Genomic DNA, 107,618 nt, shown 5'->3' on the forward strand with positions numbered 1-107,618 from the left:
AAGGTGCAAGTGCACAGATTCCACTGCTCTACTAGTGCTTGAATTAAATTGTCGTTGATGATCTGCTTTCCCACTGATGAAATCAGTTCCAGTCCGTTGTTGCTCAGATGGTCCATGAACATACGAGAGAAGTTTGTGAGCTAGGAATAATACCACCGGGGAAGGAAAGGACTGGTGTTCAGAGTTCGATGTTTAGGGAGACCTTGTCATACCTTGTAAGAGATATGGCCCTCGAGAAAGACATAATCAAGTTGACTGGATGCCATTAGGATAGACTGAAAAACAAAGAAGAAGTAAGGACCAAACTTGAGGAGTATACACGATTTTTGAAAAAGTTGCAGGCAAAATCAAAATAAGGTTGGAAATTCGAGATCTCGAGGAATGAAAGGATGAAAATCGTCTGGAGTTTTGAGGGAAAACAAAAGTTTTTTTCTAAAAAATCATCCAGGGTTTTATGAAATCTTTGTAAAAATAAAAGAGAATGTAAGAAAATAAATAGAAAATAAGAGATTTTTAAAAAATCATCCAGGATTTTCAAAAAAATTATGGAAAAATATAAGAAAATAAAAGGAATAAAGGAAAATAACTAAAATGCATTCAATCACATCCTGCACAATCAAGTATGCACATGCAACATTCCCTAAAAGGCTGACTCTAAATGCACAAAATTTTGAAATGGTTGTAGGACCCTAACCTTAACTCTAAGGCTCAGATCATCTGTGTTCAATCATGCTATGTCGATATACTCGAGCCAAGGCTTGATGTACATGGCATAAAAATAAATTTTCAAGTTCTAAGCTCATGTTTTTCAACATCCTTGAGCGCTTGCCGATATACTTTGGACTATGGCCCTCGGTACGTGGCAGGGGGGATCAACCCAAATAGGTGGCTCAGTTGTGAGGCTTTGTTCCGAACTATGATTCTAAAAGAAAGCTCAGCAACATGGTAGCCAAGTAAAAATAGGTGGGGTTGTTTTTGAAATATGATCAACATGCAAGAAAACATAAGGCTCTAATGACCTAAAAAAGTAGAATTTTGAAAAATTATGAGAAGCAAACATTGTTTTCAATCAAATTCTAGATTGAGGAGGATTATATGAGACTTAAGTCTATGTGAGCATGAATAATGCCTCCTTAATCGGTCCTACCAAACTATGCCTAAGCCTACATGCTTTTCATGTCAGTTGGGTTTGATTCTAAGCTCCTAGGTTCACAAGATATAAAGCTAACATTGTAGAACACAATTTTGACAAGTTGAATAGAGCAAAGCACTAGATTGATCAAGCGAATACAAGTCTCATTTCGGTCGTCAAACCTGTTATCATTGCAAAATTTTACTTTTGCAAGTCAAATTGACATTTGAAAAAGATTTGAAAATAACTCACCTTTATTTTTAAAATGCGGGAAAATTTTAAGGAATGAGACTCGCCTGTCGATACGAGGTTCAACCGTTCTTGGCACCATAACCAGGGGTAATGGAACCAAGGATCAATCATATGCTTTGCTTTGCTCAACTTGTCTAAATCATTGTTCTATTTCCTAAATGCACAAAGAATCAGGCATGTGCTATGAACTTTGGAAAATGTAGATTGAAAACATGATGTATACTTCAAAGATTTGAAAATTCTTGGAAAAGAGGATACTTTAAAAATCGTGAATTACATTTTAGAGATATTTTAAAGAAAAGAAAAATCTATTTCTAAAGAAATCCTGATGTTTTGAGAAAATCAATTTTGAAGAAAACTCAAATAACTCTGAGAAAGTTGATTTCTCTGAATTTGAACTCTAAAATGGGTAAATATTGAAGCTTGGAAAATCATGAATCTAGACTTGGAAAAATATTTAAAAAGGGGAGAAACCTTGAAAATCGATTTTAAGGAAAAGGAAGTCTTGAAGTTTTGAGAAAATTGATTTTTGAGGAAAACCCAAGTTACTAGAAATTGATTTTTCTGAGATTGAGTTGTGAAATAACTCAACAAGGATGGGTGTGTGGCCCTATAAAAACTATTCATGATGCAGTCTAAACATAGATAATGCATGAATGCAACTTGAGAAAATATTTTCTAAAAGATTTTGAGGAAAATCATTGATAAAAGGTTTTTTTGTGCCTTATAGAATTTAGATGAAATAAATTCATCACATATCCCTGACTATGATCACGAATATGTATTGAATATAGTTCATTTGATTCTAAAAGGAGAAGATACTAATAAAAGTTTTGAAAATATGCTATAATTTTTAAAAATGGCCTAAGAGTGTAGGCCATTTGTGGCTTAAAAGAAGATGATAAATTTGGATATTGTTCATATTTTGACTATGGCTACAAATACAAACTCAATCGAGTTTATTAACTCCTTAGAAGCGAGTGCATGTGCCATTTATGTAGATCATTATGAATTTGAATATGCATGAATCATCATTCATCACACAATTAACATTATAAAGAATAAACTATATGCAATGCAACCCTAATCTAAGCAGAAAAGTAAATTCTTATTCCAATATTTATAATTTATATCAATAATAAATCGAAAAAGTGAAAAGTAAAATAAAAAAATATATAATCTTAAATGTTCCTACAAAATTAGCAAACTCATTAGTGGACAAATGTCAGTGTTTTAGGATTTATCCAACAATATCTGAATTGAGAGATTTATCCAGATATAAGCCTTTTTCCATGCTTTCCTAAAATAAACATAATAAAAGATGATGCAGAATTGAATGAATAATAAAAATAAATAACTTTAAAATTCTGAATTTGGGTAAAAATAACTAAAATACCTTTGAAAAATGACCTTTATTGCAAAACCAGGTTTCTCAAAAAATATTTTTATAAAATGCTTAATCTGGGGATCAAACAAATTCAAAACAATGCAAAATCGGGTGGAGGACACCCTGATATGATTATGAACATGACCAAATCCTAAAAATATAAGAATTTTCCTAAGAAAAACCAAAATCTTAGAAAAAAAATCAAATTTTGATCGTGTTTCAGTTGAATCAGGACTCTATGGGCATCTTGTTTTTATAAAATAACTAAATAATGCATCAAATAAATTCCAAAATTTATAAAAATTGACATGAACACTTATAATAACCCTAAAATTAAAATTCAATCAAAAAATCTTGGGATTATTTTGATATAAAAATTAAATAAAAAAGATGAAAATATGCAATTTTACTTACAGTCATGTACCTGTCATAGTGTTAGACCTGAATCAGATATTAGAATACCATAAAAATTTATAAAATTTAATAGAGAAAAACTAGACAGAGTAATTAAGATAAACCTTTTTACGGATCTGGAATATAATCTCTGGTTATGGAGATACGTCTTTGGCAATATGTACCTGATTTTAATTTATGTATAACGAGGTAAAACAGGCAGATTCAGTTTCGGGCTCAGAGAAACATAGCAAACCACCATAAAAAATTATAAAATTTTACAAATGAAAACTAAAAATCAAAACAAAGAGAATCCTTTTTATGGATCAGCAATACGATCTTTGGTGAGGGAGAAATTGCTCTGGCAAGTTAAACCATTATTCAAATCAAGATTTTTACTCAAGAAATATAGGTTCTGATTGCGATCTTCAAAAAAATAGAAATACACAATAAAAATTTATAAAATTTATACCACAAAAATTAGATATCATGATGAATTAATGTCTTTTTACGGATTATCGATACGATCTTCGGTTAGGAAGAAATCATTCTGAAACATTAACCTAGACCCTGAATCGGGTTTGTCAGTTCAAAAAACACAGGGACTGTTGTTGAACAAAAAAATAAAGAAATCTACTGTATAAATTTACAAAAAGTTTACAGATTTAAGTAAACATCATGAGGAGTATGCTGCTTTTTACGGATTGTCGATCGGATATTGAACAAGGGAGATATGACCTTAGAAAGGTGCTCTTGAATTTCCATAGTGTTTTCCTGATTCAGAAAATAGGTTCCAACTTTGATTTTTGAACACAGAATTACTAACCTCTAAAAATCCTAATTTTTTTTATTGAAAATCTTAGGCATATTCATTATTTCACCATAAAAAAATTAAATGTTACTAACACACATAAACTGGTGAAATAAATACATTAACAAATGGCCAAATATGCAAATAACGAATCTAAAACCTTAGAATGAAATAAAATTGATTATTCATGCTAAAAACATAAAAAATGTGTAAATAATGCATTGAATCATGATTTAATGCATGAACAACTAAAATAAACATGAATATGATGAAATAAACAAAAAAAAAAAACAGGGAAGCAAGACTGAGATTTTGATTTAGCCATTAAAAGAGGGACTTGATCTTTTTCGAGCGTTTAGCATAATAAATGTATCATCAATGATTCCAATGGATCAAAAACGTAGAAATAACCATAGGTGATTAGTATATCATCATCTTAGATCATGGAGCATGGTTCATGAATGAAAAAAAGAAAAATATGCAACATATAGGGGGCGACAATGGTGAAAATACATAAAAAATAAAATAAAACAAAAAAAAGGAAGAAGAAGAGAAAGCTCACCTTAGTTGCAACAATGGGGGAAGACAGAGGCTTGCTTGAGGGAGAGAGAAGGCTGGAGAGAGGATAGGGGGTTGACCTCCCTATGGACCCCTATTTATAGGGTTTTAAAACCATTAATTAGAGAGAGTTCCAATTGAATTAGAACTCTCTTAATTAAAAAAAAATCCAACAAAAGGGGGGCAGTTTTCTTAGAGATTTCTAACCTATTCAAACTCTAATTAGTCAACCCTAATTAAACCTAAGTAAAACTCCTAATTAACTCTAAAAAATCTCAAATGTGGTGCCACTCATGTGGGCCCACATTTGGTTTTTTAAAACCCTAATTACAAGTTTTAAAAATAAAGTTTTAATACTAATTTAAAAATAGAGTTCAAAATGAATCTAGAACATTTTTTTAAGGAAAATGTTTTTGAAATAAATAAATATAAAGCCCTGGGGGGTTGGCCAAATGACAAATATCGATTTAAAACCTAAGTTTTTGAAATTAATTTCGAAAGAAAGGTTTCAGAATCGAGTATGAATTTGGTATTTTAAAAACCAAGAGTGTTGGATCTCAAGAATGACATGCGATGACATGAAATACAATGAAATAATGCAAAATGACAGAAAATGACATGAAATAATATGAAATGATATGTGAAACACAGACCCTGGATGAGGGATTTGAAGTCCCGAACCCCTGGCAGAGACAAAGAATCAAAAATTCCTGTCTGAAGATGAAAAATGAATATTGGATATCAAATATGATATTGGATCCAATCCAAATGTGAATTAGATCTCAAATATATCTAAAATTTTAGAAAAGAAGAATTGATCAGAGCCAAGATTGATACTTGTACTAGCTTGGAGGATGATAAAATTAATGTTTCAGACAAAATGACCGAGAAATGATTTTGCTCCTGCAGGGTATAGAGTGATACTGAAAATGAGGTTTGAACTAGTCTCGACTGGTTTACACTGAATCCTAGGGTTTTTAAACTCAGAGAAACTAAAAAGACACTGACTTGACAAACCTCCTAAGCTGAATAATCGAGAAATGCATACTGGAGTAAAGTGGACCACAAAAATGCACTGGGTTTGAGCTAAATTAGAGGTCAATAATACTGAGATGAACTAAATCTAGAGCTCAAACACTAGCTAGACTGACTGAACTTAGCTTAATTTCAGTTGAAATGAGCTGAAATGGGCTAAAGTGAGTTCTAAGACTGTGAAAAATGGATTTGAACTGGAACTGAAGTACTTGAACTTTTGGTGAGCTCAAGTTAGACTCAAGGAAATAGGGTCGACTAACATTAACTGGTTTAGAGACAATTAACTTGGATTCACGCTAGATATGAGTTCATTTCCCAGAAAATGAACCAATTTTAGCTGAAATGGTTAGGAATGAACATGATTCACTCATCGTGAGCTCAGGTGAGATAGAAATGACTAACATTTTAACTGTTTTGAACTTAAAATGAGCTTGATTGGATTTAATTGTCAGACATCTAAGGTTACCTAGGGGTAAAATGATATTTTTTTTGATAAAATGGGGGTAAAATGACACCTAAGCTTGGATAGACCTAGGGATAGACTCTTAAGGGGATTGACATCTGCTGAAAAGAGGTGTGCGAGGATGAATGAAGAAAATTTGGGGTGTTTACAAGGCTATAAATTCTGCTGCCATAGTGAAAGAAACAATAAATGTCTGCTTGACACTCCTCCAGAAAATAGCTCCCCCAACTAACAGTAAAACATAACCTGACATGGATCTGCGACTGTCTTAGCATCCCACAAAGTCAGAATTAGAATACCCAATGATCTTCAACTGGTATGACTTTCTGTATGCAAGAATGTACCCTTTTATTCTCTGCAAATACCGCATAACCCGTTTGGCTGCTTTTCAATGATCCATACCTAGGTTACTAAGATATCTGCCTAACATCCCAATAATATAAGCTAAATCCGGATGCGTACACACCTAAGCATACATAAGACTCCCCACAACAGATGCATAGAGAATATGTTTCATATCCTTAATTTCAGACTGGTATTTAGGGCACTGAGCGAAACTAAACTTGTCTCCCTTAGCAATAGAAGTATCCCCTGGTTTGCAATCCTTCATGCCAAATCTATCTAGAATTCTTTCAGCATAGCTCTTTTATTATAATCCAAGAATACCTCAAGAACGGTCTCGATGTATTTGGACCCCTAATATAAAAGATCCATCCCCAAGATCTTTTATTTCAAATTTCTTCGTCAAAAATCTCTTGGTTTCGTGTAGTATGTATATATCATTACTGACAAGCAATATGTCATCAATATATAAAACAAAAAAATATATATTTACTCCCAGTGAACTTATAGTATATGCATTCATCAACCACATTCATCTCAAAACCAAATAAGAAGATAATTTGATGAAATTTATGATACCACTGACGGGAAGCTTGCTTAAGTCCATAGATGGATTTCTTTAGTTTGCAAACCAGATAGAAAATATTTGTGTAGTCAATGTTTTCCCTTTCAGTAAATCCTTTTACAACAAAACATGCCTCATATCTTTTCACATTACCCTTTAAATCTCTTTTGGTTTTAAATATTCATTTGCAACCAATGGGTTTCACACCTTCGGGCAATGCGACAAAATCTCACATATCATTTTTTCTCATCAATTTAATCTCTTCATGCATTGCTTTAATCCACTTTTGAGAGTTAAAACTTTGTGTGGCTTGATGAAAGTTGATTGTATCATCTTCCGTTACACCAATATCACCTTCTTGTTCTTGTAGAAAGACAATATAATTATCTGAAACTACCCTTCTTTCTCCAATGGATTTTCTTAATGACGCTGGTTCTTGAGATGTTTCTTGAGATTGTTGAGTTTGAACTCTAAGAGTAAAAACATGATTTTGGATAGAGCGATTTAAAGCATTGCCTTGATATAAATTTGTGAGAACGATATCAGAAATAGAAACCTGATCATTGTCAACCACAACTATAGGAAGAGAAAGAGATTTTTCTTCAAAAGAAATGTTTTTTACTTTATCACTCCCCTCAAACTCAGCACTCTCAAGGAAACAAGTATTTTCCATTTTGAACAAGGACTTATTCACAGTGTCATAAAACTTATAGCCCATGGATCTTTTAAAATACCCAACAAAATAACAACTAATTGTTCTGGAGTTTCTTTTCATGTGGTCTATAGGGCCTAGCCTCAGTTGGACATCTTCAAATATGAAAATGTTTCATACTAGGCTTTCTGCCTATCCAAAATTCATATAGGGTCTTCGTTGTTGTTTTATAGGGTACCCTATTCAAAACATAAGTTGTAGTCTTTAATGCTTCTAGATAGACTTTGGTAAAGTAGAATGAGAAACCATGCTTCTTACTATATCTTTAAGGGTCTTGTTTCATTTTTCAACAACACCATCATACTAGGAGTGCCTGACATGGTATACTGAGAGACAATCCCACATTCCTCTAGGAATTTAGCAAAGAGCCCTAGACATTGTTCACCTGATCCATCATATCTACCATAGTACTCGCCACTACGGTCAGATCTGACAACCTTAATTCTTTTGCCAAGTTGGTTTTCAACTTCTGTCTTAAATGATTTGAACGTCTAAGGACTGAGACTTTTCATGAATTGAATTAAATATAAGTACCCATAACAAAAATAGTCATCTATGAACATAATAAAATATTGTTGACAATTCCAAGAAGTCGTAGGGAAGGGCCCACAAATATCTGTATGAATTAGTTCTAAGACATATGTTCTCCTTTCTGAACCTATTTTTTTTATGTTTGTTTGTTTCTTTTTTATATACTCAACACAAACTTGAAAGTCAGTGAAATCAAGAGAATCAATAATCTCACTCGACACAAGCCTTTCAATTTTTTGTTTAGAAATATGACCTAAGCGCTTATGTCATAATATAGCAGAATTCTCATTTGTTAATTTTTGTTTTATACAAAAAAAACTTAAATGCAAGGTTTCATTAAATTAGGCAACAATATCAAGCAAATAAAGGTTATCAACCGTAGATAAAGAATCAGTCACAATAAGATTTGAATCGAAAAATAATTTAAATTCATTATTTCTAAATAAACAAGAATAACCATATTTATCTAAAATAAAAACAAAAACTAAATTCTGCCTAAAAGATGACACAATAAATATTTCTTTCAAATCTAAATAATTTTTTGTCTTTAAAAGTAACTTAAATGTTCATATTGTCTCAACTTCATCTGTTTTGCCATCACTCACATAGATGAATCTTTCAACATCAATTGGCGGTTGACAACTTAGGCAACCTTGTATAGACACACTTATGTAAGTGATAGCACCAGAATCCATCTACCAAGTATGTTGGGGCACAAAAGTCAAATTAACTTCAGAACAAATCAAAGTAAGGAGTGTACCTTTCTTCTCACGTTAGACATGATACTTGGTAAAGTTCTTCTTCATGTGACTCTCCTTTTTGTAAAAGAAACAACTAGACTTTGGGTCCTGATGTCTTTTCTATTTTTTCTGTGAGTGAGAGTCAACTGCAGCTTTCTTTATCCTTTTTTTTTCTTAAACCTATCTTTAGAGAATACTGTCAAATGAGCACTTTCAGTCTTCTCTTGCTTCATTCTATCCTCTTCTTATACACAGTGTGAAATGAGCTTATTTTTTCTTTTGGCGGTTATAATTGACCTTAAACTGGTTGTATTATGCAGGAAGGAATATCAAAACCAAGTACACAAGTAAGTCCTCAGACAACTCTAACTTTAGTACCTTGAGTTTTGAAGCAAGATGGGATACCTCCATAATGTACTTCCTAATGTTTCCCTTATCTTTATACTTTATTGAGACAAGACTCGAAAGAAGAGTATTTGTCTCAGCCTTTTTGTTTTTCATAAAACACTTTTTAATTTCTTCAAGTAAACGTTTGGCATTCACCTCTTCGGACATAGTGCCCTTAAAGGATTTAAGAATTACACGTTTCATAATAATAAGACTCATGCGATTAGATCGATCTCACCGCTCTAAGTTTATTTTATCCTCAGTGAAACTCCTATCCATAAAAGCATGGGGTTGATCTTCTCATAGTGCAAGATCTAAATTCATACATCCAAAAAATCATGACATTTTTTTCAATTTTTAAAATCGAAACTGCTCAAAACAGTGATGAAATTAATGTTTGCAGATATCGTAAAAGCAGATGTATTAACTAAATCAAGAACAAACAAGCTCACGATTAATATACATTTTCATATGCAATAACACAAAATAACATATTTAAACCATGGTAAACATCATCACAAGATATCCAGCACAACATTGACATTTAATCTTTGGACATAAATGTCAATTTGTAAGTAATACTCTTAATACAATAATCAAACATGGACAATTAGTTATTATTCATATAGAAAATTGTATAATTGTCTCATATTTATTATTGAAAAAATATATTTTGGTTCGGCCAAATAGTAATCTTTCTTTGGGCCAATCACTATTTGCATGAACCACAAATATATAAACATCACAATATTTTAACATGAGTTAATCTACAAAATAGAGGTTACTTTGGCAACGTATTGATTCAATCAACTCAATTCAGAATATTGAACCCTAAATCAAAAGAATACCAAGGTTCAAATATGTTAATACATGTATATGAATATAAAGAAAACATAATTATAATATGCATTGGGGCTCAAAAAATAACCGAAAATAGCCCACCAAAATGACCCATGAGGCACACCAAGTAGCCTTTGAAAATAATAAAATCCTCATAAAAAAAATTTTAAGGCTTGTGCACGAGTCAAAAACTGGTCTGACACACTACAGGTCAGACCAAAATTTATTATATCTAGGTAGGGGTGGCAATTTCTGACACGACCCGCCAACCCGACCCGCCAACCGGCCTCTTAGGCGGGTTCGGGTTGGGCTTAAGCCAACCTGTTTAATAAACGGGTCGACTCGCGTAACCCGTTTATTAAACAGGTCGGGTTCGGGTTGGGGGTATGCCAACCCGCCAACCCGGCTGACCCGTTTAATAAACGGGTTAGGCGGGTGGGTCAACCCGCCAACCCGACCCATCAACCCGCCAACCCGACCCGTCAACCCGACCCGCCAACCTGACTACCTGCCAACCCGATCCGTCAACCCGCCAACCCGACCCGCGAACCTGAAAACCCGTTTACCCAACCCAACCCATTTATTAAATGGGTTGGCGGGTCGTGTCGGGTTACCCGTTTATTAAACGGGTCGGGTTCGTGTTTGCCACAGCCGACCCGTTTAATAAATGAGTCGGGTTCGGGTTGAGGTATGCTGACACGCCAACCCGCCAACCCGACCTGATTGCCACCCCTATATCTAGGTGCAACCACTAACTCATCGGGTCAGGTCTTAATAGGCCTAGCCTGCATAACCATATCATATGACATGGTTTAGTCCCCGCAGCCAGATAGGGACTGAACCGGGTCAGCTGCTCCAAGATCTGGATAAAAGAAGGACTGTTTGGGCCCCAGTTGAAGGCCAAACCATCTCTAATTTGTTTGACTAAAGGCCAAACCAGGACTAGACCGAATGCAAGAATCAACTTAAATAAATTATCGAACTGCATGGTCCGGCTGAAATGTCTTAATAGGCTCTGAGCCGGCCTGAAAGCCTAATGCCTAACTTGGCCCGAGGCTGACATCCGAACCGCCTTGCCTGACAAAGTCAGCATTGGGCGCTGAATCGCTTGCCGACTCGGTTGACTGGGGACCAAACCGATCCCACCTGAATGGCCAAAACAACTTGTATCAAACGGTCGAACTAAGCCAAGATAAACACTTGAACCACCCCTATATAGGTCACCGACCCAGCACACTATTCTGGTTGAAGACTATCGAACCATCCTATGCCTAATGGGCAAACCAGCCTAGGACAGGTAGCCTAACCGGTCTGCTTGACAAAATTGGCTGAAGGTGTGCTGAACTGGTCCCAAAGTGTGATTCGCCTGGATTGCTGCAATGCCTGAAGACTGAATGAGTCGACTCACCTGATCGAATCACACGAGGTCCAGAATGGACCATGATACTCATCGGTGAATGACCAAACAAAATGCCATAAACTTCCATCAACAGAGGACGAAACCCAAAGACTGACTACCATCGGCAGAGGGCGAAAGTAGAACCCAATGACACCCAAAAATGGCTTGAGTGGCTGACGAGCTAAGTGTATCCAATGATGGTCGAAATTGACCTCGGATGCTGATAAACTCAGGTATGAACAAGCATTCTCCCTCCTATCATCCAACGATTTGAGCAACAAGGTCTCGACCAATGATCAAATAGGATGAAACCCCATCTGGAAAACCGGTTGGGTGACAACCCCATCCGACAAACCCAAAGGTGAAAGAGGAAACTCCTCTGCCGTTGGTCGGACGATGGTCTGAATGGTGGCAGCCTCCCGGTAATGCAAGAAGAAGACGGGGGAGGGCCGATCAACCCTCCCATCTAGCCTGATGAAGGGGAAGGGTCCAATGACCCTTTTCTGTCTAGTCAATCCAAAGGAGAAGGGCCTTTCGGTTCTTCTCATTCGATAATAAGAGAAAGGGGGAGCCCCCCTTGTCTGCACCCAGTGTCCTGAAGAGAGAGAACTGCTTGGTCCTCCCTGCATCTGGGCACAATCAAACAATGCGAGAAGGGCAGATTGACCCTTCTTCGCTTACACTCTGACGCCGATCGAACCAGATCGATGCCACCAAAAGAAAAACACAATATACTCAATAAAATTGTATTTTTTTTCAACGGTTCATCGAGAACATGTCGCTCTGATACCAATTGATGGATTTGATAATTCGTCGAAATGACTAAAATGACCATTTTTTATGTTCTCGTTAAACCATTGAAATAAAAACTGAAACAAAACTTAATGTAGAAGCGTACCTGAATCTATAAGTGCTCTGATAGATCGTTGATGGGTATGATCTTTCAGAACCTGTATATGTGGCAATATTCATTTCACTAAACCCTATGAGAGAGACTGAATCTCTTGATGGTTATGGGGAACGTCAAGGAGAGGGTCATTATATAAGGTTTGAGAACCATAACCTAATGTATAGGAGTCAGTCTCCAATTCAACCCATTACAGAACTGTAGACAGAACAAGTTTCTTCATATGGTGTACCATATCATATGAGATATCATATTAGATCACATAAACCGGGCCTGAATTTGAGATATTCTATAATGTGTAGTTTAACGCAGGTAGGCCCACACTATTTTTCCTCACTTAAGGTTCTTTGAATTTAACAAGAAATTGATTGACCAGGTGATGATACGTGTGAAATCTCCAATCCATCATATGTTGTACTTATCAATGAAGAGGTGAGAAAGCAATTCTGGGGGCAACCCTGGCATGAGAGGGGACCCCATGTCCCCATACCTTTTCCTTCTTATTATGGAACGGCTCATGCAACATCTCAATCATTTAGCCTTGAAGGATCACACTATTCAGGTGGTTGTAAAAGGCTTTGAGTGGCACTACTCTTTCTATGCTGAAGATGCTCATTTCTTTCTCAGAGATAGGAAGCAGTCCATGTAAAGATTGATCAAAAGTATGAGGCGATTCGAGAGAGTTTTTAGTATTCTCATAGGCAAGGAAAAAACCCCGTTCATCCCCTATAATCTACACCCTTGCAGAGTCACCATGATATCGAATTGGAGTGGATGGTTGTCTAAAGAAGCTCATCTAACTTATCTTGGCCTTCCCCTATTCATGGAGCGCCTGGAAAAAGGCCTATGTGAGCCACTCATTCAAAATTTCAAGGGTAAGCTGACAGGATGGAAAGGTAAACTAGTATCCTTGGCAGCAAGGGTGGTGCTACTTCAATTGATCCTCCAGTCTATTCCTATATATTGGATGGGTGTGTTCTCCCTCCCTCAAATTGTCATCCACACCTTGAAACGCATCATGCGTGATTTCTTATGGCAGGGCGCAATGGAAGGTGGGTGAAGGAATGCAAGTTAGCTTCTGGTGCGACCCTTGGAACTCGATGGGCCCCCTAATGAACCTCCTCCCTGCTAACACAATCAAGGTTCTATACCACAGTCTCATAGACATCAAGGTTTAGGACCAGGTGGACAAGAGTTGTGCTCCAAGTTGCGTCTACGCAGAATCAGTGCTACGTGTCCCAAACATCGTTAAGGAGATGGTCAATGCTCAAGTTTGGCACCCTGGGCAGTCAGATTCCCTCTAGTGGCTACTTGGTGGGGAGTTCTCGGTAAAAGTGGCATGGAAAGCTACCAGTAGAAGCCCATATTTAAACAGGTATGGAGCAAAAAAAAACTTTCCCGCAGGGTGCAATCACACTGCGTTGGGCCTCATAAGACTGCCTCCTTACGTAAGCTAAGATCAAGCAAAAGTGAGTACACCTCCCTAACAGGTGCGAAATCTGTTACTCAGCCAACGAAGATGCTAATCATCTATTTTCATAATGTTCTCTAGCGACAAGACTGTGGAAGATCGCAACCCATCTGTACAGAGCAAAGTGGAAACCATCTGGCAGCCTGCTCAGGGATATCAAGTCTTGGTTCGCTGTCAAGATACTGCATACGGTAGTGAGATAGAGTTGGGAACGATCTTTCCAAATCATGGTTTGGATCATTTGGAAAACCCGAAACAACCAGATCTTTGGAGAAAACCCGAAATGCCTCAACTACTGGAAAAGGTGGGCATCTGTGCCGTTAAGGAACACGTCATGTTAGTGTTAAAGACATAAGGAGGATCCCACAACCATACATTGGAGGAAGATGGATTGCTGGCTTCCGTCAGACCTAGAGTGGTTTATGATCGATCAACATAGTTGGGATCTACCACACTGGGTGGAGATTCAGATACACATACACAATCCGATCGCATTCTGAACATTTTGCGTTTGCAAGTTGTTTCTCTATCATGGTCTCGATGGAAGCGAAGGAATGATGTGGATATGCGTAAATTCTTAGACTATTTAGCCTAGAATTCAAAACCGTCATAGAATCAAGCAGACCAGACCTTGTTTCAAAGCTTCAACGACTCCTAGAGAGGCGTTACTATGGTCAGGACATTCCCCAAGAGGTACATACAATTTTGTATAGTTTTGATATAGTTAGACTTCAATACTCGAATCATTTTGTAAACAGAATTCTTGTTCTTTTTGGCCAAAATGTCAAATGGGGGGGGGGGGGGGGGGGGGGCTTGAAAAAAGCTTCGAAAGATCACCCCCCTTATTGGTCCCCAATAGGGGAAGATATATAGCTTGTAAAACTCTTTTCTCCTTTTCAATGTAGGGGTCTGCCTAACCCCAGCTTTCCTTTCAAAATAAATAAATAAAAGAATCCACTATGTGAAATCATCTAACAATGCTTTTATCTCAAACTCTCAAGATTAAAGGTACCCAATCTTATTTACAATAATCTTTTTGTAGTATTTGGTGGAAAAAAAGTCTTATGTTCCTAATCTCCCATACAACATGTATATAAATAAGCATACCTTTCTCTAAGGGGTCGTTTTTTTTACTCAATTTACACATGAAAATGAGGGTTTAGGTATGAAACCCTCCACTTTCGTGTGCAAGTGAAACAAACATGCTAATTGCATTTTCCTATGAAGCCCACGATCATCATGAGTTTATTTTCATGTTGACCATGCATTTACTATGTAAATCTATAGACCCCCCCCCCCCCTTTGAATGGATCTATGTATGCATTTTCTCACACATGGGATGTCCTTCCTCTGGAGTCTTTTCCTATTGGTGGGAATGAAACAAACGACCCCTAAGGCTCTGTTTGGATACTGGCTTGAGCGAGTTTATGCATTTGGAAAAGTGGTCGCTGCCAAATCCACTATTTAGTGCAAATTTAAAAGGGAGACACTATGATACGTGAGCAAGGGCGAGACACTACTAGTCTATAGGGTCCATTCATATCCATTTTAGTTATCCAAGTTTTTTTTTCATTATTCAAGTGAATGTTAGATTTTTGGGTTACATTTTAGATCTTAGTTGAGTTATGAATCTATCTTAGATTGGATGTAGGATTAGGGTTTCTAGGGTTTTTCTCTCTTCATTATAAATATTCATTGTAAAAGCATTGAGATGATCAAATGAATGAATCATGAGTGATTTTTGTTGATTTTTATTTAATATTGTGTTGTTTTTCCTGTTTTTTTAGTTTCATAACTACGCAGGGGTATCCATGTTTGCAAGGTTCAGGCGCGATCCTCTTGTCCATTGCATCACAGTCTCACTTAATCTCACAAATGCATAATCTCTCATCCCAGCTGCCAGTTTCCAAACAAAGCAATACATCTTTGAGGGAAACATTACTGCAGAAAGAGGGAGGCAATGCCTTTTGTGGGTTGCCTTGGTCGCCCAATCATGGGATGCTGTCCATTCCGCTAACCACTCCATTTCAATGGCACACAATGGTGCCCCTACCAAAGGCACCATGATAGATGATTAGTGGTGGTCTTTCCTTTGCATCTTCGCTTCCATGGTTTGGCTTATTGACTTATAACAAAAATCCAAAGAAGTTGAAGGTGTGTTTGTTCTCACCACTCAATCCAGCACACCTTTATTCCACTTGCACTAAGCCCTTTTAGCAGTGGCAAAAGCATGGATATACTGATCTTAGCCAAAAGGCCGATCGAGGGCTAGGAAAAGATAGTGCACCTCACTTTGTGTTGGGATATTGCAAGTTCAAATCCCAATGGTATCTTGATAGATTCCAAATAACTATGGGTGTCAACGGGTAGGGTTTGGTTCAGACTCAGGTGAAACCAGACTTGGACCAGATTTTCGAGTATGGTATCAGGTCCGAACTCGGGTCTAATCGGGTTCATTATAAGGAAAACCATACCTGGACCTAATAAGAACTACATGAACCAAACCCGATAAAATTATATTTTTTATTATTTTTACATTGAAAAATTATGGGTCTTAATCAGAACTCAGGTTGAGTCTGGGTCTAGTATAAATTTTCGCAAATTATACTCGGGTTCGTGTTAGGGTTATGCCAACCCGCCAACCTGCCTGACCCGTTTAATAAACGGGTTAGGCGGACGGGTCAACCCGTTTACCCAAACCTGACCCGCCAACCCCTCAACCCGCCCGCTAACCCACCAACCTGTTTCCCGTTTAATAAACGGGTCAAGTTCGTGCTGAGATATGCTGACCCGCCAACCCGTCGACCCGATTGCCACCCCTACTCATAAGCATCACCCTTTGTCCTTTGTGCAAGTAAGCATGGCAACTCCCTGAGAATAAAAGGTAAGCCCACAGAGTTTTAAGCTGCCGGTGCAATGATTGTACGGCAGCGCGGCTAGGTCTCTAATACTGTATGCAGTTTCTTTGTGTAAATATCAAAAAAATTGTTTGCCTTTTTGAGAGAAGTGTTCTGATTGTTATGGGGATAAAACCTGACATGATCTTAACATGTATACATGATGCACTAAAATGGTGAAAAGGTCAGGTGCCATCACATGGCACAATTTTTTGTGCCTTACGCACCTGATCACCTTTCATCTTGGTGATGTGATAGGGTTTGTCAGGTGTGGGGCCCATGACCTGATGGAGGGTGATCAGGCGCGTAAGGCACAAAAAAATGTGCTATGTGATGACACCCAATTGAGACTCCACTAAATGAGGTAAAAAAAAATTGTCTTAACGTGACATGGGGAAGGCACATCCTTGAAGCAGAAAGTACCCATATGGCAACCATCTATTGGCGTTTCTTTGAACATTATCAACTTCATAGACAGCTAAGTGCAATGACCTAACTGATGCATATCCAAAACATATAACACGTCAAAGTGCTGATAAAAGCTTGCAAGATTTTCTTTAGAACCAGTAACACTTTGTTTCTATGTCATGACAAATGTCATAGTTTATGAAGGGGTCAAATGAGATGGATTGATGGTAAAGTTGCACTGTTAGAGCCAAGGAGAAGTGGTTTGTGCTGCACCCAACTTTCCTATCTGTAACTGTGACAGAAAACTGTGCCATAGTTCTTTGGATCATGAACCACACTCAAAATCTATACCAAAACAAACCCCACAATAAATTTGACAAATTTGTTAGGTTGCTGATTTTATAAAACCAAACCCCATTTGTAGATCCAACTCAGCTTGAAAAAAAACATAGGTACTGTCTGGCTGACACCTCAAACCACGTTAAAAACCCGGTTTTGGGTGCTAAACCAGGTTTTACCTCAAAAGCCTGCTTTGTGCAAAATTGGGGTTTCAACCCAGTTTTGCAAAACCACTTCCCCCACCATCAAAATCTAGACCAAAATAAACCCCACAAAAAATTTGATAAATTTGCTTGCATGCTGATTCTATAAAACCGAACCCCACGTATGGAACCAACTCAGCTTCAGGGAAAAACAGTGGATGGGTCTGGCACTGGATAGAATTTCAGAATAAGCGTTGTGGTTTCATATTTGGATCAAGAACAGTTACCCGATCCAATTTTGGTTTGGAGTCCAGGGCACTGGTTAAAAAAAGGACTTGGCATTTCTTTTTATAATTACATGGAGAAACCGCCCAAAGGATCAGAGACTAGCCGCGCTCCTCTCTGCCTGCTATACTCATAGTCAATGTCCTGGCAGCGTAAAACTTCGTGAACTTAACCTTGTCACAAAAGAATTTCTGCGCAAGGGGTGACACCCATGGTATTTGAACCTAGACCGCCTGCTTAGCGGCCTAGGCCCCACTCCCACTACGCCAAACCCCTTTGGGGGCAAAGGACTTGGTAAGCGAGGTCCTGTGCCAAGCTGAAGGCCCAGGTTCGAATCCCTCTACCACATTTGGCTTAAGGGATATCTGGTAAAGGTCTGCCTAACGCCAGCTTCCGTGTAAAAAATAAAGGACTTGACATTTGGGATTCGGGTATTTGACAAATGGATGGATGTATTCTTGCTTTAACTACATGAGGGACACGCGCATGCGATCACTCCTCAGTTTAAATAACATGCTAAGTGGAGAGAAGTGGTAACCGAATCTCGTCTCTGAACGTGGCGCCTTAAAACCACGCAGAACACTGAACCAGAGCTTTCCCATTCAAAACCATCAACGAAGCAACTCCTCTTCTTGGCGTTCTGGAGTGTGAGAAGAAGCAGAAGAAGAAGAAGAAGGGGGAACCCGTAGGGTTTTCGTTGCTTAGGTTTTTCTGCGGAGGGTGATGATGGCGAACCCAGGGTTCAAGCGAATGCTGAGCATGCGGGAGCAGGTCGAGGACTCGCTCTTCGCTCACCGGAACGAGCTCGCTTGCCTCCTATCTAGGTTCCTCCTGCCTCTTCCCGATCCTTCCCTCATCTTCTTCTTTGTCTGCAACTGTGAACGCCATGGTCTGGTAGTTCCGCTAGACTGAGCGAAGTAGTTTCTTGTTTTAAGCGTTTTTTTAATTTTTAATTTTTGAACGATTCTTAGTCGTGGAAATTTGGCTGAATTCGTATGTCCGGAAAAAATTTGGCGGAATTTGTGGGATTTTCATGGAAAAACGATCGCTCTGAGTTGCTTGATTCCGCAGCTGATCTTTTCCGCGAGGATTTTAGTGGATTCTGTAGGATGAAAATGATCGCACGTATTGATGCTGAGCGTGTGATTCCTTTGGTAACTTCTTGGATCGATTTGGAGAGGAGAGTTTGGGAAAACGGATTCCAAGGAATGGAGGGAAAGTGTAAGAATAGGAAAAGGAAGAAGCGGATTGAAGTGAAAAAGCTGGGAAAACCGGGACATATGCTTTCTTACTGAGTTTAAAATGCACGAGGACTTATTTAGTCACGTAATCGCTAGCTAAATACCGTTAATTGCTCGTTGAAGAAAATAAAACTACTTACGCCCCGTGATTTTCGCATAACACAGTTTTGCATACTCTGTCCAGTGAAAATCGTGGTGGAATTGGAAATTTATGTCTATAGACTTTTGAAACAGCAGAGTAGAGTCCGTGAGCAAACGATTGGGATCATGCTGCGTTTGTTTGTAATAATTGAGTAGGAAAACATGTTAGAGGCCATCTTTGATCTTTCTTTACGATACTATTGTATTGCAAAACCTGTCTGCTGGGGGATCAATGTGATGCCTGGACGGATGAGGTTGCGTCGTCTTAAGTTTTTGACCAGGTGAGACTTGAACTGGATGACCAAAAGAGGTGGAGAACAAGAGACGACAACAGTCGTGTGACCATTTTCTTGACCATCAACACAACTTACTCGGTTGAGGATGAATGTGATGACTGGTTGGATACAGCCACACTATCTTTAGTTTCTTAACTAGGGGGTATCGGGTTTGAATTTCTGAGAGGAAAAGGAGGATCCAACATTTTTATATCTGACATAAAGCTGCAAGGTGAGGCTCATGTCGGTTGCATAGAGGGCTGAATATTTAGGCGACGTCACACATGAATGTAGATGTCACAAGGCTGAATATCATTCACAGACACAGACACAAACTAGCGCATACCTTCTAAGTTCTGGCAGAACAATCATCTTGGCAACTTTGTGCACCTTTCAGCTATTATTTAAGAGGCTGCACACATCTTTACTAAAACAAGGATTTTACTGTGAGAACTCTGTGTTTGATTGATGCTTAACTGTTATGCAGACTACGATCTTCATCTCTATCTCACAAATAGTTGTTGTTGGGATATGGCATGGTATTGGCTATTGTTTTATACACCTTAACAAAGGATACATTCCCAAGGTCTTCTCAAGATCTTGATAATCTAAACCCAATCAATCTCTAAGATTTCTACTTACATAACTTTTCTTGTAGAAAGGACACATGCATTTGGCTTCAGTTATAAATTGTAATTTTGCTGCTGCTGTTTTTACCACAGGTATGTTGATCAAGGTAAGGGTATTTTACAACCTCATCAATTGGTAGATGAGCTTGCAAATATGATAGCTGAAGATGAGGGATTGCAAAGCCTTAATGATGGATACTTCAAAGATGTTTTGAATTTCACACAGGTGGAAATCTCTCTCTCTCTCTCTCTATGTGTGTGTGTGTGTGTGTATAAACCTTATTGTTATATCTTTTTATACAAATAAATTCTTCTGTTTTTTTCCCTTTTTGTTCCAACAAATGTGGATCTTCTCAACCATGTATAATAATGCCATTTAGTTTTTTGATGTCCACAATAATCACGATTGGCTGATATATATTACCACTAATTTTATGTTAATATCAACCATTTCGCAGGAAGCAATAGTTTTACCACCTTGTGTTGCAATGGCTGTGCGTCCAAGGCCTGGAGTTTGGGAATTTGTTCGTGTAAACGTTCACGAACTTAATGTGGAACAGATGAATGTAGCAGAGTATTTAAAGTTCAAAGAAAGTCTTGTGGATGGACGGTTGAGTATCTTTTAAGCCTTCTGTCTTCACTGATCCATGCTGTTCCATTTCATTTGTTAGTGTGTTTAGAAATTAGATCTTGATCTCTGTAGCTTTACATGTTTGTCTTCATCCTGTGCAGCTTTGATGATCATTACGTCCTCGAGCTGGACTTTGGACCATTTAACGATTCATTTCCTCGTCCAAACCAGTCATCATGGATCGGAAATGGTGTGCAATTTCTTAACCGCAGTCTTTCATCAAAAATGTTCCATGATTCAGGCTGCATGGAACCTCTTTTTGATTTCCTCCGAGCGCACAAGTATAAGGGACATGTAAGTTATGTTTTCTTTAATTCTTGACTAACATAGAACACTTAAGCAAACCGTTGAACCTTCTAAGTTTTGCTTTCCTTTGCCTTGGAGATTACGGCTAGTACATGACTTCTTCTTACTGTACCAATATATATTGGAAGGGATGTTGTATTTTCATAAATACGGTATTGATCTTTTTGGATGTTACAGTCTTTCGCTTGTTTCTCTAACAAAAAAACTAAAAAATTATATACAGGTAATATCATCACTCATTGAATGATATGCAGCATAACCAGTTCAAGGCAAATTCAATGAGTTTGATCTGAGGATGATTCTTGCACATGTCATCACTGTTCTTTTATTATTCTTTCTTTCACCAGAAGTCTAAACTGTGATCTCGCTCATTTGCCTTCTCTTAATGCGATGCAATATATAGTTATAAACTTAGGAGTGGACACTGGCTAAGCCCATATTTCAGAAAAATTAAATATTTCAAAATGAGCTTATTATCCAACCATATTTCAAAAGAATTATAAATTTTTTAGATTCTCTCTTTTAGACCTGAGTAGTGATCTCAGGTCAGCCCAGCTACTCTGTCAGGTCATGTTGACTTCTGGGTTAAAAACTTAGAAAAGAAAAAGTAATAGTAATATCTAAGTGATTTTTAATTGCATGAACTATAAATATGCATGGCATGTTAGTAGGTTACACTAGCAACAGCTATCATGACTTGATGTTCTTTATTCTGATGTTTGTCAGGATTTATCATCTTCTTTTGTTTCATCCATTATAAATAAATTGAAATAAGATGATGAGAAACAATATGTGTGACACATATCCATGGTAAGTGTAGAAGTATTTCATTAGGGGCATATTTGTCCTTTTGAACAGTTCAAGGCAAACTCGATGAGTCATATGCATAAATAATTTTCAAAAGCCTCTCTCTATCTCTCTCATTGTAACATGTGAACCCATTTCTCTTTCTTCTTTTTCTGCATTATCTTTCATGTCCTATCAAAGATTAAAAGTGGTCTAGCTAACTATAGCATATTTATGCAGCCTAAACTTGCAAATCACTTTTTTTTCTTTATTCTGTTTTAGTGTGATAGCCTGGTACATACGCTGCATGTAAATCTAATGACATCCTGCTAATGCTTCTGCTTCTTGCCAGTGAATATTTTCCAATCCTTCTGTTTTCTGTTTTATTGAAAAATTTGGAAATGTAAGAATTGATGCAATAGAACCACTAAGAAGCTTCCTCATGTGGACTGAAAAGTCCTATGGTTTTCTTTAGAAATACTATTATTGACAGGTGACTGTGGACTGTCAAAACTTTTGTAGGTGATGATGGTGAATGAGAGAATAAAGAGTTTGTCCAGGCTTCTGTCTGCCTTGTCAAAGGCAGAGGAATATCTTTCTATGCTTCCCTCTGATGTACCATTCTCTGACTTTGAATACAAGTAAGTATCTTTTGAAGTAAATTCTCTAACTTTTAGACACAACAAAGTAAGGTGAACTGTAAGAAGTAAGAACTTTCTCCATTTGCAAATATTATGGATCATAGTTTCTCCTTACAATGGTCTATAAGTTGCATAAAAGTTGAACTGCAAGCATTTATGATGATTCTCATTACATTCTATATTGTGATCAGATTTCAAGAAATGGGTCTAGAGAGAGGTTGGGGTGACAAAGCTCAATCTGTGTTGGAGATGGTCCGGTTACTCTTGGACATCCTACAAGCGCCTGATCCTTCTGCTCTGGAGGCATTTTTGGGAAGGATCCCAATGGTGTTTAATGTTGTGATCCTTTCTCCTCATGGATACTTTGGCCAAGCCAATGTGCTAGGCCTTCCGGACACTGGTGGACAGGTATCACAATTAAACACTTGGAAGTTCAGATGCTGATTTTAGATTGACTGGTTTGATTGTGATTTTGAACTTAAACTTTCTTTGCATTACATATGTTACAATTGTTTCACCCATTTGTTCTGTTAAGTGATGTAGAAGCTGTTTTGTTTTCGTGCTGAAACCAACATAAAATTGTCAATATATTATTATTTGCAGGTTGTGTATATACTGGATCAAGTTCGTGCTTTAGAGAATGAGATGCTTGTTAGAATACAAAAGCAAGGCCTGAACGTTAGTCCTAGAATACTTGTGGTAAGATTATGCAGTACCCTAACTTTTCCCTAATTAGAATGTATCTAATGAATAATCTAATTATCTAGACCTTTTGGTAGATAAGTTTTTCATTTGTACAAAAAAAGAAGAAGAAACATTCTGTCTGTGCTGTGTCTTCAAAGGAGTCATCTGCATCCTTTGTTTTCCTCTTGCCGTTTGACTTTTATAGGGTTTTACAAAAACTGGTGTTTGATGGGTTTGTTTCACTTATAGAAGCTGGTGTTTGATGGGATTGTTTCACTTTTCTTCTAGGTGACGCGGTTGATACCTGATGCTAAGGGGACAACATGTGGCCAACGACTGGAAAAAATAAGTGGAACACAATATACACATATTTTGCGGGTGCCTTTCAGAACCCGGAAGGGGATCCTTCGGAAGTGGATCTCAAGATTTGATGTGTGGCCTTACTTGGAGACATTTGCAGAGGTAAAATTGTTTCATATGTGAATGTTTTGATTTATTTTAAAGGTTTCATTTGTACAGTACCTTTTTCTGGTAGTTTGTTTCTTTCTATATTTTGTGAAGTTGACAAAATTGTTGGACGTTTCATACGTTTGAGATTTCATTGTGAAACTGATTAGGTCAATCGCCACAGAATAGTCATATTTGCTGGTTTTCTTAGTGATTTTGTCTCATGATGTAGGATGTGGCCGGTGAAATTGCTGCAGAGTTACATGGTTCACCAGATTTGATTATTGGCAACTACAGTGATGGAAATCTTGTTGCATCTTTGTTATCACAGAAGCTTGGAATTACACAGGTATGTCAGATGTCCCACTTTATCTTATGTTATGATTGACAAATTCTTTTTCTATTTAATGTATCAAAGTTTGCAACATTGATCTTTTGGTTGCTCTCTTATTTGTGCAGTGCACCATTGCACATGCTCTGGAAAAAACAAAGTATCCAGATTCAGATATATATTGGAGAAAATATGATGAAAAATATCACTTTTCATGCCAATTTACTGCTGATCTGATTTCAATGAATTGTTCTGATTTTATCATAACTAGCACATACCAGGAGATTGCAGGAAGGTAGTTTCTTGTTTTCTTTTAAGCCTTTTCAGATTTCTGCTTCTTGATGTGCACTTATCCAGTTAGTAGACTGTCTTAAGTTGGAAACATCTTCTGTTACCATGCTTTTTTGTGCTTTTATTCTTGGGCAGTGCATCAGCAATGCATCTTTACAACCTTTAATAACCTGTGGCCATATGATAAGTGATCTGAGGTGACTTGAAAATATTTTTAAACACTTTTTCCAGTAAATATGTTAATGGTTCTGATTATGTTGATAGATGAAACCATCTCATGGAAATCCTATGTCATGGAAAATGAAGAGAGTGGTCATAATCTTGCATCTTTCACTTCAGTGAGTAGCCACATTCACAATAGGATATTGGTTATCCAGAATATCTAGCATGAAGTAATTATTGATTATAAGAGGTGTGCAAAGAAATGCATTTCATGATTTTAAGTTTTCCCTTCAATTATGGTAGGGAGAAAGGGCTGGATGTAAGTAGGTAGGGAGAAGGTTTCCGTAAATTTACTATGATATCCTTCCTGGCTATGTTTTAACTCACAAGGAAAAAATATACACCATATGTGTGTTTGTTGTGAACATGGTTCATATGATTAGCTTGCTATGGAGCACCAATTCTGCTAGCAACCATGGTCCAAGGCACCGGGTTGTTGTCACAGGAAAAGTAGAGAACCCTGTGATGGTGTGACCAAGGATAAGTCCTTTATCATAAACACCAAATCTCACATAGCTTATATCATTTAAAATTGGATTTTCAATTATGGTTTTTGGCAATTAAAAGTTAAATTAAATAAAAAAGGCAAAAGATTGTAATTTTAAGGGCTTTGATTAAGACAATTAATGACATCAAATTCAATAATGCCATATATTCTGCAAACTCAATCTTTATAAAATGCAGTGACATTTAGCCTAATAGAAAAGGAATAAGTAATTCACCAGTTCTGTACCAAGGGAAACCAAACTTTTTTTAGTAATAATTAATTTTAGATGATAATTTTTGAATAAAATAGTATGAATGAACGATGCAATAAATATATTCTGAAAAAGAAAATCATGCATAAAGAATATAAGTGAACATGTAAACAAGTGAAAATTCTGTTGGAAATAGCTCTATTTGTAGCAAAACTTACCACATGGAGTTTGTTACAGTAACCCAATATTCTCATAATCTCAGACCCCTGGGCCAGGTTTTGCATTAGAAAAGAAATCAAATAACTACTTTATCTAAAAACTCCTTTGAAATTAGGAAAGATTCTGAAAAGAATATGAAATCAAAGTTCTTAGCTTCTTTACCTTGAAACATATGGCTGCATTCTTCATCATATCATGTCATGTTTCACCCTTGAATTATATTGCATTTCCCATACTCATTATGTGTGATTATTTAATCTTTTCAACACGTGTGTGTGATATGTGATAGGCTATGTCACACAGACACTCCATTTTTCCCTCTGTGCCCGTGTCGACAAACGTGTTCCCATGTCGATGCGCGTCGACACTTGGACACACCATTTTACCCTCCGCACATACAAGTTTGTATTCAATTTATAACTTTATATCTTCAAGATATAATATATATTTTAGATTATATTCAGTTTATTTTGTGTTTATGTGATATATATATATATATATATATATATATATATATATATATATATATATAAATTGTGTCCCCGTACCCATATTTTTTAGAATTGTCATGTCGTACCCTCCATACCCATACCCGCACCCAGGTGACAAAGGTGATAGGGCTTCGATCTTGGGATCGGTGCCCTATCTGATTTCTTGAAAACCGTGAAGGGCTTGGGCCCTCGTTGATACGTTCGTGGAGCTCGAGAAATCGTGGATGCCATAATAAAAGGGAGAAACATGTTCCCAATGATATGAGGCGGTGGGTTCAATCAAAGAGAGATCCTCAATCTAGATGATTATACCTTTGAACAACGAAAAATATGCAAAAAAGGAAAGGGGTGATCTCAGAGGAGGAAATTTCTCCAAAAATGTCCAAGATACTTCATTATGCGGCGAAGTCCTTAATATATAGTCCTAGGGTGGATCGGATCTCGTACAAATAGATCCATGTTAAGATATATATGCCTATGTAAACCGAAATACCCATCTGGGGTATTTCGGTCTTTCTACTATAATAGGTGTCAGCCCATTAAGGGCTGATCATATTTTATTTTTTTTGTCTTTTATTCTTTTTATTTTTGTGTAATAAGTCTTTTCAGACTTGATGGGACAGCTCCATATAGCTGTTGGAGCTGCCCCTAACCCAACAACCATATGGAGCTGCCCCCTTTAGTATCCCTTTGTATTATAAATAGGCCCTTGTGGCCCTTGTATTTCTCACTCTTCTAAGAGTGCTTCTATGCAATAACAAAGATATTTTGACCCTTGTGTGGGTGGTTCGGTTATTCAATCAAGTATTTTACTTGATTGAAGTGTGTTCTTGCATGTCCATAAGTGACACATTTTGGATTTAGTCTGTTTCATTACATGGTATCAGAGCTTTGGTATTATTCTAATAGCATTAAGAGAAGGATCGTGATAACATCAAAAGGAGGATCGTGAGCTTGGTAAAACAATGAATCGTGGATCGTTGCATCGAGAAGCGCACCATCTCTCAAATCTTGTATTATCCTTCTTTTCTCTCTATATTCTTTCTCTTTATTGTAAAAGAATGGAGAATGAAAGGGAAGTTATTATCTCTATTCCCGTACGACTCAATGATACAAGCTATGTGATGTGTGCATCCATAGTGAAGCACAAAATATGGGAAAAGGGTCTATGGAGTTAAGTTGATGGTACCGAAAAAGAGCTCAAACTCATCCTTACCAAAATTGAGAAGGGGAAGGAAGTTGTTATTCAAGGAGAGAAAATGTCTAAAGCCATTTCCGATTATGAAAGGAAATAAAAATAATGGAGAATGAGACATTCCAAGATAATTGGATGGCTCATCAATAGTGTGGACATCCACAAGTGCTCTAGTCTAGCGAAATTTGATTTCGCTAGTGATGCATGAAAATATCTTAAAGACATGTATAGTCTTAAAGATATTGCTTGCATATGCAATATTCAAAACAAAATAAAAAATATGACTCAAGGAGAGATGAACATTAGGGAATACTACAATGCACTCTCTTCTTTAGGATGAATTGGCTCTACTTCATTGCCCTTGTAGAAGGGAGCAGCCACCTGTGTAGAGAGAGAGAGAGAGGGAAAGGAAGAGAGAGAGAGTCGGTTGCACAAAAAACTGATATCGTATATTTAGATTAGGGCTTCTTTCTATATTAAATAGAGAGAGGCTAAAAGAAAAAATTACATCTAAGTCCTTATGAGAATAAAATTTCAAAAAAACTCTAATATAAGAGAACTTAAACTAAAACCACCTATTCTCAACACTCCCCCTCAAACTGGAGCATAGATATCAATCATGCTCAGCTTGTCACAACATTTTGAGAAATTTGGCTTAGCAAGAGGCTTTGTAAACATACCTGCAACTTGGTCTTCCGACTTTAGGTATTTGGTAGTGATATGACCAGCTTGAATCATATCTCTTACATAGCGGCAATCAACCTCAATGTGCTTTGTTCTCTCATGAAAGACAAGATTGTTTGCTATATATGTTGCCGCTTTGTTATCGCACATCATGGTCATTGGAGAGGAAACCTTCACCTGGAGATCATGAAGAACAGTGCGAACCCATATCAATTCAGCAGTTGTTTGGGCCATAGCCCGATATTCTGATTCTGCACTCGACCTGGAAACCACATTTTGTTTCTTACTTCTCCATGAAATCAAGTTGTCTCCCAAAAACACATAGAATCCTGTGGTAGACTTTCTATCTACTACAGATCTAGCATAGTCAGCATCAGAATAGGCTACTATCTCCAGAGTTCCACCTTTCCTGAACAATAACCCCTTTCCAGGAGAGGATTTTAGATATCTGAGAATCATTATGGTTGTATTCCAGTGTACCTCAGTTGGTTTGTCCATAAACTGGCTAACTTTGCTTACTGCTAAAGCAATATCCGACCTGGTCACAGTTACATATAATAGCTTCCCTACTAGGGAGCGATAGCTTTTGCTATCAATTGGTTTTGACCCTTCTTCAAACAACTGAACTTTATGATCCATGGGATTATTTGCTGGTTTAGCTCCCAACATGTCCGTTTCCTTTAATAAGTCAAGAACATACTTCCGTTGAGACAAAACCATCCCTTCACGGCTCCTAGCAACTTCTATACCCAGAAAATACCTGAGTGAACCAAGGTCTTTTGTAACAAAGTGTTTTTGAAGATGAGCCTTTGTGGCTTCAATAGCTTTCACATCATCTCCTGTAAGAATGATGTCATCCACATATACCACCATAACAACTATGCCAAAGCTAGTTTTCTTTATAAATAGTGTATGATCTGCATCTATTAAAGCCAAAGCTTGACATCACTTCAAACAACTTTTGAAACCATGCACAAGGACTTTGTTTCAAGCCATAAATCGCCTTTCTCAATCTACACACCTTCTGACACTCCCCCTCAACCTCGAATCCTGGAGGTTGTTGCATGTAAACGGTCTCAGATAGATCCTCATATAGAAATGCATTTTTCACATCTAATTGGCACAAGCTCCAACCATGCTGAACAACTACTGAGAGAACAAGACGGATGGTACCCATCCATGCAACAGGAGAAAAAGTTTCAAATAAGTCAATACCATATGTCTGAGTATACCCTTTCGCTACTAATATGGCCTTGTACCTTTCAATAGAACCATCGGATTTGTACTTTATTTTATATACCCATTTACATCCAACAATGTCAGCATCTGCTGGGGAATCAACTAGATCCCATGTATTCTGAGATACTAAAGCATTCATTTCTTCTTGCATAGCCAGCTTCCAACGATTATCAAGTTCTGCTTGTTGATAGTTCAGAGGAATAGTTTCAGCAGATAAGGCTAAAATAAAAGACTTCATCTGATGTCCAATTCTGGCATGGGAGACAAAATGAGATATGGGATATAAGGTACATTGTCGTGTCTCCTTTCGTAGAGCAATGGGCCTGTTATCATCATCCTGAAGATCACTATTGTCAGTAGAACTTACCTCAGGAGAAGAAGAAGATGAAGGCTCTTGCGGAGGTGGAGCTCTACGCACATATACCAATGGAGGATTATGAAATCTGGAAGAGGATGAAGTTTGGTTCGGTAACGAGGGCACAGATTCCAAAGGAAAAGGAGGTATAGGTAATGGAAAAGATTCAGCTGGATCAACCTGCAATGGGGAACCGAAAATAGAGTAATATGGAGAGGATTCCAAGAAAGATACATCCGCACTGACATACTCTTGGCGAGAAATAGGATCATAACATCGATAGCCCTTTTGATTTTTTGGATAGCCTATAAATATGCATTTTGTAGCTTGAGCGGCTAATTTATCACGGTCAGGGCCAAGTTTGTGTAGAAAACAAACACATCCAAATATTTTTGGTGAGAAAGAAAAAAGTGGGGCATTAGGTTTTAGGATATGTAATGGAATTTGATCACCCACAGAAGACGAAGGCATGCGGTTGATCAGATAGCAAGCAGTGGTAATCGCATCACCCCAGTATAACGCAGGAACATTGGATTGAATCATAATGGTCCTGGCAACATCAAGCAGGTGCCGATGTTTGCGCTCAGCCACCCCATTTTGTTGAGATGAATAGGCACAGGAAGTTTGTGGTTGGATGACATGATCTTGGTAAAATTGTAAGAGACCTTTTGATTTAAACTCGAGAGCATTATCAGTGCGAACAATCTTGACAATAGATTCAAACTGAGTTTTTATTTCAAGAATTAGGGATTTGATAATACTTGGAACTTTAGATCGTTCTTTTATTAAAAATACCCATGACAACTTAGAGAAATCATCAACAATAACAAGATAATAACGACACTGAGTCCTAGTAGGAATCTTACTAGGACCCCATACATCTGCATGAAGAAGTTCAAAAACTTTATTACTAGACTGACTCTGACTCGAAGGGAACGAACTTCGATGATGCTTTCCCAACTGACATGCTTCACACTGAAATGATGTGGTAGAAGGAATTTGAGGAAAGACCGACCGAAGCTTTGACAAAGAAGGATGACCAAGACGACGATGCCACTGAAAAGGACTGAATGAGTGTTCCACTGCAGCATGAACATTACCCATTGGATGATGTAGATAGTAGACTCCATTTTCTTTATAGCCTCCACCAATCTTCTTCCCCGTCAGCAAATTCTGAAAATGACAACCCATCGGATCAAATATTACTCTACAGTTTTGCTCTCTTATAAGGCAACTAACAAAAAGTAAACTTTAAGGAAAGTTTGGAGCATGAAGAACATTTTGCAACTGTAATGAGGAGGATATAGAAATATTTCCCTGACCAACGACCGGGGAGGAACTCCCATCGGCTAATGAGACTCCTCGATGAGCATTAATATCCTTTATATATGAGAAAACAAGTGAATTTCCACACAAATGTCTGGATGCACCAGAGTCAATAATCTACTTACTGTCAGTCAGATGAAGATGATTTCCGGTTGAATAGGCAACCCCAGTTACAGAAGGAGTGGAACTCAAAGGACGAAGAGCTATCAACTCATCATATTCAGCACGACTGAGAGTGATACTACGATCACTTGCAGAGATATTCTCCTGTATGTTTGTTGCCTCGATAGTAGTAACATTTGCTTTAGGAGTACATGACTTTGATGGAGAAGAGGTTGGCCGACCATGCTTATCCCAGCAACGATCTTCTAAATGTCCAGATTTTCCACAGAATGTACATTGAAGCTTTCCTCTGCCTCCCATACCACGTCCACGTCCTCGTCCTCTGATATTCTGAGTATTTCCACGTCCATAACCAGATGAGACAACAAGAGCAGATGACTGAGTCACAGGCTGAGATTGTGGTAGAGAGATCGCAAGTCTACTCAGACGATTATATGCATCCGCAAGAGTAGGAACATCTGATCCAGTCAACATTTGAACTTTTGCAACAGAAAATTCTGAAGAAAGACCTGTAAGAAAACGAGCAACCATGGTTTGTTCTTGATGATCCTTTTGCTTCGAGCAACAAAGAGGCCTGTGAGCATTAAGTCGTTCAAACACAGCTTTGACAGAGGCATAGTATTGGGCCAAGGTCTGATCTCCCTGCTGCAAATTATAAATCTCCTGTTCTACTTGCAGGATACGACTCACATTAGTTTCTTGTGAGTATGTATCACGAAGATTGTCCCACATCAGTTTGGCTGTATTATAGTAGATCAATCCATCAGCAATATGGGGTTCGACACTATTCATGATCCATGACATAACTATGTCATTATCTTCATCCCAAGTAACATATTTTCCCAATTTTTCAGGGGGTTCGTCTTCCAACAGAATATGTTTTCGACGATGTCCAGATACCGACATCATAAAAGTTCTGGACCACCTGACATAGTTGGTTTCATTCAACCTTACGGAAGAGCCGTACGAGAAGGGGTTGGCAAAAGCCTTATACTCCCCAATCTGTTCCATTTTAGAATCACATTTCGAATTTTCAGCCATACTGCTCACTTGAACAACAAGTATTCAAGTAGAATTTTCCAACACTGTAAGGAATCAGCCTTGCTGTTTCCGAAAAAGAAAAACTGCCCACAACCAGCAGGGAATCACTCCTGCTGCTTTCACGACAAAGGGATAGCTTAAACTAACACAACACGAAACAAAACTCGACACAGCAGGGAGTCACGACCATTGTTGCACCCAAACACACCACGACCAACAATAATATTCAGTTGCAACACAGATGAACACGACAACTGTTGTTCCCCGAACATATAAAGCATAACGACCAATAAGTCTTCAGAAGACAATTAAATAGATCAATCATATCTCGATCACACGCAACAAACACAGGAAATAAATTTCAGAATCACGGCAGGCACGCAATCAACACAGAAAAATGAAAATCACGGCTGACACGCAGTCAACACAGAAAACATGACAATCACAACTGGCAGGCAGCATCACAGAGACTTGCTGCGTGACCCAAACAGCAGGAACAACCAACAGCTCACGGCTGGCACGCAGCAACACAGAAACCTGATATGTGACCCAAACAGCAGGAACAACCACCAGCACGTCAATCACGGCAGGCACGCAACAACAGGAACTCGTCAATCTCTAGATAATCACGACACGAGATCACAAAAAAAAACCCCATGAAGAGAAAAAAAATCCAGATTAAAAAAAATGGTTACGGCTCCAAGAAATCACGACAGGAGCTCCATCCTTAGATCTGACGACAGATCTAGGTAACATCCCAGATCTGTTATCAGATCTTCCACACTAGTGCAACAACAAACCTGATTTTCACGCAGTCTGGATTTTTTTTTCCCTCGTTGGTGAAGATCAGTCCTCTCGTGATCACGCTCCCGAGATCGAGTGCTCTGATACCATGTAAAAGGGAGCAGCCACCTGTGTAGAGAGAGAGAGAGTCGGCTGCACAGAAAACTGATATCGTATATTTAGATTAGGGATTCTCTCTATATTAAATAGAGAGAGGCTAAAAGAAAAAATTACATCTAAGTCCTTATGAGAACAAAATTTCAAAAAAAACTCTAATATAAGAGAACTTAAACTAAAGCCACCTATTCTCAACAACCCTCAAGATGTAGAATTTCGTGAGAACTAAATTAAAACGGAGCATTTCTACCAATTCATTAACGAGCTTAGACCCAAATTTGAAGGAACCAAGTCGGCTCTCCTTCATAGAGGAGGTATACCAATTATAGTTGAAACTCTTGAGGAGTTAACTATGGAAGAAAATAGATTAAAGAAACTATCCGTCTTTGGGATGAAGGCATAGTTGTTGTTGTTGTTGTAAACTATCTGCCTCAAAAGATGAAGAATCCGTGCTTGCTATGTCAAAGCTCGATGTCAAAGCCCGGTAATCACACTAGTTGCAATAAACCTCTTTACTTTGTGAAAAATAAAATGAGAATGGAAGAAACTCCAATAACTATGAAAGAAGCGACAAAAGAGGAGATCATGAATACAAAAAAAGTGGCAAAATCATATTCTATCATTGTTATGAACCGGGACACATAAAGCCCTTTTGTCCCAAAAGAAAGAAAGAAAGATGATCATACAAATGACAAAAAAGTTGCTTCGGTTGAAAGAAATGATGTAGACGACTCCAAATGTATCGGCTCACTATCTTTGGCTCAACTAATGGAGGCATTACAACCAATGTTGAAAACTCAAGCTTCTTCCTTCTCGGGAGCGACCGTACCTACAAGTGGTGACTCTGGTAAAACTTCTTGGATCCTTGATTCTGGTACATCTTTTCATATAACTCCAAATGAGTCCATATTATCCGAATGCCATGCTAACCCAAATAATTCTTATGTTTAACTATTGATGGAACGTCTTTAAAAATCATAAGTTTTGGAATTTTTCAAAAGCAACCAATCTTTCACGTACCAAATATTAGAGTAGTACCAAAATTAAATTTAAATCTCTTATCTGTTTCTCAAATTACGGATCATGGATGCAAAGTACAATTTTCATCTAATGATTGTTTAATACAGGATATCCATTCCGAGAAGCCGATTGGGCGAGGCCATGGAAGAGTAGATCTCTAGAGTTATCAAAACAAACTTTTTGTAATTTTGTGAAAAAGAAAGATATAGAAAATTAACACAAAAGACTAGGACATCCTATTGTGTCCAAATTACACTTGTTTCCATTTCTTACAAGTTATAAAGAAAGAGATTTTGTTTGTGAAGATTGCATTCTTGGTAAAATGAAGTCTTTGCTCTTTGGACCAAGACATTTTATATCTAAAAATCTATTTGAGCTAGTGCATTCGGATGTGTGGGGACCGACTTCAGTTGTATCTAAAGGAGGTGTATCCTATTATGTTGTGTTTGTAGATGACTATAGTAGACATTCTTGGATATTTTTTCTTAAACAAAAATAAGAAGTATTTGATTGTTTTAAAAAATTTTATTGTTATATAAAGAATCAATCTAAAACCAATATTCAAATCTTTAGAACCGATTTTGAGGGAGAATTTATCAAAAGAATTCAAAAATTATCTTGGTCTATATGAGATTGTTCATAAAAAATCGTGTTCATACACTCCTCAACAAAATGAACTAGCCGAGAGGAAGCATAGACACATTATTGAGACCACTTGAACACTTGTGTCTAGAAATGTTCCAAAAGGTTTTGAGCCGAAGCCGCCCTTACGGCAGTCTATTTGATAAATAGAATGCCTTCAAAAAACATTGAAAATATCTCTTCCGTTGAAAAACTATTTAATACATCTTCCGATTATAAAAGGTTAAGAGTCTTTGGATGTAAATATTTTGTCCTTATCAATAAGAATGACAGTTTCTCTAAAAGCAATCCCTTGTGTTTTTTTAGGTTATGCCGAAAACCAAAAGGGATATAGATGTTATAACATTGAAAGAAACAAATTATATGTTTCTCGAAATGTCACTTTTCTTGAAAATAAAATTGGTTATAGCAAAGAAAAAATCCAAGAGAGTTATGATTATTCGTTTCTTTTTTACCTTGTCAATGAACATGAAAGGTCTGAAAACATTCATGATGTGGATGAGAGTAAAAATGAAGACACTCATTATGCAAATGTGAATATAAATGAGGGTATTAATAATATAGATCTATCTCATAATAACATACAAACCTATGCTCAACGTACCGAGGTTCATCCACTATTCTCAAAATCAAGATGTAGATTCTTTTAATCTTAGAAAATTCATAAGAATTTCAAAAGCTCAGTAGATTTGTATCCCATGATTCCTTTGAACCAAGGTATAGAACTGATATCTTACCATGAGGTTAAAAATCATCAAGAATGGATTAAGGCAATGAATGATGAATTAGAAGCTTTGGAAAAGGCAAAAACTTGGGAAATCCAACATTACCTAAAGGAAGAAAGACTATGGGATGTAGATGGGTCTACAAGATAAAAACTAAATGCGATGGGACATTAGAAAGATACAAAAATAGGTTAGTAACCAAGAGATACAATCAAGAATATGGAATAGACTACGACGAGATGTTTGCTCTAATTGCTCGAATGACCACTGTTAGAACTCTCATTTCTATAGCATCAATTAAAAAATGAACTATCTTTCAAATGGATATAAAAAATGTTTTTTTTGAATGGTAATATGAATGAGGAGGTTTACATGGATCTTCCTGTGAAAATCTCTATAAAAAGAGATTTTGTGTATAAACACAATGCTGTGAACAAATGCACAAAAGAGAACTCTCACAAGTGCACAAAGGCACAGATACAAATGCACAAGAGCATAAAAAATATCAACTTCAATATATTGGGTCCCAAGAGGGGCTTTACAAAAGCATAGCTAAAACTAGAGGGGGATCACCCCTATATATACACCACAAAGGGGAGCCACCTTGGGGGCTCCCAAAGGAGTCATTGGGAGCCCCCAACAGTCACATTTGTGACCGTTGGGGGCTCCCCAATGACTCTTTTGAGGAGCCTGTTAAAATGTAAAACTGTACATATATGTATATATAATAATATTATATTATATATATATACATTTTTCATTTCTTTCTTTTCTGTAATTTTTTTCCTTTATTTTTTATTTTTTGTCTTTATGTCATCTAGTTCAGTTTGAACTAGAATGACTGTTGCTAGTCAAGTCCTGTCCAGACTTGACTAGCAATAGAGCTGTTGGACTGACACAGTCCAACAGCTCTTAATAGAGCTGTTGGACTGACACATTCCAACAGCTCTAAATAGAGTTGTTGGACTGTGCCCAACAGCTCTATTGAGTCCTCTTTCAGCTGTGTATATAAAGGGGTGCAGCCCCTCTTGTATTTTACTCCAATGCTTCTTAAGCAATTGGTTTTTCATATCAATAAAGAATACATTTTTATTTTTATTTTGTTTCCAGTTATACCCTTTTTAAGGGTTATGCTTTAGTGTCATTCTTGACACTTGCTCTTGTTAATCTAAGCTCGTGTTTCGAAGATCCCCATTTCATTTCATGGTATCAGAGCCGCGGAAGTACTAAATCTTGAGGAAAAGCTGCCTCGGTTTCCGTGCCCGTTTGCAAAAGTGTTCGCCACTTGAAGAGAAGTGTTTTATCACTTCATTGGAGAAGATTTCACATCTTGTTGTATTGTTTTTTTTTCTTTCTTTTTCATTTTCCTTGTTTCTCTTCTATCCCTATTCTTTCTCTCCTTGTAATCGATGGATGACAATGATAAAGTCACCATCATGCCTATGAAACTAAGCGATACGAACTATGTAACATGGGCTTCAATCATGAAGCACCATATATGGGGAAAAGGCTTATGGGGGATTGTGGATGGTTCCGATTCGGAACCTAAGCTATCTCTTACTAAAAAGGAGGGAGATAAAGAGGTCCCTCCATCGGAAGAAGAGAAAATCAAGGTTATTGCCTCATACGAGAAGAAATGGAAAGAATGGAGAATATCTCATGCGAAGATAATGTCATGGCTTATCAATAGCGTTGACATTAAAAAATGCTCAAGTCTTGCCAAATTTGATCATGCCGATAAGGCATGGGAATACCTTAAGAATATGTATTCCCTTAAAGATATTGCACACGTGTGCAACCTCCAAGAAAAAGTTCGAATGATGACACAAGGAGACAAAACTATTCGTGAATATTACAATGGGTTGTCCGAACTTTGGGAAGAACTTTCCCTTTTAGAACCAAAGTGGCATTGTGCCGAAGACATCGAGCTTCGTCAGAAACAACTCGATGCCGAACATTTTTACCAGTTTATCACTGGATTAAGGCCGGAATTTGAAACCACTAAATCGGCCCTACTTCACCGGGGAAAAATTTCTTCTATTGTTGAAACTGTTGAAGAGTTAACAATGGAAGAACATCGTCTCCGGAAAGGTTCTTTAAAAATTGAAGATGATTCCGTTTTAGCCGTGTCTAGACCAGAGAATCATGTTCGATCATATAGGCCTCCTCACTTTAACCGACAAAATGGTGACTATGATAAGAAGAAAGGTATTTGTCATCACTGTCATGAACCGGTACACTACAGGCCACAATGTCCCAAACATAAGGAGCTGAGAGAAAAAAGAGCTGCAATTGCTGGATCGGAGCCTAAAGATCAGGATGCACCAGTTTCCCTGGCCCAACTAATGGAGATTCTTCAGCCTCTCATCAAAGGTGCCTCTTCCTCATCTGAAGCTTCAACCGGCGCAACAGCCTCATCTTTTTCTGATCTAGGTAAAATTTCTTGGCTTCTTGACTCTGGTGCATCTTTTCATATGACCCCAAATAATCAAAGTCTATCCAAATGTGTTAAAAATAAAACAAATGTGTCAAAGGTCTTTACTGCTGATGGGACTTCTCTTGAAATAGAAGGAATAGGAAATTTTGAAAAAATTTATAAAACAAAAAAAATCTTTATTCCAGAAATTAGACATGTTCCCAAATTAAATTTAAATCTTTTATCTGTATCTCAAATTTCTGATTATGGGTGTAATATTTCTTTTTCTTCTCATGGTTGTTGGGTACAGGATCGCCAGTCAGGCAAGCTGATTGGGGAAGGCCATAGAGAAGGAGGACTCTATTAAATGGATTTTTTGGAAATGCCAAAGAAAGCTTTTTGTTATAATATTCAAAAAATAGAGTTGGAACTGTGGCATAAGAGACTTGGTCACCCACATATAGCCAAAATCCAACATTTTCCAAATCTAGGGAAATTTTGTAATTCTGAATCATTTGATTGTAAAGATTGTATTCTCGGCAAAATGAAAAGATTACCATTTCAGAACAGAACCTTTTTCTCTTCAAGACCACTTGAATTAATACACTCGGATGTTTGGGGTCCTGCACCAGTAATTTCTAAAGGAGGATTTGTTTACTATGTTATTTTTGTCGATGATTTCTCCCGACATACATGGATGTACTTTCTCAAACATAAGTCTGAAGTATTTTCATACTTTCAAACTTTTCATAATATGGTTAAAAACAAGTTTCAAAATGATATTACTATTTTTCGCACAGATTCAGGGGGAGAGTTCTTATCCACAGATTTTCAAAATTATCTTAAATTGCATGGCATCACACATCAAAGATCTTGTCCTTATACACATCAACAAAATGGACTGGCAGAACGAAAACATCGCCATATTATAGAAACCACTAGGACTTTATTAATAGCAAATCAAGTCCCGAAAGACTTTTGGGCAGAAGCTGCCTTAACTGTCACCTATCTCATTAATAGGATGCCATCTTCTTCGTTACAAAATATCACTCCCATTGAAAAACTTATGAACATTTCTCCAGACTACTCTAGACTAAGAATATTTGGGTGCAAATGTTTCATATTTACTGACAAAAATGATAAACTTTCCCCTCGTGTGATTCCTTGTGCCTTTTTAGGATATGATGAAAACCAGAAAGGTTATAGATGTTTTGACTTCAAAAATAATAAACTATATGTGTCTAGAAATGTTTCCTTTCTTGAAAAGGAGAGCTTCTTTGATTTTAGAAAATTAAAAGACGTCACTGAGTACTCCTTTTTGCTAGATCTAACATCAACATCTGATGAATATGACCTTGATTGTAACTTTGATAATGATCAAAGAATTATTGATCTTAATGTTGAAAATTAAGAAGTTCATAGAGATACTAGTATTCAATATTCCAGGCGACAAGAGTCTAATCCTCCATGTGCACTTGAGAAATATTCTAACATTCCAACTAGACAATCAACCAGAATCTCGAGGCCTCCAGGAAAGTTTGTATCATACGAGTCTTTCTCACCCACATATAGGGCAGTTATTGCATTAATTCACCCATATGAAGAACCATCCACATATTTTCAAGCAAAAAATGATATCAAATGGATAGAAGTCATGAAAGCTGAATTAGATGCACTCGAAAAGGCTTCTACATGGAATATTCAAGATCTTCCTCCAGGGAAGAAAACTATAGGATGTCGATGGGTTTATAAAATTAAAACCAAGAGTGATGGTACTCTTGAAAGATATAAAGCCCGTTTAGTAGCCAAAGGTTATGCCCAAGAATATGGGATTGATTATGAAGAAACCTTTGCTCCGGTGGCTCGTATGACTACTGTCCGAACCTTAATTGCCTTAGCTTCTATCAAAAAATGGTCTATTTTTCAAATGGATGTCAAAAATGCTTTTTTAAATGGAAAGCTAGTTGAAGAAGTATATATGGAACCCCCTCCTGGTCTAAGTATTCCTAAGGGTAAAGTCCTCCGCTTAGAAAAAGCTCTTTATGGACTTAAACAAGCACCAAAAGCTTGGTATGATAGGTTTAGTCGTGTTATGATTGATATTGGTTTTCAATTCTGTTTAACTGACACTGCTTTGTTTATTAAGAATTCTGATGCAGGGATCATTGTGCTTCTTCTCTATGTGGATGATATGATCATCACCGGAAGCGATAAACAGGGAGTTGAAACAATCAAAACACTTCTTAAATCTCATTTTGAAATGACTGATTTGGGCTTGTTGAGATATTTTTTAGGCATTGAAGTTGCTTATTCTCCTAGAGGATATTTATTATCTCAGACTAAATTTGCTTTTGATATTGTTTTCAGGTCTGGTATTACTGATGATAAGAAAGTCGACACTCCAGAAGTTATTAATGTTAAAATGAAGATCGATGATGGAGAACTTCTTACAGACCCTACTCCTTACAGACAGCTTGTCGGGGCACTTTCCTATCTATCCATTACCAGACCAGATATAGCACATGTTGTTCATACAGCAAGTCAATTTCAACATGCTCCTACTTCTGTTCATATGGGAGCAGTCATGCGTATTATCAGATACATCAAGTCCTCTCTTTCACGAGGACTTTTCTTATCTTCCTTCTCTTCTCTTGATTTAATTGCATATACTGATGCTGATTGGGGAGGTGATCCCAATAACAGACACTCAACCACTGGCTTTTGTGTCTTTTTAGGGGAATCATTAATCTCGTGGAGGTGTAAAAAGCAGCAGAAGGTATCTCTCTCATCCACCGAAGCTGAATACAGAGCCATGGCAACCACGACCATGGAAGTAGTTTGGCTCCGACGACTGCTTGCTGACATGGGAGTTGAAGCAACAAAGGCTTCACAAATGTGTTGTGACAACAAAAGTGCGATTTACATTGCCAGTAACAGAACATTCCACGAACGCACCAAACACATCGAAATGGATTGTCACTACGTCAGAGAGGAATATCTACACGGGATAATTGATCTGCCATATGTCACTTCAGAATATCAGTTAGCAGACTTCTTTACAAAGCCTCTCGCTGCTCCCCGATTTCACTTTCTCTTAGACAAACTTTCGCTCATTGTACCGTAAGTTTGAGGGGGAGTGTTAAAATGTAAAACTGTACATATATGTATATATAATAATATTATATATATATATATATATATATATACATTTTTCATTTCTTTCTTTTCTGTAATTTTTTTCCTTTATTTTTTATTTTGTCTTTATGTCATCTAGTTCAGTTTGAACTAGAATGACTGTTGCTAGTCAAGTCCTGTCCAGACTTGACTAGCAATAGAGCTGTTGGACTAATAGAGCTGTTGGACTGACACAGTCCAACAGCTCTTAATAGAGCTGTTGGACTGACACATTCCAACAGCTCTAAATAGAGCTGTTGGACTGTGCCCAACAACTCTATTGAGTCATCTTTCAGCTGTGTATATAAAGGGGTGCAGCCCCTCTTGTATTTTACTCCAATGCTTCTTAAGCAATTGGTTTTTCATATCAATAAAAAATACATTTTTATTTTTATTTTGTTTCCAGTTATACCCTTTTTAAGGGTTATGCTTTAGTGTCATTCTTGACACTTGCTCTTGTTAATCTAAGCTCGTGTTTCGAAGATCCCCATTTCATTTCAGAGCCTTCCAAGGTGGCACGAAAACCACAAAAAAGAATAAAAGAAAAAGAAAAAAGGAAAAATAAAAAGAATACATTCATATTCCTAAGTGGAATATGCGTAAAATGGAAAAATATAGAAATACCCTTTTCGGGTATTATGATCAAAATATATATATATATTAGTATATACGTATAGAGATATGTATATATATAATATATTTATATGTATCTTTATATATATATACTAATATATATATTTACATAAGAATTACATTTTTAACACCCCCTCAACTTACGGTGCGATAACCGCAAGTTTGCCCAAAAGAAAATGAAACCGAGGGGAGAAAAGCGCCTTAGTGAAGAAGTTCGCTAGTTGATACTTCGATGTCACATATGGAAGGTCGATGATTTTTTTCAAATATTCTTCCCGAACATAATGGCAGTCCATCTCTATGTGTTTTGTGCGCTCATGGAAGGTATGATTTTTGGCAATGTATATCGCACTCTTATTGTCACAGCATGACTTTGTCGGTTCTAGAATATGAACTCCCATATCTTCTACTAGACGTCGAATCCATACTATTTCTATGGTTGTGGATGCCATGGCTCTATACTCAGCTTCAATGGAGGACAAAGAGACCTTCTGCTGCTTCTTACACCTCCAAGAGACCAGCGATTCACCTAAAAAGATACAAAAACCAGTGGTGGAGTGACGATTATTAGAGTCTCCTCCCCAATCAGAGTCAGTATACACAATTAAATTTAATTCAGAGGATAAAGAAAGAAACTCACTTATTTCTTGTTCCCTTTATATATCTGATTATTCGAAGTACTGCACTCATGTGAACCGATGTAGGAGTATGTTGGAATTGACTTGCAATGTGAATTGCATGATATATATCAGGCATAGTGATGCTAAGATACATCAATGACCCAACCAGCTGTCTGTAAGGAGTAGGATTATAATGCCCCAAAAATCCAGGACTTGTAATTTTTTATGAAAAGTTTGAAAGCTTTGTAATCAATCATTAATAAGAGTTTTTAAATAATAATTCAGCGAAAAACAGTGTTTGAAATAGCAAGTCAATAGACCTTGGACGCATTACAACGCAAACTTTCCTTGACAAATAGATTTGAAACTTCGTACATTTTAAGAAAACCAAAGAGATTATGAAAATGCAGTTTAAGTCTTATACAAAAAAGAGATTTTTAGGAAAACCTTTATGCAAATTTACTGAAATATCCTCAGGAGCAAAACGTTAGGGAAAGAGTCTCTCATCTTGATCTCATCACGCCATTGTGCCATCAAAAGTTGTATCACTTGTACACCACCTGCCCATGAAATGAGTCAGTTTCACAAAAAAATGGTAGGTACGGAAGAGAGTCAATATAGAACTGAAACAAGTCATGAGTTATATTTAGCACGTGCAACAGACTATGCAAAAGAGTAAACATTTCTAACATGAACAATTAAGTATGCAAACAAATAAAGGTTTACAAGGTAAGCAATTATGAGCTATCGACTATCATAAGGTATACAAGATTTTACGGCAAGTAACTACCCAACTCATAAGGTGCAAGAAATTACACAACAAGTGGTTTATAAGTTGTACGCGGTAAGCAATCATACGACAACAATTATACTAATCACAAGATGTAAGCAACTTATAAGACAAGCAACTACATTAGTCATAGTTGTAGACAGTTTGTGGATTACGAGCTGTAAGCAGTCACATTAGTCTTAAGATGCAACCAGTTCGTAGATTATGAGCCGTAAGCAATCATATGACAAGCCAGGATAGTTCGACTAAGCATGTCACATGTGTCACATTGCCACTACCATAATGCTATGATCATAAGCATTTAACTAGTACGAGTAGCCAGTTATTACTAGCAAAGAACTAGTGTAACGCTACAACAAGCGTGCATAATTCAACGAGTAGTATACTGAACTAAGCAAGTCATGTCATAGCACACATATCTCAATAAGGTGAATAGCTTAACTTATGTTTCGATATTAGCTGGCCAGGCAGGTACGCGCAAGGCACGAATCGTAGAAACAACTAAGACTAGTTCAGGGGTCTATTATGCCATGTGTTTTCAATACCCCGAATAGTTAGTTGAGTTTGCTCCTAAGGGGACGGTCGGTGACCGAGAGAGAATTCCACAAATGCCACTTGTTCCAAATAATGCATCCAACTTCTGCAGAAGTGTTGAGCTAACTTTTGTAGCCCATATTCCCTAACTCCGATGATTGGGGAATCCGAGTCTTTTGCCCGTAACTGCCATTAAAGGACCTGTCCATCGGAGTTTTGTACCATCCGTCCTCTCTCTTGATGAACCGTGTCGAACGAGCACGACGGAGGTTTCTTAATCACTGCCTCGTTATACATGCTTTGGTCTTTCGACCCACTCGAGCATCTTGCTTGTGAAGGTGAAACCATCACCATTACGTGCGTTATACGCGCTATTGCACGTTCGAGGTAAACATAGACCTCTCATTTTACTCATCGTAATACGCAACGTACATGTTCAAAAGTACAACCATGATGAGAGGGTAATGGATTTCTCATATGAAATCCCCAATACATCTGCTTTGTAAAAGTACGCAGTGTAATCACTCGAGTTCATATTTGTCATGCTCTGGTCCTTTAGACCCTCACGAGCCTCTTGCTTGTTAGGCGATCATCAACATTACATGATTACAATAAGGTGCCAAAACACGTTTCGAGGTTACCACAGACCTCTCATCCGATCATCGTAACACCAAATGTGACGTACCTATCCAAAGGTACGACCTGTAATGAAAAGAGGCGGAAGCACCAATAGAGTAAAGAACACTCTTTAAGAGTGCCCTCAAGAGCCAAGAACACAAACACTAAAAGTGCACACACAAAACTCTCAAAAGTAGAAAATGACTTAAAGTCATAAGTTGGATTTATTGAAGAAAGGAAGAGAAGGGTGAAAACCCATTGCTTACAAGAGGAGAATACCTCCTCTATTTATAGAGGAGGGAGTGTAAAGGAAGGGACCACAAGGGGCTCCCTGTTAAAATGTATCTAATATATATATATATATAGATATATATGTATATATATATAATGTATATTACATCAATACCTGATAGGGGTATTTTTGTAATTTCACGTAGTTGTTTTAGAAAACAACTATTTATTCTTTTTGTCCAAATGTAATTTCCTTTTTTGTTTTTTTAATTCTTTTTATTTCGGTTTTTGAGGACCTAAAGGGGCTCCAACATAGTCATTGGAGCCCCCAACGGTCACAAATGTGACCATTGGGGGCTCCCAACGACTCCATGGGAGCCCCTTTTGGCTCTCCTTTTGAGGCCCTTTGGCCCTCCTTTTTCCCCCTCTTCCTCTTGTATAAATAGGGGTGAACCCCTTGTGTATTCTCATCTTGGAGAGCTTCTCTCTCTTTTCAATAAGAGGCTTTGTATATTGTTGCCTTCTTGAAGGCTTGTGCTTGTATTGTCCCTTCGTGGACTTGTGATATTGTCTCTTTTATTCATTGTTGCAAGTGCTTGTATGCACTCTTTATATTTCCGCAATATCTCATTACATGGTATCAGAGCCACTCGATTCTTGAAGGAAAGGTGTGGTTCGTGTATCTCATACTTAGTGGACATCTTCTCACTTCTTGGTAACATCATGGAGACAAAGATTGATCTATCTTTCAAGCTCAATGGAAAGAATTATATGATGTGGGCATCGGCAATGGAGAATAATCTCAAAGGAAAGAAGCTTTGGGGTTTTGTCATGGGGACCGTTCCGGAACCCAAGCTTATGCTCACGAAGATGGAAGAAGATCAAGAAAAGGCTCTTGAAGGAGATGCTCACCTCAAGGCCATTGAAAATCATCAAAAGGAAGTGGAAGATTGGGAAAGCAATCACGTGAAAATCCTTGCGTGGTTTATGAACAATGTTGAGCTTAAGGTATGTGCTAATATAGCTAAATTTCGTCGAGCCAATGAGGCTTGGTCCTTTATGAAGGGTATGTATACCCAAAAGGATCTTGCAAGAGCATATTTTTTGCAAGAAAAGATTAGAACCACCAAGCAAGGTGATTCTAGCATTCAAGACTACTATAGTGCCCTAAACCCACTATGGGATGAATTGGCTCTCTTGGAGCCAAAGTGGGTTTCTATGGAAGATGTTGATTTAAGACAAAAACAAATGGAACAAAAGCGATTGTTTCAATTTCTATTTGGGCTACGTCCCGAATTTGAGCAAGTGAGATCCTCACTTCTCCATAGATCTATTTTTCCTCCTATTGAGGATGCTATTGCCGAAATCACTCAAGAGGAGACAAGGCTTGGCATGAGTAAGCATGTTGATGAAGTCCTTGCCGTATCCAAACCGGGTAACAATGTTAGAACCTATAAGCCTCCTCATTTTGGGAAACAAGGGAACTACAATGGAGGAAGAAAAATGATTGTTTGTCATTATTGCAATGAGCCGGGTCACATTAGACCCGCTTGTCCAAAGCTTATTGGAACCTTCAAGCCTAAAGTGGCCTCTCTTGAAGAAACAACCACCAAAGAAAATGAAGGCAAGAACAATGACATTAAAGAAACTCTTGGACAAATATCTATGGTTCTCCAACAAATGCTAAAAGTTTCTTTCTCCACATCGGGTGCGGCTATTGCTTCAACATCATCACCCGGTACGTATTCTTGGATCCTTGATTCCGGAGCTTCTTTTCATATGACCCCTCATGAAAATGCCCTTAGTGATGTTTGCACCAATTCAAAGGACTCTTGTGTCTCTACGGCCGATGGAACTTTTTTGAAAATTTCAAGTATTGGTTCTTTTAAAGATTCACAAAATTTTTGTGTTCCAAAAGTAAGAGTTGTTCCCAAATTAAATTTAAACCTTTTTTCGGTTTCTCAAATTGCCGACCATGGATGTGAAATATCTTTCTCATCTAATGGTTGCTTTGTGCAGGATCTCCGGTCCGGGAAGCGGATTGGGCAAGGCCATAGAAAGGGAGACCTCTATTATATGGACCATCTTGATCTCCCTACAAACTTTTTTTGTTCTTATGTCCAAGAAAAAAACATGGAAACTTGGCATAAAAGACTTGGTCATCCAAGTTATTCCAAAATGTATCTTTTTCCTTTTGGAAACAAATTTTGTAAGAAAAAAAAAATAGTTGCAAAGATTGTATTTTTGGAAAAATGAAATCTATTCCATTTCTAACTAGAACTTTTCTTTCGTCAAGACCTTTTGAATTGGTGCATTCGGATGTTTGGGGGCCTTCTCCGGTTATGTCTAAAGGGGGCTATTCTTATTATGTTACTTTTATTGATGACTTTACTCGGTATGTTTGGATTTATTTTCTTAGTCATAAGTCAGAAGTATTTACTTTCTTTAAAGGTTTTCATAGAAAAATTCAAAATCAATTCCAAAGTAACATATCTACTTTGAGAACCGATTCCGGTGGTGAATACTTATCTCACGAATTCCAAAACTATTTAACCCAAAATGGCATTTGCCATCAAAAGTCATGTCCTAGGACTCCTCAATAAAATGGCCTAGCGGAAAGGAAACATAAGCACATTATAGAAACCACTAGAACATTACTTGTGTCTAGAAATATTCCAAAAAAGTTTTGGGCTGAAGCCGTTCTTACCTCAACCTATCTAATCAATAGAATGCCCTCTTCTAAGTTAAAAAATGCTTCTCCCTATGAGAAACTCTTTAAGTTTTCACCCGATTTTAATCGTCTTCGTATTTTTGGTTGCAAATGTTTTGTCCTACTACATAAAAGGGATAAGTTGTCTCCAAAAGCAATTGAATGTGTATTTTTCGGATATGGTGAAAATAAAAAAGGGTATAGATGTTATGATTTTAAGAATGATAAACTATATGTTTCAAAAGATGTAACATTTCTTGAAGAAGAAAACAGTTTTGATAAAATAGAAGAGACAAATGAAATTGATTATATATTCTTATATGATCTTATTGATGACATACAAGAAGATTCTCTTGAAAACATAGATGATACTCATGAGGTATCCCCTCTTGACATAACACTCTCCAATGATAGTGATTCAAATACAAATGTTCATGATAGTGATGCCAATATAAATGTTTACTCAAGAAGAAATCAAGAAAAACCTATTAGTGCCCTCGAAAAATACTCTCAAATTTCTGAATCCACTGAGGAACCACAAGTTAGGCATTCTTCTAAAATATCAATACCCCCAAATAGGTTTGTATCCTATGATTCCTTAACTCCCAACTATCGAGCATGTTTGATAACCCTACATTCTTATTTTGAACCGACTCACTATAATCAAGCTAAATCTATACCTCATTGGGTTGAAGCAATGCAAGTTGAACTAAATGCTTTAAAAAAGGCCAATACCTGGGAAATAGTCAATCTACCCTCACACAAAAAACCTATTGGTTGTCGCTGGGTCTTCAAAGTTAAAACTAAAAGCGATGGCTCTTTAGAACGATATAAAGCCAGATTAGTTGCTAAGGGATACTCCCAAGAATATGGCATTGATTACGAAGAAACATTCGCTCCCGTAGCTCGAATGACTAGTGTCAGAACCTTAATAGCTGTCGCATCAACCAAGAAATGGCCTATTTATCAACTTGATGTAAAAAATGCCTTTTTAAATGGAAGTTTAAGTGAAGAAGTGTATATGGATCCACCACCCAGAATTAATATTGAGCAAGGACAAACTCTTTGGCTTTTAAAAGCATTGTATGGCCTTAAACAAGCCCCTAAGGCTTGGTATGATCGTTTCAGTGATATCATGATAAAATTAGGATTTCACTTGTTATACTGACACTGCTCTTTTTGTTAAAAATATAGGTACTAGTATCGTAATATTGTTACTTTATGTTGATGACATAATTATCACTGGGAATGATCAAAATAGTATTATTGATGTTAAAAATATGTTAAAAAATAATTTTGATGTGTCTGATTTAGGTTTTCTTAGATATTTTCTTGGAATTGAGGTTGCATATTCTCCTAGAGGATATATTCTGTCACAGATGAAGCTTGCTGCAGATATATGTTCTAAGTCTGGGATTTCTGATGATAAGAAGGTAGAGACTCCCGAGGTTATTAATGCGAATTTGCGGTTAAAGGATGGGGTTCTTCTGGAAGATCCCACACCCTACAGACAACTCATTGGGTCTCTTACCTATTTGACCATCACCAGACCAGATATTACTCATGCGGTTCACTCAGTCAGTCAATTTCAGCATGCTCCTACAACTGTGCATATGAGTGTTGTTCTCCGAATTATTCGCTACATTCGGAATACCATCAATAAAGGGCTATTTTTATCCTCTTCTTCCTTGAATCTTCTTGCTTATACTGATGCAGATTGGGGAGGTAATCCCAATGATCGAGTCTCAACTACTGGTTTTTGTGTCTTTTTAGGGGACTCGTTGATTGCCTGGCGATGCAAGAAGCAGCAAAAAGTTTCACTATCATCTACTGAAGCTGAGTACCGGGCGATGGCAACCACGACAATGGAACTTGTATGGCTTCGCAGTTTGCTTAAAGACATGGGAGTTGATATTACTGAAGCGTCAAAGCTATGTTGCGACAACAAGAGTGTCATCTATATTGCGAGCAATCATACTTTCCATGAACGTACAAAACATATCGAAATGGATTGCCACTATGTTCGTGACGAATTCTTACGAGGAACTATTGCTCTGCCATATGTCACCTCAGAATATCAGTTGGCGGACTTCTTCACTAAAGCTCTTCCGGCTCCTCGCTTCATGTTTCTTCTTGTCAAACTTTCCGTCATTCCCTCGTAAAGTTTGAGGGGGGGTGTTAAAATGTATCTAATATATATATATATATATATATATATATATATATATATATATATATATGTATATGTATATATATATATGCTGTATATTACATCAATACCCAATAGGGGTATTTTTGTAATTTCACATAGTTGTTTTAGAAAACAACTATTTATTCTTTTTGTCCAAATGTAATTTCCTTTTTTTGTTTTTTTAATTCTTTTTATTTCGGTTTTTGAGGACCTAAAGGGGCTCCAACATAGAGTCGTTGGAGCCCCCAACGGTCACAAATGTGACCGTTGGGGGATCCCAACGACTCCATGGGAGCCCCCTTTTGGCTCTCCTTTTGAGGCCCTTTGGCCCTCCTTTTTCCCCCTCTCCCTCTTGTATAAATAGGGGTGGACCCCTTGTGTATTCTTATCTTGGAGAGCTTCTCTCTCTTTTCAATAAGAGGCTTTGTATATTGTTGACTTCTTAAAGGCTTGTGCTTGTATTGCCCCTTCGTGGACTTGTGATATTGTCTCTTTTATTCATTGTTGCAAGTGCTTGTATGCACTCTTTATATTTCCGCAATATCTCATTACACTCCCATATAGTCGTTGGGAGCCCCAATGGTCATAAATTTGACCCTTGGGGCCCCAACGACTACATGTGTGGGGCCCTTGTGGTCTTACAAAAAAGAGAAAATAAAAAAGAAAAAAGAAAAAAGACAAAAAAGAAAAATATAAAAATAAAAAGGTTACATTGTGGTTTTACCAAAATACTCCTATCGGGTATTTCAAGAAAAGGGAAACTGTATATATACTTATATATATACGAATGTATATATATAAGTATATGTATATATACATATTTTAACACGCCCCCTCAAACTTTACGGGGAGAAGACCGAAAGTTTGCTAAGAAGAAACATAAATCGTGGAGTTGGGAGCGCCTTGGTGAAGAAGTCAGCTAGTTGATATTCTGAAGTAACATATGGTAATGAGATAGTCCCTCTGAGATATTCGTCTTGAACATAATGGCAATCCATTTCGATATGCTTGGTCCGCTCATGAAAAGTGTGATTGCTGGCAATGTATATCGCACTTTTGTTATCACAGCAGAGCTTGGTGGGAGTGAAAATGGGGACGCCCATGTCACCAAGGAGACTCTTGAGCCACACGATTTCCATAGTTGTCATTGCCATGACCCGATATTCAGCTTCAGTGGATGACAGTGAGACCTTCTGTTGCTTCTTGCATCTCCACGAAATGAGAGATTCACCTAAAAAAATACAAAGACCCGTAATTGAGATACGATCATTGGGATTTCCTCCCCAGTCAGCATCAGTAAAAGCAGTTAAGTCAAGAGATGAGGAAGAGGATAAGAAGAGTCCCTTGGAGATGGTATTTTTGATGTATCGCACAATTCTCATTACGACCGTCATATGAACCGAAGTAGGTGCATGCTGAAACTGACTTGCTGCATGAACCGCATGAGCTATATCTGGACGTGTGATGGATAGATAGGTGAGGGATCCAATTAATTGACGGTAGGGGGTTGGATCCTCAAGAAGAACACCATCTTCAAGTCTCAGTTTCGCATTGATAACTTCGGGAGTCTCAACTTTCTTTTCATCAGATATTCTTGATTTGGTACAAATTTCTGCAGCTAATTTCATTTGAGATAGGATGTATCATCGCGCGGAATAAGCCACTTCAATTCCTAAAAAATATCTCAAATATCCAAGATCAGACATATCAAAAGTTTCTTTTAACATAGACTTTACATCATTTACTCTCTTTTTGTCATTCCCAGTGATGATCATATCATCAACATACAGCAGAAGCATAATAATGGAGTCACTTGTCCTTTTAACAAAAAGAGCAGTGTCAGTATAGCAAGAAGAAAATCCTAAATTGATTAATACATTACTAAACCTGCCATACCAAGCTTTAGGAGCTTGCTTAAGTCCATATAAGGCCTTTTTTAATTTCAAAACTTTTTCATTTAAATTCATACCCGGAGGCGGTTTCATATAAACTTCTTCATTTAAGTTACTATTCAAAAAGGCATTTTTGACATCAAGTTAAAAGATTGGCCATTTTTTAACAGAGGCTATAGCAATAAGAGCTCGAACACTAGTCATTCGAGCAATTGGGGCAAAAGTTTCATCATAATCTACCTCATACTCTTGGGCATATCCTTTGGCTACCAACCTAGCCTTATATCTTTCCAATGAACCATCACTCTTAGTTTTTACTTTAAAAACCCATCTACATCCAATGAGTTTCTTGCCATTGGGAGGATCAATGATTTCTCAAGTTTGCGCCCTTTTAAGAGCATTAAGTTCTAGTTCCATAGCTTCATTCCAATGAGCATATTGTTTAGCATCATTGTAATGAGATGGTTCATGAAAGGAGTGAAGAGCAAGTAGGCATGCTCGAAAGTTAGGAGAAAAAGAATCATAAGAAACAAATCTATTGGGTATTTTGGAAATACGATTTGATTTTCTTCGAGAGGTCTCTTCGATTGACTCACTTTGATAGAATTTTTCAAGGGCACAAGGAGGATTTCTTTCATTCCTTCTAGAGTAGACTTGTATTTGTCTTGAAACATTTTCTTCTAAGTTTTGATCATCATTTGGATGTTCAAAATGATCTTCACTAAGAGGTTCACTAGGATCAATATGATCATCTATGATGTTTTCTTGAGGCAACAAGTCAAATAAAAATGAATAATCAATATTTTCATTTGGTTGGTGCGAAAAACCATTTTCTTCTTCTAGGAATGTGACATCTTTTAAGATATAAAGTTTGTTCTTGAGCATGTCAAAACATCGATAACCTTTTTGTTTTTTGCCATATCCCAAGAAAATACATTCAATAGCCCTAGGAGAAAGTTTATCATTTTTGTGAGTTAGAACAAAGCATTTACATCAAACAAATCTTAGTCTTTTATAATCGGGAGACATATTATAAAGTTTTTCAAATGGAGAAAGATTTTTCAAAGAGGATGAAGGGGTTCTATTGATAAGATATGTTGAGGTTAGAACCGCTTCGGCCTAAAAGGATTTTGGGATATTTTTTGAAATTAATAACGTTCTTGTAGTTTCTATTATGTGTCTATGCTTTCTTTCCGCAAGACCATTTTGTTGCGGAGTATTGGGACAAGAACGTTGATGACAAATTCCATTTTCTTTTAAATAGCTTTGAAAATCATTGGACATATATTCGCCTCCCGAATCGGACCTAAGAATAGATAGATTTCCCAAAAATTGATTTTTAACCATTGCATGAAATTCTTTAAAGAAGGAGAAAACTTCGGATTTGCGACTTAGGAAGTAAATCCACGTAAATCGAGTGAAGTCATCAATAAAGACCACATAATACGAAAATCCTCCTTTAGACAAAATAGGGGAAGGTCCCCACACATCGGAATGAACAAGTTCAAATGGTCGAGTGGTAAAGTAACTTCTTTGAGGAAATGGAGTAGCTTTAGATTTTCCAAAAATGCAATCTTTACAAGTCATGTGATTGTATTTACAAGTATTGTTCAAAAACGGAAAAAGAGACATTTTTACAAAATTTGGATGGCCAAGTCTCTCATGCTAAATTCCAATACTTTTGTCTTTTACAAGATTACAAGATGACTTAGATGGAAGAGTCAAAAAGTCCATAAAATAGAGATCACCCCTTCTATGGCCTTGCCCAATCAGCTTCCCTGATTGGAGATCCTGCACGGTGCAATCTTTAGGTGAGAAAGAGACTTAGCATCCATGATCGGTGATTTGAGAAACGGAAAAGAGATTTAAATTAATTTTTGGAACGATTCTTACTTTAGGAACGAAAAAGTTTTGAGAATTTTTAAAATCAAGTGTTCCAATACTTTCAATTTTCAATGATGTTCCATCGGCTGTTGAAACATAAGAGGATATGGGTTCGGAAAAAACACTTGAAAGAGAGTTTTTATGAGATGTCATATGAAAAGAAGCACCGGAGTCTAGTATCCACATACTTGGAGGTGATGAAGAATAGGCGATGGCGGCTCCGGATGTTGAAGAAGAAGTCTTGAGAAGATGTTGGAGAACTTCAGAGATATGATTAAGAGTCTCTTTGATATCTCCCTCTTTGACACTTTCTTCTTCCTTCTTTGGAGAATTTTCTCCAACCGCGGCTACTTTTCCCTTAAGTTTGGGTCAAACCGGTCTAATGTGTCCCGATTCATTACAATAATGGCATATTATTCCCTTTCTAGGCCCATTACTATTTTTGTTAAAGTGAGGAGGTCTATAGGCTTTAACATTTGATCCGGGCCTAGTAACGACCAAAACTTCATCACTCTTAACGCTTAAGCCAAGACGAGTTTCCTCTTGGCATATTTCGGCAAGGGCGTCTTCAATAGGTATGGCTTCTCTTCTATGGAGAAGATATGCCCTAACTTGTTCAAATTCCGGGTGAAGACCATGAAGAAATTGAAAAAAGTGCTCCTTTTCAATTTGTTCCCTTCTTAACTCAATATCTTTCGGAGCCACCCATTTAGGCTCAAGAAGAGCAAGTTCATCCCAAAGAGGGGTTAGAGAGCTAAAATAGTCCCGAACACTCATATCCATTTGTTTGGTGGAACGGATTTTTTCTTGACAAAAAAATTGTCGAGCAAGATCCTTTTGGGTATACATACCCTTAAGGAAGAACCATGCCTCATTGGCCCTTCTAAATTTGGCAATATTAGCACAATTTTTAAGGTCTACATTGTTCATAAACCATGCCAAAATTTTGGCATGGTTACTTTCCCAATCCTCAACTTTGGATTGATGGTCATTGATAGCTTTGATGCGCTCATCGCCATCTAAAGTTTTTTCAACCTCATTTTCGATTTTAGTGAGAACAAGATAGGGTTCGGGAGTAGTTCCCATAACAAAACCCCAAAGTTTCTTACCTCTTAGATGATTTTCCATAGCGGAGGCCCACATGAGATAGTTGGACCCATTTAGCTTAAAAGAAAGCTCCACTTTAGAATCACGTTCCATCGGCACCAAATATCCTTCCTTCTTAAAATTTGAGAGGCACACGTTCCAAGATAACAAAGAGAAGCCCAATCACCAACCGAGCTCTGATACCATGTAATGAAAAGAGGCGAAAGCACTAATAGAGCAAAGAGCACTCTTTAAGAGTGACCTCAAGAGCCAAGAACACAAACACTAAAAGTGCACACACAAAACTCTCAAAAGTAGAAAATGACTTAAAGTCATAAGTTGGATTTATTGAAGAAAGGAAGAGAAGGGTGAAAACCCATTGCTTACAAGAGGAGAATACCTCCTCTATTTATAGAGGAGGGAGTGTAAAGGAAGGGACCACAAGGGGCTCCCATGTAGTCGTTGGGAGCCCCAACGGTCATAAATCTGACCGTTGGGGCCCCAACGACTACATGTGTGGGGCTCTTGTGGTCTTACAAAAAAGAGAAAATAAAAAAGAAAAAAGGAAAAAGAAAAAAGAGAAAAAAGAAAAATATAAAAATAAAAAGGTTACATTGTGGTTTTACCAAAATACCCTTATCGGGTATTTCAAGAAAAGGGAAACTTTATATATATACGAATGTATATATATATAAGTATATGTATATATATATATATATACATATTTTAACACGACCATACTTGTCAAAATGTACGACTACGATAAAAGGGAAACCGTTTCTCAAAAGAAAACCCAACATTTATCTTTTATAAAAGAAGTGATACAATAATTACTCAGTTTGATAAGATCAAGTCTTTTAATTTATATTAACAACAATGTCATATTGTACGATACGAGATTGCCTTGAATCTCTCTTTTGGAGTAACGATACAATATTGCATGCAGGAGATCACTACGGATCTTGCTTCCATTCTCCAAAGACACGATAATTTGGGAGACTTGCTTGATATATTGCAACTCCCAAAACCTTCAAGCTTGCTTTGCAAGACTGCGCCCTCGATAAGTTGTAATCCTTTTCAGAGTTTCTGAATCATATCAAAATATCAAATTATAGTTGTAAAACATTCTTTTCGAAGTGCTGACTTGGAAAACTTAGTTACACTTTCGCAACCTGCGAGACTTCCAATCTTCGTTTTTGCAAAACGGTGCATTTGAAAACTGGATTCGCATAAAGAATCCTTTTAAAAGAAATTGTTGCGCACAAGCGAAATTCACATCCTTGAAAAATTAGCGAAAACAGGATATATAAAAGACTGTATTTACTTGTATACCACAACTGCGAGCATGCGCCCATTATAGCGTGACATCAAAGTACTAAGCAATACTCGATGTGCGAAATCGCACATTGAGCAAAAAAATGCATAAGCAAAATGCACAAGATACGAAACCATACCTCGGCCAAAAGATGGGCAAGCAAGTAAATGTGTAAGCAACGCACGAGGTACGAAATCGTACCTCAATCGAAAATCTGAGCAAGCAAGTAAATGTGCAAATAATGCACGAGGTACAAAACCGTACCTCGACCAATAAGCGTGCAAGCAAATAAATACGCAAAGCAAATCATGTCAGGAAAAATAAAGTAAATCTAAGCATATTTAGCATGGTTATTTTAATTATTTCAACTTAATTTGGTTCATCTACTGCCCTTTTTGCTCAACTTTCCCCTACCTCGGGAGTTTGTGTCGTTGCATGTGCCTACGAGTGTAGGTGATGTAGGGCTCAAGTCGTAGTGCACGAGCGGGATCCGTTGCGCTAACTGCAAACAAACAAACATGATTATTACACCCCGCAAGCGTTGACCAAGTTGGGGTCGACCCCAACCCGAAATTCAACACCATAGGGCTTTGGACATACGACGTCCCAACACAAGGTGACGTGCACTAACTGCTCCTACCAAACAAGCAGAGCCCCCGTTGGTGCTACCGGAAAAAAGGGGGAATCAGGCAGAGGCATCGCCCCTGTCTGCCGAAATCAGAGAGGCGAGGCAGGGGCCAATACCCTGCCAGAATCTCAGAGGGAGGGAGGGTGCGACAGGAGGCCGGCGGCCCCCTATCGACCCTTCGACAAGTAACCGAGAGAGAGGGGGGGCGGCAGGGGTCGTCGGCCTCCTATCGGCCCTCCAGTAAGTAACAAAGAGAGAGAGGGAGGACGCCAGGGGCAGGGGTTGTAGTTGTGCCCCTGCCTGCAGGACAGAGAGGGAGGGCAACCAAAGGGTAGGTGCCCTCTGATTGCCACCAAACTGGAAGTAGGGGCGTCAGTCCCCATGTCTGAAAGCTGGACAAGGGGTGTCGACCCCCCCCCCCCTATTCGGTGATTGAAACAAAAGAACAGGGGGCGACGCCCCTATCCGATTATCGGAACCTTGGTAGGGGGCATCGACCCCCTTGTCGAATGGAGAAACCAGGGTACAGGGGCATCGCCTCCCCTATCGAATGATCGAAACAAGGGCAGGTGGCATCGCCCTCCTCCCCTGTTGGACGATAAGAAAGACATGAGGAGGGGGAAGGCACGGTAGGGGCCGCCTGCCTTCTTGCAAGCACAGGGACAGGGGGAAGTCAGAACAAGGGCCTCCGGCCTCTTGTCGGCCCTCCGACAACAAGAGGAAAACGAAGAAGGAGAGAGAAGGGGGAGGGTGCATACCTTCGAGGTCGTTGTCAATGACGACAGTGGCGGCAATGATCGGAACAAGAGGGAGGAGGCAACATCGGCTCCCCTGAGAGGTGTCGGACGTGAGGTCGTCAGCATCGGGGTTCGGTCGCACTCCGGGAGCGAGGGACGAGGAGTAGAGAGGTGCCTTCGATGGGAGCTCTCCCTCCCCTCACGCTCTTTTAAAAGGGGGTCGGGGAGGGGCCCAACAGGGAAACCCCGAAGGGTTTCTTGTTTCGTCGCGTGGAAAGGGAAACGCAGAGGCGGGGGGGGGGGAGAGGGAGAGGTAGAGGGTTTAAAAGAAACCCTCGCCGCTCTGTGTTTTAACCCTAACTGGCCCGGGTCGGGTCCGGATCCGACCCGGGTCTGATTTTTTTCGTAGGCTTTACAAGGATTATCCATAATAATCCCATTATCGATCCTCATCTTGGATCCAACAACTTCGGGTGTTTCACAAATTTTGTCATCAGTAATGCCTGACCTGTCAATTGTTTCACAAGCAAGCTTTGTTTGGGATAAAAAATATCTTCTATGAGAGAAAGCAGCTTTAATGCCTAGAAAGTATGTCAGAAAACCTAAGTTTGATATCTTAAATTTTTTAGTTAGCGCAGACTTAATTTTTTTAATTCCTTTGATATAATCATCTGTAATCAACATATCATCAACATATAGCAGCAAGATTACAATTCCTGCATTAGATTTCTTTATAAATACGGCAGTATCAGTATAGCATGAGACATCCATTTTTTATCATTAAACTGTTAAATCGATCATACCAAGCTTTGGGAGCTTGCTTTAGACCATAAAGAGCTTTTTGTAAACAGAGAACTTTTTTATTAGGGCAATCCATTCTAGGAGGAACAGTCATATAAACTTCTTCATTTAAATCTCCATTTAATAAAACATTTTTAACGTCCATTTGCTAAATGTTCTATTTTTTAATTGATGCTATGGTAATAAGGCATCTAACTGTAACCATTCGAGCAGCGGGGGCAAACGTTTCATCATAGTCTACCCCATATTCTTGCCCATATCCCTTAGCAACTAGACGTACCTTATATTTCTCAAGAGTTCCATCACTCTTGGTTTTGACTTTAAAAACTCACCTATATCCTATATTTTTTTTTTCTTTAGGAAGATCCTGAAACTTCCATGTTCTAGCTTTCCTAAGAGCCCTTAGTTCATTTTTCATGGCTTCTACCCATTCATTCATCTTTTTGGCTTCTTCAAAAATTTTGGGCTCAATGTATGAGTGTATGGCTGTGAAAATGTCTACAAAGAGACAATACGCATACAAGCACAAATACCTTGCACGAAGGCACTCTCACAACACTTGAACAAAATACGCAAAAAAGGCTAAATGTAGCAAACATGCACTAAGGCATGTATTTCATAAAAGCAAATGCTTGAGACTCTCAAGCTTATTTTACAACAAGGGGGAACACCCCTATTTATACAAGAGCAAAGGGGTGCAAAAGGGGGCTCCCCAAAGGAGTCGTTGGGGAGCCCCCAACGGTCACAATTGTGACCATTGGGGGCCCCCCAACGACTCTATTGGGGGGACCCCCAATGCACTTTTTTATAAAATAAAAAGGAAAAATAAAAATTAAATAAAGAATTCCAAAAAAATAAAAGAAGAAATACAACATATTCCAAATGGGATATGCGCAAAATGTAAAATGACAGGAATACCCTTTTTGGGCAAAAGAGAAAAAAAGGGAAAAATATATAAATATATATACTTATATATAGAGATACGTATACATATAATATATGTATACGTATCTCTATGTATATAAGTATATATATTTATACTTACAATAATGTTTTTTAGTATACATTTTAACACCCCCCTCCCCTCAAACTTACGGTGTGATAACCGCAAGTTTGTCAAGAAGAAAATGAAATATGGGTGAACAAAGAGCTTTTGTGAAGAAGTCCGCAAGTTGATACTCAGACGTCACGTATGGTAAATCAATGACCTTCTTTAAGTATTCTTCCCTGACATAATGGCAGTCCATCTCTATATGCTTTGTTCGCTCGTGAAAGGTGTGATTTTTTATAATATAGATTGCACTTTTATTGTCACAGCACAACTTTGTTGGTTCTCTGATAAGCACTCCCATATCTTCCAAAAGGCGTCGAATCCATAGATTTTCCATGATAGTGGATGCCATGGCTCTATATTCGGCTTCGGTGGATGACAGAGAGACCTTCTGTTGCTTTTTACATCGCCATGAGATCAAGGACTCACCTAAGAAAACACAAAAGTCAGTGGTGGAGTGACGGTTACTAGGGTCACCTCCCCAATCTGAGTCAGTATAAGCAAGTAATTTTAATTCAGAGGAAGAGGATAGAAATACTCCCTTGTTCATTGTTCCCTTCAGATATCTTATGATGCGAAGGACAACACTCATATGAACGGTTGTAGGAGCGTGCTGAAACTGGCTGGTGATGTGTATAGCATGAGACAAATCAGGTCGAGTAATGCTAAGGTACATTAAAGAACCTACCAACTGCCTGTAAGGAGTAGGATCAGTTAGAGGAACTCTGTCGTCAATCTTCATTTTTGATCCCACGACTTTAGGAGTCTCGCATACTTTGTCATCAGAAATTCCTGATTTGTCAATAATCTCACAAGCAAGTTTAGACTCGGATAGAAAATAACCACGTTGCGAATAGGCAACCTCAATTCCAAGAAAATATGTCAGAAAACCCAAGTCTGACATCTCAAATTTTGAAGTCAAGACGGACTTAATACCCTTAACTCCTTGAACATCATCACCTGTAATTAGCATGTCATCAACATAGAGTAATAAAATCACAATTCCTGCATTAGATTTTCTAGTAAATAGAGCAGTATCAGTATAACATGAGGAAAAACCATTTTCCATCATTACACTTATAAACCTGTCATACCAAGCTTTGGGGGGCTGTTTTAAGCCATAGAGGGCCTTGCGAAGGCGAAGAACTTTGTCTTTAGGAATCTTCATGCCTGGTGGGGCATCCATGTATACTTTTTCGTTAAGATCACTATTTAAAAAAGCATTTTTCACATCCATTTGAAAAATGTTCCAATTTTTAATAGATGCAATAGTAATAAGACATCTAACTGTAACCATTCGAGCTACAGGAGCAAAGGTTTCTTCATAATCAATTTCATATTCTTGCCCATATCCTTTTGAGACTAAGTGAGCTTTGTACCTTTCCAAAGATTCGTCGCTCTTAGTCTTAACCTTAAAAACCCATCGACAACCTATAGTTTTCTTTCCTATGAGTAGAATTTGGAAATCCCAAGTTTCAGCTTTTTAAGAGCATTAAGTTCATTTCGCATAGCTTCTTGCCATTCTATACATTTTTTAGCTTCTTCAAAATTTCTTGGTTCAAAATAAGAATGAATGGCACTAAGACAAGCCCTATATCGGGGTGAAAAGAAATCAAAAGAGACAAAACGAGTTGGAGGTCTCCTATTCCTCTCAGATCTTCGGTGATCGAGAGTAGGAACAAGTTCACTATATTGATCAATAGCACTTCTAAAGGTGTCTTGGTTTCTACGTGAGTAGGTTATTGGATCACTTGAAATTATGTTTTCTTGTTCTTTGAGTGAGTTATGTTCTTCAACATCACCATCAATTTCCTCATCATGGTTTGATGATACATCATCATCACTAGATATATCATCATTACTAGACAATAAGTCAAAAAGGAAGGAATAATCAAAATTTTCTTGTTGAGAAACATTTTTTTCAAATCCACTTTCATTTTTCAAAAAGGTTACGTTTTTAGAGACATATAACTTATCATCTCGAAGATCATAACAACGAAACCCTTTTTGAGTTTCTGAATATCCAAGAAAGGCGCAGGGGATAGCTTTGGGAGAGAGCTTGTCATTTTTATCCGTAAGTATAAAACACTTACACCAAAAAACTCGTAACCTATTATAATCAGGTTCAAGCTTATATAAAATCTCAAAAGAAGATATTTTCCCTAATATCCTAGATGGTAAGTGATTTATCAGATAAATAGAAGCAAGAGCTGCTTCAGCCCAAAAATTTTTAGGAATGTTTTGGGAAATAAGAAGGGTTCTAGTGGTCTCAATGATGTGCCTATGTTTTCTTTCGGCCAACCCATTCTGTTGAGGGGTTTTAGGACAAGTTCTTTGGTGAATAATTCTGTGATCCTCAAGATATACTTTAAATTGGTTGGAGGGATATTCTCCTCCAGAATCACTTCTAAAAATCTTTATATTACTGTTGAATTGATTCTTGATCATTGAATAGAAGGTTTTAAAACACGTAAAAACTTCATGTTTGAACTTAAGAAAATAGATCCATGAATATCTGGAGAAATCATCCAAAAAAATGACATAATAAGAAAAGCCTCCTTTTGAGACAACAGGTGCGGGTTCCCAAACATCGGAATGAACAATTTCAAAGGTTTTAGATGAGAACATTGTTCTTTGCTCAAAAGGTAAACTTTGCATTTTTCCGAGAATACAATCATTATAAGAAAATGAACTTTTACATAGGTCCTTCGCAAAATGTAAATAAGATAACTTGGTGATATTAGGATGACCAAGTCTTTTGTGCCACATATTTATATTTTTGTTTCGGGCAACATTACAAAAAGATTTTGGAACTTGAAGAGATTCCATATAGTATAAGTCTCCTTTTCTAAAGCCTTCCCCAATCAATTTTCTGGACCGGCGATCCTGTATTAAACATTTATCACACGAAAATTTAATATCGCAACCATGGTTCGAGAATTGAGAAACAGAGAGAAGGTTTAAGTTTAGTTTAGGTATGAATCTAATTTTTGGAATGAAAAAATCTTGAGTTTCAAAATTACCTATTCCTTTAATTTCAAGAGAGGTTCCATCCGTAGTGGAAACAAAGGATGGAGAAACATTTTTTAAATAGTCGGAAAGCGAAAACATGTTTGGGGACATATGAAAAGATGCACCTGAGTCCAAAAGCCAAGAGACTTTATCTGGAAAGAAAGAAGTAGACACGGCGGCACCGAAGGTAGCTCCCTTGAGGAGAGGTTGAAGGGCTTCCACTATTTTATTTAAAGAGAGTGACCCACTTGATGATGCCTCTTCCTTTTGTGGTACACCGGTGGTAGCCATGGCGAGAAGCTTCTTCCATTTGGGACATATGGGATTGATATGCCCCGGTTCTTTACAAAAATGACAAATAATCTTGCTATAGTCTCTCTTTCCTCTTTGTCCACCATCACCTCCTTGATTTTGTAATTTGAAATGAGGAGGACGATAGGTCTTTACATTATTTCTGGGTCTTGATACGGCATTGACCTCATTGTTTTCTTCATAATTACAAGGAACCGCAAGAACATTTGATCCTTGTTTACATAAACTCATACGAGTCTCGTCACCACTTAATTTGGTGAGAACATCTTCAAGAGGAGTAAATGAGGATAGAAGTGATGACCTTATTTGCTCAAATTCCGGTCTTAACCCATTCAAAAAATTGAAGAACCGATCTTCTTCAAGTTGCTTGTGGCGGAGTTCAATTGCCTCTCCACTCCATTTTGCTTCAAGCATAGAGAGTTTATCCCAAATAGAGGAAAGATCGGCAAAATATTCCCTAATAGACATTTCACCTTGAGTAAGGGAGAGGGCCTTCTTTTGAAGGTAATACTTATGAGATAGATCTCTTGATGTATACATTTTCTCGAGATAATGCCAAACATCCGATGCTCTTTTGAATTTGACAATGTTGGCATTAATCTTTGTTTCAACGGATGAAAAGAACCAAAAAAGAATCTTGAAGTTCTTCATTTCCCATTCGTCGTGCTTCTTGGAGTATTCTTCAAGAGCTTTGATCCTTTCCTCTCCCTCAAGAATCTTGATTTTCTATTACGGTTATTTTGGGTTCCGATTCCGGAATTGTGCCTTGCACATAACCCCATAATCCTTTACCTTTTATGTGAGCCTCCATGTTCCTGGCCCAAATATGATAGTTGGACCCATTTAACTTGAAGCCAAGAGCGAAGTGAGACTCTTTTTCACCCATTAAGAAGTAAAGAAAAGAAGAAAAAGGGCGTACCAACACAATGTTTCAACTTCTAGCTTGCACAAGATCCTTCTAAAATATTTGAGAAGCAAGATCCACCACTTCAATCTCTAAGGATCTGAAGGCACGGTTTTCGAGGCACTCGAAAAAAAGGAGAATCCCACGATCCTCAATCACCAACCGAGCTTTGATACCATGTGAAAATGTCTACAAAGAGACAATACGCATACAAACACAAATACCTTGCACGAAGGCACTCTCACAACACTTGAACAAAATACGCAAAAAAGGATAAATGTAGCAAACATGCACTAAGGCATGTATTTCATAAAAGCAAATGCTTGAGATTCTCAAGCTTATTTTACAACAAGGGGGAACACCCCTATTTATACAAGAGCAAAGGGGTGCAAAAGGGGGCTCCCCAAAGGAGTCGTTGGGGAGCCCCCAACGACTCTATTGGGGGGGACCCCCAATGCACTTTTTTATAAAATAAAAAGGAAAAATAAAAATTAAATAAAGAATTCCAAAAAAATAAAAGAAAAAATACAGCATATTCCAAATGGGATATGTGCAAAATGTAAAATGACAGGAATACCCTTTTGGGTAAAAGAGAAAAAAGGGGAAAAATATATAAATATATATACTTATATATAGAGATACATATACAAATAATATATGTATACGTATCTCTATGTATATAAGTATATATATTTATACTTACAATAATGTTTTTGAGTATACATTTTAACAATGGCACGCTCTATGTTTGGGAGAAAAGGAGTCATAAGATATGAATCTAGAAGGTCTCCTATTTCTCTCAGTTCTTTGAGAACTTTCACACAAAGTTATTGTTTCACTAGGCTCACTATATTTCTGTATAGCACTTTTAAAACTGCTTTGGTCTCTATGTCTGTAAACAACAGGTTTCCTAGAAGATATATCATCAGCCTCATGATAGATAAAAGGCTGAGGAGGATTGATATTCTCTTCTACTTCATTTTCAGTTGGTGTGAATTCCTCATCACTGAAGTCATCATCTCTTGACAATAGATCAAATAAGAAGGAATAATCCATATTCTCCTCATGAGATTCAGATTTTTCAAACCCACTAACATTTTCTAGAAAGCTTACATTTCTAGACACATATAATTTATCATTCTTGATATTGTAGCACCGAAATCCTTTTTGAGTCTCGGAATACCCAAGGAAGGCACATGGAATGGCTTTAGGAGATAGTTTATCATTTTTATCTGTCAAAATGAAACATTTGCACCCAAAAAACCTTAATCTACTATAATCAGGATCTCTTTTATACAAAATTTCAAATGGTGAAATTTTATCCAAATTTTTAGATGGAAGATGGTTGATAAGATAGACAGATGCAAGGGTGGCTTCGGCCCAAAATCTTTTAGGGATATTTTGGAAAATGAGAAGGTTTCTGGTTGTCTCAATAATGTGCCTATGTTTCCTTTCAGCCAAACCATTTTGTTGGGGTGTTTTGGGATAGGATTTTTGACGAGTTATCCTATATTTCTCAAGATAACTTTTAAAATCATTTGAAATATATTCTCCCCCAGAATCAGTTATAAGAATCTTTAAATTTTTGTCAAGTTAATTCTTAATCATCATATGATAAGATTTAAATGTTGCAAAAACCTCGTGTTTATATTTGAGGAAATATATCCAAGTAAATCTAGAGAAATCATCCACAAATATCACATAATAAGAGAACCCTCCTTTTGAAATAATGGGTGTCAATCCCCAAACATCTGAATGAACAAGTTCAAAAGGTTTTGTAGTAAACATGGATCTTTGATAATGTGGCAAACTTCTCATTTTTTCAAGTGTGCAATCATTACAAGCAAAATTTTCTTTACATAAGTGTTTAGTAAACGGAAGATACAAAAATTTTGTGACATTGGGGTGACCAAGTCTTTTGTGCCATACATTAATGTCTTTGTGATGCAACACATTACAAAAAGAATATTTTGGAATTTGAAGGAAGCCTACAAAGTAAAGATCCCCTTTTCTAGAGCCTTCCCTAATCATTTTTCCATACCGACGATTCTATATCCAACATTTATCAGATGAGAATTTTATATCACATCCATGGTCCGAGAGTTGAGAGACAGAAAACAAGTTTAAATTTAGTTTTGGAATAAATCTAATTTTAGGAATAAAAAAACATTTTTCTTCAAAATTTTCAGTTCCTTTAATTTCAAGAGAAGTGCCATCGACAGTTGAAACAAAAGATGGTGATGAATTCTTTAAAAAATCGGATAAAGAATATATGTTGGGGGACATATGAAAAGAGGCACCCGAATCTAAGAGCCAAGAGGTCTTACCAGAAGAAGAATAGGTAGATGTATCTGCTCCAGAAACAACTCTCTTAAGAAGAGGTTGAAGCGCTTCCACGATCTGATGTAGAGAAAGAGCTCCATTTGAGAGAGTCACATTTTCTTCCTTTTGAGATGTGATGGCCACGGCAAACAACTTCTTCCATTTAGGGCAAACATGTTTGATGTGCCCTGGTTCCTTAAAAAAATGGCACACAATTTTGCCGTAGTCCTTTCTTCTTCCTTGACTACTTGATCCTTGATTTTGATTTTTGAAGTGAGGAGGCTTATAAGTTTGAACATTGTTCCCCGATCTTGAAACAACATTAACGACATCAACGGCATCACTTTCTTCATTAGTTGAAGTTGCAAGAACACTTGGATTGTTTTTGCTAGTATTCATACGTGTTTCCTCCCCACTTAGCTTTGTAATGACATCTTCAAGCGAAGGAAAAAAAAAGAGGAGAGAAGAGCAGACCGAATTTGCTCGAACTCGGATCTAAGCCCATTCAAAAAATTTTTAAAAATGGTCTTCTTCCAATTGTTTATATCTAAGTTCAATGGCTTCTCCACTCTATTTAGGCTCAAGCATAGCGAGTTCATCCCATATGGATGATAATTCTGCAAAATATTCCCTTATAGACATTTCATTTTGTTGAAGGGTCAAGGCCATTTTTTGGAGATAGTACTTGTGAGACAAGTCTCTTGACGTGTACATTTTCTCAAGATAATGCCAAGCTTCTGATGCTTTCTTGAATTTAATAATATTGGCATTGATCTTAGTTTCAATCGATGAAAAAATCCAAGAAAGAATCTTGAAAATTTTCATTTTTCATTCCTCATGTCTCTTGGAATATTTTTTGAGAGCTCTATTTCTTTCTTCTCCTTCGAGGATTTTAATTTCACTTTTCTCTACCAAAGTAATCCTTGGTTCGGGTTCCGGTATAGAACCAAGAACGTATCCCCAAAGACTTTTACCTTTTATGTGAGCTTCCATGTTCCCAGCCCAAACATGATAGTTTGAGTCATTCAACTTGAAGCCAAGAGAGAAATGAGAGTCTTTTTCTCTCATTAGAGAGAAGAGAAAAGAGAAAAAATCATGTACCGCAATAATGTTTTAGATCTTACTTGTTGTAGGAAACTTCTAAAATATTGGATGAAGATAAGTCTCCACGTCAATCACAAAAAACTTGAAGGTACGCTTTTCGAGACACTCAACCACACATCCTTCCTTCTTCAAACCTTTCTCTGATACCATGTGAAAATCTCTATAAAAGGAGATTTTATATATAAACCAGAGTTGCCAGTCGAGGAAGCGGGAGTGGGAAGCGATACGAGAAGCGGAAGCGGGAAGCGAGGCACTTCTAAAATTTTAGGAAGCGGGAAGCATCTCGGAAGCGACCTAGGAAGCGTCTTGGAAGCGACCTAGGAAGCGTCTTGGAAGCGACCTAGGAAGTGTCTCGAAAGCGAACACAAATCATTGCTTATATACACAAATGTATGCACATTAATATATACTAGCAAAAAATGAAAGTTGGAAATTGAAATTATGTTATTAGTCAAAGGTAAAATCTATTTAGCCAAATTATCAAACAAGAAACAAATCCATTAGGATGTTATAGATTACAAAAATCACACGTTAATTCCTGGATAAAAGACATAAAAGAAAATAGACACAACATTGATCGTGAAAGTATGACATACATTAGTATGTTTTGCATTATAGCACTATTCTGACAGTATAAACTGAGTGACTCTTGTAACGACCCCAAATTATACCCTTTGAAAATGCAGAATATTTTTTTTTCAATGCGGAAACCTTCCCAAGGATCCGGGGTCCTCATAGTTCCAATTTTTATTGGATAGCCCAATCACCACAAACGAACTTGCAATCATCATCCATAAGAACCAAAACAATTTCTTTATTTATGAGTAAGAGTAAATTGTAGAGACAATGTTTTATTCGACTGAAAGTAAAGTAACAACTGAAAAAGCAAGAAGGATTGAAGAAAGAGCCACTATGTCCCCTGTTGAAGCTGTCAAGCCCAAGTATGACTTTCATCCCTTCCCAGTAGCCAGTCCAACCTCACAGTTCACCATATTCTGTGAAAAACCAACAAAGTAGGGTGTCAGAACCGAAATTCTGAGCACAACTACTTCTAAAGAAACCAGGTGAGACAAAGAATATGGATAAGATTTCATGTAACGATTTGAGTGAGTGCATGTATAAAAAATTGCAGAACTAAATAATCATTCATGCAATCAGTTACATATGCTAAGCCGAAAGAAACAGTAAGGCATGAGCATAGACAAAAACTAAGTAATAAGATCTTTCAGCATGCTTCTTAGGAAGTAAATAACATACACCCACCATTCTATCATGATTTATAGAACAATTCAATTATGCATGATCTAGTGCATAGCAGAAAAATGCATGATTATGTGCAATGCATGATTCATTTTTGTTATCTTTTATTTAAGTTTCATCTTTCCATATGCATGCCCTATTAAATGCACACAACTTTAAGTTCATCTTTTTAATTACCGTTGCCCGCGGATACACCAAATGGGTACAATTCCCGATGTCAAGTAGGTTCCTAGGGAAGCTTAACACACAATTTGTATTTTATTACTGGGTTCTAACTTAGCCCTCGACCGAATCACCTTCGGAACATTAGACCTCCACATCTAATGTCGGGGACACAAGGGACACCCCACGCCCACAAGTGCCACTTTCTTGATACCATAAACAACAGCTGTGTCAAAACACACCACTCACGGGTAAAGTGGCGGACTCTCCCTAAAACCGTGGCCAGGAGAAAGAACCTCAATATCGGGTTCAGGGGACAAAAATTACAGCACATGAAGTTTTTGTATCCTTACAGTCTCCCCAAGACCGGATCTTTAAGATTCTCATACTCCAGACGAGATATCCAGAATGTATATTACACTGTTCTTATTATATTTTTATTACAGTTAATTCTTTAAGTTTGCAACACCATATGCAAAAGTAAAGTGAAAACCTGCATCTTCCCTTGCGGGGACCCTTACGGAACTCCAGCCCGTATAAACAACTAGAACAATGTAGTAATGTGTCAAACCATCTTATGTGGTTTAAGTGATGCAGTTAAAAACATATGTGAAAGGAAACCAAACCCACGACTCTCTAGGCCGATGATGGTCCATTTAGGCCATCGATGCACCACATAATAAAACCAAAGTAGTATTTCATTCATAACACTGGGCCAAAGTGCCAAAAGCATGTGCACTCATGCAATCATAAACCAAGCATATGCATGTCATTACTCATTCATATGCATTTTCATTATGTGTGGTACCTACATCATATACGTGTATTAACCAATGCACATTTATTTTGAGTGTGTGAGTGTACATGTGCAATTTCACATATTAATCAAGCGTACATGTTCAAGAAGAATTACTAATAACTGAATCATGCTCACACTCATGAGTACCATAATCATAACAATAACAATTACATAACCTTCTTAGAAATAACATTCCAGCCTGTTCTTGACACATAGATAGGTGTGCGTAGGTTTCAAGATTTTTCTTTATTCATATCAGAATTTAAATCATACACATCCATGGCAAACAATATACCAGCCTTTAAACCACTCATAGAATTCCGAACAAGAATATAATGTTCAGCTAGGGACAACAAGGCAAGTCACAATATGTATAAAATTCAGTTTTATGTGTCCATCCTTCTTAAATAGGGTATGATGACCCCTTATTTTACATGACTGAAAATTTCAATTATGACTCAATAATCCACACCGCATATTACAAATATGTGCTTAAGCCACACTCAAGAACCAGCTTGAGATACTTTAAAGCAACTCGTGATTCAAATGATAATCTGTTTAACCAAACCAGCTATATACATGTGTTGCAAGAACAAAACCAAAAAGAAAATCTCCAGCATAAGCAAGATTTTCAGCTATTACTCATGAATGGATTTAGTGTTATGGATAACACTAACCATGACCACCATATTTAGCTTAATGCGCAACAAACATTCAAGCTGTTTACCTTCACAATTTCCACGTCAGAATAGCCCACATACACAGGAGTTTTATTTTCTGTTTAGCACTGGAATAACCCACAGAAGGTGGGTACCTAACAAGTATTTTCCCAGTCAGCATTTCGGTTAATCACTATACAGAGTTCCCCAAAACTATTCAGGAGAAACCCAAATCAAGTGTCTACTAAACACCCTAAGCTTCAGGCCTTGACTACTTATATGTTTACAGGAAATTCTTCAAAAATATACATGCTTTAATGATATAAGACTGTGTAAGACCATACATGATCACATGAACTCGGATTAACTCAATTCTGATAGTTAAGAAAATGAATAGAACTCAAGTCTGATAACAGGTAACTAAGACATATGTATTCAGATTGAATATCAATTAATAATCACATAGGAATATATTTGATATAACCGATACATTAACATAGTCTTTTTATTATAATATAGATTCTAGTTTAATGACAGAACACAGAGTTTCGTAGGGATCAAATTTAATCACAGCTCAAAGAACAAAAATCATAGGTAATTGAACTGGATGACAATCTATAACGAAATCATCAAACCATAACATAGCAAACAATTCTACACCTCTTAAAACATCTGAAATTTTTAATCCCATAGCATAAAAAGATTTGTCTAAAAGAAACTTCATAACGACTTATATTGTGCGATGCACATAATGCACATCGTGTAACCTGCCTAAGTCAGGTTATACATGACTCTCCCTATGCACATTCACGATAAAGAAACCCCATGCCCTAAGTTGTATACCTAAACAGAATTCAAAACAACCTAGAGTCGAGTTATCGGTGTTAGTTTTGGATCATGGATCTGACCCGCACCACATTCCAAGGATCCATCTTGGGATGCGTGGGCGGTGGCATGTTTGTAATTAGTTTTTACTTCTTGTGTAATGTCATACTATGTACAACACTTATAAATATTAAGTAAAAGAGAGAAAACCCCTATTGCCGCCAACCCCTCTCTTCTCTATCTTCTCTCTTTACCTCATCTCTAACCCTTGCAGGTGGGTATTTCTGACATGGTATCAGAGCACAGGCGCGGAAATCAATCATCTAGAAGGCCTCTAAAGACCAACACGTGCTGCTAAAGAGCGTAGGTTTATTTCTGTCCCTTCTTCCTTAATCAGTTTTGCTTCTTTCCTCCTTTTTCTTATAAATCTTTCACGTCATTCTAGTTTTTCTTTTTTGGTTCTTCTCATTCTCAATATTTCTGGTACGCACGTCTTAACATCTTGTTTCAGTCTGCCGAGTTTTTGTTTTCTCCCCAAAATATTTCTGATTCTTTCCCTTTTTCTGGTTCGCACGTTACTATTCTCTATGTAACGTGTGTGCTGATATCTTTTTCAGCACACAGCAACATTGCTGCTTCCTTTTCTCTGTGTAACGTGTGTGCTGATATCATTTTCAGCACACAGCAACATTGATGTTTCTTTTTCTCTGTATAACATGTGTGCTGGTATCATTTTCAGCACACATCAGCATTGTTGTTTTCCTCTTTCTCTGAATAACGTGTGTGCTGATATTATTTTCAGCACACAGCATTGCTGTCTCCTCTTCAATACACTGTTAGAACAGTTTTGGCTTCTCATTCTTCATATAATCCATGGATTCCAAGTTGAACCCTAGTTTTCTTACTTACCTCATGACCCACAAGTTATCTCATGATAACTACTTACTTTGGAAACGTCAGATTGTGCCCTTTATTCGCAGTCATGGTCTTTATGGGCATCTAGATGGGCGATCACCCGCCCCACCTACACATATCATGCAAGAAATAACAGGTGAAGATGGGAAGGTGAGTCAACTTCGAACCACCAATCATGCTTATGACATATGGGTACAACGGGATCAGACATTAGTTGCTTACATAACTTCCACACTTTCTGATCGTGTTTTACAAACTATTTCTGATGATCAATCTGTTGCCGAGTTGTGGAATGGACTAGCTCATTCCTTTTCTCAGGTTTCTGAATCTCGGGCTTTGTAACTCAAGTGGCAATTCCAATCCATGCAAAAAGGAAACAAATCTATTACAGAGTTCATGGGGGATGTTAGGGTTATTACAGATCAGTTAGCTGCCATTGGAAGTCCTGTATCCGATAAGGACATGGTACAACAGGTATTAGGTAGCCTTGGACCTGAATATCGCATGTTTTGCACATCACTCCATGTTGTCTCAGTTCTTCCATGTTTTGATGATCTTCAATCTAAGCTTTTGCAATATGAGGTCAGTTTAAATCAGGAACACGCGTCAGATGATACTCATCCTGTGATGATGGCACATACGCCTATTCAAACAGGAGCCTTATTTACTCCTCCTCGTCCAAATGGAACAACTATAAACAAAGGAGGATTACTACCTACACCAGTTGGAGGAGGCCTTGGCTCAGGCAGTGTACCACGAGGGGGACGTGTTCCTACTTGTTTTCTATGCAACAAGCGGGGACATGTTAAAGCAAATTGTTGGTACAATCCTCAGAACCGGAACAAAACAGGGAGGCCAGGGCAGAGGGCAACTCAGACGTTTGCACGCACTCCTCAGGGACAGGTTCTTCCACAGGACGTACAAAATATCCTTATGACTACTTTCAATCAGATGAACTTGCGTCAAAATGATGATGGTATATTGATTCAGGGGCAGCAACACATGTTACTTCTGATGCAAGTAAATTTTCTCACTTGACTCCTTACACTGGAAATGGCACTATAGTCATAGGAGATGGATCTCACCACCCCATCTCTCACACTGGAAATGTCTCCCTTTCTTTGCCTGAATCTCAATTACCCTTGTCAAATGTCTTACTCACACCTGCTATTCAAAATAATATTCTATCTATGTCTAAATTAGTTGATGAAACAAATTCTTCCGTTGAATTTATTCCTTCTGTTTATCTTAAGGATCTTCACACCAAGAAGACGCTCGCTAAAGGTGAACGCGGGAACATGTACGTCTTTCAAGAATCTAATGTGCCTTTGAAGACGTCGTCTTCCGTAGTCATGGCTTCTTCAGCTCCTTCCTTTCTAACATTTTTTAGTCGATCCACAGATCATAGTTCTTCATCTAGAGTCTTGAAACTTAATAAGCCAGACTTATGGCATCTTCGTTTGGGTCATTGTAGTCAAGTTTTTCTTGACAAGTTGTCTGCTAAAGGTCTAATACCCGCAGTCAGTTTAGAGTCAAAATGTCCAAGTTGTCATTTATGCAAAAGTCATGTACTTCTTTTTCATAGTATCAATAAAAGAGCAACAAAACCTTTTGAGATTATATGCTCAGATGTTTGGGGTCCTACGCCCACTGCCTCTCTTTATGGATCTCGATACTATGTACTCTTTCTTGATTCTTACACTCGTTTTAGTTGGATTTACTTCATGAAAAACAAACATGAAGTTTTCAAGTTGTTCAAACAGTTTCATGCACTAGTCCAAAACCAATTCAATACCAATGTTGTATATTTTCAGTGTGATGGGGGTGGGGGAGAATACATATCCCATGATTTTAGTGAATATTTGAAGGAGCATGGCATTACACGTAACATTTCTTGCCCTCATACCCCTCAACAAAATGGAGTAGCTGAGAGAAAACACAGGCATATTGTTGAGACAGCCTTGAGCATGATGCACACTGTGGGTATTCCCTTCTCTCTTTGGACCGAGGCTTTCCATACAACTGTTTATGTTATCAACAGGTTGCCCATGACCATCCTTGAAGATAATTATTCATACTTTGTTCTTTATAATTGTCATCCATCATATGAAGAACTACATCCTTTTGGTTGTGTATGTTATGTTCACATTGATCATTCATTGAGAAATAAGTTTCAAGACAGAGCTGTACAGTGCAAGTTTCTTGGGTATGCAGATGAATATAAGGGATACAGGTGTTATGATCCTCATACAGGCAAAATTCGGGTATCTAGAAATGTTGTTTTTGATGATGAAAATTTTGACACTCTGGGTTCGTCTTCCACAGATACACAGGACAGTTATGATCCTTGGCTCAGTGACTCACTTTTATATGACTCGTTGCCTTATGAGGATTCATCTTTATTGACAGACAATGAACCCTATGCTTTCGATGTGGAACCGCATATGGAAGACATTCCTCCTACAACAACATCCTCACGTTTTTCTGGTCTTGTTTATTCTCGTAGAGCCCATCCAGTCAATGATGAGACTCCTTTACGACGTTCCACTCGGATTAGACATCCTATAGATCGTTGGGTAAGTTATAACAATTTCTCTTTGGATTTTCAAACATTTCTAATCAGAGTGTCCAAAGAAATAGAACCTTCCTCTTTTCATGATGTTGTACATTCCCGTGTCTGGGTAGAGGTGATGAATGAGGAAATGGAAGCATCCCATGAATGCAATACATGGGAAATTGTACCAAGGCCAGATAACACGAATGTTGTAGGGTCCAAATGGGTGTACAAGATCAAGCACAAACCGGATGGCAGTGTTGAGCGCTATAAAGCTCGTCTGGTCGCACGAGGCTTCACACAACAGTATGGGCAAGACTACGATGAAACATTCAGCCCAGTCGTAAAATTGGGCACCGTCAGGATTATCATTGCATTGGCATTACAACATGGATGGCCACTCAGTCAACTTGATGTTAAAAATGCCTTTTTGCATGGTGAACTAAAGGAAGAAGTTTACATGGAGCAGCCACCTGGTTATAGTGTGCATGATTCATTCAATTGGGTATGTAAACTTCGACGCTCTCTTTATGGCTTGAAACAAACTTCTCGATCTTGGTTTGAGAGTTTTTCCACGGAGATCCAGCATCATGGGTTCACTAAAAGTGTCCTAGATCATTCATTGTTCATATTCAAAAGTGATTCAGCTATTGTTTGGGTGCTTATATATGTTGATGACATCATTATTACCGGGAGTGATGAGGTTCACATATCTTGGGTTAAGTCTATGCTGATGGCTAAATTCAAGATGAAAGACTTGGGTCCCTTGCGATATTTTTTGGGTGTGGAAGTTGATAGTCGACATGAGACTATTACATTGAGCCAACATAACTACACCATTGATATTTTACTTGCTACAGGGATGGAGAATTGTAAACCAATTAGCACACCTTGCCTTTTAAATCATAAGCTAAGTGCAAAAGAAGGCACTACTTATCATGATCCTACTTTGTATCGTCGAGTTGTAGGGATGTTACAATACTTAACATTCACTAGGCCTGACATAGCATACTCTGTCAATCAGGCTTCACAGTTTATGCATGCTCCTACATATGTACATATGGAAGGAGTAAAAAGGATCCTTCGGTATTTAAAGGGTACGATTGGAGATGGCTTGATGTACACCAAGGGCACAACTTATGTTAAAATATATGTAATTCATATATATATATATATATATATATATATATATATATGTTTATATACATATATATATATATGTATTATCTAAAATACCCGAGTCATTTCACAAGTACTCGATAGGGGTACTTGTTTCTTTTCTTTATTTTTTGTAAATTCTTTTTTCTTTTTTATATTTTTGCCCACCTAAAAGGGGCCCCACCATGGAGTCGATGGGGCCCCCAACGGTCACATTTGTGACTGTTGGGGGCTCCCAACGACTCCATGGGAGCCCCTAGGTGGCTCTTTTTTTAAGGCCATAAGGTCACTCCTCCTCTCCTTCTTTTTGTGTATAAATACGGTTGACCCCTCTTGTATTTTTCACTCTTGAGAGTTCTCTCTCTTTTCAATAAGAGACATTTATATTTTTATGTTGTGTTGTCTCTTGTGGGTTTGGGTGTTAGCCCTTTTGTTTGTTCATTAGTGGATGTTGTAAGTGCTTAATGCACTCTGTGCTTTTCCGCATATTTCATTACATGGTATCAGAGCCTTGTGTGTGCTCTTCTTCTTAATATAACTAGTTGTGTAGCTATATTTTTTTCTTGTTGTATCTCTCTTCATTTATCCTCTTGTGAGTGATTAAAATGGAAGGAGAACAAAAGATTGATCTCTCCTTCAAGCTCAATGGCTTCAACTACATGATGTGGGCCGCCGCCATGGAGAACAACCTCAAAGGTAAAAAACTTTGGGGATACGTTATGGGCACCATTCCGGAACCACAACTCCAACTAACTAAGATGGATGGTGATCAAGAAAAAGCTCTTGAAGGAAATGCCCGCATGAAGGCCATTGAAGATCACCAATCTAAAGTGGAAGATTGGGAAAGTAAGCATGCCAAGATTCTTGCTTGGTTCATGAACAATGTGGAGCTCAAGATTTGCGCCAACATTGTCAAGTTTCGGATGGCTAATGAAGCATGGTTCTTTATGAAAGATATGTTTACTCAAAAAAACCTTGCTCGTCAATTCTTTCTTCAGGAAAAAATCTGGACTATCAAGCAAGGAGAAATGAGTGTAAGGGATTACTTTAACACTCTTGGTCCCCTATGGGATGAACTATCTTTACTAGAACCAAAATAGGTTTCTAGTGTGGATGTGGAATTAAGGAGAGAACAAATGGAAAAAGAGCACTTTTTCCAATTTTTACATGGGCTTAGGCCCGAATATGAACAAGTTAGATCTTTCCTCATACATAGATCTAAGCCTCTTCCCTTGGAAGATGCCATAGCCGAAATATGCCAAGAAGAAACTCGTCTTGGCATGATTAAAGGAGGAGATGATGTCTTGGCCGTATCAAAACCCGACAACCATATGAAAGCTTACAAACCTCCACATTTTGGAAGGCAAAATAATTATAATGGCAACTATAGAAAAGTCATTTGCCATCATTGTCAAGAGTCGGGTCATATAAGACCTAATTGCCCTAAGTTGAATGAAGCACCTAAAAATAAGGTTGCTTCCGTTGAAGAAGCTACTCAAAAGAAAGAGGAAACCATCAAAGGGAAGGAATATTTTTCTCTTGCTCAACTATCGGAAGCACTACAAACTCTACTCAAGATACCATCAACCTCGGGTGCCGCCATAGCTTCTTCCTCTCCTCCAGGTATGTCTTCTTGGATCCTTGACTCTGGAGCTTCCTTTCATATGACCCCTCTTGAAAATGAGCTTTCTGATTTGTGTAATAATTATAAAAACTCCTATGTTTCAACTGCCGATGGTACATCTTTACAAGTAAAAAGTTTTGGAACTTTAAACTTTTCAAAAGATTTCTTTGTGCCAAACGTGAGAGTTGTACCTTAACTTAATTTAAATCTCCTCTCTGTTGCTCAAATATGTGATCATAGATGTGAAATCTCCTTCTCAACTAAAGATTGCTCTATACAGGATCTCCGGTCCGGGAAGCAGATTGGGCAAGGTCATAGGAGGGGAGATCTCTATTACATTAGCAACTTGAAACTCCCCACTAACTCTTTTTGTAACCATGTTCAAGATAAAAATATTGAAATTTAGCATCAAAGACTTGGACATCCAAGTTTCTAAAAAATGTACTTTCCATTTGGAAAGAAATTTTGTAATGAGAAACATTTTGTTTGCAAGAATTGTATTTTTGGCAAAATGAAATCTACTCCTTTTCCAAACCGAATTTTTGTGTCCAAAAGACCTTTTGAGTTAGTCCATTCGGACGTTTGGGGTCCTTCCCCGGTCATGTCTAAAGGAGGGTACTCCTATTACGTTACTTTCATTGATGACTACACTAGGTATGTATGGATCTACTTTTTCAATTTAAAATCCGAAGTCTTTGACTTCTTCAAAAAATTTCATATGATAGTTAAAAATCAATTTTCAAGTAATATCTCTACTCTTAGATCCGATTCAGGTGGAGAATATTTATCAAATGAATTTCAAAATTATTTAGAAGTAAATGGAATTTGTCATCAAAGATCGTGTCCTAGGACTCCCCAACAAAACGGCTTGGCCGAAAGAAAGCATAGACACATCATGGAAACCACTAGGAGACTCCTTATTTCCAAAGAAATTCCAAAGAGTTTTTGGGCCGAAGCGGCCTTAACCTCAACTTACTTAATAAATAGAATGATATCTTCATCCTTACAAAATACATCTCCATATGAAAAACTATTTGAAAGAACACCCGATTTCAATAGATTAAGAGTTTTTGGATGTAAATGTTTTGTCCTTACCCATAAACGGGACAAATTATCTCCTAAAGCTATTGAATGTGTTTTCTTGGGATATGGAGAAAATCAAAAGGGTTTTAGATGTTTTGACTTGAAAAATAACAAACTCTATGTATCCAAAGATGTAACATTTTTGGAAAATGAAAATGGTTTTGTGAAAACTAAAGATATTGACGAAAGTGAATATGCTTTTTTATTTGATCTTCTATCTCAAGAAGATGAGACTCTTCAAGAAGAGGAAATCTCTAATGAGTCTTTGAATGACCTAGAGGATATTTCTCTTGACAATGTTACAGATGAAAGTGATAGACCAATCCAAACCTATGTTAGGCGTGGTCAACAAACTCAAATGAGCGCCTTAGAAAAATACTCTCAAGGATCCAACATAGAAGAAACCTCTTTAAGGAGATCCAGTCGGATCTCCAATCCTCCTAATAGGTTTGTTTCCTATGAGTCCCTAACTCCAAGATATAGAGCGTGTCTAATTGTGTTACACCCATTTTATGAACCTTCACACTATAATGAGGCCAAAAACATTCCCCAATGGGTTGAAGCCATGAACTTAGAACTTAGTGCCCTTGAAAAAGCAAAAACTTGGGAAATAACTTTGTTACCCACTGGAAAGAAATCAATTGGATGTAGATGGGTCTTCAAAATTAAAACTAAGAGTGATGGTTCATTAGAACGTTATAAAGCATGATTAGTAGCTAAAGGATATGCTCAAGAATATGGTATAGATTATGAAGAAACCTTCGCACCTGTTGCTAGAATGACTAGTGTTAGAACTCTTATTGTCATTGCGTCAGTGAAAAAATGGCCTATCTATCAACTAGATGTAAAGAATGTATTTCTAAATAGCGAATTAAATGAAGATGTTTACATGGATCCCCACCAGGAGTATCTATTGGTAAAAATAAAATTCTCAAACTTAAAAAGGCATTATATGGTTTAAAACAAGCCCCAAAGGCTTGGCATGATAGATTTAGTAATGTAATGACAAGTTTGAATTTTCGTTCATGTTATACTGACACTGCTTTGTTTGTGAAAAGTGCAGGGTCTTCAGTAGTTATTTTACTACTTTATGTTGATGATATGATCATCACTGGAAGTGATGAGCAAGGAATTTATGATATTAAGAAAGTTTTAAAAGAACATTTTGACATGTCTGATCTTGGTTTCTTAAGATACTTTTTAGGGATTGAAGTGGCGTACTCTCTTCGAGGGTACATTCTCTCTTAGATGAAACTGGCTGCTGATATTTGTTCTAAATCTGGTATCTCCGATGATAAGAAGACAGAAACCCCTGAAGTCATCAATGCAAAGTTAAGGTTGGAAGATGGAACACCTCTCGAGGATCCTACTCCCTACCGGCAACTTGTTGGGTCTCTAACCTACTTACCCATTACTCGGCCAGACATAGCTCATGTTGTCTACTCTGTCAGTCAGTTTCAACATGTACCTACAACCGTGCACATGAGTGCAGTCTTAAGGATCGTCAGATATATCAAAAACACCATAACTAAGGGAGTTTTTCTTTTCTCCTCCTCATCACTTGATTTAATTGCTTATAATGATGCTAATTGGGGAGGAAATCTCAATGACCGAGTCTTAACTACGGGATTTTGTGTTTTCTTAGGTGACTCTATGATTTCTTGGAGATGCAAGAAGCAGCACAAAGTATCCTTGTCCTCAACGGAAGCGGAATATCGTGCTATGGCCACTACAACCATGGAACTTGTATGGCTAAGAAGTCTCCTCAGTGATATGGGCATTGTCATCTATACTCATTCGAAGATGTGTTGTGACAACAAAAGTGCAATTTATATTGCAAGCAATCACACCTTCCATGAGCGTACTAAGCATATTGAGATGAACTGCCATTACGTACGTGATGAATACCTGAGAGGAACCATAGCACTACCTTACGTCACATCTTAGTACCTGTTGGCGGACTTCTTCACTAAGGCCCTTGTTGCTCCTCACTTTTTGTTTCTCCTTAACAAGCTTTCGGTTATATCCCCGTAAAGCTTGAGGGTGGGTGTTAAAATATATGTAATTCATATATATGTATATGTTTATATACATATATATGTATTATCTAAAATACCCGATAGGGGTATTTTTAGTCATTTCACAAGTACCCGATAGGGGTACTTGTTTCTTTTCTTTATTTTTTGTAAATTCTTTTTTCTTTTTTTACTTTTTATTTTTTATATTTTTGCCCACCTAAAAGGGGCCCCACCATGGAGTCGATGGGGCCCCCAACGGTCACATTTGCGATAATCAGAGTGCAAGAATTACAAGAAACAATCTCGTCCTCTATGCTTATTTGTGATAATCAGAGTGCTATTAATATTGCCTTCAATCCCATCCTTCATTGTCGCACGAAGCATATCGAGATCGATCAACATTTTGTTAGGCAAAAGGTGGAAGAAAAAGAAATTGAACATGCATATGTTCGGTCAGATATGCAAGTTGCTGACATCTTTACCAAGGGATTATCCACTCATCAGTTTTGGGCACTCAAAGGCAAGTTGAGCATGATCAAAGACCATACTCAACTTGAGGGAGGCTGTTAGTTTTGGATCATGGATCCGACCCGCACCACATTCCAAGGATCCATCTTGGGATGCGTGGGTGGTGGCATATTTGTAATTAGTTTTTACTTCTTGTGTAATGTCATACTATGTACAACACTTATAAATATTAAGTAAAAGAGGGAAAACCCTATTGCCGCCAACCCCTCTCTTCTCTCTTTTCTCTCTTTACCTCATCTTTAACCCTTGCAGGTGGATATTTCTGACAATCGGTTCCAAGATCGAAAACCCCCAAATTTTATTTGATTTTGATCATGGCAGCCGAATCCATAGCAAAAATCGAAACCCTTCCCCTTTTCCAGAAATTCAACAAAAACAAAAACACCTCTCATCAGGAAAAATCTAAAACCCCCAAATCATAGATTTGGGGTTTTAGGTTTAGGGTTGACAAAAACCCCAAATCCTCCCCTCACTGTGGATTTCCAGCAACCACTCAGCCGGAATAAAAAATTTAAAGCCCCCAAAACAAAAATTTTGTTTTGCTACTCACGGTAACCCCCCACACACACAGAATCGAACCCCTATTCGATCCCTCACCCCGTTTCCAAGAAGACCCGTACCTTTCTCCGATGAGTTTTCCGGCGATCGGAGGCTGGAGACGCGAAGACAGGGCCGACTGAAGTTTCCCCTCACTGCTGCCGTGACAGGAATGCTCGAGAAGGCCTTCGATGGCAGCAGGTAGTCGGAGTTTTTCCGGCGGCGATGGCTGCTGTTTGCCGCAGGTTTTCCGGCGATCGGAACCCTTTTCTCCCGCTTGCGCACACAGACAAAGAGAGAGTGAGACCGAGTAAAGAGGGCAAGACCCCCTCTCCACTTCCCCTTTATCGGCTAACCCCCTCCCCTCTTGCCGAGAGGCACGGGGTCGGTTACGCCGTGCGTAACCCCCCCTGCCCCTTTCTTGTTTTTCTGTTACAGACTTATCGGGCAACCCTTATCGGGTTGCCCTTTTTTTATACTCGTTACATCGGGTGTGGCCCGGGTCCGGACCCGAGACCCAGTAACCGACCCCGAGTAGGGTTCGTGCTTTACCCTTTCATATGGATCCAACTGTGGATCCTCGTGTTAGGTTTATATATACATATATATGTATTTATTTGCTTTAAATATTTATTATTTATATTTTTATTATTAGTTTTATTATTAATGTGGATATAAAGACCACTTTATGGGTCCTAGATCCGAAATATGGATCTTAGGTCCAAATTGCATGTTTCCAAACATTTTATAAAAATAATGGCAAAAACTTACGGTTTTTTACAGCTCTGATGCAACGAGTTGATAGAAAGTGTAAAGAAGTAAACTGTGCAAAAATTAGAAGAAAATCCTATTGACTTGTAAAGCTTATTTGCAGATTCTGCAGTGTAAAGTAAATCCATTGAACCAGTCGATACGAGCAGTTGGTGCTTCTGGAAGCCCTTGGAGACAACCCGTTTTTCTTACAGAAAATCTGATGGATCTAAATCGGATTACATAACCCCAAAGATCAATGTTGGGAACCACCAAACGAAGTAGTGTGACCCGACCCCTTAACAGAGGAAATGAAACCCTCTTGAAAGGGAAGAAAGAAGGAGATTAGGGAGGAAGAGAGAGCGACATCCAGAGTCCGGTATGTCTGCGTAGAGGAACAAACGACAGTCAAGGATGGTGAACTCCCTTGACGGAGCGTGAGTTGCCGGAAAACCTCTATTCTCCGGTTTCCCCCTCTTTCTCTTCCGAAAACTCGTAGAAGGCAGCAAAATCAGGAGCATGAGTTGCGGTGAGGATGCAAGCTCCATTTTGGTGGCAACTCTATCGCCTACATTTCCTATTTAGTCCTATGAAATTGCATGCTACCTTCGAGTTATGTGAGATGAAGATACGTGAGATGGAGAGAAGAGATGGACAAATGGGTACGTAGTACATACCTGAATGGATTCATCGTCGGTCGGTGGAGGTCGTCGGACGTCGGTGCAGGTCGCCGAATTTTGGATTTCGTTGATCGATTGACAGAGAGAGGAGAGAAGGGAGAAGGAGACTCAGATTCAGTAGAGGCGTAAAAATAAAAACCCTAAACCCTTTCGAGTTTTGTTTTCACGGCTTTTTCAAAATCTCTTTTTTGCCCTTATTAAAAAAAACTTGTTCTTTTAATTTTTTTTGAAAAAAAAACTTTAAAAAAAGGATAAAACAGTAAATCTCACCTTGCAGTACCCCTTTAATGGGGTACGCGCTTCCCAAAATAAATACACGCTTCCCTATGCATTTTGAAAGCGTCGCATTTCGCGCTTTCGAAGCGCGTATCGGGGAAGCGCACTTCCCGTACTGGACATGCGCTTTCAGTAACTTTGATATAAACACAATGCTAGAAACACGAAGTGTGCACAAAGGCACAAAGGAGAACTCTCACAAGTGCACAAAGGCACAAATACAAATTCACAAGAGCATAAAAAATATCAACTTCAATATATTGGGTCTCATGAGGGGCTTTACAAAAGCATAGCTAAAACTAGAGGGGGATCACCCCTATATATACACCACAAAGGGGAGCCACCTTGGGGAGTCCCAAAGGAGTCGTTGGGAGCCCCCAACGGTCCGTTGGGGGCTCCCCAATGACTCTTTTGGGGAGCCTTCCAAGGTGGCATGAAAACTACAAAAAAAGAATAAAAGAAAAAGAAAAAAGGAAAAGAGGAAAAACAAAAAGAATACAATCATATTCCTAAGTGGAATATGCGTAAAATGGGAAAATACAGAAATACCCTTTTCGGGTATTATGATCAATATATATATATATATATATATATATATATATATATAAGTATATATGTATAGAGATATGTATATATATAATATATATACGTACATAAGAATTACATTTTTAACACTTCCACCAGGTTTGAATTTAGCACATAGAAAAACCCTTCGGTTATGAAAAGCCCTGTATGGCTTAAAAGAAGCTTTCAAAGCTTGGTATGATAGGTTCAGTAATATGATGACACAACTTTTTTTTAAATATTGTTTTACTGACACTGCGCTATTTGTTAAGTCTTCCAATGCAGGAATGATAATATTACTACTTTACATTGGATGATATGATAATCCCAAGAGGTTATAAGCAGAGAGTTAATCATATCAAAGATGTGCTTAAAGACAACTTTGATATAACAAACCTTGGTTTTTTACGATATTTTCTTGGAATAGAAGTGACTTACTCACCTCGTAGTTATTTTTTATCACAAACTAAGTATGCAACAAAGATCATTGAACGATCATGACTCTCGAATGAAAAACGGGTTGATACTCCAGAGGTCATAAATGCAAAAATAAAGAAAGATGATGGAGAACCTCTATAAGATCCAACTCCGTACAGACAAATGATTGGAGCATTGTCTTATCTTTCTATTACTCATTCTGATATTTCTCATGTTTTTCACTCTGTTTGTAACGCCCCAAAATTTCGACTTGTGATTTCGAAAACCTTACCGAAAAACCTTTCAAAGATTTAAAGTTTAATATTTAAAAACAACAGCGGAAGACATTTAGAAAGGGACACAAGTCAACAATCCTGGGTACGTTAGCTGAAAAACCATTATTCACATGTACAACATCTTAAAGGAATTTAAGAAATAAGGCAATCGATTAAAATCTGCAGTTTATTACAAAATGGGTCTTTTATTCCAAAGTTCAATAAATCTAAGAAAAACTCCAAAAAGTCCCAGAGTCAAGCCGCCAGCAGAAAGAAAATGAATCTTGATCCACGTTGCACCACGCCATCGGCCGCCAGTGAAGTCCTACTCCTCACCTGCCCATGAAATGGGTCAGTTTCATAACAAACTAGTAGGTGCACGAACAGATAAGTAGAATGAAAATAAAACAGGACATTCATGAGATAAGCAATTATGATATTTAAGCAATTAAAGCAGTTGTAGTCTATTCTAGCAAATGTGATAAGTGCAAAGAGAAGCAGTGTAAGTCTCAGTCATCTATATCTATTCATGAATATCTTATTTAAGTTCTGATATTAACTGGCCTGTGGGTACGCACAAACGCGAAACGTAGAAACAGCCGAGACCAATCCGGGGGTTTATTATGTCAGGTGTTTTCATTAACCCGGATGGCTGACTGAGTCCGCTCCTAAGGGGACGGTCAGTGACCAAGAGAGTAAATCCCCAAAGGCATTCGTGGCCCATGGATGCATCCAACTTCTGCAGAAGTGCCTGGGAGTTACCACCTAGGATAATTTATGGTAATCTCAATTCCCCTAACTCCGATGACTGGGGAAAACCGAGTCTTTTGCTCGTGGGGTGGTTGTTAACAACCTGTCCATCGGAGTCTTTGTACCATCCATCCTCTCCCTTGATGAACCGTGAAGATCGGATGGGTACGACGGGGGTTTCTTAACCGTCGTCCCATCCTATATGCTCTGGTCCATTAGACCCACTCGAGCATCTTGCCTGTGAAGGCGAAATGGTCACCATTTTATGTGATCTCAGCATTTTGCTAATAGCATTCATCGAGGTTGCCACAACCTCATCATTCCACCATCGTAACCCACATGGGACGTACTTGTCCAAAAGTACGATCGTACCTTCCTAGAGGTACAACTACGATGGAAGGGCAACATAATGGTATATGATTCTTTTGGTTCTTATATGACATGTTTTGCTTTTCTGAGCAATTGGCCTGTGGAGGCCGATATTACCATATCAAAAATCAGTAAAGTATAGATTTCACCCTTCAATTACCCTCCATGATCTTACATAAAATTCATACCGTACCTGCCTTAAGGTTTGGTTATAATGGCAATTGCAGTGGTTTTGAGTCTCTTCACAAAATCTATCTTAAGTATGCAGTTTCAAAGGAACAAGCATGCATAATAGACAATTATGAGTTAAGTAATTGTACACGTAAACAGGCATGCCAAGTAAACTACTTGATTTTTTTTCTAGAATGAGTCTACCCAAAGAATTTACATTATGCAATTTCAAAAGAATCACACAGAGTAAAACATGGATCAACACATACTTCTTCAGATACGCAAATATGCAAAAATAATCATTCTATCTCAGAAGTCTTATTTTATTTAGTTCATATACACTATTCGTGCGACTTTGCCCTACCTCGGGATGTCTTGCAGCTGCGTGCGTCTACGCGTGTAGATGATACGAGGCTCGGGCCGCGGAGCCAGAGCGAGGGTCCGATGCGAGGTCTGCAACAGTGCTATGTTAATAATAATGCTGAGCAAAAGAAAGACAAACCTGCCTAGGGAAAAGAGAGGCAGCAGAGGTGTGCCCCTGCTGGCCGAAAACAGACAAGCGGCGGGGGAACAAGCCCCTGCCTAAACATAGCGTAGCGGCAGGGGCCAACCCCTGCCGACAGCCACCAAGTGGCAGGGGCTGAGCCCCTGCCAACGGCACACAGTGGCAGGGGCTGAGCCCCTGCCGACAGCAAAGGATGGCAGGGGGCCAGCCCCTGCCGGAAGCATAAGGATGGTAGGGGGCCAACCCCTGCCAGAAGCACATGGATGGCAGGGGGCCAGCCCCCTGCCGAAAGCACAGGTCGGCAGGGGCCAACCCCTGCCGTCAGCACGAAGTGGCAGGGGCTGAGCCCCCTGCCGACAACCCAGGTCGGCAAGGGCCAGCCCTGCCGACAGCACCAGACGGCAGGGGGCCCAGCCCCTGCCGAAGGCACAGGTCGGCAGGGGCCAACCCCTGCCGACAGCACGAAGTGGCAGGGGCTGAGCCCCTGCCGACAATACAGGTCGGCAAGGGCCACCCCTGCCGACAGCACCAGACGGCAGGGGGCCCAGCCCCTGCCGAAGGCACAGGTCGGCAGAGGCCAACCCTTGCCGACAGCACGAAGTGGCAGGGGCTGAGCCCCTGCCGACAATACAGGTCGGCAAGGGCCACCCCTGCCGACAGCACCAGACGGCAGGGGGCCCAGCCCCTGCCGAAAACACAGGTCGGCAGGGGCCAACCCCTGCCGACAGCACGAAGTGGCAGGGGCTGAGCCCCTGCCGACAATACAGGTCGGCAGGGGCCAACCCCTGCCGACAGCACGATGTGGCAGCAAAAAGGGGTGCCGCAGGGGCCACCGGTCCCCTGCCGGCACTCCGGCGATCCCCATCGAGAGAAGGGGACGACAGGGGCTGCGTAAGCCACCTATCGGGGCCCCGATGGTACAGGGAGGCAGTGGGAGGCCTGCGGCAGCGGCTGCGAGCCTGCCGGCCTCCCGGTGAGGTGACAAGGAGGGGGGTGAGGAAGAAAAGAGGGAGGAGAAGAGAAGAACGGCGTACCTGGGGGGGGGGTTCCCGGCGTCGGCGGCGGGCGCAGCAGGGAAGGAGACCGGCGCGGGGGAGGAAGCTCGAGAGGGCTGCGAGAGGGAGGCGAGACTCCCCTCGCCCTCCGACCTCTCTCTTAAAGGCGAAGGGGGCACCGGAAGGGGAAACCCCTGGTGGGTTTCCCAAATCCTCCCGTAAGAGAAGGGGGAGAAGGGGGGGGGGAGTTGCGGCGCCCGAACGCTCGGGTTTCTTAAAACCCTAAATAAAAAGGGGCCCGGGTCGGGTCGGGTCCGGACCCGACCCGGGTCCAAACAGATTTTTTTTTTTTAAAATGGGGTTTTACACTGTTAGTCAATTTCAACATGCTTCTACTACAGTACATATGAGTAATGTAATGAGAATTGTTAGATATATTAAGAATTTCATCAATCATGGATTGTTTTTATCATCTTCTTCCTCGTTAGAAGTCATTGCATATTCTGATTCTGACTAGGGAGGAGATGTAAATGATAGACGTTTAACCACTGGTTTATGTGTATTTGTAGGTGATTCCCTAATTTTATGACGATGCAAGAAGCAGCAGAAGGTATCGCTTTCATCCACTGAAGCTGAGTATCATGCCATGACAACAACCACATCTGAGTTAGTATGGTTGCCGCAACTACTGGAAGACTTGAGAATTCACATCGCAGAACCCTCCATATTATGTTGTGATAACAAGAGCGCGGTTTACATTGCAAGCAATCATACATTTCATGAGAGGACAAAACATATTGAAATGGATTGCCATTATGTTCGTGAAGAATTTCTGAAAAAGACCATCACATTACCTTACGTTCCATCGGAGTACCAACTCACAAACTTCTTTACTAAAGTGCTTCTGTCACCTCGATTTTATTTTTTACTTGACCAACTCTTGGTTATTCCACCATAAGTTTCAAGGGGGGGTGTTAAGATTTATATATATAAACCGAAATACCCATCAGGGGTATTTCGGGTTTTTTACTATAATAGGCGTCAACCCATTAGGGGCTAATCATATTTTATTTTTTGTTGGAGCTGCCCCCAAAGGTCACAAATGTGACCGTTGGGAGCAGCCCAACAGCCATATGGAGCTGCCCCCTTTAGTACCCCTTTGTATTATAAATAGGCCCTTGTATTTCTCACTCTTCTAAGAGTACTTCTATGCAATAACAAATATATTTTGACTCTTGTGTGGGTGGTTCGGTTATTCAGTCAATTATTCTACTTGATTGAAGTGTGTTCTTGCATGTCCATAAATTACTTTTTTTGGATTTAGTCCGTTTCATTACAATCCAAACCAAAGCAAGTGTAGATTGGTCCGAGATGGATCCGATCTCACACAAACAAACCAAACCAAAGCAAACAAGTCCAAAACCCAACCAAATACTCGACCCAAATACACACGGGTCCAAACGAGAAGAAATAGATTTGATCAATCCAAACAAAAAGAACGAGATCCAGATCAATCTGTAACAATGGAGTGGATCACGTTCATGGAGCGGAATCAGCGGATCTTGTTATCTGGACCGGGATTCTAGATCGGGTCCTCTTATGAACAGATCGAGATTGTACGGACCAGATCCTCTTCCAAACATATCTGGGTCGGTCAGTAACAATATGTCAAATGATCTTTTCCTGTTTCACATGTATACATGTTTGTGTGTCTGGATATACATATGTATACATGCATATTTTTGAACTGAAAATTATTTGTTATGACTTGATACAATCGGTTTGTTTATATATCTAATACATTAGTCATGCATAGTATGACTTCTCCAGTATATGTATCTGGTATCAAAAATATAATACCTTATAATGGCAGGATGTATATATTTCAAAATTGGTAATTTTTTTTATAGGCAAGGTGGGGTAGGCCCTGTGCTTACATGCAATATTTGTTATGAATTGCATTAACTTTTTAAATATTTGAAACATTACTTGGAAGTAGATTCTATATGATAATTTATTTTTTCCCTTCCCGTTGTCTAATTGGATAAGAATCAAAGATGTTTGGTGTTAAATGCCCATGAATTATAAGTGCATTCTGTCATTTTTGCTTTATGATTGGAATTTTAAACTTAAAGATCTGTATCTTGGCTTGTAACTATACTATACTTTAAACTTGATCATCATTTCAGCAAAGATACTGTTGGACAATATGAAAGCCATTCTGCATTCACTCTTCCTGGGATGTACAGAGTTGTTAATGGCATTGATGTTTTCGATCCAAAGTTCAATATTGTATCCCCCGGCTGTGATATGAGCATTTATTTTCCATGTTCAGAAAAGCAAAAGCGATTAACTTCACTGCATGGAATGATTCAGAAGTTGTTATTTAGTTCAGAACAAACTGATGAGTGCATGTGAGTAGTGCTTTGCAACTTTTATGCCATAGTTTTTTTCTTTTGCCTGATTTTTAGTTGCTTTACTTTTTGTTTGACAGAACTTCATTAATTTGGTCAGCATATGCAGTATATTCTGGTAGTGGTAAATTTCATACTGAACCATGGTTTTAGCCTCATCATCATGGATGGAATATACATTTTTCCTTATTCACAAAAGAAGCGATACATTTTTTATGTAACATATATTTTCCTAGGTTTTGATTTTTGTATTACAGTCGGTCTTTTTTATGGTGCTGAATTGTATAAAATGTGTTCTTGACGTCATCGGATCTGGATCTGATGCGTCTATTCATATTAAGAATGGGTTTCTTTGATGATTGGTGATGAGGTGCAGCAACACACTTGAAATGTGCAGTCACATTGTACCTGATCTTATATGATATATATCAGAAGATATTCCCACTTACACTTCTACATACTAAAGCATCATATAATATAATACATAAAATGCCACTTGGTCTAGTACCATGGCCTATGTGATTTCAAAACTTCTCATGTTGAAACTCTTTATTCAATATCTGTTATGTGGATGATCATGACCTTCAAGTGTTGGTTGATGTTCATAATTCGATGCTATATGCTATCACTAGCTAAGGTGGTGTCACTAACAAAAACTCTCTCAAGCTGTATTGCGAAATATTCTTTAGGGCATGTTTGGAAAATGAATCACATTATCTAAAATCCCATGAATTAGTTTCTTATGTTTATTTATGAAACAGGACGTTACAATTTATTGTGCTTGGCTTTTTAAAATAGAAAGTTGGATTTTTCTAGATCTAAAACCTTTTTCAAATTCATTTGATTTTTTATATCTAAACCTAATCAGGTTCAAACCAATATCATTCTCCTGTTGATGTGATCTATGTATGATTGAAATAAATCCAAATTTCAATATGGTTGAATAGGCAAATGTTTCACACAATACTAACTCCAAATTTCAACTCCATTTACTATAGCTTCAAGGTTGATGAATTTGCATGTATAAATCCAATGAGACAGAAAGAGCACAAAATTTTTGGGTGAGAAAAACTTCTATGAGAAGTGAAGTTGGTTTGGGTGGGTGGGTGGGGGGAGGGGAAGTTCTGGCTTCAAATCCTTTGAAAATCAATTTAACCAAGATCCATTCCCAGTTTGAGAAAATAGATCCTCTTCTTGGTTCATTTTTAGTACCATATGAGAAAGTATTCATTTTTATGCAAATAAGATCACTGCCTCACTTTTCAAAATCATGCTCAGGATCTTGGAGACTTTTCCATTCCTTTTCATGAGATGAATCGTGACTTCATGCGCAAGATTCAAAAGAAAGAAATTGCAGAGGCTTTGAAGAAAATGAATTCAAGAAGGGCAGTTGGCCCAGATGGTATACCTATCGAGGCTTGGAAATGCTTGGGAGAGAAAGGTTTAGAATGGTTGACAAATCTTTTTAAGATTTGGCGGACAAATAAGATGCCTAATGAGTGGAGGAAGAGTACTTTGGTGCCTCTATATAAGAATAAGGGTGATATACAAGATTGCACAAACTATCGTGGTATAAAACTCATGAGTCATACTATGAAACTTTGGGAGAGGGTGATTGAGTCTAGGTTGAGGAAGGTTGTCATGATATCGGAGAATCAATTTGGTTTTATGCCTGAAAGATCTACTATGGAAGCTATACATCTTCTTAGACAACTTATTGAGAGAAATAGAGAGAGGAACAAAGATTTGCATATGGTTTTTATTGATTTGGAGAAGGCTTACGATAAAGTATCTAGGGACGTTCTCTGGTGGACAATGATGAAGAAAGGTGTTTCTCTCAAGTACATTAGTATAATTAAAGATATGTATGAAGGAGTAGTAACCAATGTCCGCACTTGTGGAGGGGTGACAACCAATTTTCCTATAACGGTTGGGTTACATCAAGGATCTGCTTTAAGCCCTTTCCTATTTGCTATAGTGATGGATGAGCTTACGAGATCAATTCAAGAAAATGTGCCGTGGTGTATGTTGTTTGCTGATGATATTGTTTTGATTGATGAGTCTAGAGCTGGGGTTAATGCTAAGTTAGAATTATGGAGACAGACATTGGAAGCAAGAGGTTTTAAGTTGAGTAAGAGTAAGACAGAATACATGAAATGTCTATTTAGTAAGCAACGAAATAGAGATGGGAGTGTAGTGAAGCTTGGTGAGCAAGAAATATCAATGGATGATTATTTCAAATATTTGGGATCTATCATTCAAAAGTATGAAGAAATTGATGAAGATGTAAATCATAGGATAAAGGTTGGGTGGATGAAATGGAAAAGTGCAACTGAAATGTTGTGCGATCGTAGAATGCCATTGCGGTTGAAGGGAAAGTTTTATAGGACGACTATTAGGCCCGCTTTACTATATGGTACGGAATGTTGGGCTGCCAAGAGATATCATATTCAAAAAATGAGTGTAGCTGAGATGCATATGCTTAGATGGATGTGTGGAAATACAATAAAAGATAAGATTCAGAACGAGGAGATACGTAAGAAGGTAGGCGTTGCACCCATTGAAAATAAGATGAGAGAGAATCGTTTACGGTGGTTTGGACATATTCGACGAAGGCCTAATGATGCTCCAGTTAGAAGGATGGAGAAATGGGAAAATATATTAGTTAAAAGAGGTTGGGGTAGGCCTAGGAAGACATGGATGGAGGTGATAGGAAAGGATATGAATGCTTTGAACCTCACCGAGCACATGGCATTGGATAGAAATGAATTGAGGAGAAGGATTCATGTGGAAGACCCAGAATGATTTTCTTTGTTGGTTCATATCGCCGACCCCAATGGTTTTGGGATGAAGGCGTAGTTGTTGTTATTTGTATTTATTACCAGTTGTGTGATGCTTGTTCTTGTGAATCTGTTTTTCCTTTTGTTTGTTAATTTCTATCTTGGGATCTCTGGTTCAGTGGTTGGTTGAGTGATCAGTCGAAGCCAATCATCTTTTCTATGGCAAGGCTTGATAAAGTGAAGAACATAACAGGCTTGGTAGAGTGGTATGGCAAGCACACCAAATTAAGGGAACTCGTCAACCTTGTCATCGTTGCTGGTTACCATGATGTGAAGAAGTCTAATGACAGAGAGGAAATACAAGAGATTGACAAGATGCATCAGCTTATGGAAAAGTATAAATTGAATGGCCAGATGCGCTGGATATGCTCTCAAATGAATAGGGCACGTAATGGTGAGCTTTATCGTTATATAGCCGATACGAGGGGTGCTTTTGTACAGGTACCTCACTCAGTCATCCGAAGTTTTCTTAGAAACCTTTTATGAATTCTAACCTTCATATTGTTATCCTTCTCAGCCTGCCTTTTATGAAGCATTTGGACTTACTGTCGTGGAAGCCATGACATGTGGCCTGCCAACTTTTGCTACTTGTCATGGAGGACCTGCTGAGATTATAGAACATGGTAAATCAGGTTTTCATGTGGATCCCTATCATCCTGATGCTGCTGCTGAACTCATGGTCAACTTCTTTGAACGGTGTAAGACAAATCCAGGACACTGGGAGGAAATCTCTGCTGGAGGATTGCAACGCATCCATGAAAGGTTTCTACTTGCTTCTCTGTTAAGGTTTCCATTGTTTTTTAATAAGTTATGGGAACCGTTCACTTGCAACTCAATTGGTATAATGGATTTATCATTAACTGCTTCAGAAACCACCTCCCTATCGGTTTCCTCGTTTTTGACATTAGTATGACCTCTGTTTTTCAGATCCACATCTGTCCATGCACAATATTTCACCTTGTTCTTTTTCCCATGGGCAACTTTTAGTTCTCTCTTATCTTATTGGTCTTGGACTTCTGCAGCACTAACTGTATGTGAAAAATTACAGGTATACATGGAAGATTTACTCTGAGAGATTGATGACCTTGGCTGGAGTTTATGGATTTTGGAAGCATGTCTCCAAGCTTGAAAGGCGTGATGTGCGGAGATATCTTGAGATGTTCTATATCCTAGAATTCCGTGAGCTTGTAAGTTCATTATCTTTCTCCATTCTTTTGGTATTTCTTGCAAATAATGACTATTGGCCTGTTGTTTCCAATAACTGCTATTGAAAATTGGAATTACACAGTTTCATTATATTCTAACATAGGAGATGAACTATTAATGTACGTGATTGAAGTATTAAGCATTTGTGTACCAATTAGATATGGTCCACTGTCTTTTGATGTTGAGGGCTTCTCTGATTTTCCAGATGGTCAGCAGGACCACTTGACATATATGTCCGTCGTCTTGTTGGTCATCTGCAGAATCCATTTTCGAAGTGGACCGTCGGATCTGTTCTTTTCCAATGATGATCATGTGATTTGCAAGATCATTGGTTGGAAACAGGATCCTGCAGTTTTATATGTCAAAGTCTGACAATTTGTGTTTAATCTGTTAGGCAAAATCTGTCCCGCTTGCAGCTGATGATCAAGCATGAAGAAAATGAATTTTACGCTGTGGATGGTGTACCTTATTTTTCTATTGCTAACAAGAAGCAGCATTGTACCATTCATCTCATCAGTGGATTTGGCTATCATGCTTAATGCAACAAAAATCTGTCTTGCTTGTTGGTTGTATGTGTGAACTGTTCAATTTTACAGATGATATTGGGTTTCCTCTCTCTCTTAGTAAAACTTTTGTAAAGGTCCAGCCTAATAAAGCCACAGATTCCCTTGAGAACTGATGAGACTAGGTACACTTGTTTGATGGGCCAAAGGTCCAGAAACTCATGAGGGTCGTCTCTCTTGGCAGTAAAGCTCTTTTCTTGTTTCACATTAACATGTGTCACATGCTTACTTTTTTCAATAAGCCAGTGCGGCGCGACGGTTCTTCATTATTGCCGCAAGTCTTTCTATCGCTATGTCACAAGCATCGAATGCTTCACGAACCTGCAACGCGTCAAGCTGCTCAAGCTAGCCAACCTAATGGTCAAAGGTTGTGTACCAACACCTTAACACCTTTGCATGTGCTGAATCATTTTTATTGACCCTATGCATCATCTCGTGCGCAGCTACTTAGCGGAAGCTGATCAAGTGCATTTTCAAATGCACATTCCATGAAAGAACAAGATCTTGCGGCTCTCGGTCCGAAGACTAGTTGATGACTGAATACCATAAAGAAGAGCACCACTTAGACTCATTCGTCGATGCTTAGGCATTCACTCGTCTAGTCCTGAGTCACCATACTCGGTTGGAACCACTTAAGGTGATTCTTGGGAGAATTAACTTTAATCTCCATGCACCTCCGTACGTTCAACCGTTACGTGTGAGACACTCCATCCTCTAATCTGCTGACACTGCTTAATTGAACAATGCTCCATGTTTGTGTTGCCACGCATCGATGCACTAACGACGATATTGATGCCTATTGCATGTCGTGCTAACGTGTATCGTGCATTTTTATACTCTATACATTTTTCACTCAATAGAGCTTTGCACTGCACGTATCCTATTTCTCAAGATCGGCTTGAGACAACATGATAACTACTATTTTTTTCCTTCTTGAATGCATTATAAAGAGAGAATGTTTTGGAGAATGGTTGATCGGGGGCTGCAGCATAGAAATCCACCTCAAGTTTGCATTGGATATTAGATGGACCATAATCCACTCAATTGGATTTGGCGTTTTCCTAGCAGATCCAATTGATTAATTACTTTTTTGAGTAATTGGCAAAAGGACATTGACCGTAAGTACGTTAGGCAGAGCCAGCGCGATTAGGTCTTGATCCGGGGGGGGCGGTTTTCCCCAGTAAAAATTAAAAAGAAAACCTGGCTGAGGACCACTGGTTGGGATGTCAGCTTGGAAACACGGTATCGATTCAATATCAGAAGTGACAAGGGCATGGGGATAATCTTCTGAGTGTTCCAACTGCTAACTTGATACTATTCCGAGTCCATATCCAATATGGCCGGATCCCATGGTTACTGCATTAATTAGATCATTCTGATACTTGGCATCTGGCAACCAATGTTCCTGTTCCGAAACCAAACATGCCCAGTTAGGAAGATCAGAGGTGCACACGGGACGGATATGGGGATGGATTATTTTCTGAATTGGGATTTTAAACAGCAGGACCAAATCCAGTCTGAATCCGAACTTGATTTGTTGCAGTGCAGAGTTAAAGTTGGTTCCAAATTTTATATGGTTCTGGCCTACTTTTGGCTCTATAACATAAAGTTAAATCTTACATGATTCTATATAATGTTATTTTTCCTAGGATTATCGTGCGAAAACCCAGATTTCCGGCAGCGGGATTTGTGATATTGGGTTTAAAACTTCTAACTATCCAGAATTAGGTCCGGATTCGACCCATTGAGTACCAACCCGAGATCCACCTGACTCGACCTCTTCCCTGGCTCTTAAACCCTACCTGAGGCTAGCACCCACCCAGAGCCCGCCATCCGTCTCTTGTCCAACCCTTCATGGTCATCATGGCCAGGCGAGCCCTCGCCTCCCTCCTCCTCCACAAGACCCTCCTTTCTTCCTCCTCCTCTGTTCCTTTCCTCTCTAGATTCCGACCCTTCCTCTCCGCTGTTCATCGAGGCCAGCATCCGGCCGGCCGTTGTCTCTTCTCGAGGCCCAAGACCACGTTCTCCTCCGGCCGGTACTCGCCATTCCTCTCCGAACTTGAGCAACAGGTCACTCAAGGAGACCATTCTTCTCGACGGCTGTGACTACGAGCACTGGCTCATCGTCATGGAGTTCTCGGAGAACCCGAAGCCTTCCGAGGATGAGATGATCGCTGCCTAAGTCAAAACCCTAGCCGCGGTCATCGGGAGGTATCATTCTTTTGTTCTTCTTGGCTTTCTCCTCTGTTTTTTTATTTTTCTTGCCCTGAATGAATTTCTTTTTCTTTTGTTGTTTTTTGTGTGAATCTTGGGATCGATTAGCGAGGAGGCAGAAGAAGATCTACTGGGTATGCACGACAACCTATACCGGATTCGGCGCGTTGATCTCCGAGGAGCTATCGTACAAAGTGAAAGGTTCGGTGGTCTTCTTGTCCATTTTACTTCAATTTCCTGGAATTCTGAAGGGTTTTTCCTTCTTTTGTTTGAACTTCTACATCACCCAGAATTTGAAATTTTTGGTAATTTTTTTGGAGCGCGGTGTTATTGGAAGAGCTCTCATACAAAGTGAAAGGTTGTTCTTTCTCGTCCATTTTTTGCTTCCTGTTCCTGGAAAATTGGAGAATTTTCGGTTGGATTTATGCGGTACCAACATTTCTAAATTTGTTGTTTTTTCTTTCCATAAAATTTGGAGTTATGAGCAAAAACACCCATGGTAAATTTGGTAATTGATCGGGACTTCTCTTAAATTTCTTCTGTTTTTGTTCCTCATTCATGAGTTCATTCGTTTTTCTGTTTAACTTCTTGGACACCAGTGTCTTAGAATTTCAGGATACCAATGTTGAAGAATTCGGATTTATTTATAGAATTATGGGTTTTGATGGTTTTGTTTCAGGATTACCCGGAGTTCTGTGGGTGTTGCCCGATTCTTATTTCGATGTGCCCAACAAAGACTATGAAGGTTGTTTCTTTGTTTTTTTTCCTTTTTTAAAATCTGTTTTCATGCATCTGATTGTTGTATTTACTTGTTCAAATTTTCCTAATGTTCTTATCTATTAAAATTCACTACAGGGGACCTCTTTGTTGATGGGAAGGTTATCCATAGACCGCAGTATAGATACAACGAGAGGCAGCAGACCAGAACTAGGCCACGCCCTAGATATGATAGGCGAAGAGAAACAATGCAGGTCGAGAGAAGGGAGCCAATGCGAAGGGACGGTCCACCACCAGTAGAGAACAGGAATCCAGTGCCAATGGAAAGTAGACAATCATTTCTGGGGCAACATGGAGAATCTGCAACTCAGAGCCATGGACACACAAGAGCAGAGAATTTGGAGCAGGGGTATCGGAATATTGTGCCTGAAACGAGATTTTGAGCCTAAGTTGTTGTAGTGTGGTGTGTGTTGGTCTTCTTTACACTAGTTGATTCAGCACTTCCATCAGATACGGTGGCTGCTGCGCTGACAGTAGATCTGAATCTTACCTCTTGGTTCATTTGTAGCTCAAAGAATTGTTATCACACAATGTCAGCCAGATAAGTTTTCATCAATGAATATAAGTTTGTCCATTTTGGCATGTATCAATGTATGTTGCTAGTCTTGGCACCAAGCCTATGTTCTGTTTTCACACAATGTTTGCTTGTTATGTTCAGCCATTCACTTGTACTCTATATTTGATTAGTGCCATTTGAGATATGCAGTTAGATACCTTTATTATTATTATTATTTCGTTTATTATAGGGAGCGACTACACTTGGGTTCAGAGACTTGGCTGTGCTGGTCTTAGCATGCTGTACCTGTGGCTGTGATTCCAGCGGCATAAAACCCTGTTGGCGCCCCTTTGGCCCTTGGGATTGGAGTTATTTAGTACTTTATGGTTTGTAATTAGGGATGGCAGTGGACAGGGGCGGGGCGGGGCGGGGGACAAGGTCTCCACCCCCACCCCGTCTCTAAAATGTAACCTTCATCCCCGATCCACCCCCGTGACGGGGGAGACTTTGGACCTCCACCCCCGCCCCGTCTCAACATTCTAATCCCCGCCCCGTCCCTGCCCCGCCCCACCCCCATCCCCGCCCCCTATAAGAAATTCATATAGTTATCACCATTCACAAGAATACCCACTTCATGCGATTACTGATAGTAGAATCATAGAAAATCCTCATAATGGGCAACCAAACAGTCACATTCCTCTAAATTTGATAGAAAAATAGAGACATTGTTGATATATACCCAAAAATGATGACAAACACAAAGCATTATCCACTTACAATTCAAGTTTATGAAAAAAAAACCAAGCCGATAAAATTTATATTCATAACAGAAAATCAATAATGAAAACAAATCAATCATCTTCAATGGCAACCATAAAGGACCAAATTTGGGTTTCAAATATGACTATTGTTAGCTTCAGAACAACCCAAATAGTACTCCAATTTGAGAACCCATTAAACCATCAGAGAGAGAGAGGGAGAGAATACCAGAGATGAAATAACAACAGTATGACAAAAAATCCAAGTCCTCCACCAAGAAAGAGGGACTGCAATATGACAGCAAACCGAGATCAAGGCATTGAAGACAGTGAGGTGTTGTGAAAAACTCTCCTCCGTCGCATGCGTGAGAAAGAGAGGCTTGGGGAGGCAGCGACAGAGATGGAAGGAGGGAGAGATGGCGTCGACCAACGGTGGTCGACGACGGCCCGACTCCAACGATAATGCAGATGGGGAAGCCGGAAGGGAAAGAGGCGATGGCCCGACTCCAGGGTTAGGATTTAGGAACTTAGGGAGTTAGGGTTAGTAAACAATAAGAGAAAATATAAAGGGGATGGGGCGGGGGCGATGCCGTGACGGGGATGGGGCAGGGGCGGGGCCGTGACGGGGATGGGGCGGGGCGAGGCGGGGGAACGTGCCAGTCCATCCTCGCACGGGGATGAATTTTAACCTTCATCCCCGCCTCCATTCCCGTTTCATGCCCTCCATCCCCGGTCCAAACGGTGCGAGGTGGGGCGGGGCCCTGCTTTCCCCCGGTCCACTGCCATCCCTATTTGTAATGCTGCATACAGAGTTTCTTTTTCACCGTGTTTTCTATCAGCTCCAGCTTTGAAGCATCATTTCATCGTTTAATTTTGTTCCCTTGTTGCTGAAAATGATTTTGTCAATTGCACAGGAACTGTTTTCGTTTGGAGCTATGTCACATGGGCGCGGGCACGGGTGCGGGGATTCGACACTTCCAAAAAAACCGGGTGCGGGGGTGCGGCATGGGCAAAAATGTAATATATATATATATATATATATATATATATATATATATATATATATATATATATATATATATATATATATATATGAATGTATGGTAACTGTTAAGGTCCATGACATTTATGCCCAACTTAATTTTTACCATTTTTTTATCTTATATGGTTGTCCCCAAAGATGAAAGTGATGAGTTGTGAAGCCTGATTCATTGTTTTTGCCCTTGCAGGAAGGGAGGTCCGGGGGCTCCCCCCGGCACGGGTCCTGCTGCGCGGTCAGCTGGCGGGGGGGGGGGGGGGGTTATAGGGGGCAGCCCCCCCCCCCCCCCCCCCCAAGATTTTTTTTTTAAATTCCGCAGCCCATTTCATAGGGCAATTTTTTAAAAAAAAAAAAAATCCAAAAAAAGACAAAAATGACCTTGGGTGCGGTCAATGCACCCAGGGTCAGGTTGATCGCACCCGGTGCCGCACCCGCGTCGAGTCGCGTCGACGCGGGTGCGGCACCCTGCTAGCCGAATCACTGTGACATAGGTTTGGAGCTGTGTGGCTGCAACTGAAAGTGGATTGGAGAAAAAAAAGAAAAAGCATTTTGTGCACGAACACAAAAAGTCCTTGGTATTATGATTCTTATTAACGAAGGTCAGAAGAAAGAATTACATGGTAGTCTCTCTCTCTCTCTCTGTGTGTATATATATATATGGGTAAGTATTGGCTACTAATAAAGGGTAAAGAACTAATGAGTATAAGTCACTCTTTTCTTAAAAAAAATCTATTTTTTAGATCAAATATTACTGATATTATCTACACGGTTTGCTTAGTAGGAAACTTGTTTTGAATCAATGTGATTATAATAAGTAATTAGGCTTTTAAAGAGGTCCAAAAATCAACTGCTCACCACAATGTGTCAAAATTTAATAACTCAGTTCACATTTTTACATCAGAAAAGCATGATCCAAGGCTTGATCCTTAGCAAATAAACCATACTGAATATATATATATATATATATATATATATATATATATATATATATATATATATGAAAAATATTTGCTACTAACGAAGGTATGAAATTAATGAGCTAGAAATTGTTACATGGGTGCGGGTGCAGGGGTGCAGCACTTTCAAAAACCTTGGGTGCGGGGGTGTGGCAAAAAAAATATAAATAATATATATATATATATATATATATATATATATATATAATGTTTAAGTTTTATCAGTTAACAACATTAACACTAATAAAATAAAAAACAATTATCACAAGCCATTTCATAGTCTGAATTAGTTCAGACATACACATGCATGGCTTAATCTTTGAGACAAGCGACTAATGGCAGGATCAACCAGGTAGCATCCTTCGTAAATGTTGCAGCACTGGCCCGAAGGCCGCACAACTGTGAAGCGTCATTCGTCGATTCCGACATTGAAAATATCAATTCAGGAAGGGGAGTTGTTTCGACTCTCTCCCCACCTGAGCCAACACATACCAAACATCCGAAAGCCCACATAACAGCAAGGGAACCAACAACGATAGAACGCTGCCACGACGACATCGACCCCCTCTCCGACATTCTAAGAGGGAGAGAGGGAAGACGGAGAGGAGAGGAGGCGAGCAAAGGGAGTCGGAGAGGAGACAAAGGAAGGATTAGGGCAAAAAAAAATTTGCCCTAATCCTCTCCTCTGCAGCCCATTTCATTGAGCAGATTTTTTTTTAAAATCTAAAAACTGGACCAAAATAACTTTAAGTGCATTGACCGCACCTAGGGTTGGGTTGACCACACCGGGTGCCACACCCGCACGTGCACTCGCATGGTGTCATGTCGCCGCCACTTGGTTGGTCAAATCCCTGTGACATAGGCTAGAAATCATAGGTGCTTTTTGGATCTCTTTAAAAACCTAACTACTTTAAAAACCTAATGAACACATGCTTTTGTGGGACATTGTGATGTTTTGAATTAATGAACACACATGCTTTTCAGATGCAAAAATGTGATCTTTTTGGCACATTGTAGGCTGTTGATTTTTGGATCTCTTTAAAAACCTAATTATCTTTATCTGTAGTCAATATATATTGTTAGCTTGCCTCCTCGGTTTTAGGGCACCAAACTTAGCTTAGACTCATTTAGAGTGGACATTTGAGGAAGACCAAGGACAAACCCTTTCAATATAAGTTATTAAAACCTTTTTTGATATGACCATCAACAATAAAGTATGGTTTCTCGCCCTGGGAGAGACGGGTGGTAGTACTACGCCTTTTTTATTTCTTATCCATGTTGGGCTCCATAGCATCGAGAAGACGATATGTTGCTGCAAGTGTGCATGAAATAACATAAATACAAACTTTTTGAATGAGTTGTGTCAGCCTAGGATTTGAAAGCACGTTTCTCTCTGCTCTACAAGAACAGTGTGTTGTTTCCGAGGTGTGAAGTGAGAGGGGACTCTATAATTAGAGCTTTGAATAAGATAATTTTTTTATTTAATAAAAAAATGTGCTTTTTTCAAAAATATATGACAGGAACTCTGTTTTTCATAATAGATATTGAAACTTGAGCCATATATCCATTGATCATCTCAATAGATCTATCTTTTTTTAAAGATTGATATGGACGGATCTATCTCAATGAAAGAAAGAATTATATTAGTTAACTATTATTTCTGTTTATTTCATTCTTTTTACAATATGTGGTTGTGTGACTTTGTTTGAGATGCTTGGTGGGCGCTCAAAACATTGGTTGAAGATCCTACCCCATGGCTGAGTTGGCTAGATTCAGACCGGGATCCAAACACTCTTCTTTTTAGTGATGCAATTAATTGACCTTGATAAGATGGTCTCTCCTTTTTCCTTAAAAATGACTCTTAAAGGGAACAAATCCCATCGGCATCATCTTTCTTTTCTTCTGGTCTGGTTTGTATGACCTACTCGAGGGGAAAGCCTAGGACTGAATGATGCCTTTAGTTGCATTAGACGATCAATCATACCTTTTTTCGTATCTGCACTAAAACATGTGTTCTAATATGCCGAACAAGAACGAAAAGGGAAGAAAAAGATTCTCTTGGATCACATGCTTAAAGAGCGAACCTTTCCTTACTACGACTACCGAAAAACTACAAAGACTTGCAGTCTTTCCTTTTCTTGGATCAATGGAAAGATTTGAAGCTCGAGAAAGAAAGAGGAATTGGACTACGATTAACTACAAAGACTTTCTTCGATGAGACCAAGAGTAATGATGGCTGTAACTTCACTAATGAGAAGATTGATTTACCTAAGATGTTTCAGCCAAACATTTTTTCGACTTAAAAACACTTTAAGAGACTAACTCTACTCAAGGACTAAACTGACTCTCCTACTCCCTACACCCACCCGAAAGACGGAACAAAGACTTCTCTATGTGGCGTCAAGCTCTATAAGTTCCTACGCCTTTGCTGCAAGAAAGAGAGAATTTGTCAAAGCATGCCCCAAAATACTGACCCCCCCAACACCCGAACTACTTGACTGATTGAATTGAGCTTGACGTGCTAAGTACTTTTTCTTGATTCATCCACACTGACTTACTTTCCTTACTCAACAACATGCAATCGAGTCTATTAGACTAAACTTAATGTTAGGAAAGATATTCGATTTATAGGAGTTGACGAACTGAGAGCACACTCTAACCCTCCTTGATGTGTCGTGTGTCAATTGTCCCCCAATTACTAGAGTCTATTCTCATAGTAGGTGGTAGCTGGCCAGGAGGCTCTTGCACAAGCAGGCCGAAACTCTTTCATGGACTGACTTTTCAGCTCTCAAGAAAGGATTGGGGACCTCAAGGTGGCCTCGTTTTGCCAACGGAGGCTTTTTAGATGTGTTACATGATTCAATTGGCCCATGCAAGCCACACAGAGCTATGGTTACAGGCTAGGTGGGATTGTAGCATTAGTCATGGGAATAACGTTAGTCACTTAAACTACTTTTTTTCGGACTTGGAAGTATCTCACATTGTGTGAAGGAAACTGCTTACTTTAGAGTTCCTCCAAGTTGGACCGTTTTTGTGCTCTCCATCGGCATCAACCAAGTGCCAAAACTACACCAGGATTGTTTGCAGATTAATGTTTGTCACATAATATATGCAGCTCCAAGGTGGAAGCTGGGTGTACTCGTCTGGGCAAGGGTCCCAGGGGCTTCACGCTATCGAGCATTGTAAATAAGGCATAGAAAAAAGAGATTACAACACTTAATGTTCCTTCTTTTTTTTTTTCCTTCAAGGGATATATATTTGTTACAGTTGATTATATTAAAAAACTAGTTAGGACCTCACAGTGCAAGTCGTTCCGACTCAATTTGACCTTGTAGATGTGTTCAGCATGATCTATTTAATGTAAATAGATCTTTAGACTGTTTTTTCTGATGAAAAAAGATGCTTTATTGACACACTTTTTGGAAGTGTTTACAACTGTTAAATTTTGCATCACAGGAAATAGCTTTATGCATGTCGGGGCAATCCAAAAGCCATTTTTTTTACTAAATCTAGGACGTAGATCACATCTATAAGGTTAGCTTTATCAAAAAAAAGAAAAGAAAAATGGGTTTTGATGGGTTGATTCTAAGTAAATCAAGTGTTTTGACAATAAAAGATTTAAGATACAAAGTTTAATAGTTGGATGAATACAAAACCATTTTGCAATTTGCATTATCATACAGCACAGACGATTTAAAGGCGCAGTGTCATCATACGAATAGTTGATGCAAGAATTCATGCGTCAGAGCAATATGGAACATTTTGAGGCTTTAATTTTCAAATGATGAATTATGGTCTTTTTTTGCATATGCAAATACTTCACATTTTTTAGAATGTGCTGTACGGTCACTTACTGAGATGACCAAACAGTTGGAGGTGATTTTTTTTCTTCCTTTAGGGGACGTTTGTTTCTATCACATGAGATTCGAAATCTCATCCAAATGTGATTTCGAATCTCATTGACCCAACAACCAAACAAAAAAGGTTGTTGCCCATGAGTTTCCCTCAACCCATGAGATTTCAAATCTCACGGATTCACGTGTGTTTTCGAATCTTATGATTCTAAATCACGTTCAATTACCCCTGCAAAAAAAAAAAATATGAACGTTGGGCAAACCCTAACGTCTTTTGCAGATGCTTGGGGTTTCAATATAACCAAGTAGACTGTGGGTTTCCTGTGACTCGCCGGACTTTCTGCAAAAAAGGAAATATGAACGCAGGGTGCCTCGCCGGACTTCCTGCAAAAAGAAATATGAACACAGTGTGTTTCACCGAACTTCTTACAAAAAGAAATACGAACGCAAAGTGCCTCGTCCCATGACTACCTTATATATTGGCAGCCCCTAAGGTGTGTCTGTATCAGTCCAACTATCATTGAAATACTGTACCAGTTCGACTATCACGTTCAACTAACATAAGTTGGCATCATTCACAAGGACAAAAGCATTTTAGTGAGAATATGCCAATCCCTACCTCCTACCCCACACCACCACCTCATCTCTTGCTCCATTTAAATGTCATCAACCAGACAACACACTCATAACCATTGTACATGTGCACTTAGTCATTTCATTTACTTAATTGGTGACATCAAACAAAAGCAAGTTTGCATGTTTAGGGAGAAAATTCCTGGAAAAATCCAAGAATGAGCACGACACTTCTTCTTTTCAATATGGAATCTCTCTCTCTTTCTGACACGTGGGTTACAAACATACTAACTTGAATTCAAGTGTGTAAAGCAAAAGTGTTTACACCAAGCTGAAGAGATATCACTGGCTAGAAACTCATGGTACAAATCCTTTTGTCGCAAGGTTGAAGTTAGGTGCAATTTTAGTCAGGCTACGGAGACCCATGAGAGCTTGCCAGTGACTAAAGTTGTTTGTAGATTTATTAGAAAAAGAAAAATTCCATGCGGGGGATCAAGCTAATTTTATTCTTTAATTTCAAATATGAACCTCATGCTTCTGAAATGCCAGTTTATGACCAGACTCTTCTTTAAAACAACCACATAAGAACCTCGGGTCAACATGCATCTTAAAAAAAGTATTATTCTTTGGTTTCCTGTATTTGGGGGTGGGCAACCTGAAGGGCCAAGCCGACCTGGCTCACCATGAGCCGGGTTTGGATCAAGGTTTTAGGTTCTGATAGTTATCGGGCCAAAACCAGGCCCGTTATATACGGGGGCTGGGTTCAGGTCGGCCCATTGAGCTACTGAGCCGACTCAATGGGCTATTGGGCCGGTTCAACGAGCTTGACCTATTTATTAATTATTAATAATATAAAGTTTTAAAAATTAATTAATTTCATAGTAAGTTTATAATTATTTTATTTACCTAATTAGTTGCATTAATTTTATAAAAATTAAAAAAGGTAATTAGCATAAAAACTTAATCGGCTATCGGGCTTGGGAGACTGCCGGTCCCAAGCCCGGATAAAGGAGGAGGGTTGCGGTAGGTCAGTGACAGCCAACATAAAAACTTAGTCATACCCTATGAATATGAACTAATATGAGAATTTCGTTGGGGCGTTCTCTATTGAGCGACGCGTTGTACTCTATAGGCCCGGAGGCAGTGATAAATGGGCAAGGGTTGCTAGGTCGTCGCCCGGAAGTGACGCGTCACACCGACGCCCTGGTGTGGTGTCAAATAGGCAAGGGTTCCCTCACTTTGTTGGACGGGTGGGGGTAAAGAAGTTAGTCCAAGACCATAAAATTAGGTTAGCCACTTGGAACATAGGGTCTTTAACTGGTAAGTTGGTAGAGTTAGTAGATGTTATGTGTAAGAGAAATATTGATATTTTATGTCTACAAGAGACCAAATGGGTAGGTGAGAAGGCAAAAGTAATAAAACCTTGGGGATATAAGATTTGGTATACAAGAATAAATAAAAATATGAATGGAGTAGGAATTGTTATGATTCGTGAATTTATAGATAATGTAGTTGAGGTCCGTAGGAAGGGTGATAGGATTTTACTTATTAAATTAGTATTAGGTACATATATTATTAATATTATTAGTGTTTATGCACCTCAAGTAAGTTTAAATGATTTATTAAGCATCAATTTTGGGAAGATTTAGATGCAGTAGTACAAGGGATATCTTATGGAGAAAAGTTTTTCATCGGCGGTGACCTTAATGGACATGTAGGCATTAGTAGGGATGGATTTGAGAGTATTCATGGAGGCTATGGTATAGGAGAAAGAAACAAAAGTGGAGAAAATATTTTAGATTTTGGTTTGTCCTATGATATGATCTTAGCAAACACTTGGTTTAGGAAGAGGGAGTCTCACCTATTAACATTTAAAAGTGGGTTAATACGAGTCAGATAGATTTTTTCCTACTTAGAAAGAGAGATAGGGGTTGTTGCATCAATTGTAAGGTTATACCGGGAGAAAGTGTAGCTACACAACATAGAGTCTTAATTTTAGATCTTAGAATTAGACAATGCCACAAAAGGAATAGACATAGGATAGATCCTAGAATTAAGTGGTGGGCACTGAAAGGAGCTAAACAAAGAATGTTTGTAGATCAGGTAGTTAAGGAAGTTGATTGGTGTCTCGAGGAGGATTCAGAATCAATGTAGAATAAGATAGCGGGTGGCAAGAGAAAGGTGACTAAGGAGCTATTGGGTGAGTCTAAAGGCGGTGCACCGTTAGGTAAGGATACATTATGGTGGAACGAGGATGTCAAATTAGCTATTAAGGTTAAAAGAGACTATTATAGAAATCTAAGTAAGAATCGTGATAATGAGAATTTGGAGAAGTATATGATAGTAAAGAAGGAAGCTAAAAAAGTAGTTCGAAACACAATGGATAAGGTATATAAGGAGGTTTATCACAAGTTGGATACTAAAGAGGGTGAGAAGGATATTTATAGGCTTGCAAAGATGAGAGATAGGAAATCGAGGAATCTGGGTATGGTTAGATGTATCAAAGATGAAACACAAAGGGTTTTAGTCAAAGATGAGGAGATTAAGGAGAGATGGAAAGATTATTTTGATAAGCTATTTAATGAAAGTCATGCTAAAGATCTTGGAGACTTGTCCATTCCTTTTCATGAGATGAATCGTGACTTCATGCGCAAGATTTAAAAGAAAGAAATTGTAGATGCTTTGAAAAAAATGAAATAAAGAAGGACAGTTGACTCAGATGGTCTACCTATCGAAGCTTGGAAATGCCTGGGAGAGAAAGGTTTAAAATGGTTGACAAATCTTTTTAACAAGATTTGGCGAACAAATAAGATGGCTAATGAGTGGAGGAAGAGTACTTTGGTGCCTCTATATAAGAATAAAGGTGATATATAAGATTGCACAAACTATCGTGGTATAAAACTCATGAGTCATACTATGAAACTTTGGGAGAGGGTGATTGAGTCTAGGTTGAGGAAGGTTGTCATGATATCGGAGAATCAATTTGGTTTTATGCCTGGAAGATCAACTATGGAAGCTATACATCTTCTTAGACAACTTATTGAGAGAAATAGAGAGAGGAACAAAAATTTGCATATGGTTTTTATTGATTTGGAGAAGGCATACGATAAAGTACCTAGGGACGTTCTCTGGTGGACAATGATGAAGAAAGGTGTTTTTCTTAAGTACATTAGTATAATTAAAGATATGTATGAAGGAGTAGTAACCAATGTCCGCACTTGTGGAGGGGTAACAACCAATTTTCCTATAACGGTTGGGTTACATCAAGGATCTGATTTAAGCCCTTTCCTATTTGCTATAGTGATGGATGAGATTACGAGATCAATTCAAGAAAATGTGCCGTGGTGTATGTTGTTTGCTGATGATATTGTTTTGATTGATGAGTCTAGAGCTGGGGTTAATGCTAAGTTAGAATTATGGAGACACACATTGGAAACAAGAGGTTTTAAGTTGAGTAAGAGTAAGACATAATATATGGAATGTCGGTTTAGTAAGCAACGAAGTAGTGATGGGAGTGTAGTGAAGCTTGGTGAGCAAGAAATATCAATGGATGATTATTTCAAATATTTGGGATCTATCATTCAAAAGTATGAAGAAATTGATGAAGATGTAAATCATAGGATAAAGGTTGGGTGGATGAAATGGAAAAGTGCAACTGAAATGTTGTGCGATCGTAGAATGCCATTGCGGTTGAAGGAAAAGTTTTATAGGACGACTATTAGGCCCGCTTTACTATATGGTACAGAATGTTGGGCTGCCAAGAGATATCATATTCAAAAAATGAGTGTAGCTGAGATGCATATGCTTAG

At 38.5% G+C, this 107,618-nt stretch overlaps 1 protein-coding gene and 1 long non-coding RNA gene across 2 annotated transcripts; both read left to right on the plus strand.

Annotated features, from left to right (window-relative positions):
• Positions 1-18,592: 18,592 nt before the first annotated feature.
• On the plus strand, positions 18,593-93,347 carry LOC149820539 (sucrose synthase 2-like). Its single transcript, XM_089982458.1, has 15 exons — positions 18,593-18,821; positions 20,377-20,509; positions 20,742-20,893; positions 21,016-21,208; positions 22,529-22,647; positions 22,839-23,055; positions 23,251-23,346; positions 23,620-23,793; positions 24,011-24,127; positions 24,238-24,404; positions 88,309-88,533; positions 91,493-91,814; positions 91,891-92,135; positions 92,422-92,560; positions 92,974-93,347. The coding sequence occupies exons 1-15, from the start codon at positions 18,721-18,723 to the stop codon at positions 93,010-93,012; spliced, it is 2,439 nt and encodes an 812-aa protein (XP_089838584.1). The 5' UTR covers positions 18,593-18,720; the 3' UTR covers positions 93,013-93,347.
• A 1,523-nt stretch (positions 93,348-94,870) lies between these two features.
• LOC149820540 (uncharacterized) lies at positions 94,871-96,707 on the plus strand. The gene is made up of 4 exons (XR_016426689.1): positions 94,871-95,353; positions 95,465-95,557; positions 96,036-96,101; positions 96,212-96,707. It is a non-coding gene; the product is annotated as an uncharacterized LOC149820540 (long non-coding RNA).
• The last annotated feature ends 10,911 nt before the right edge of the window (positions 96,708-107,618 follow it).

This window comes from Nuphar pumila, chromosome 12, assembly GCF_984573655.1.
Source record: "Nuphar pumila chromosome 12, dmNupPumi1.hap1.1, whole genome shotgun sequence".
Taxonomy (NCBI): Eukaryota; Viridiplantae; Streptophyta; class Magnoliopsida; order Nymphaeales; family Nymphaeaceae; genus Nuphar; species Nuphar pumila.

Excerpts from the sequence above, each read along its gene's own strand:
- LOC149820539 (XM_089982458.1), top strand. The coding sequence starts at position 18,721 with ATGATGGCGAACCCAGGGTTCAAGCGAATGCTGAGCATGCGGGAGCAG. Across the intron at positions 23,794-24,010 it reads ACTTGGAGACATTTGCAGAG|GATGTGGCCGGTGAAATTGC; the intron begins GTAAAATTGTTT and ends CTCATGATGTAG. Across the intron at positions 88,534-91,492 it reads GAACAAACTGATGAGTGCAT|TGGTTGGTTGAGTGATCAGT; the intron begins GTGAGTAGTGCT and ends TCTCTGGTTCAG.